This window comes from Myotis myotis, unplaced genomic scaffold, assembly GCF_014108235.1.
Source record: "Myotis myotis isolate mMyoMyo1 unplaced genomic scaffold, mMyoMyo1.p scaffold_m19_p_9, whole genome shotgun sequence".
In the NCBI taxonomy this organism is placed as follows: domain Eukaryota; kingdom Metazoa; phylum Chordata; class Mammalia; order Chiroptera; family Vespertilionidae; genus Myotis; species Myotis myotis.
In genome coordinates, this window is record NW_023416401.1 from 50036711 (window position 1) to 50172844 (window position 136134).

Genomic DNA, 136134 nt, shown 5'->3' on the forward strand with positions numbered 1-136134 from the left:
CCTTTTCTCCACCTCCACCTCAGACCACATTGGCAATTCTCCAATTGGATTAGGTCACTGAGCTTCCAGGGCTGTGTGTTAGGTAGCCTATCCTGACATATACAGTAGGTGCTTCATAATTATGGTGATTGAATGTGCTAATTAATTTCAGAGCCCAAGCTTTTAACCATTACTCCTCTCTTGGTTGACTTTCTGTATGCTCTGTCCCCCTTTCCTCATAAAATAAAATTCTTTTGTGATTTTAAAAGTAATATGCGCTCAGAAATCAACATCAGGAACAACAAAACCCATCAAGCTGATTAAAAATTGGGTACAGGACTTGAATAGACATTTCTCCAAAGATGCACAAATGGCCAAAAAGCACATAAAAGAAAGCTCTCAACATTATTAGTCATTAGGGAAATACAAATCACAGCTACATTGAAATACCACTTCATATCCATTAGGATGGTCTTATCCAAAAACCAGCTGATAGCAGCTGTTGCCAAGGATGTGGAGACATCAGAGCCCTTGTGCATTGCTGATGGGAATGCAAAATGGTGCAGCTGCTAGGGAAGACAGGATGGCAGTGTTTTAAAAAATTTAAAAATAGTTGGGCCAGTGTGGCTCAGTGGTTGGGTGTCGACCTATGAACCAGGAGGTCATGGTTTGATTCCGGTCAAACATATGCTCAGGTTGTGGGCTCAGACCTCAGTGTGGGGTGTGCAGGAGAGACAGCCCATCAATGATTCTCTCTCATCATGGATGCTTCCATCTCTCTCTCCTTCTCCCTTCCTCTCTGAAATCAATAAAAATATTTTTTAATAAAAAATATAGAAATATGACCCATTGTTTGTAGATACCACAGTTTCACCTGTTGATGAAAATTTTGGTTGTTTCCACTTTCTGGCTATGAACAAATAAAGCTTCAATGAACATTCCCACAGAAATTTTTGTATCAACACACACTTTTCATTTCTCTTGGGTAAATTCCTAAAAGTAAAATGTTTGGATCATGGAGGCATATGTTTAACTTGTTAAGAAATTGGCGCACTTTTCCCAAATTGTTGCACTGTTTTACATTCCTGCCTGTTCCTCCCATCCTTGTCAACACACCTGGTGTGGTCGGTCTTTTTCATTGTAGTCACTCTGATGGGTGTGCGTGCACCTCACTGCAGTTTTAATTTGCATTTCCCTGATGTCATATGAGGTTGAGCAACTTTTCATGGGTTTATTTGACATTAATATTTCTTTTTTGGTGACATGTTCAGTTCTTTGGGCCATTTTTTATGATGTTGCTTTCTTATTTTGAGTTTTTTAAAGTATGTTTTTATTTATTTCAGAGAGGAAGGGAGAGGGAGAGAGAGGTAGAAACATCAGTGATGAGAGAAACATCGATTGTCTATCTCCAGCACACCCACTCTGGGGATCAAGTTCACAACCTGGGCATGTGCCCTGATCGGGAATCGAACCGTGACCTCCTGGTTCATAGGTGGATGTCAAGACTGAGCCAAGCTGGCCGGGCTTATGTTGAGTTTTGAGGGTTCTTTATATATTCCAGATACAAGTCCCTTATTAAATACACAATGTGCAGATGTTTCCTCCAAGTTGATTGCTTGGCCTTTTATTTTATAACCATGTTTTTCAAAGAGCAGAGTTTTAACTCTGATGAAGTCTGATTTATTAATCTGTTCTCTTGTGAATCATGTTTTCAGAGTTGTATCTAAGAAACCTTTGCCTAAGCCAGTTACAAAGCCTTTTTTCCCCCACGTGGTTGCTTCAATTTTTCTCTCTCAGTTTATTACCAGGTTTTTAAGGGCTGAGGACCCCAGGAGATGGGAGAACTCCAGACTCTGAGGTCCTGACTTCAAATCCTGACTTGGCAAATTTCTAGCTGTGGCCATAAGTTGCTAAATCTTTCCTTGGCTATTTCATAGGCTTGTTTGAGCACTAAATACATGGAAGTGCTTAGGATAATGCCTGGTACATTAGGACTCCATAAAAGCTAACTGTTATTACTATTTCGAGTGGAACAAACAAGCAGCAGAAAAGTGAGACTTCCTATACTTTCTGAAACCCCTCTTCCATCTTCAGAGCAGCTCTCGCGTGTTTCAAACTCTCGCTTCAGTACGTTTGGTGGTTGGGTAGGCACAGGGCGGCATCTCTGCAACCCATTATTATTGGTCCCATTTCACAGATCAGAATTAAGGCATTTAAGTATCTGTCCAAAGTTACACAGCTGCTGGGCAACAGTCAAGATCTAAATCCAGATTTTTAGGCTGCTGCAGTTTGTCCAAATCGACATGCTTCTGAATGCCCTCGGTGTTTGTGAAATGCCCCTTCTCAGGCCCCAGGCATTCTGTGCAGCGGGGCCTGGAGCTTGCATTTCACGGGCTCCCCGAGGGTCCTTTGATGGCAGCGAAGTGCTGAGACCCTCTGCACTCCTCCACTCTCACTGGACTTGCAGGCCCTTTTCCAACTGTTTCCACCGAGAATTATGACCACCTTTTCCACAGTGAACGCACCTCCTCTTTCTATTGGGTGTAGTCTGATGTAAGAGGACACTGGGATCAGAACCAGCCTGGCACAAGGGTTTCTTCTCTTTGGGGTCATAGGCACTCCAGGGCAGTTTGCTTCCTCCCTGCCATGCGTTTCAATACAGCCAGAAATGTGCACATTTTCCTGCTAACTCCAGAGAAGATATGTAGCTATTCTGAAGCCTTAGGCTGTCGCATCGATTCATCAGGAGAGGGTGGGGCGGGAGGACCAGCCTGAGGACCCGCAGGAAAAGCCCCTCCGTGGAGCTGAACTTCCCCTCCAAGGCCAGCTGATGCTTTTCCATCCTGCGGGAAGCAGACAGGATTAATCGTCTGGCTATTGTCTTTTGTTCCCTCACGCCCTGCCAAGGGCTGTGTGTGTTCCAGGAGGCACATCTGCCCCAAGAGCCACAGGCAACACCTGCAACTCTGCTTGAGGCCTGAATTAGAAACCACTCACTTCTTTACTCCGCATGGCTATAAACACCCGGGGGAGGGACTCAGTCCCTCATCCTAGGAAGAAGTTATGAGTTATGGCACTGTGGGCCCACAGTTTCTGACCTCGGGGCAAGCAATAGGAGGGGTCAGCAGTGGCCCAGCCCCCTGAGAGTGCCTGTTGTCCCCACAGGGAGGGGCTTGGACATCCCCAGGGTCCACCCCCAAAGCCAGGCGGACAGCACCAGTTCTGGGTTGAGGATGTGGCAACCACTAGGGAACCCCCTTCGGGCCCATTCTGAACACACAAGGAAGAACCACTGGAGAAGCTGGGAGTTGCATGAGAATAAAGACAGAAAAGAAAAAGGATAAAGACAGAGTTGAAACCATCTGACTGGCTTCGGTCCCATAGTGTGCCCAAATTTCCATTTCATGATAATATAAAGGACAAAGCATTAAAAGAATGGAAAGACAAGGAGAAAATATTTGCAAAGCACATATCTGACAGAGGATTGGTATCCAAAATATACAAAGAACTGTTAAAACTTGACAATAAAAAAAATATTTTTAAATCAGCACAAGATATGAACAGACACCTCACCAAAAAGCTGCTCCACATCATGTCATTAGGGAATTGCAAATTCACACACGAATGAGATACCACCACATACTCACCAGAAAGACTAAAATCCAAAACGGCAATAACACCAAATGCCCTTGAAGATGTGGAACAACAGGAACTCTCTCGTGCACTGCTGCTGAGAATGCAAAAGGGGACAGCCACTTAGGAAGATAGTTTGGCAGTTTCTGCGAAACTAAACATACTAGTACTTTTACCCCATGATCCAGCAATTGTGCTTTTGGGTATTCACCCAAATGGGTTGAAAAGTTATATCCACGCATAAACCTGTATGCAGATACTTAGAGCAACTTTATTCTTAACTGCCAAAACCTAGAAACAGCCCAGATGTCTTTTAGTAGCTGATGAATAATTAAACAGTGGGGCATCCAGACAATGGAATATTCAGAAAAAGAAAAAAAATAGAAAGAAATGAGCTATCAGGCCATGAAAAGACATGGAGGACCCTTAAATGGACATTACTAAGTGAAAGAAGCCAGTCTGAAAAGGCTACATACTGTCTGGTTCCAACTGTATGACATTCTGAAAAAGGCAAACCTATGGAGTGAGTGATCAGTGGTCGCCAGGGGTTGGGAGGGAGGAGGAAGGACTGGGCAGAGCACAGAGGGTATTCAGGGCAATGCAACTACCCTGTACGATACAGTAATGATGGACACATGTCTTTAAACATCTGTCAAACCCACAGGATGCACAACACCGACAGTGAATGTTAACGTAAAGTATGGGCTTTAGCAGTAAAGTACCAATTTGAGCTCATCAATTATGGAAAGAAAGATATAAAGTTCATAAAAGGGTGATTATGTAAAATAAAAATAGCTAACACAAACAAAAGAACAAAGCACCGTTTAACACAAAGAAGGGAGGCGTTCCTCTTAACAGGCTCTGAGATAGGAAGGCCGGCTATGAATAAGAAGACATGTTTAAAGGAAAGAGAACAATGTGTTAGTGCTCCCTGAATGCTGGGCACCACCTGTGAGTGTATTAACCCTCACACAGCCAGCCAGGCGGGCACTCCTGTCACCTTTACTTATAGGTGAGGGGCTGCACTCAGAGGTCTCAGCTCAAGCAGCCACTCTGGAGATCAAATATGTTGATAACCACTATATTATCCTGTTTTAAAAAAATTAGTAACTAGGCTGAGGTTAAAAGGTTGTCCAGGGACCTCCTACAGAGTTGAGCCATAGCCAGTTTGGCTCAGTGGATAGAGCGTCAGCCCACGGACTAAAGGGTCCTAGGTTGGATTCTAAAGGGCACGTATCTTGGTCGCAGGCACATGCAGGAGGCAACCAATTGATGTGTCTCTCTCACATTGATGTTTCTCTTTCTCTGTGTCTCTCCCCCTCCCTTCTACTCTTTCTAAAAATCAATGGAAAAATATTCTCGGGTGAGGATTAACAAAACAAAACAAAAACCACAGAGCCAAATGATAATAACACTTCTTTAGTAGTAAATAGGTCCTTCTGAAATACGTGTCCTAGTGTTTTAAACGCTGCCCTCAAAATGGAATTGGTGCTTGTGTGTGTAGCAAACCGCCCTCCCTCTGCTCACCTCAACAACGTACTGCAGGGCAAAGTCAGCCACTCACCTTGTCACGTGTTCCTATAAATCCTCATCGTGCTGTCCTGGGGGCAGTTTCCACCAGCGGCTGCTCCTGCACCAAGTTCAGTGCTGTCCCACCGTCGCTGCATGAAGACAGCTCTTCTGCTGGCCCGGCCGCTCTGCTGTCCTCAGCTCGTTTGACTGCTGGGAGTGACTAGTGACTTGTGGGCAAGGTTTGGGTCTCCTGGGACTTAACCTGGAACTGTGCCCTGGAAGCCAGGGGCAGAACTGAGCGCCAGGAAAGTGAAGGCTGGGAGGGAGGGAGAGAGGGAGAGAGGGGGAGGCTGCAGCACCCCGGGCCCTGGCCAGAGCCGCTGTGGCCTGACTTCCGACAGTGGACTCAGCAGGCAGGCCTGTATAAGTGACATAACAGAGCTGGTTGGGTCAGTGACAAGAGAGGAGGAAAGGACGCCCCCGAGAGGACACTTGATGAGCCAGGGCGGGGAAACAGCACAAATCTTTGTGGAGCCTCAGACCTCCACCCTGCAACCTAGGTCCTGCTTCGTTAGAAGGACCCTTCCCCGGTGCTGTCCGACGGGCCGCACCTCGGGGATGCTGGGGCTCCGCCCAGTGCCTGGCACCCAGAAAGGAGAGGCATCAGTTCACTCTCCTCTTCCCATCCCTTTATACCCTGCCTGCGGCACCACCTCCATTTCCACATCCTTCTGTCTATCTGGGCCTCTTCCTCCGCCCTGATCCCAGGCCCCTCCCCTGCTCTCCATGCCCCCTAGTCAGGGCCATCTTAGCGTCACCAGTGACCAGATTGTCATCCACGATTCCTTGTCTCTGCTGCACATGGCAATTGTGACCACTTTATTCTTGACGCTTTTGGGGGGGGTCTTCAGGGCATATTGTTTATCTTCTCCAGTATCTCAGAATTCTCATGCTCAGCCTCCTTAGAGGGCTCTGCTTTGCCCTCCCCACCAACAAAAATTTGGGAACTTCCCTTCTGTAGTCTGAGTTGGTGGAGGGAGAGCCGAGGCATCTGGGCTCTTAATTTAGCCCTTCAGGTGCATCTACTGCAGGTGCGCGAAGCCACGCCGGGAGACAAACACTGGACGACTTGCCGTCACTCGAGCTCCACAAGTTCAGCACCAGCAAAGGACCTCCCACTTTCCTCTTTCAAACCTGTTTCTCCTGCCTCCCTCCCAGGTTAATAAGGAAGGGTTTGCACTGCCCTGTCCTCACCCCGGCCATCCCCTCCCAACCTGGCCTTGCTCCCTACTCTGCACGTTCCCTAGCGGTGCTTTTTCTGAAATGCTTCTTTGATGATGCTGTTTCCTTTGCCCTCTCTCACCTGTTCCCTAAGGACTATCACTTCTTTGAGGATCCTCCCCCAGTTCTCCACAGGCAGAGCTCACCTCCATCCTCACCGTGATCCCAGTACTGGTCACCACACTGTGACAGCTAGAGGTGCCCCACACTACCCCCACCAGGTGCTATTTCAATAAGCTAAGGACACAGCACCAAGGAGAGTGCAAATTCCTGCACTCAGAGCGTTAGGACCTGAGAGACTGGCGGGGGCATCTCTGGTTGGATCAGGGTGATATCCATCAGGGGCCGGCCAGCTTTTCCCACAGCAAGACAGACAGGGTATGGTTCAGGCTTGAGGGCTATGGCCTCTGTTGTAACTGCTCAACTTCGCTGCTGCAGGAAGTACCAGCCAGAACTATACAGACACTTGCAGGAGTGGCTGGGGCCCAATGAGCTTCATCGGTAGACACTGAAATTTGAACTTTACCTAATTGTCCCATGTCATGAAAAATCAGTCCTTTGTTTCTTTTTCAGCCATTTAAAAATGTAAAAACCATTCTTAGCTGTGGTCGTGGTTTGCTGACCCTATGTGGCCCCTCTGTGGGCTACGCCTCACCCCATTGTTCAGCACAAGACCGTCCAGGAGCTTCATGCTTTGACTGAAAGGTCCACCAATGACAACCTGACCAACACAAGTAGAGAAGAACCTGGAAACTTTAGGATCAAGGCTAAGGAGGCAGCTTGCTGGAACGCTGCTTATGCTGCCATCTAGTGACGTTTAGACCAACCTGAGGCCTTCCCTCCTGGCTTGTCCCAGGGCCTGGAACATTCTCACCTCTCTTCAGCTTCTGTGTTCCTGACCACACCCGGTAAGTACTTCAAATCAATTAAACCTAAAATAAGTGTAAAGGTCAAGAATTAGAAAACCTTGATAAATCATTTAAAGTTAAAAGCTTCTAGCCACCAAATTTTAAGACCGCTGAGTTCAACTTCTACCACCTTTTCCTGACCAAACACTCAGCTTTCGGACAAGGAGAAAGGTGGAGGAAGGCCAGTTGCTCACGATGACAGGGTAAGGCAGAGCCTGCCTGGGAGTGCAGCTTGCCTGATCCCTGTGCAGGGCCTGTGCCATCACACTCACATGCCTGGAAGATCCTGCGACATGAGCACTAACATGGACACAAAGCAGAAGCGGAGTCCCCCGTGGTTAAGAGCTCTGGGTTCTGATCCCAGCCCTGTCCCTTAATTGCTCTGCGTCCTTGAACACTTACTTCCTCCACGATAACATGGGGCAGCGTACAGGCCTCTTCGGGCTGTTGTGAGGCTGAAAGGAGCTAGTAGTGTCTGGCCTCTACAGGGCATTAAGGTGTTTGCTTCCATAAGAATTTATTGGGCACGTGCTATGCGCTCAACACTGAGTATGTATTTTGCCAAATCTAAGCCATCACTAACCTACAAAATGAATGGTGTCCCCATTCTGTAGGAAGCCTGAGAAAGGTCGTGTGTACAGTGGGTAGGTGCTGAGAACAGAGCCCTGATCGATGCCACCTCCTTTGCAAACTCATTTGATGACGGCGTCCAATGTGCAACTGAGTTACCATGTTGCAAACATGACCCAACCCTGATACCCGAGCAAGAATTCACACCAAGTAACTCCTGGCAACCTGGCAGCATTCTTGGCATTCATTTTAGTGTGGGTGTGACTACCACTGGTCCTGCCTAAAGGCAAAGGCTGTCATTCTTGGCCTTTGGAGTGTTATATGTAGTGGTGGCTGGTAGAGGGACAATCTTTAGGCAGATGTCAGAGCTTTAAACATTGTAGTTATATGTCTGTTCTGCTTGCCCTACTACTTTATTTCTTACTTTCCGAAGTCTTAAAACTAATGAAATATTCACTTAAGGCTCAATTTATCAAGACACCGGGGGGTAATAAAAACCTGTGCACAGCAAAACTCGGTGTCCCAGCAGGGGGTATGCATGCGTGTATCTCTGTAACCTTGCAAGTAGGTGAGAGCGGCTGCTCCTTGAGTTTATCTGAGACAGGCACATGCTTAAAGTCTGGTTCTAAGAGCCCCGAGGTTCCCACCTCTGGGAAGGTTCCTTCCCCCCACGTCGCCAAATCCTTCTACAGAGACACAGAAAAGGGACGTTCTGACTGAGGACCTAGCCCAGTCCTGTCTCAGGAATCCAGGGGCCGCATGGTTAAGATCATCAGTCCCTATTGCTTTATATGGTTTTAAAAAGTCATTGTCCTCCATTCTGCTGAGAAGTGCTTGGGGGCAGGAAGCAGTGGGGGAGGTAAGCATTAGCCTAAGGTTGGGGCCTGGCTTTCATCACTGGCATGTCTGTGGCACTTTTCCCCTCTGCACCCTGAATTCCTACTCTGTACAATAGGGAGAAGGAAGACCCAGTACCCTTCACAGTTGTGCTAACCAATGACCACAGAGAAAAAGTGCAAAGTACCACTGATGCGTTTAAGATGTTTATAACAAACTTAGATCGCAATGGCTCAAAGAGGAGACTGCTCAGATGGCCTTTATGGCCATCTGCCTGCACTCTTGAAAGCTCTGGGCACAGGATTACAATCTCAAATGTTTTCTGTCCTACGCTCAATTTTCTCTAAATTAGGTCAGTGGGAAATAGCATCGGCTTGCGTGCACTGTCCTTGTCCCCCACGAGGTGGCGCTGCTTCCCAATTAGCAATTTCTTTTGGCGCGAGGCTGGCTGAGACCTTTCACAGCGGATGAAGAGGAAGTTGGAGCTGTTAAGAGGGAAAAAGAAACACGATGAAGAACAACCCAGGCGGGCCACCTCGCTCCACCCCTGCCCCTAGATTTCAGTAGCAAAACAGGATCTCCAGGTTAAGAGTGCTGGTGACTGAGGCCTGCAGTCGCTGCAGAAGAGTTGTGGCTGCAGGAAGGGTCTTTGATGCCCCCACTGTAATGTGTCTCTTCCCAGAGCAGGAGAGAGGAAGGAAGCCTAAAGCCGCTGTGCTTCCAAGGTGGACAGACATTTGCACAGAGTTCGGGCACTGTGTCTAGAGAGGGCTCACGTTTTTCACAAGAGGGATGATGGGAGGTTGACCTTAAGAATCCAATGTGCTGAGAAAGGACGGTCATGTGAGGGTCGAGGGTGCTGCCTGGGCTCAGACCTGCCTATTCCCATCGGAACCCAGGGCCCTTCCTTCTCTAACAGCTACCCCCCAACTCCCACCCCAGAGAAGGAAGGTCTGGAGTGCAGCGACGACGGGGTTTGAAGTCAGAGCACCCCCTCTCTGGCTGCTTCCCCCACCTCCTGTCTCTAAAAATAAATGGGTCCTTTTGGAGGTGGACAGGGTGGAGGAAGTCAGCATTTTTTCTTGAGATAAAAGGATAGGAAGGCTATGGGGCTGAACTATCAAAATCTCGGCTTGCCTCCATCTGGTTTCACTGCCTGAACCTTGGGATGGTTTTGTGATCAGTATGGAGAATGGAAAAGAGGTGTCTTCCAAGCTCAAATGGATGATGCTCATGAGTGCTAGATGCTACCTGTTTAAAAAAAAAAAAAAAATTTTACACGGTGCTTTAATGTTTTTAGAACTGTCTCCAAAAAGATTGATATTTAGCACTTACATAAAACATTAAACGTGGGTTTGCCTTGTAATGAGCTTATTCTATTTTAATACTGAAAAATCAGGACTGCGGGACTGAGCCCATGTATAGTTAGCCCATCGCTGCCATTAATTGGGAAGCTCTCCAACTAGACTTAATTTCTGAGGACCAGGGATATGTTCTATCTTTTTTCAGTGGGAAGAGCTGAAATAATCAACCTTAATATAACGAAGAACCAATTGCTAGTTTCCTCACCACCCAGAGAACCACTGCCTTCACTCTCAGGCCTAATCCTCTTCCACATGTGCTGTCTCTTGAACCAGAATCACAGTCCTCAAAACGGGCAGGTTTAGGGGTGCAGAATCATCAAAATTTAATTCAACAAACATTTGAGTGCCTTCCTGGTGCTTTTTCTTTTTTAAAAAATAATAGATTTTTATTGATTTCAAAGAAAGGGAGAGAGAGAGAGAAACATCAATGATGAGAATCACAGACCAGCTGCCTTCTACACACCCTCTGAGGAGCGAGCCTGGGGCATGTGCCCTGACCGGGCATCAAACCGCGACCTGGTTCATGGGTGGACACTTAACCACTGCGCCAACACTGGCTGGGCCTGTTGCTTTTTCATTCGTTAAGTTGGACCTTTCCCATTTATTATTTCATTCTATCTTCATAGCCATAATTTAAAATAAACAATCACATTTTATATTTATGAAGTTCAGAGGCTCAAGTTTCTTTCCACTTGTCTCTTCCATCTCCCCTTCCTTCCTGGCTGCCTCACCCTAACCAGCCTCTGAACTTCCAGGCTTTCTTTAAGCTCAGCCATCCACCAGTTTCCTTAAAAACTACTATCAGCATATTTTTCCTCTATTTAAAACTTGGTAACTCCCAATTTCTCATTCAGTCAACTGCAAAATCTCCAGTCTAAGTCTGTTCTGTTGAACCATAAATCTCTTAACTCCTTCAAAATGTTCCCTTGAGCCCAGCCTGTGAGGCTCAGTTGGCTGAGCATCGTCCCATCACCGGGAGGATGAGTCCAGGTCCATTCCTGGGTTTCCAGCTCCATCCCCAGTACAGGGAGTGCAGGAAGCAGCTCAGTGATGTTTCTCCCATCAATGTCTCTCTCTCTTCTTCCTTTCTCTGAAATCAATTAAAAAATACATTTAAAAACTGTTCCCTTGACTACAATTGCCGTCTCCTCCTCCCACCTCCCAATGACACAACTCTGCCACTTCTAGTCTGTGCCTTCTCTTCTTTACATTCTCTCAAGAGTGCCACACACACACACACACACACACACACACACACACACACACACAGCAACCCCTAAACCTGCCCGTACTGTTAGGCTCTGCACACTCACCTGCTCCTCGGAGCCTGATACAAATGCATGCAGGTCACACTGTGTCCTCCCTTGCCAGCCTTCCAGGCACTATCACTGTATCATTTTGGGAGAGTGTCCAGTGATAGGGACTGAGGGACCAGTCCACCACTGGTGTGAGTGCAAACCTTTTGGAAAGCGGTATGGCACATATTACAATATATATATTTAATATATATTTATATCCCCCCCCCCCCCCCCCACCGCCACCATGCAACAGAACCTTGTAGTTAGTAAAAATGGCTGCACTGCAGGAATGCAATGTCAGGACTGTAAAATCAGATGAGCTGAGACAGTCACAGAACCCCAGGGCACCCTATAAAACCCAACATATTTAAGGGATGAGGATGTAAAATGTAGTAAGTATAAAACTTATAGTAGTGGTCAACTTCTACAGTGGGGAAAGGAGGGGGAAGGGATGGGACACAGGTAACACTATAGGACAGCTGTCGCCAACCAGTGGTCTGCGAGGTCCGAAAGGTTGGCAACCGCTGGTTTAAGAAAACCTTTGGACCAGCGGTCGCCAACTGGTGGTCCACGGACCACCGGTGGTCCGTGAGGTCCGAAAGGTTGGCAACCGCTGCTGTAGGAGACCTGCGCTCTAACTTAGAGGTGGTTCCTAACTTTATAGGTTACTCCTAGGTACACACTTGCTGCCGATAGGGGAAAGTTGGTGCACTGCAAGCCATCAAACCCCTGCCCACTGGGGACAGAGGGGACGTATATTAGATGGCTCCAGACAAGCATATCCTGAGGAACAACCTGAGGGGCCTGGGCCGAGCGACATCAGTCATTGCCAGGGGACATGAATGATCTACAGATGCTTGGAGTGCTCCCCATAATATCTCATAAATTATTGAGTGTATAAAAACAGACCTGAGACTGCATTATAGAAGACGTGACCAATGAAATAAAGACATTCAGTACTGTACCAAGAGAGCTGCCAGGAAAACACAATCAAATTAGTAAATCTGAGAAAGCAAATGAGGTCCTCTACACTCTCAGTGAGAAGGCCTGAGCCAGGGGCATAGCTCCAGGGAGACAAGGACTCTGTCCTGGCCACCACACAGCACACGGTGCATGGTCAGCACAGAAACGCAGTCTCACTGGGGGGTAGGGGAGGCCAGGGGATTGTCAAGGGCGGGGAAAAAAAAAAAAAGGACACATATGTAATACCCTTTGTAATACTTTAAGCAATAAAAAAAAAAAAAAGAAACGCAGTCTCTTCCTTTAGTGGTCAGGCTGCTTGGGGGATACTGAAGAAAGTACAGGTGGTAAATAACGTGGGATTCACTGCCCACATTGCAGGGAAATAGCAGGTTGATTCTTTAAAAAGAAAAAAATTATAATGTATGATGTTCTCCTATCTTTCACTTTTACAAAATTGGTAATAAAGCACAATTCTTAAGCTGCTTTTCATTTTTTTATTGCTGTTAATTCAAGGAAAAAAGGTTGCATAAAATCCAATCTGTTCTAGAAATATAAGTGGCCTTTCCAGTACATAACATTTCAAATATCAAAGTATATGGTAAACATACAAATAAGGAGAAGGCAACACACCTCCTATGTACAGTACAGTATTTAAAATCATAAAATAAGCTCCATAAAGTACAACTGGCGAGTGATTCACAACGCGGTCCATACGTGGCTTATCAAAACTCTCACTTGAACAACTCAACTGTAGCTTAACAATTAATTTAATAATGTGGTCCAAAATACCCAGATCAAATAAAATATAATTAATCAAAATAATTTCCTTTACTCAAACTTTTTCTTCTTTTTAAATTAAAGCTTTCATCTATCCCTTCATACCCGTCCCTCCCCCTTTAATCCCCACCCCTGAAATAAAGTTTCAAAATGTACATTGGTGCTATAAATAGAAATGATATCTAGGAAGCATTGGATGAAGCTTCTTTTTCTTCAAGTTTTTCCTCTTGTCTAGCAATCTGTTCGGCTTCTGAAGCAAGACCAGGTTCCTTGCTGCGCACCAATGTTGCCTTGCACAACAGAAGCCTTTTGTGTCTGCTCTGTGCTGAGGGACAGGAACAGACCCAAACCCCTTACTCATGACCATACAGCGGCAGGTGCTCATTGCCGTTGAATGCAGCAGTCCACAAACACACCCAATCTCCAGATAACCTCAGTGCACTTTAGGAAATCAAATATTACCTGGAAGCAGTTTAGTACAGAGATTGGCTTTTAAAAAAATCTTTTTTTTTTAAACAGCAGCATTAAACTTAGTGACATGACACCGACATGATTAATACCATCTTAACACACTCCAAATTCAGTCTTTCACATTATAATCAAGCACAGTGGTAAACTGGTATAAAAGTGACTTTGCTACGAGAGACAGATTAGGAACAAATACCTGACTTTTGCAGAAATGCAGAGCTTCTGTTCAGACTGCAATAAACCACACACATTTCAACACAACAGAACACTGTAACAGTTGGTGGAGGAAAAGAAGCGATCTTCGCTCAGGTAGTGTCTCAGCAGGACACATGGTAGACTACAAGTAAACTAGGCTGTCGACTGCCATTGCCAACACAAACACGGAGGACAGTATTCACACTAGTTTGTTCACTTTATGTCTCTCTGAGCAACAGGCTACAAAAGTATGATGAAGTAAAAAGTTGTTTGTTTGTAAGAAAAAGCTCTTTGTCCACTTCATACATCATATTTTTTCAGTTTCATATGGTTTCACTTCTTCCACTTATTTTAACTTTTATTTGGAAAACAAGTGCTGCATGTATGTATTTATGTGGTGCTGATTTCTCCCCTATGATGAAGGTGAAACAGTTTACCCTCAATTCATGTGTAGAGCAGTTTACAGAAGTGTGGGCCAAAGCACCGTCCGCCCCATGCAGCGTGCCACTGGAACACGGGGGTGGGGGGGAGAAAGGTGTGCTTTAGGATGAAAGTGAGAAAAGCTGGGGAAGAAGCAAAGTATTTTTCAAAACCATACGACTGTCACTAGTGTTGTAAAAAAAACAAAAAAGGTCAGATACACAGTTTTAGAAATTCAGTAAACATTACACACAGCAAGGATTCAGTGTAAAGAAAAAACCACGCATCCATTTTCCTTTTGATAGTCTGTTTGGATGTTTAACATGAATCATACAAATAAGCCTGTTGTTGAACCAGGAGACCAGAGGCTCAAAAGCAATGCATTCTTTTTTTTTGTTTTGGACATCAGTACAGGAGAAAACGAAAAACCCCAACTGCGTAGACATCTCAGAAATGTACAGACAAAAAAACACAAACAAAATACCTTTCCTTTCCTCCCCTCCACACCCCACCATGACTCCCCACACTTCAGTGTGTTAGGTAGGTAGGCAAGCTTTACTCGGTTCAGTCTGCAGAGTCCAACGTGTCATTAGAAGGGGGGAGGGGAGGTGCGTATCTCAGTCTGTAAGTGCCTAAAACGGGAAAGAGAACTGCTAAGTCACTGCTCACAACGCAACGCATCACAACCACTACAAGCTATCAAACGGGCATGCTCGGCAGAAGGCATCTTCCGCACTACCACGATTCCAAAACGGTCAATAAAATGACTTTCTAAAAGTAATATAAGTTCTACCTTAAGCTATCAAACTTCAGCTTCCTTTAAAAATGCCAAGTATATACTCCCAATTCAAGACTCTATTACTGGGTGATGTCTGGCAAAATGACAAAAGCCAAATGCAAGTGAAAGATAAGGGTTTGAGGTGTATATGGAATTTGCATTTTACTCATACTTATTTAAGAACATTTTCTTAGTTTTTTAGTGGTAATAATATTCAATTTAGTTCGAATTCCCTTACTCCCAAACCAGTGCTTAAAATATTTTGTTCCTTAAAATGCAATAGCATTTTATTTAAAACACCTACTGGGCAGGAAAAGAGCATGGGCAATACACTGAGCACAGACTGGCTAGCTATGCAGCTATACTAAAATAACAACTACAAATCTTACATGGCAGATGACTCTATTTCGTCCTAGTTTTCTAATATTTAAAAATTTGCTTACTTTATGAAAGAGGATTGTAGCTTTAAAAAAAGTGCTGCAAACCAGAGATTTGACATTCTATTGGCAAATTCCCATTATATTCTTTAAAAAGTGCCTTTTTGGTTTCTTTCTTGCTTGGGAACTGAACTGCTCTGAACTTCCTGGTGCTGTATGACCTGAGTCTACATTAGGCTCTGCTATCTGCACTTTGCAACTCATCACATCCGTAAACACACACACAATGACGACTTTCAACAGGATCCCCGTGACCAGTAAGGTGGGGAGACACCGGCACACTAAAAGCAAGTCCTCTGGGAGCTCTCATGATTACCTTGTTGACTGGCCTCCATGGACGACTGCTTACACTCCTGTGCAAAGTGTCCGCTTACACCACAGTTGTAACATGAAACACTCCCATTCTTCTTGGGCCCCGAACCACTCGTGTTGGCAACTACACTGGGTGCTGCATATACGGGATAGTATCTCCCAAATCCTGCCACCTGCTGCAGGCCATAGCTGGCTTGGTTCCCCATGACAGGGTCATGCACCAGTCCATTTGCATATGGTGTCGGAGGCAGAAAGAAAGGAAGTTGGTTTCCATTGCTCTGATGTGCTTGGTTGAGGTAGCTGCCATTGCAGAGGGATGGCAGAGGGAAGAACGGGAGTCGGTACACAGGTCCTGGCATTGGGTTAGGATAATAGTAACTATTTAGCTGAAGGTTTCCATTGGTCCCACAGCTGCACCTTCGCCCACAAGAACCACAAGGACCTGAGCCCACCTGCTGCGGCGGCAACACTGTCCCATTAGCGTTCGTGTTTCCCACAGCACTGATGTAAGAGGTGCTGTCGCTCTGTGCAGTACTGTGTGTCAGAGCAGGGCTTGGGCTGGGGGCGGGGCCTGGGGTGTGGGTAGGAACCGCAGGAGGGACTGCAGACTGGGCCTGACTCATGCCGGCTCCCGCGGACTGGGTGGAGGTGGACGCTGTGCTGAGCACACTGGAATTCTGGCTGGCTAACACACTGGCAGCGAGGGGAGAGCCCGGGAGGGTGTAGGGAGCTGGTGGCTGTGCAGCTGAGAGGCCAGCTGCTGAAAGAACTACCTTCACATTGGTAGGCTGAGGGACTGTCCCTGTGTTTCCCTCAATTTGAGGCACCATTTGATTGAGTCCTACCACTTGGGATGCAGATTTGGTGATGGGGTCCGTGGCAGCACCAAGAGATCCTGGGAAACTGCCCGGATTATGGACAGGAATGAAGGCTGTGTTTGGTGATCCGATGCTCAGACTCCCAGCTGGCTGCTGAGGGACGTTCAACGGGCAGCTCTCGGAAGATCCCTGCGGCGGTGGCAGCTTCAGCCTCTGAATCGTTAGGTGCAAAGCAGGAGTACTGCTATGAGGAAGGAACGCTGATGGAAGAGGCAGAGGGGAAGCCAGCAGTTCCAGGTGCTTTTCTGATTCACCAGCAGCAGCTGCTGGTCCTAATATCCCAACAGGGGTCGCACTGGTGGACTCCCTAATTGCAGAAATAGCAACAGGACTCGGAACAAGCATGCCTATTGTTTTGCCATCAGCAGATTTGGGGGGAGGAACGACAACTTCAGACTTCTGGGCAACGTGGTGCATGACACAGTGTAAAGTTGGCATAAAAGAAATATGCTGATACTTGGGTGAGTTTAAGGGATCGTCTAAAAGGCTTCCGTTGTCGTTTCCTAAGGAGGCCATTTCCACAGGTGGCTGGACAGTGACAGCCTGGTTGACAGAGCTGTAAGTTGTAAACCTGGTTGCCAATGGATTCCCAGAATCGTCAGAATTGCTGTCTGTGTCTGAGGGAAACAAATAGAAATACATGTTAACACAAATGTTAACTCCCATCTCTCTTGCTGGAAACAAATTTTCAGTCCACCTAAAATGAACTTTGAAGTTTGGAACTGGAGGAAACGTGTCCCCTAAGCTTCCTAACAGCCAAACTGACCCTCTATTAATTTTTGGCTTTCTACGAACTTTATTTAAAAAACATAGAGATTTTTTTTTAAAAATAGAGATTCTGGAAAATGTGGAGACAACAGAAAGATCAGTGGCTGCCAGGGGTGGCAAGTGGGGGAGAGATGACTAGGAGGAACATAGATTTTTAGGCAGTGAAACACTTTTCTGAGCTACTGTAATGATAGACCATGTCATTAATCATTTATCCAAAGCCATTGAAAGTATGTCATCAAGAGTGAACTCTCAGCCCTGGCCGGTGTGGCTTAGTGGATAGAGCATCAGCCCGAACACTGGAGAGTCATGGGCTCAATCCCCTGACTGGGGGAGTGTGCAGGAGGCAACCAATCAATGTGTTTCTCTCACATCAATGTTTCTCCCCACCCCTCTAAAAAAAACCAAAAAACAAAAAACAATGGAAAAAATATCCTCTGGTGAGGATTAACAACAACAAAAAAAGTGAACTCTCAGGTAAACTATGGACTTTGGTCGATAACACTGTATCAATGTAGGTTCATTCTTGGTAAAAATAAACAAACTATTCTAGTGAGTTATGTTGAAAATGGGGGAGGTTATACATGTGTGGGAGGAACAGGGTAGATGGGAAATCTCTGTACTTTCCTCTCAATTTTATTGTAAATCTAAAATTGCTCTAAAAAAATAATGTCTTTAATAAAAAAAAAAGTCAATGGATAAAGCAACAAAAGGTTAATTGGAGACTGAATGACGCACAGTGCAAAATACAGAGATTTATTTAATATCACCTTATTACTGAGAAAAGGATTATATATATATATATATATATATATATATATATATATATATATATATATTTAAATATATTTTATTGATTTTTTACAGAGAGGAAGGGAGAGAGATAGAGAGTTAGAAACATCGATGAGAGAGAAACATCGATCAGCTGCCTCCTGCACATCTCCTACCGGGGATATGCCCGCAACCCAGGTACATGCCCTCGACCGGAATCGAACCTGGGACCCTTCAGTCCGCAGGCCGACGCTCTATCCACTGAGCCAAACCGGTTTCGGCAGGATTATATATTTTTAACTTTAATCAATTTTAGGCAATTCACCTGATTTATATTCTGTATTGCCAAACCCAAAGTCTTTCTGTCTCACAAAAATAATTCCATTTAAAGGAGCCCAAATAAGACTGTATTTAACTCAAATATGTAGAGGTAGGGAATATAAGAGTTTTTTTCAGAATTCAATACATATTCTTACTTTTATATATTTCAGTGGGGTAAAGAAAATTTAAAGCTTTTATTAGAGTCATCAAGCAAATATGCTAGAACACAGGAAGCAGGGCAGGCACGAGAGCACTGCCTCTTCCTGAGAGCAAAACGACATAGACAGAGACAAAATTAAGCTGCACTGGTTTTTATTACTATATCATACTTATGCTTGCATACAAAAATAACTTCAATCCAGACTTCTCCTGGATTTCCTGACTTTTGGTATGAAGAGGGCAAAAGATAAAATCTAATTCACAATGTTTAAATATCATAAAGCCAGATACTGCAATAATATGTACAGAGACTATGCAATTAACATCTCTCTGCTAATAAATAAGCAGAACTGTAGTACTTAAATGTTTATATTTATTAAGACCAAAACTAGTTATACTGAGCTAAGATGTTAAAAATGTTTTTAAACAATACACTAAAAACAAATCATACAAGTCTTCCTGGAAAATGGCTAAACAGAACCTACTCAGTGACAGAATATCACGGTGTTATTAATTCAACTATGATAATTTACATCAGAGGGAAGAGATTCAATTTAGGAGTAAATGGTTCTAGCATAAATTCCCCTTAAAACTAAAGTGTTTATTGCTAAACTTTACAAAACAAAAAGTATCCAAAAATTAATAACTTATTTAGGGCAATTATATCTATATCTGTACCATCATTATAAGTACAGAATTAAAGAAACACTTAAGTCCAAAAATAAAAAAGGGCTGCAACACTTTTCAGATGGTCAATTAAATTTCTATATAAACTGTTTTTTGTTTTTTTCAAATTATAAGAAAGAGTTTATTTAGAAAGTTACAGAGGTAGTAGAAGTGAGCCAGCTGGGCTGTGTAGGCTCAGGAAACAAGTTACAGAAGCAAAAGGAGGGTGGTGCTTGGAGCTTAGGAGAGGGAAAGGTGATGGCCTGGGGGAAGAAGTGAAGGACTGAGAGGCCTGGGCATGCTCCCAAGAGAAGAGTGCATTTAAATCTTAAGTCACAGCAAATGGACCCATGATTTTAAATGGTCTTAAATGATTTTCTGGGCATTGTAAAGGCTCATCTAACTGTAGAGAGATAGGTCTCATCCTTTTTTGTGTGTTGATTTTGAAAAGTACAGTCTCAAAACAATACCCCATTAGGAACAATAAGAACAACCACCAAGCCACATGCTTTTCAAAGAAGCCTTTTCATGCCCTTAAAATCAAGGCTTTTAAAAAAATAAATCATAGTGGATATTCACCCCCTGCAGGTTTAGAGAGTCCCAAGTAAGTTTTCATTTACAGAAGGCTCATTTAGTCACTGATAACTGAGCCTATCCAAAAAAGGGCAAGTTCCTCTATACAGGCCACCAACTCATCCTAAAGATGACAAAAAAGGGATGCTGTAAAGTAACCCAAGGGTACAGATGTACTCGCAGATCAGAAATGCAGTGTTGCTGTAGACTGTTAGAATTAAGGGGTAGAGTCCCTGCATGCGACACTTGGTATTACTTGAAAATAATTGCAAAATAAAGAGTGGCTAAATGTATGTGAGACAGCAGCACAATTGCCACCGTTTCTTAGACAAGACTTGACGCTGTAATACAGACGCTAGGGTCTCAGAGAGCTGTAGCCTGCCCAAGAGAAGCCACCTGTGGTTTAAATGCTGTGTTCCAAGGATCTCCAGAGATCTTTAAGTGACCTAGAGAAATAGTTTACTACTGCCCACCAGCACAGGAAACCTTATAACCAAGATGTCACCAATCAGATATCGTCACCATGTGTAAAAAATGACATCTTCATCCAACTTATACATTTTTGAGATCTCACTTCTAGAGCAGAGTGGGGACTTCTGATACTCCATTCCTTAAAAGCAACAAGAATCCTGGCAAAAACTGTCAAAATCAAATTTTTCAGAACTCTGGAGATTAACAACTTGCAGCAGTCTGAGGAGTATTTATTCAAGAAAAACAGCTGAATCTCAAGAATCGTGGCATTTTACCTTGCCTAATTCTATCTCACTTTCTCCAGCTCTGAAGTAGCTTTGTAAACTATCAGTCTTACAACTACAGTAATTATGAAAACCAGCAGCCTAGCAGCCACAAGAAGCATGGGTTTGGACCTCTCTAAAAGCCATGCCCAAAGAAATGTCACTATTTGACTGTTTGGCAGCTTCAGTTCACTCTATGTTAACAGCCCTTTACTCACAGGGCATTGGTCACAACCAATCAGCAGCAACTATTTAACAACTTGGCTACCTGAGGCAGCATTACCAGTTAGGGCTAACAAAAGGAAAAACTTAAGAAGAAACACTGGAGAATGAGATGTCCATAGGGAGCTTTGAAACGCTTCTGATATATTCTTAGGAATCTAGAAGGTCACACTCACTGTCTAGGGCTGTATGCTTGCCCAGGAAATACCTAAGAAGGCTTTCTTTTTTTTTTTTTTTTTTTATAAATATATCTTATTGATTTCTTACAGAGAGGAAGGGAGAGAGATAGAAAGTTAAAAACATCGATCAGCTGCCTCCTGCACATCTCCTACTGGGGATGTGCCCGCAACCCAGGTACATGCCCTTGACTGGAATCGAACCTGGGACCTTTCAGTCCGCAGGCCGACGCTCTATCCACTGAGCCAAACCGGTTTCGGACCTAAGAAGGCTTTCACTTTTGGGTGTATTTGAGCCTCTGTTTAAGGAGGAATTGAAGATATAAAACTTTCAAAAAACAAATACCAAAATGGCAGAGTGTAAATCATAAGTTATCAATAATGACAGTAAATTTAAATAGATTAAGCACTTCAAATGACAAAGATAGGCAGAATGGCTAAAAAATCATAACCCAATTATATGCTGTCTATTAGAGACACACTTTAGATTCAAAGACACAAATAGGTTTAAAGTAAAAGGATGGAAAAAGAAGTACCCTATAAACAATACCCCAAAGAGAGCTCAAATGGCTATCTTACTATCAGATAAAAATTAAGAAAAAATTGTTATAGGGACAAAGGATATTTTATAATGATAAAAGCATCAATCCATCAGGAAGACATTAAAATTATAAATATATATGTGCATCCAATAACATATAAGTTTTTAATCTTTCTACACTAACTGTACATTTTGTTATGACTGTCTTCTATTTAATTTCATATGTAGTGAAATGTTTAAAAAAAATCAACATTGCCAGGACCTGCTAAGTCAATGGTCCATACACTCTTTATACCAATTAAATTAAAAATCAATAACGATATTTATGAGAACATAAAATTACTTATGTATGACTGACTTTAAGAGACAACACGTATTACCCTCCACTACCCCCATGTTCACTCCAAAGAGCAAACCTCTGTCTTTTTCTTCTTCACTTTCAAAACTCTCTCTTCCATCATGTCGTGGGCTAGAGGGAGAACTGTAACTCTCTGAAGATGTTTCTCCACATGTGTCATGTCCAGATCCAATGTCCAAATTCGCATCTAAAAATAATAATTCTATTTTTAAAAATCATGTTAAGTAAATTAAATTCTGAATTGAACCAGTAGAAATAAGTTACATCTGCAATTTTTTGTTTTTGTTTCAGTTTTCCTACAATTACCTAAAAAGCTGGTATCTAACCTAGGTAAAAATTCACTATTAAATCACAATTTTAATTGAAAATAATTTATAAATACATTCTTAAAACAACAAAGGCAGAGGAAAATGTCAATCTTATTGACTTTAAAAAAATCAGAGTTAAGGTTCTTTGTAGGGTCTTGCCCAATAACAACAGCATACTGGGCCATTTTCGAAGTCTAAATATTTTAACTTCTCAGAACTTGTTGGACATTCATTCTTTAAAAGACCTCAAGAATAGAACTGATTGCCAAAAATCCCCATTCAGTTAAAATTACTATGCCTGAGTATTCAAAAGGAGTAAAATCCTATCTAGTGGACTGAGAAGCTCTTTTGAGTTCTGCCTAGAAGCCAAGGTGACACAGAGGCAGTGTTGGGGGTGAAGTGCAAAAGCTGTCATGATCAATTAGCTACATCTCTTTTGAATACAGAGGCGAGATTATTGGTATACCTAGTATTGTACATTCCTGCACTGCCCCTAATTTAGGGTACTGTCCTATTCATTTCTGTAAATCCATAGTTCCTACCTTGCAACAGCATTCAACTTGCTTAGTGAATAGTTTAGTGCATAAATCCCCGTAAGAGGGATTTCAGAGGGATCTTTTAGAACTATAGATGAGTGAATTATTTCCATGGCAACTTGGTAAAACCAATGAAAGGTAATAACTATTAATCACTTGGACAAAATATGTGTTAGAGAAAAGATATGGTTTGTGATGACCAAGTTATTTGACTAAGCTATGCCTTTTGAATGGACTAAATTTGCAGCAATTGTTAAAAGATAACCTAGCCTAGCCCAACTACAATAGTGAATAGATACTGAATAACAATAAAGTCATTAAATATTGCTAATTCCCTTTGAGTAATAAAATGCCAAACTACCACGGAAAAACTGAACAAAATCTCATGAGGCTGTAAGTGGCTGAAGAGTTATTGGGCAAGTAATGATTTTACAGAAAAGTTATCTGGAGTATACTTATCCTATTAAAAAAAAAAGGCTAATATGCAAATCGACCAAAAGGCAGAATGACCAGTTGCTATGACATGCACTGACCACCAGGGGGCAGACGCTCAACACAGGAGCTGCCCCCTGGTGGTCAGTGCGCTCCCACAGGGGGAGTGCTGCTCAGCCAGAAGCCAGGCTCACAGCTGTTGAGTGCAGTGGCAGCAGGTGGATATCCCCCAAGGGGTCCTGGACTGCGAGAGGGCGCAGGCCAGGCTAAAGGCCCCTACCCACCGCGCCCCCTCCCCTCAGTGCACAAATGTTGTGCACCAAGCCTCTAGTGTACAATAATAGGTTTTGAATTACCAGTCACAGTGTGACCAAGGGATGCACATCAACACCAATGGCTACCCGGAGACAAATTTATGTACCGTGATGGCCAAAACCTGGCATTAAATTGGACTAACAAAATTGGAAACTCTAAAACTGTGGCACATATGGAACTTCTGCATATAAATATTTCAACCAGCATATAACAAAATTAACAATTTAAGGATTAAGAGAATCAAAGATTCAACATGACAATCTCAAACCAAAAATGATAGGCTAAAAAGGAAACCAGTGGGATCAGGTGAGCTGAGATTTGCTCACTAAAACTCAGACAGTGAAACTACAGAATGTGTGTGCATATGTGCTTTTAATGCAGCTATTTCTCAAAATGACACAATTTTAAAAATTATTTTCTTTAGATTATATAGCTAGTAAACATTCAACGCACCAAATTATCACATATTAATCTGTAGTTTTCAAAGAACTAAATACATAAATCTACACTAAACATAATTTTCTCTTTTTGAGCATCTCAAAGGTACTTAGGAATTGTGTAGAGTCTTTGGAATTTTTATGAGAAATTATGTGATACCCTAGAGTCAGAAGGTGTGAAGGTGAGGATATGCCAAAGGATATTCCACAAATCGCCCTTATAAATAGAGATATAAACTTCTTTATTTGTTATCATGTCTCACAGGGTAAAAGATCATGCAAGACGACAAAAAGCAAAAACTTACGTTAGCCACTATTCTAACAATAAAAATCCTGGCTATTAGTATATATGAACAAACAGAAATTACACTTAACTGTTTAGGTACATCAGAACCACAATTAAATAAAGTCAGAGACATTTAAATCACTAAAGCCTTTTAAAAGAAATTGAGAAGTCAACCACCTCATTCTCCCCAAGCTTTTTGGTGCCGCAATCAGCAACAGAAGAGCAGGGTGGAAGAAACATGGGTGATACACTGTAACAGAGTTCTTAATAGTGTAGACAAGGTAAATCGTACATCTTTTCAGCAGAGAGAATTAATGCATGAAGTTTTAAAGCAAAAACACTGTAAAGAATACTGATGATGACCAGCACTCCCCTGTTGGGGAGGCAGCAACATGGAGGGGGACTGTGAGGGGTTATTTTGTTCCTTTTTGTACCTTTAGAATGTCAAACTACACTAATGTATTATTACTCAAAATAAAAGTTAAAATTTTAAATTAAAAACAAATAATACTTATCTTAAACTAGACTGGATTATTTAAAGATCTGAATAACATACAAATCAGAAGGACCCAATATTTTCAGTTTCAATCTAGTATCCACATTTTATGATATGCATGACTGTTCCATAAAAAAAGAAATCAAAATATATCATGAGTTCACTGAATGCTTTAGGTAATTCCTTGATATCTTAATATTTTAAGGAGAAATAAACAAGAGTTTTTCATAAGTTGGAGACAGCAAACATCTGAGCTACATTTGACATCAATGAGACAAGTTGTACAAAGTATATTTTATTTATAATCATGCTCTATAACTGTAAGTATATATGAATCAGTGACATGTATATACAAGATAAAACAGACAGAATAAGGTTTATCTTAAACATCCTGAAGTTGTACTTTCATAATATTTGAAAACAGAGAAAGAAATTGGAACTTGAGATATTATTAAAAAGTTCTTAATAAACTTTATAGCACATGTGTTTTCTTTTAACTTAGACTAGTGAAAAGGAACTAAATTATTGAACACCCATGTACTCGGTGCTAGCTAAATGCTTTCACAATACATTTTTTACAATCTGGTAAAGTAGGCATTATTCCTGTTTTACAAATGAGAAAACTAAGGCTTCAGAGAGGCCACACATTTAAGAAAGTGGTGGAGTACAAGATTCAAACGCATATCTGTCTGAGATTAAAATCCACACATTTCTCCTCTGAAAATATGAAGCTAAAAAGGAGAGAAGTGTCACAAACTTCTTTGGTGAGCACCAGTTCCCAAATTATGTGAGACAAGAGAGTGATCTTGTGAGGGTGGTATATATAAGGTGGGGCAAAAGTAGGTTTACAGTTGTGAGTAAAACAGTTTTTCTTGTATTATTTACTTATTATTTTTCCATACAAACAACTGTAAATCTCCTTTTGCCCACCCCTGTATTTGACAAGAGTTTTAACTGGAAAATGACCTGATTTATTGTATATGTTTTAGAAGACAAAATGGTGGCAGTGTAGAAAAAAAACTTGAAGGAGGCAAGAACAGACAGGGAGACCTGGCAAAAGCTATTTCCAATCATCCATTGGCAGAGACCTTTCGTCTTATTTCAGCTTTTTCCTCCTCCTTTTAGCTGCCATCACCACAGGAAACATCAAAATGTTAAAATATACTCCTAAATAACATGGTTTTTTTCCCCCATGCTATTTCCGCCCCAACGCCCCCAACAAAGACAGCTCAGTTAATTTATTCAATGAGTTGGTCTGATGATTTTATAGTCAAAATTAACCACATTCCTTTTATTCAATCTTTCCAAACAAATATCTAGTTAAAATACACTCCATTAAAAATATTCTGGTTATTTATGTTGCATCACACCTTAATGTAGTAACATTTGAATAACACCTCAATTTTAAATCCTTATTTGTGCGATCAGTCCAGTATTAGGTACAAAAATGCACAAAACATTCTCCTAGTAGTCTGTGGGCTTGTATTCTTTTTTATCTTTACTATTAATAGTAAAGGTAAACTAACACAGAAAAATTATCAATGAACCAGCAGAAGGGACATCTCTCAGTCAAATGAACACATAACCTTTCACCCCAAAATAAAGGGACCTTAAAATAACAATGGGTAAACGAAAACCACACAAATCTAGTACAATAAGAATGAGGGTCTGAATTCCTCTAAAGTACCATAAACTCTCAGGACAGTTATTAAACATGAAAAAGTGAATAGATTCTAAAAATGACTTTCTATAAGAATGGGTCCCAGTTGCCAGGAGGGTGGGAAAGGCCTGCCAGGTCTCCTGGACCTCTCCTCTGGAGCAGGGACCAGCTTGAGACGGTAACAGGTGAGGAGGCTGCTGGCAGCAGAGGAGAGAAGAGCTGGGTCAGCAGAACTGTAGTAAACTCCATGGACAAGTCATATATCCTACATTAATGCCATTAATTAATACTTCAGAACTGTTTAATTCAGACACTGCTATTCACATCGACGCAGGATAAAAGCATGTCAGGATTTGACATAACAGCTCAATTCCTACTACAAAAGGTATACTAAAGACATTTCGGCAACGGGTATTTGAAATAAGTACATTCTTACCTTTCACAGAACCACCCTGGGCATGCTGAGGCGTGGAGAGTCTAATACCATTTATTCTACTATTCAATCTGTTGTCAGTTTTCTTAATTTTCTCTCTAAACCAAAAGTATACAAGTTACCAACAGTTTTATAAGGTTCTGCAGAGAACACATTAAGAACAATAGTATTACTAAAATTCCCCTTATTTTTATAATTAAAACTTTTTTTAGTAAGGTATACTCTAAAAGCAAGATTTGATGTACAGTTCTGAGAGTTTTGCCCCTCCAAACTGAATATAATATTTGACAAGAGCTTTATTTTTATCACTTGCATATGTTGATTATTCTGCACTAAAAAATAAAGCCTAGAGGTAAAAATATAAAGAAAACTAATGGAAAGATACTACTTATACTACATAAATTAAATGTGCCCAAAATCAAATGCTGTATGTTGCCCCTTCTTACCAATTTCTATTACTGGAGACATTAAATTGAACCTACTTTTCTATTTGTGGCTTTCCTTTCTTCTTATTTATTGAAGATAAGCTTCGTTTTTCACTTGAATGCTAGTGGAGAGAATAGAAAGAAATCAGACTAAAGTTAACACCTCACTTTGGAAGGTATCCTCTTATTCTGCTATCAAGATTAAAATGATACATTCCCAGTTGTATATTCTAATAGATTTTTATTTTTCAACTTATTTTTGAAGTTACCTACCAGAACCACTAAAATTTTTATAATCCCCGACAAATACTTAATATTGTTAATCATGAGAAGAAAAATATTTAGTATTTTGCTTTAAAAATGGACTTGAATTTTCTTGACTACATAAAACACAATCAAGTGACTGTACTTGCTATAGGTTTACTTAGTATTTTCTTAAAGTTCAGATTGGTAAAACTGCGATACACAATTTTTTCAACTAACAAGAAAAGGTGTGCAGGCACTGAAGTGAAGGCAGAACAAGTTTAAACAATATACTCTGAAAACAGGCCATAAAGTAAGTATGATTAAGACAGTGGTTCTCAACCTTCTGGTCCTTTAAATATAGTTCCTCATGTTGTGATCCAACCATAAAATTATTTTCGTTGCTACTTCATAACTGTAATGTTGCTATTGTTATGAATTGTAATGTAAATATCTGATATGCAGGATGGTCTTAGGTGACCCCTGTGAAAGGGTCGTTCGACCGCCAAAGGGGTCGTGACCCACGGTTGAGAACCGCTGGATTAAGATAACATACACTTTCTCAAAATATGCTTTAATGCTTTATTTAGTTCATAAAAAAAAATATTCCAGTAAAGGTTAACATTTGAATCTGAGTATTGTCCAAAAATGAAAATCTGGTTAACAAATCTATTCTTTAGAGAGAAAGTGGTCCTCTCCAGGACTACAACAGCAAGCACTCTCCCTGCACCTGGGGTGCCATAGTACCTGAACACTCTTGAGAGCCCTGTGCTTTCTGATCCTACCATACCCTAAGGGAGCGAGTATGTCCTCATTATACTCAGGAGGGCCAGCAACTGGCCCAACTACTCATGAGGGGAGGTCAGTTTCAACATTCACATCACCAGTAGCAATATAGTGACAGAAATGTGAATTAATTCTTTCAGAAGCAAAAAAATTGGTATAACAATATAATGTATCACTAGTTAGAATCAATGTTTTAGGCATCATATTAAAATGTATTAATTTTTTGAGCAATAAAAGTAATCTAAATAAACTTTTTCAGGTCTCAGAAGAGCTTAGATCATATAAACCAATTAAATTTGAAGTTTAACACAACATTCCTTCAGTCATCCTTACCAGATATACTCTCTGACATAATAATGCTTACAGAACTCGATTCTTACTGAGTAGCAATGCTTTAACCGTATGGCATGAAGACAAAACAAAGCCCTCATAAATACCTGGTCAGCTAAGGTCGCACAGTGCTCTGGGTGCTGAATCATAGTGCAGCTTTGGCTCCTCCAGTCCACAATGCCATTCTCTTCAGAATACTGCACGGAGAGCCCATCCAATGGAGAACAACTTGTACCAACGGTGCTATCAAAAGGAAAGTTTATACAAATATGAATATCTGTTCTCAATAATCTAACCTACTATATCATACAATGAGGAAGCTATAGTAACACTTTCTTTACTATATACAGAATACACTACAGGAAACAAGTATATTATGAGAATAAACCAGTACACAGCTATGTTACCTATTTAAAAATAAACCCCTGTCTCTAAGGAGATTAATAACAGTTGTGGAGGAGAAACCAAGACGGCGGCATATGTAAACACCGGAAATTGCTGCCTCGCACAACCACTTCAAAAATACAACTAAAAGACAAAACGGACATCATCCAGAACCACAGGAAGGCTTGCCGAGTGGAAATTCTACAACTAGAAGGAAAGAGAAAAGCACACTGAGACTCAGAGGAGGTGCAGTATGGAAGTAAAGTGCAGAGGTATGGAGGCGCACACGGAAAGGGCTGGCACTGAGGACGCGGTTGTCTTTTTCAATCGGGAGGGAGACACAAGCTCCCGACTGCTCTGAACTCCAGTTCCGGGCAAGTCTCTGGGGACCCAGACTCATACGGGAAGAAACTGGACTGTCTGGCATCGGGCAGAACTCGAGGGCGGCTTTCTCTCAGAGGTGCTTGCAGCGTTTACTGCGGAACAGTGAGACCTGGAGCCTCTTAGGGCAGGGCTGAGGATCAGCCATAGCTGTTTGCTCCGCCCTGTTGATTCACTGAGACCCCACCCCACCAAAGCTGTGGCAGAGGCTTTTGCATATGAATACCCTGGCCCTTTGCAATCTAAAATTACCTAACTAACTGCAGCTGGGTCAGAGAGACCCAGAACATCCAAGAGAAGGCCCAAGGCCCCACAGCAGCTTGCACTGCTTCACAGCTGGGCCTCATCTAGGCACTTCCAAACTCCAAACAAAGAAGAGGAATCTGCAGATCTCTCCGTAGCTCCTGCTGGGTAGACTCAGGAAGAGGCTAAATTACCACCTGCTTAGAGATCCAAGAGCCAGTGTACCCAGTGGTCAGAGTGGACCATCCAGATTATAACTCCTCAGATCCATAAGGGACACACTCAGGGGGTAGACTCAGTGAGCACCAAAGCCCCACTGAAGCAAGTCTTGCCCCAGAAGGGTATCTCTAGCATAGAAGTTCTCCCACCATAACCACAGCTGATTCTCACAGCCAATTGGCCTGGAGGTCAATTCCTCCCAGTGATACCTACAACAATCAAGGCTTAACTACAACAAGACTGCACAAAGCCCACAAAGGGGTGTACCAAGAGTGTCCACCTCAGGTAATTGGGGAGGCTAAGCCACTGGGCCCTATAGGACACCTAGCACACAAAGCCACTCTACCAACACAGGGAAGCAGCCAAAATGCGGAGACAAAGAAACAGGTCACAAATGACAGAAATGGAGGAAAGCAAACTACAGGATATAAAGTTCAGAACCACACTTATAAGGTTTTTCAAGAATTTTCTAGAAACCGCCGATAAATTTAGTGAGACCCTCGAGGATATGAAAAAGGAGGAACTAGAAATTAAGCATACACTGACTGAAATAAAAAATATTATACAGAGACCCAACAGCAGATTAGAGGATCCTAAGAATCAAGTCAAACATTTGAATTACGAAGAAGCAAAAAACACCCAACCGGAAAAACAAAATGAAAAAAGAATCCAAAAATACGAAGATAGTGTAAGGAGCCTCTGGGACAGCTTCAAGCATACCAACATCCAAATTATAGGGGTGCCAGAAGAAGAGAGAGAGCAAGATATTGAGAACCTATTTGAAGAAATAATGACAGAAAACTTCCCCTACCTGGTGAAAGAATTAGACTTACAAGTCCAGGAAGCGCAGAGAACCCCAAACAAAAGGAATCCAAAGAGGACCACACCAAGACACATCATAATTAAAATGCCAAGAGCAAAAGACAAAGAGAGAATCTTAAAAGCAGCAAGAGAAAAACAGTCAGTTACCTACAAGGGAGTACCCATACAACTGTCAGCTGATTTCTCAATAGAAACTATGAAGGCCAGAAGGGAGTGGCAAGAAATATTCAAAGTGATGAATAGCAAGAACCTACAACCAAGATTACTTTACCCAGCAAAGCTATCATTCAGAATTGAAGGTCAGATAAAGAGCTTCACAGATAAGAAAAAGCTAAAGGAGTTTATTACCACCAAACCAGTATTATATGAATTGCTGAAAGGTATCCTTTAAGAAGAGGAGGAAGAAGAAAAGGTAAAGATACAAATTATGAACAACAAATACACATCTATCAACAAGTGAATCTAAAAATCAAGTGAATAAATAATTTGATGAACAGAATAAACTGGTGAATATAATAGAATCAGGGGCATAGAAAGGGAGTGGACAGACAATTCTTAGGAGGGAAGTGTGTGGGGGGGTGCAGGAAGAGACTGGACAAAAATCAAACACCTATGGATGAGGACAGTGGAGGGGGGGTGGTAAGGGCAGAGAGTGGGGTGGGAACCAGGTGGATGGGAGCTATGGGGGGAAAAAAGAGGAACTGTAATAATATGAACAATAAAGATTTTAAAAAATATAGCAGCTGTGTATTGTCTTTAGACTCTGTGCAATGGCCATCCTATACCACTTATAGTTGGAGTGTAACCCCAATCTTGAGAGAATCACTAAGTACTACATACATCTAAGGCATGAGAAGGGATAGGATAATGTGACTGAAAAGGAACAGACAATAGAAATAGACACAAAGAGAATCCAGAATGAAGTTACTGTGGGTGGATTTTTAAACAATAGTGCTTAACAGGATCAATGATTACAAGAATATTGAGAAATATAAAAAAGAACCAAATTTAAATTCTAGAACTGTAAAATGAAATAAAATTAAGAAATGAATGGATAGATAGATGAAAAAAAAATCAGTGAAGAGGAAATATGGTCAGAAAATAGATTGGAGCACTGAGAGGGAAAAAATATGGAAAATGCAAAAAAAGTTTAAGAGACATGGGACATGGTGAAAGGTCTAACATAGGTACTCCAAGTCTTACAAGAGGGAGAAAGAGAATAGGGAAGAAGTAATATCTGCAGAGACAATGGCTCGGACTTCTCTAAAACCAAAGGTATCAAGCTTCAAACTCATGAAGCAAAATTCATTCAAAGAAAGCTACAAACATATTGTAGAAAAACTACTGAAAACCAGACAATGAGAAAAATCTAAAAAGAGCTGGAAAATGCACACAAACTTCCAAAGAGCAACTATAAGATTAAACAATGGATGCCAGCTGTCTTAAATTTGAGTTTCCCCTAAAAAAACAGAATCTAGAATTTCATAGTTAATCTGGGGGGTGATCCCAGGAAACAGGATCAAGGAATGGGTGAATGAAGTAGGAGAGGAAGAAAAACCAATGTGAGGGGGTCCATTACTGAGGGTGCCACTATAAACAACAGCAGCTTAAACCAGCTGCGACCTCTCAGAGTTATCTACCCAAAGGACAGGAAGCTGGATCTCCCCCATCAGTTGACAACTGACCCCACCCCCCAGGCAAATTAACTTGTACTTCTTGAGGGCCAAGCAAGGCCCAAAGAATCTGCATAAGCCCTGGGGCAGAAGGTGGAAAATCTTGTGGTATGGGCTTGTGGTGGGACAACAGTAATGTGAAGGGAGTCAGAAATAGTATAAATGTAATTTGCCGAAGAAATCAGAGCTGGGCTAAGGGGATATGATGTAAGGGACCAAAGGCATTAGACTGGAAGACAGTAAAACTAAAGGTATGCCTCAGAGATATTGTTGGTTCCAGACCACAGCCATAAAGCAAGTATCACAATAAAGCAGGTCAAATTTTTTGGTTTCCAAGTGCATATAAAAGTTATGTTTACACTATACTGTAGTCTATTAAGTGTGCAATAAATAGCATTATGTATAAAAACACAATGTGCATCCTTAATTAAAAAATACTTTATTGTTAAAAAATGCTAACCACCATCTGAGCCTTCAGCAAGCTAAAATCTTTATGGTGGTGGAGGGTCTTACCTTCAATTTGTACATGACACAATATCTGTGAAGTGCAATAAAATGAGGTAGAGTTTCAAAGTGCTAGCAGAAAATAATTGCCAACCTAGAATTTTATACCCAGGAAAAATGTACATCAAAAATAAAGGCAAAATAAATATTTTTTACAGATAAAAACAAAGTGAGTTCACCACTGGCAGATATGATTATAGGAAATAACTCAAGGTTTCTTCAATTAGATGGAAAATGAACACTGATGGGTAACTAGACACAGGAAGGAATGAAGAACAATGGAAAGGTCAATGCTAAATAAATAAAAAAAGGTTTCATGAGGTTTAAAATATAGACAGAATTAAAATACATGACTGCTATAGTTTGTAAGTTGGGAGAAGATAAGTGAAGTAACTGGAGATCTTCACATGGTATGTGGTACAAGTACAACGAATATCACAGCTTTGTAAGTTAAAGATGTACAATATAATCTCCAGGATAACCAACCACTAGCATAATTGAAAAACAATGTATAATGATCAAGACTAATAAAAGTAAAAAGAATTTAAAAAAAAAAAAAAAGGAGGAAAGGAGAAAACAGAGAAAATACACAACAAATAACAAGCAAATAATAAAATGGTAGAATTATAGCCAACTATTTATCAGTAATTAAAGTAAATGAGATACTGATTTAAAATGCACAGACATCTCTCCTTTTAGGAATTAGATGCTTACTTCACTGTGGGACTCTTCCCGGTGTGCTTCTTATGTATTATGGTGTGCTGTAATACATCTAGAGTGGAGGAAAAAAATTTGTTATACTAAAGGCTTCTGCAAAAGTCCACAACAGGATCATGCAACTAATTTATGTGATATTAACATTGTCGACAGACCTTACAGAGTGCTTTTCAGAGAAAATTCCTTAAAGAATAAATTTTTCAAAAGATACAATAAATGACTGAATTTCCTTAACTATCCTCCAAAACTATGAACGTTTACTAGGAGCATGCCACTGCAAAACTATAACATTCAATTTTAAGCTCCTTTTTTAAACAATTAAAAAAGTGAAGTGCCTCAAATATTAAAAATATACATCTATTAATATAACACACACCCATGTACCCACATCTCAGATGTCTCTATGCCTCTTTTTATTAAGAAACAAAATATCACAGAAGCAACTAAAGGCCCTCTTCCATTCAACTCCCTCTCTCTACCGAGGTGAACTAGTGAAAATATTTCAGCGACTGCCCATATATGTATTGACAAACACATTCAGTGGTGTTACATGTCTGAATATACTATAATTGTTTTAAATGTCATCTAGCATGAATATGAGTATGTCACAATTTACTTATAACTTTATTAACATTTAAAGCATTTGTGTTAATATCCATTTGCTATTACACATAATGGTACCTTGAGAACCTCAGTCCCTGTCCCCTGACACAGGGACAATGTTCACAGAAGTAAAATTGCCGGGCAGTAGCATAAAATTAATTACCTCTAAGTTCACTACACAATGTCAAATTTCTGTCCAAAATAGTTTTGACAATTTATGTTCCCATCAGCAGATGAGAATTCCCATTACTTCATATCCTTGATGTCAGAAAAAAAATGTTTTGCCAATCCAAAGAATGTGAAAGGACATCTCATTGTTTTTATTTTTAAAACTAGAGGCCTGGTGCATGAATTCGTGCACGGTGGGGTTCCTCGGTCTGGTCGGCGATTGGGGTTGTCTTGCCCAGTCCCAGTTGGGGGCTATGGGGGCTGGCCAGCCAGGGAGGGACTGCGGGAGGGCTCCGGAGCATGTATGGTCCTCTCACCCAGACCCCAGCAGCAAGCTAACCTACCGGTTGGAGTGTCTGCCCCTTGGTGGTCAGTGCATGTCATAGCAACTGGTTGAGCAGTCTACCGATTTTATTCATTTTTATTGAATTTATTGGGGTGACATTAATAAAATTATATAGTTTTCAGGTGTACAATTCTATAATATATTATCTGTATATTGTATTATTATTTTTTAATATATTTTTATTGATTAGAGAGAGGAAGGGAGAGGGAGAGATAGAAACATCAATGATGAGAGAGAATCATTGATTGGATGCCTCCTGCATGCCCCCCCCACCCCAACTGGGGATTGAGCCAGCAACTCAGGCACATACTTTGACCAAAAATCGAACTGTGATCTCCTAGTTCATAGGTCAATGCTCAATCACTAAACCACACTGGGCATGCAGGTCATGCTTCACCTTGTCAAGAAAGCCTTCTTATCCCAGATATTAATGTTTAAATATTTAAGCTTTATATCTTACATATTACATTAAGTTTATATGTTACATGTAATTTGTAATTCACATCTAATTACATATATACTAGGGGCCCAGGGCACAAAATTCATGCACTCGGGGGTCGGGAGAGGGGGGTCTCTCGCAGCATCAAGCCCCCGCCGGCACCCACAAGACCCCAGGCCTCGGTGCACGGAGTTGTGGGACCCGCCTCTGCGACGCACTCACAGTGTCAAGTCCCCGCCCACCCACGCACACCTTGCCGTACACGCAGGTCCGCCCACCCACGTGTGCCTGCTGTGCACGCAGCCTCCTAGTGATGGGATGCTACGGCGTGAGGCCATCACCACCACATAGGCTTTTATCATCTAGGGTAGGATTTTTTATTGGAAAGCCTGGATAGTGTATTCTTTCCCTACTTATTTGTAATGCTACCTGTCACATTCCAAGTTTCTATATGTCTGCTTCTCAGCTCCTTAACCTGTTCTAATGGTCTGTTTGTCTATCCCTGTTCTAAAACCAGGAATAAGGACTTATTCCAGTGAATTGACATTTACCTTCTTCTTGACTTGAAGCTTCTGAGCTGTCTTCTTTTAAGTGTTCTAATATCTTGGAAGTCTTCAGAGAAGGTTGTAAATTATCTGTAGGAAGTATTTAATACAATTAACTTTTTAGGAAAATTATGATAAAGAAAACAAATATAATGATTATTTTTCTCCCAGGGAAGGCTAGAGTGGAGTTAGTAACAGAGTACATTTCTACCACATAGAACCTTTAAGAAATAAAATGACATAGCACAAAACACTGGGCTAGGAGTGGGGACCCTGATTCGTGGAGACAGTTCTCCTCATAAAAACCACAGGACTGAAGCAGATGCTTGACATCTGTCAGTCCCCCATCCCCACCCCTACCCTGCATGCTCAAGTGCTTCTCAAACATTTGTAGTGTTATGAAACTTTTTTAAATGTCTAATTTGTTGTGGGTCATTACTTTTATAAAATACAGTAATAATGTTGTGGCAATATCAAAAGAGTAGGTGTCTACTCTCAGTTTCGTTCCTCTATCACAGACCAGTGACAACCATTTGTGGACCAGCACTGACCCACAGAAAACACGGTTAGAGCAATGGATTAGTTCTCCTTTTAAATACAGAAAATACAGCAGGATTCCAGAGTTCAACATTTGAAGTCATTCAGGAATTTAATATTTGTTTTCTCAGTTGTCAGGATGTGGAATGTTGCTCTCTCTCCCACAGGGGATAAAAACGTAAAGCTGTTATTTTTCAAAAGAGCGAGGGTAAATTAACTTTGACAGTAACATGTTCTTTGGTGAAACAGTTTCGACATCCTGACCAGATTGTCCATAATCTCAAAACGTGTACTTTAAGACATTATTTTCACAACAACTTGATATCTTAAAACAAGATCTACCAGCTTCTTTAGCATTCACTGCTCATGTCATTTAAATACTACTAAGCTCTCAAGATGAGTTTTCTGTCATTTATGTATATACTACTCACTTGGGTGAGTTTTCCTGGGCAGCCTATTAAAGCCTGAATTAAAAGTTTAATTTTGTGCACTAATGCCTTTTTAGAACTAATCAGGCATGATTTATAAGTAAGTAGTCAATAAGAAGTACTTAAACTTGGTGTAAGGAGAAAGCACTGATTGTTAAATCTATACACTCTAGAACAGCGGTTCTCAACCTGTGGGTCGCAACCCCTTTGGCGGTCAAACGACCCTTTCACAGGGGTCGCCTAAGACCATCCTGCATATCAGATATTTACATTATGATTCATAACAGTAGCAACATTACAGTTATGAAATAGCAACGAAAATAATTTTATGGTTGGGGTCACAACATGAGGAACTGCATTTAAAGGGCCAGAAGGTTGAGAACCACTGCTCTAGAATGACCAGGATTCTCTTTTTAAAAAGCTATTGTCACCCTAGCTGGTTTGGCTCAGTGGTAAGAGCGTCAGCCTGTGAACTGAAGGGTCCCAGAGTCAAGGACACATGCTGGGTTGCAGGTTCGATCCCCAGTAGGGGGCGTGCAGGAGGCAGCCAATCAATGATTCTCTCTCATCATTGATGTTTCTCTCTCTCTCTCTCTCTCTCTCTCCCCCTTCCTCTCTGATATCAATATATATATTTAAAAGCTATTGTCCCTATTCAGATGTAAATTTAACCATGGAGGTGTTCATCTTCTCTTAGTCTAGTATTCAAGAAGAGTCATTAATTCTAATTGCTACTTATCTGTTTAAAATATTTAAGGCATACATATACACACACAGATGATTCAAAACTTTAAAAATTAACCCATATGTTATAATATCCAATCATATTATTCTTTTACCTCTTTTCCACCTAAAATTGAGAAAACATGTAGTTTCTTTCCCCTTTAAATACAGGAAAATACGACTTTTTTGAAAACAGAAGATTAAAAACACACAACTCAGCTACTTACTATAGTGGCTGCGCTTAAAATTAGCAGAAATTCTCCTAAAGCACACAAAAATGTTACTGGCAAAATATTATTTTTAAAAGGTAACTGAGATAGATGTGTATAAAACTAAACACAAGGCAGACTGTGATGAATGCTGAAACATAAGGGCAAAATCAAACTACAGGAACATAAGAAAAAACTAGAAACTTCATGAGGTAATATTTCAGTTGGGTCTTAAAATAGGTGTGAGTTTAACAGGCTGTGACAAAAGAAGCATATTAAGTTTGGGTGCAGAATGAGCCAGAACACTAGGACAGGAAATGGCAGGTGTATTGAGTGACTGCCCAGCCTTCCAACTCTGAAGGTTTTGAATAGGGGATTAACAATTTGATCTCTGAGATAATCCTGAGATAGGGTAAAGTACAGTGAGAAATTAGAATATAAGAGAAGAGCTAGGCTTTGTATAAAAAAAAAAAAGCCTCACTGACAACAACGAGCTTGGTAAGGAGAGGGTGAAAAGGAAGGAGTCCTTTGTCTGGTGTGGCTTGGCCTTTAAATGACTGCATAGGAAGAGGAAAAACTTTCAGTCTGGGAGGCTGGGAGTTCATCATGGGAATAAGGGACCCAGGGGGAAAGGCGGAGTATAAGAGTATGTTATACATCAAGCAACCAGCACTGTGGCAAGGTCTGAAGGAACCTGGTGATCCTGAATGCCCATGAGTTCAAGAGACTTGTCCCCAGCCTTGGAATCAGTCTGTTTTGTGATAGTAGCTTTTACACATTATTTTCTTTAAAACTGCAGCATAAAATTCACTTAAATCTACCAATGTTTCTTAATTGTAAGCTACTATTCCTTGACATTAACTGAAATGACAACCCCATACAAGATGGCATGGTGAAGCAGGAAACCCAAGCAAGAAAACACCAGACTTCTGCAGAGAAGCAGGATGCTTACTGAGGCTGTGTCGAGGGTCTGAGGATCTGGATTGAAAAAAGCTGTGGACTTTCTGACTCTGGAGAAAAGCTTGTGATGAGGTTGAAAATAGCTGCCTGCATATAAAAAGAAAGGAGATTTGTTAATTTCATCTAATATAAATACAAAAAAGTAACAGTTTAGACTGTAAAGCAAACCTAAGTGTCAGTTTAATTCAGGTATAAAAAAAATAGTTTTCCGCCGAAACCGGTTTGGCTCAGTGGATAGAGCGTCGGCCTGCGGACTGAAGGGTCCCAGACTCGATTCCGGTCAAGGGCATGTGCCTGGGTTGTGGGCATATCCCCAGTGGGAGACGTGCAGGAGGCAGCTGATCGATGTTTCTCTCTCATCGATGTTTCTAACTCTCTATCTCTCTCCCTTCCTCTCTGTAAAAAATCAATAAAATATATTTAAAAAAAAATAGTTTTCCTAAGAAAATGAATATTATTTTCTAATATATTTCCCACAGAAGGAACTGAATAAAAGTTAACAAAACTTATTTGCAAGAATCTAATAAACAGGCTTATTTTTAATTTTGTATAATCTAATGGTAAGGTTTCAATTCTGGCAAAAGGTGTATACTACTTCAGCCTTTTGCCCAAGTGGGCCAGCCTTTCTGCTCAGAAAAAGTACAGTTCTCATAGGTGTGACTTTTCATCTTTTGGTGTATCATGAAAAAAAAACCTTCCTACACTCTGAACACAGGAGGTGCGAAGTCTGGGACGCTAAGAGTCCGGGAAACTATGGAGCGTAGTGGTCAGGTCAGTTCCAAGCATTACTGCTACATCCCAAGGCATGACTAAGCAAGGACTCACTCCAATGTGTATCACACCATGACTCTAGGCAAGGGGTGGGCAAACTTTTTGACTCGAGGGCCACAATGGGTTCTTAAACTGGACCGGAGGGCCGGAACAAAAGCATGGATGGAGTGTTTGTGTGAACTAATATAAATTCAAAGTAAACATCATTACATAAAAGGGTACGGTCTTTTTTTTTTTTTAGTTTTATTCATTTCAAACGGGCCGGATCCGGCTCGCGGGCCGTAGTTTGCCCATGGCTGCTCTAGGCTGTTATCTTTGAAAACCAGAATTCCTCATATTTATTAATACAATTAAAATATTTCAACGGGAGGTCTTCCCTACAAAAGGGACCCTACAAAAAGGGGCAGTTACAGCATAGTCTAATGCAGTGGTTCTCAACCTTCCTAATGCCGCGACCCTTTAATACAGTTCCTCATGGTGTGGTGACCCCCAATTTCATCGTTACAAATTGAACATAATTAAAGCATAGTGATTAATCACAAAAACAGTATGTAATTATATGTGTTTTCCGATGGTCTTAGGCGACCCTTGTGAAAGGGTCATTCGACCCCCAAAGGGGTCGTGACCCACAGGTTGAGAACCGCTGGTCTAATAGAATGTTTACTTACTGATCTGAACACCAGCTCAACTACTGAAAAGCTGAATCATCCTAAACAAGCTTTTCAGCTTCAATTTCCTCATAGGCAATACTACCAATTCTTCAAGGTTATGACACTCAAAAATATATGTAAATTAAACTGTCACCCTGATGCTTAATGTACAAATCCCCTTCCATTGTTTTTGAACACTTTATTTTATTTTTATTTTTTAATATATTTTTATTGATTTCAGAGAGAAAGGGAGAGATAGAAACATCAATGATGACAGAGAATCACTGACTGGCTGCCTCCCGCATGCCCCCTATTGGGGACTGAGCCTGCAACCTAGGCATGTGCCCTTGACCAGAATCGAACCCGGGACCCCTCAGTCCACAGGATGACGCTCTATCCACTGAGCCAAATCAGCCAGGGCTGTTTTTGAAGAGTTTAAATGTCCTTAAAATTTTAATTCTTAAACTCTTTCCCAAGGTTTTTGACCTATCATTCAGATTAATTATAAAGCCATTAAGTTCCACACTAAGATATGACCCTTATGGGCCAAAGTTGCCTTATACTTAAAGCAAACTTGCTTCTTGGCACTCAAAATGTGGAGGTAAATATTCAACAGGAAGACAAATAAAGGAAATAAATGGAAGAAAAGTTGAGATATGAAGTAAGGAGCTAATCTAAATTTCCAGGTCTGAACACATTACCTAAAATTGGGGATTAAAATCCAGATTCAGTGGATTCTCCATTTACATTTACAAACCAGTTGGTCAAAACCATAAGCAGGCACACCTTTGATTCAAGGCTTGAGTTCCAAGAGACAGCTCAAATCCTACCTGCACACACTAATTGCAAATCCACTATGGGAACCACAACCTGAGGTACAGGCCCAGGCTTGAAATCAGGGTACAGACTGAACGCAGGGTGGGCTGTACCAACCTATCTCTACTTCACTTATAAACCCATTACCTATTTCTCATTTGCACTGTCCCCTATCTATTATAACTTCTGTATTTAAGGGACAAATGATACAAATCTAAAATTCACCAACGGAGAATGAAGTATCTAACATTTTAATGGTGTTGAGGTCACAAGCTAGCCATACAAATAAATTAAAAAATGACTCCCCCTCTGGGGGGGAAAAAGAGGTTTCACTGAATATTTGCATATTTTAGAAACAATCATTTCTGATTTCAGAGAGGTAAAGAGAACAAATGATAAAAGAATTAGTTTGGTGTCTTACTGTGAGTCAAGACCTAAACAATATAAGGATAAGACGACCATGTTAAAAAGTGCTCCAGAGAAAGACTCTGTGATCTGCCTCAAGTCCTCTGGACAGCGGTGATGCCGTCTGTGACACTGAGTGCAGCGTTTGGCGAACTATTACCTTAAGATGGGCTCCAGATCAGGATGTCGCCGTTCCTCCCGCTTCAGTGACCCCTGATTCAGGGCTCTCAGGATGGTCTTGTCAAAAGTCTCTGAAGACAGTTCCTTGGGAAGCTGGAAAATAAAAAGAGCATGGTCAGGGTTAAGTTTCTCACCTGCTTGGTAAACCCAGGCAAAGGGGCAAATAAATGCCAACTGCTCAAGAACCACCCCAAAGCAGTTCCTTTTCTAAATCCTCAGGGGGGGGGGGGGGGGGGGGGGGGGGGCATAGGTTTTTCTACTAGGAGACCCACCGTCTGCCCTCCAGACACACCTCGGGGCTTCCCAGGGAGCAGGACACCCAGCAGCATTCAACAAGCTTCTGGAACACACTTGCAAATACCTCACACACCACAGTGAAGTCTCACCCACACCCAACTTCTTCAGTTAAAGGGAACATTTTGCATAGTGAAGCTAGTATTATTTTTATCCTCAAATAGTATTCTGAAAAGTGTTATCTCTGCCTTTAGTTATCACTTTTGTGCCTCCTTTTACCCTGAATCGCTGGTAATGTCTGATTACCCGTGCCAGACACCAAATAAAGAACTGGGTGTGAAAAATGGGGTAAAAACTCTTAATCTAATTTACATTTAAAAAAACAACCCACTAATTAGAGATTTAGTAACCTTTTCCTCAAAGTGATGGAGGTACCCTCAGAGCACTGTATAGGAAATCACACACAAAATCATCACTTGGACAAGAAAATTTTTAAGTTAAAAACAAAATTTTAAGAGAATATATTTAGTAACTACATTATTTTGAAAAGTTTTTAATAAAGTAATTCTATATAAAACTAACTTTCCAAGTCTTTCAAGAATTCAAGGTTTCAAATTTGACTTTTGATAACTAGTCTTTGCTAGCTACTCTTGAATTACTGGCACTTTCCCTAAAATTAAGACTAGAACCATTAACACAATCTCTAAGGAGCCCCAAGAATAGAATAATCTATACAAATGGTCAGTTTACATATTGATTTTAATTGGAAAACCAGAACCCAAAGTAAGTATTCTTCTGACAAATCAGAATTCTGAGTCAACAATTCAGAAATGGAAAATTCAAAGGTAGCAAAAAGTATTGTTAATTTTAGGCACAGTGAGACTGTGGAAGCAAGATGTTATGTGAGAATGAAGTTCTTTCTCATTCATTAACCTGTTGAAGTCAAAGGCTCTGCTGGCATCCCACACACACCACTAACAGGAAGAAATAAGTTCTGAATCTACATATTTGCCAAAGAAATTACTATTCATTTCAATATTTACATTTTTATATTATTCTTAATAGATTTATGACACTAGTCATATATTACCCCATTTTAAATACAATTTCTACTGGATGTGCATACGCAACCAAAGAAAATTAGCATCGTGGATAAGTCTTTTTCCACTACCAATGGCTGAACGCTCTTCTACTACATCCATTTTCAACTGCTCAATGACTGTTCATGCGACCGGGCAGTGTGGATGTGCAGTCATCAGTATTTATAAACTGATCTATTTTCAAGTGGTTTTTATCTTTAATTTTCAGAGACTATTTCCAGTCCTCGAAGAAGGCATATTTGCTAAAAATATAGCTTTCAATCATGTCTCTTCTATTCTAGTCACTGTTTTGGATTTTCTCACCTCTTGGTCTTGGTTCCTGCACACCTAGCCTCCCACCTATGGCACCCTGGCTGGGCCTCAGCATAGCATATGCTCAGAGTGCTGGGAGGTTTACACCTCGTTATCACAAGCTATTCTTTAAAAACACTGAGGCCTAATGGATAACCACCTATAAGACCTCATCATAATATTTTGTGACCCCTTGTTCAGTCATTCAGTCAGCAAATATTCAAACTCCACCTGTCCTAGGTACTGTTTCAGCAGTGTCGGCACGACACTTGGGAGGGTTGTCAGGTGCTAAGGAGAGGCAGGTAAAGGTGGCTGGGAGGACACAATTTGTGGGAAAAAGAATGTGAAAGCACTGGCCTCAAACCCACTCTTCCACATTACAGCAAACTAGAGGTTTGGTTAAACAGCAACTATACAAGTTAGAATTACATGCTGTCAAAAGAACAGCGTTTGCTCTTAACTTTTGTAGACTTTAAAAGGAATGTAAAAAATAAAAATGATATGTAGAAGATTTGAAAGTGTATTTTAAATACACAATTAATTTCTACACATTCACAATATATTGCCAATTATTTCATGTAACTTGATAAGGCATTTGCCCTATTTTAGAAAAATAGTATATTCAAATGTTGCCTAAGCAGGGAGATCATTAATTACCATGATTCTGAAGAATGAATTACTTATTTGGAGCTGTATTTTTTCAAGTAACTAAGGTTTTAGAAAAATTGTGTGATGAACATGAAATGTGTCAAGACAAATAGCAGCTGAAGTGTAGGGCAACCCAGTGGGAGAGAGACTCTGCCCAGGCCCCAGGCCAGGGTCAGTCAGATACTCTCTCAGCACCTGGGGACAGGGAAGTAGCAGCCCCACACTAACTCCCTAAGTAAACAGCCTTGACTGCTGGCAGTGCTGGGCTGCAGGGTATTTCAGCCTTAGCTGTTTATCCCCTGCAAACCACCCTCAGCTCTAGAATTTGGTCATGGAAAGGGCAACAGAAAAAAGGAAATGAAGCACATTGCTCTTTAACCCAAATGAGGCCTGTTTTGGATAAATTTATTCTATGGAGAGAAAAGTCACAAATAAGTAGAAAAGAATGTAAAAGCGCATGTGTGGGCAGGATGGGGTCGCCCTTCCTTATTCCTCAATAGGCTGCTCTAGCCAGGAGCTACCTTCTCCTCCGGGGTACTGAGGAGAAAGTAGCTCATTGAACTACAGTGCTCACACACCTCTCCTTCCACCACTCTTCCTCCCCATGCTGTCTGAGGCTGACATGTCACAGGCATGAGACCTGTGGCAACTGGAAATTAATAACCCCTATCTTTACATGCAGTTAGGTCACCAGCTTGAAGTGGAGTTCTCAGACCTTACCCTAGAGTTAGTTTAAAATAAGCCATAGGGGGAGAAACCAAGATGGTGGCATAGGTAAACACCGGAAATTACTGCTTCCCACCACCACTTCAAAAATACAACTAAAAGACAAAACGGAAATCATCCAGAACCACAGGAAGGCTGGCTGAGTGGAAATTCTACAACTAGAAGGAAAGAGAAAAGCACACTGAGACTCAGAGGAGATGTGGAAGTAAAGTGCAGAGGTACGGAGGCACACGTGGAAAGGGCTGGCAACTGAGGACATGGTTGTCTTTTTCAATCGGGAGGGAATCTCAAGCTCCCAACTGCTCTGAACTCCAGTTTCGGGCAAGTCTCTGGGGACCCAGACTCATAGGGGGAGAAACTGGACTGTCTGGCATTGGGCAGAACTCGAGGGCGGCTTTCTCTCAGAGGTGCTTGCAGCGATTAGATTACCAGGACACTGAGACTCGGGGCCTCTTAGGGTAGGACTGAGGATCAGCTATCGCTGTTAGCTCCGCCCTGTTGATTCCCTGAGACCCCACCTGACCCAAGTTGTGCACAGAGGCTTTTGCATATGAAAGCCCGGGCCCTTTGCAATCTGAGAATTACCTAACAAACTGCAGCTGGGTCAAAGAGACCCAGACCTTCCAAAAGAAGGCCCAAGGTCCCACAGCAGCTTGCACTGCTTCACAGCTGGGCCTCATCTAGGCACTTCCAAACTCCAAACAAAGAAGAGGAATCTGCAGATCTCTCCGTAGCTCCTGCTGGGTAGACTCAGGAAGAGGCTAAATTACCACCTGCTTAGAGATCCAAGAGCCAGTGTACCCAGTGGTCAGAGTGGACCATCCAGATTATAACTCCTCAGATCCATAAGGGACACACTCAGGGGGTAGACTCAGTGAGCACCAAAGCCCCACTGAAGCAAGTCTTGCCCCAGAAGGGTGTCTCCAGCACAGAAGTTCTCCCACGATAACCACAGCTGATTCTCACAGCCAGTTGGCCTGGAGGTCAATTCCTCCCAGTGATACCTACAACAATCAAGGCTTAACTACAACAAGACTGCACAAAGCCCACAAAGGGGTGCAACAAGAGTGTCCACCTCAGGTAATTGGGGAGGCTAAGCCACTGGGCCCTATAGGACACCTAGCACACAAAGCCACTCTATCAACACAGGGAAGCAGCCAAAATGCGGAGACAAAGGAATAGGTCACAAATGACAGAAATGGAGGAAAGCAAACTACAGGATAAAGAGTTCAGAACCACACTTATAAGGTTTTTCAAGAATTTTCTAGAAACCACCGATAAATTTAGTGAGACCCTCAAGAAATCTAGTGAGACCCTCGAGGATATGAAAAAGGACCAACTAGAAATTAAGCATACACTGACTGAAATAAAGAATATTATACAGAGTTCCAACAGCAGACTAGAGGATCCTAAGAATCAAGTCAAAGATTTGAATTACGAAGAAGCAAAAAACACCCAACCGGAAAAACAAAAAGAAAAGAGTATCCAAAAATATGAAGATAGTGTAAGGAGCCTCTGGGACAACTTCAAGTGTACCAACATCCGAATTATGGGGGTGCCAGACGAAGAGAGAGAGCAAGATATTGAGAACCTATTTGAAGAAATAGTGACAGATAACTTCCCCTACCTAGTGAAAGAAATAGACTTACAAGTCCAAGAAGCGCAGAGAACCCCAAACAAAAGGAATCCAAAGAGGACCACACCAAGACACATCATAATTAAAATGCCAAGAGCAAAAGACAAAGAGAGAATCTTAAAAGCAGCAAGAGAAAAACAATCAGTTACCTACAAGGGAGTACCCATACGACTGTCAGCTGATTTCTCAACAGAAACTTTGCAGGCCAGAAGGGAGTGGCAAGAAATATTCAAAGTGATGAATAGCAAGAACCTACAACCAAGATTATTTTACCCAGCAAAGCTATCATTCAGAATTGAAGGTCAGATAAAGAGCTTCACAGATAAGAAAAAGCTAAAGGAGTTCATCACCACCAAACCAGTATTATATGAAATGCTGAAAAGTATCCTTTAAGAGGAGGAGAAGAAGAAAAAGGTAAAGATACAAATTATGAACAACAAATACACATCTATCAACAAGTGAATCTAAAAATCAAGTGAATAAATAATTTGATGAACAGAGTAAACTGGTGAATATAATAGAATCAGGGGCATAGAAAGGGAGTGGACTGACTATTCTCGGGGGGGGGGAGGGGTAAGGGGTGTGGGGGGTGCGGGAAGAGACTGGACAAAAATTGAACACCTATGGATGAGGACAGTGGAGGGGGGTCGGGGTAAGGGCAGAGAGTGGGGTGGGACTGGGTGGAGGGGAGCTATGGGGTAAAAAGAGGAACAACTGTAATAATCTGAACAATAAAGATTTAATAAAAAAAAGAAAAGAAAAAGGTAAAAAATAATAATAAAATAAAATAAGCCATAGGAAAATGGAAATATTCAAGTCATTCCCAGGAGTTCTCACCCAGCAGGACTGACACTGCTGACACAGGGAACTGTGTGCTCCTCAGAACCAGTGCCTCCCGTGCTGCCCACAGCTGTGTAAGATGGAGGCAAAAAGCCTCCTAGCTTTACAAGTAAATAGAGACCCATGTGATCTGAAAGAACAGATTCATGGTGACAAGCACTGTCCTGAAAATTTCATATGCTACTGGTTCAACAACTATGTCACACCTTTACCTAAAAGTTAGTAATTCAATTGGCAATGTTTTCTGCTTCTGGACTTTCTGTTTTATCTCTGTACTAGAGGCCTGATGCACAAAATTGGTGCAAGAGTAGGCCTTCCTTCCCCCAACTGCCGGCACCGGCTTCCCTCGCAGCCCCAGCTTCGTCCAGAAGGTCATCCAGAAGGACGTCCGGTCTAATTAGCATGTTACTCTTTTATTATTACAGATTAATTATAAATTTTAAAACATTTGCTTATTGAGAAACAGTAATTTATTGGTTATCCATTTAAACGTCTTCCCTTATTTTAGTATTTATCTCTACCCACACGCTTTTCAATAAAATAAAATTAGTATAAAAGAAATAGAGAGTTTGAACAAAATGATCTAAGATCCCTTTCACCTCAGCAAGTCTATAAGATGTTCCCAATATACCCTATTCTCAGTGCTTTGGAGAATCTATCCTTGTGGGAGTGGAGGGGGACTTGGAACTCAAAGAAGGAACAAATGGAGATATATTTAAGGAGTCCACAGAGGGAGCTGAAGAGCTGATAGGTCTGAGATCCACAACCAAATGCAAACAAACCTCATCTTATTTTGCAGACACACTCTTTCATAGGATGTACTCCAGCCACCAACATTACACATCTCGGCAAGGAAGTAGGAATAAGGTTCCATTTTTAAAAAATGTTGAAAATCCTTCATTTCCTTATATTCGTAATATAAAGAAAACTTATGTTTAGAATAACATGACGTTTTCTACAGCTAATGTTCATAGAGAGTTCTCCAACCTGTATATATGTATTTTAATTTTCTAGAAATTAATTTTGATGTAAGGGTTTTTGGATTTTGTATATTATGTAAAAATCATTTTAACAGCAAAATCTATACTTTTACCTTCAGTAGAAAATCCTGTAGTTCTTGGTGGGTTTTTGTTACTGTTGTGACTGAAAGATCAGACCAATTTACCTGATTAAAAACAAAACAAAACACAAACATATTATATGGTTATTTCTTAGGCAGAGAAACAACTGGAAAAAAAGCCATGTGTAAAGCAAAGAGCCCTACTTACATTTTATTAAGATTAACAATTAGAAATATAAAGTTAATCTGGCATTGTCGTCATTTCTTCAAAATTATTAAAATTGACAGCACACTGACATGTTCTACTCAAAAAAATTTTAGAAACTCATTTCAAATCACATGATTTTTTTTAAAAAGCTGTCTTTAAAATATGTGACCATATTTTGGTAACTTTTCAGAAAGTAGACCATCTTACATTCCTTTAGTGAAGTTGCAGAACTCTAACATAATGCTTTGAGAGTACAGCTCTATGCCCCAAGAAAGAGAAAAATTTTACCTCCTGGAACTTATGAAATATACATTCTTATGAGAAAAAAACCAGGGCTCACTAGCCCTCTTTGATAATACCATGAAGGGATTTCAACTTTATCTCAATTCTGTAAAATCCTATTAAGGTGGATGGGACAAGTGTGACCAATTTAAAGATGGAGAAACTAAAACTCCAAAAGGCTGATTTACTTAGATTTGACCCTAAGTAACCAAAGAGTCAGAAGTGAAATCTATTAGGCTGCCGTACCTCTTGAATACCTTTAATTCAGTGGATCTAATGGTGGCCCACTAACAATTTCTACTTTACAATTATTTGAGTTAATACTTGAAAAATGCTAATATCTAAGGCTTCTCAACTAATCCTATATAATAGCCTAATATGCTAAGCGTCCGTCTGTTCAACCAAAGTGTAATATGCTAAAGATATGCTAAGGCTGCTCAACCGCTCGCTATGACGTACACTGACCATCAGGGGGCAGACAGTTAACCGGTCGACCAGTCGCTATGATGTGCATTGATCACCAGGGGGCAGATGCTCTGACCGGTAGGTTAGCTTGCTGCTGGTGTATGGCTGATCAGGACTGAGCGAGATGGGCTGGACAGGCCCTGGAGCCCTCCTGCAGCCCCTCCCCGGCTGGCCAACCTCCCACATCCCTTCCCGGCCCTGATCGTGCACTGGTGGTGTCCTTCGGCCTGGCCTGCACCTTCTCGCAATCCAGGGCTCCTCAGGAGATGTCGGAGAGCTGGTGTCACCCCAATCCCACAGGCCAGGCCGAGGGACCCCACTGGTGCACAAATTTGTGCACTGGGCCTCTAGTTGTATCATAATTAATCAGACACTTAAAAATATAGTATGTCCTCACTTAATGTCAACAATAGGTTCTGTGACTTAAATAAAACAATGTATGGTAAGACCAATTTTACCATAGGCTGATATAAAGAAGAGTTAAGTTCCCAGAGCTTCTTATCAATATTAATGAAATAATGTGGTTATTCAAAGACTTACTACACATACAAAGTTTTATCTAGCAACCCCCAAAGCAAATATCCTTATTAACTGACAGATCTTTTAGCTGATTTTTAGTTATTCAAATGTCTGTTGAGCAGCTACTGTGTCAGTCACTGTTTCAGTGAAAGGGATACAGGGATGGACAAGACAGCCGAAGTTGCTGCTGGCTGAGGTCTGAGTCTAGTGTAGGAGACAGATGAAACAATGGCTATATAAGGATTCCCATCAGTGGTCATTGCTCCAAAGAAAATTAGTATGGTGTGGTGCAGGAGCAGGGAGAAGCCCATCATATGGCGCCAAGAAAGACCTCAGAGGAGGGGGCGTCTGAGCCAGTCTGTGTGTTGAAGGGACATCAGCTGTGCCACGGTCTGAGGGTACATCATTCCAGAGCAAGGGGACACAGACCTTAAAGAAGGAGCAATCTTAGAGCTCCAGCAACACAGGAAAGCTGGTGAAATGGAACGAAGACAGCAAAGATCAGCTTATGCCAAGTATTACAAAACTGTCAAGTGAAAAGTGGAGATAAGGACTTGAAATTTTCAAATTGAGGATATTTCTCCCATAGAGCAGAAGCCAGGACTCCGAAATTCTTTGAACAAATGTACTAAGCAAGTTAGATATGGTGGGATGGCAGCAGATGAAGATTCCTACTCTCTACGAGATAATAACCAAAAAGAAAGAAAAAACACAAACCCAAATGTAAGAACCTGTGATGGCAATGTACCTTGGATGAATGAAAAAGCATTCTGTTGGAGGATCAGAAGTGGCTTCATGAGAAAGGTACAGCTAACGTTTGGCAAGCAATACCTTTGGGGAGGAACTGAAGTAGGAAGCACAGAAACGTGGCGTCTTTCCATTTGGTTCAAGGCATGTACAGCCTTAGGAAAGAGGGCTAGACAGGGAAGCCCAAGCAGGGAGGAATAAGGAGATGTGGACAAGGAACCCACGTGACAGTGAACAGGCAAAGGAGACCTGGGCCTAACAGAGCTGGGCTCTAAGGTTAATTAGAGCTGTTTGAAGGACAGAAGGACAGGAGAGCAAGTGGAGCGATAAGAAGATAAGGCCACAAAGGCCAGAGAATAAAACCATCCTGGAGAAAGAAAAAAAGGAGAAAAATATCAAGGAAAATAATGCCAGGAAAAGACAAGGCTTATGATTCTGATTTTGAAAATACTGGTGAAAATGCTTACTTTTACTTTTAAAAGATGTATCTTATACCTTTAATCTAAACTCTGATAATTATTGTCAGAGCAATTTTCATGTGGTGGTACAATTTTTAAAAACTTGGCAAACCATGCAGAACACACTGAAAGCAGTACATCCCCTTAATTTAGACAAAGGTATACATTTGTTTAACTTTTCTAAGTTAGCAAACCTGCTAGAAGTTTTTCCAAAGATCAATGTTCATTCTTTCCAAAAGATTATTTAACATAAAATGAGGCATTTTTTTTGTGGGTGAGAGTAGCTTACTTCAAAGGTGTACTCCCAATATTTGTCAGCCCTTTTTCTCTGGACTCCTTTCAAGATTATCTTCTCAATGTGTACAGCTGAAAGAAAGAAAACATGCTGACTTGTTCTACAGAGACTAGACACACATTTCAATTACCAAATGTGATAAATGCTACACAATTAAGCTATTTATCTTCATCTTAATTACTGCTCTTAAATCATGATTAAGCAAAAAACAAAAAAACACTCAGAAGCATAGCAATGTGCCATCCATCCATGAAGTAATTTTTTCCTATATCCATTCAGCATGCTGAATGTCTAAGCAGCTTTAAGCACTCTGCTAAGCACCAAAGATAAAAAAGATAAAAAATAAAAGGTGCCAGCAGTGAAGATTATTTTTCAAGGTGCTAATCATCAAAACTGTTTGTTATTCCGATTACTACAAAAACAGCACTTTAGATTCATCCAAAAGAAAACGTACTTAAACAACAATGAGGCTGGTAGTAATGAAGATGATAAAGGTTTTAGCGAAGAAATTAGGAAAGTGACTCAACAGACTAGTGTGGTCACTGCTGGATCCAGGGGACAGGAGATGGAGAAGAGAAGGGAAAGATTCACTAAGGCTTAGAGGAAGAAGTTAAATCAGATGAAGCAGAAGATACAAAGTAACAAAAGTGTATAGGAAGAATTAAGGTTGTTATAGATCACGGAAGGTGGGCAATGAGAAAGCAGAAAACATAGACACAGAAATTTGCTGGTAAGCAGACATTCATAATAAACTAAGGAGATCTCATTGCCAGAATTTTGTGACAAGTTTCCAAATATATAGTGTTTGGTGGCCTGCTTCTGGGCCAATTTCCCCTTAGGGGGTGAAAAATGTTGAGGATGGAGACAAAAGAAAATCTCAAAAGCCAGGTGAGAAGCCTGTAACTTCTCAGAACTCCTGCAGCATCATACAGGCCAAAGTGGAAACGGAGGGTCTGCTGCTTTCAAAAGCTTTTCTATTAAATTATGTAAAGAATGATGCTACTAAATAAAAGCCATCTGAACTAATCTGCGTTCAGATATATAAAGCAGCTCTACTTCTGCAAACCGGTGGGCTATGGATAGGGGACAGCTAGGGCATTATGGAACACAGCTATGTCTTCAGCCTTGATTTCAAGTTAAACCTGCCGTGATCTATCAGAATCAGGACGAGAGAACAAAAGAGTATGTGGTGAGGAATGGTCAATAATGTGAGATCCTCCTCCAAGCTTCATACATTAAAACTAAAAAGCATAGATTATAAACATTTGTTTAAAAATTAACTATACACCCTGGCAGGTGTGGCTCAGTAGATAGAGTGTTGGTACACACACCTAAAGGTCTTGGGTTCGATTCCCGGTCAAGGGCACATACCTGGGTTGCAAGTCAGATCCCCAGCTCTAGTTTGGGAGTATGCGGAAGGGAACCAATTGATGTGTGTCTCTCACATAGATGTTTCTTTCTTTCTCTCTCTCTCTTTCTTTCTCTCTCTCTCTCTCCCTCCCTCCCTCCCTCCCTCCCTCCCTCCCTCCCTCCCTCCCTCCCTCCCTCCCTCCCTTCCTCCACTCTCCGCCCTCTCCATTCCTCCCACTCCTCTTTGAAAATCAATGGAAAAAAATATCCTCAGTGAGGGTTAATAAAAATTAAGAATACAAAAAATTATCTCTAGTACTACCTTAACTGTTAGCATTTTGATGTAATCTTTTCAATTTTCTTTTTTTTTTTTAAAGGACCTTCACTGTAAAACCAAACTCCTTTTAGGTGATTCCCATGCTTGGTGGAAGAGTCTATGGCTCAAGCAATTTGATATTCTTGATTAGAAATGTAAACTTTTTATACATTAAACATTTCTACCTATTTTTCCTCTGTAAGGAAAAATGTATTACACCGAAAGGATTATTATTTGGACTAAAAAGAGATAAAATAATGTCAATTCAAAGCTGTGATAACTAGCGTGAATTCTCACCCATCCTTCACTCTTCCAAGGCTGCCAGGTAGCTGTCTAGATTTTCCATTTCACTGTTTCCCTCAACACATGTAATGGACTCCCCAAATGTTAAGAGCATGTCTAAACTCACTTCTTTGCACATGCAAAGTCTTTTCATTCCCCCATCTCCAGCTCTCTTGAAAACTGCATTACTGCAGGAAGAATGGACTTGTAAGAAATTTCTTCTCTCTCTTACAGTGATCTTCTATAAAATTACTTTTTTTTAGTAGACACTGAGCACATCCTACAGATATAGCCCTATAATAAAAACTTTGGGAATATGTTAAGGTTTTTGCCCTCCAAATACATTCAACCAGATTGAAGACAACTGACTGCAAGGGCGGGCCGAGTGCTATGGAGCTATAGCCCAGATGCAGACTCAAACAAGTAGGAGGACTGGCTTTTGAACTAAACCAAGGACCAGCAGGCTTTCTCTACTCCAAAAAGGAGACAGAGAGTAAGAGTGAACCAATGTAAATAGCACTCTGTAATCTTTCCACTTATAGATGCTTTAAGTTAGCCAAAAATACAGCATACCTTCTCGCTGGGTTCTATGAGGTGCCACAGTAAGTCCGTCATGAGGTATTGAGGCGTGTTCTATTAAACTGGCCTCCTTAGCTTGCACATAATCACCGTGAGCAGAGTCATTCTAGATCAGAAAAGGGCCACAAGTTAATTGACTAAGAAGAGTAAATCCTATAAAATAAACCAGATTAAAGTCTTGTACTTTTAGTAGCAACCCTTTTAATAGCAATTTTTAGAGACCAAATAGGTGATTACAAAGTAAAGGCAGAAAGGTGCAAAAAGTCACAGGAGTAAGGAAAAGAATTATCAATATTTATCTTCATTTAACAGCAATATTTTATCAACTACTCACCGTTCCACTTTTCTTGCATATTACCTTTCAGAATTGCCAAAGATAACAATTCTATACCAAAATGAACCAGAATTGAAGCAACATAAGTAAAAGATGGTACCCTTTATGCTAATCCCCCACTACGTAAGGACATTGGTATTTTTTACATTAATTATTGTGCAATTTTTATTCATTACTTGGGTTTAGTGACTATCTAACAAGATGCTTTGTTGGGAAAATGTTTTACAAAAAGTATCAAAAAAACCAAATCGCCCTGACCGGTTTGGCTCAGTGGATAGGGCGTCGGCCTGGGGACTGAAGGGTCCCAGGTTCGATTCCAGTCAGGGGCATGTACCTTGGTTGCGGGCATATCCCCGGTGGGGGGTGTGCAGGAGGCAGCTGATCAATGTTTCTCTCTCATCGATGTTTCTCTCTATCCCTCTCCCTTCCTCTCTGTAAGAAAATCAATAAAATATATTTTTAAAAAAACAAACAAAAAAAAACAAATCTTTCTAAACAAGAATGTGTATAGACAGTGAGTGTATTACTAACGTTAAACCACCTCACGGTAACTAGGTGTTCTAAATCTAATTGCTCAGCCAGTCATCAGTGAACTGGGGTGAGTTTTACTCCTAGGAGAACTGCTGCTTAAAGGAATACAGAGCAGGCTGGTGTACACACAGCTCTCCAGCATTATCATGTGTAGACTGTTACTATAACACACTGGTTAAGCCGAATAAGAAAGTGGTTCTTTATCAAAATTCATACCACACCCCCCTCTTCATGTTCAGAATCTTTTTTTTTTTTATGTTCAGAATCTTAAAACACTACTCAAACCAAAATCACCTCAGATTCAAGAACCAACTACAATTTTACAAATTTGCAATAAATAATATACATTCATTTTTTAAAACTGTATAAAGAAATGAAGCAAACAGAACAGCTGAAACTTCCTAAAAATCCTATTGTAAAATATTTGTTTCTGCTGTGTCATTATGCATCCTGGCCTGCCAGTTGACAGCTCTCTCTCTGGGAATAAAGTATCACATTCGATACTCTGGGGAGCTAAGCTTCAGCCTTATACAGTAGTTGTCTTCTTCTAGAAGCCCAAGGAATAAAGACTGTCTACAAAGAAGCACTTAATGAGAAGAACACAGACCTCTTAAGTCAACATCCAACCTCTAAAACATTTATCACGATGGTATTCATCACTTTCCATCATTACTGATGTTAAAAAGTTGGATACAGGAATTCTTCTAATGATAACACAATCAATGTATATCCAACCCAAACCATATAATCATTTACTACAAAGTAATAAAACCACATTGGCCTAACACTACTGTACTTTAAAAATTAATACAAATAAAGCACTGTAATCCTCTCAAATACTTGTGTTAGCTGGAAGAAGTTTAGTTGATGAGGTAAACCATTTCCTATAGAATATTTTTCTACCATGCTTATGTGTGGTTCATAAATTAAAAATTACACACACCTTCCAATGTAAATCAAAATATATAAAACCCAATAGTTTTCAATAGGAAAATGAAAAAAATCAAAACCACAATGAGATGCACTTCATGCCCATTAGGATGGCTATTATCCAAAAACCAGAAAACAAGTATTGGCAAGAATTTGGAAAAATTGGAACTTTGTGCAATGCTGGTAAGGAATGTAAAATAGTGTGGCCATTATGAAAGACAGTCCAACAGTTCCTCAAAAAAAAAAAAAAAATTAAACATCGAATTACCATATGATCCAGCAATTCCACTTCTAGATGTATACCCAGAAGAACTGAGACTAGAACAGATAACTGGTACTCCAATGTTCATAGCAGCATTATTCACAATAGCCAAAAGGTAGAAATAACTCAAACATCCAATGAGGGATGAAGAGATAAAATGGTGTGTGTGTGTGTGTGTGTGTGTGTGTGTGTACACAAATGAAATATTAGCCTTAAAAAGGAATAAAATTCTGACAGATGCGACAACAGGGATCAACTTTGAGGACATTATGCTAAGTGAAACAAGCCAGACACAAGAGAATAAATATTGTACGATTCCACTTATATAAGGCACCTAGTTCATAGAGAAAGTAGAATAGGGCTAGAGAAAGGGAAATGGGGAGTAAATACAGGTTCTGTTAGGATAAAAGAAAAGTTCTGGAGATGAACAGTGGTGATGGTTGCACAACAATATGAATGTAAATGTACTTAATGCCACTAAATTATACAATTAAAAGGGTCAAAATGGAAACTTTTGTTATATATATTTTACCACAATGTTGCCTCCACAAATATTATATTGAAGTAACCATGAGAAAGTGATTTGCTTCATAATCATAATCACATTTTTAAAGTCTGAAGTTACTTTAAGAACACAATTTAGCAACCAAGAAAAAGCCTCCCGGTTTAATAAACTCTGAGAGCTCCTGGCTAACTCAAATCCACACGTCAAGTAACACAAGTAAGCTAGACATCTTGTTCATTCCAGAGATTACTAAGATTATATTTTACACATGAAGATCCATCACAATTACACACTTGAGATTTCTTAAATGTGGGAAAGTTTGTGGAATAGTCAAACGGTTGGACAGCCTAAAAAGACTCTTTGAAAACATACCCTGAGAACAAAAGTCAGTTGCATTGGCCACATTTTACTCTAACAAAGGTCTAACTATAGATGGAACACACAGAGAGTAGGGAGGGAGAGAGCACCTCCAGTCCCCAGATGTGTTGTGTCTCCAAACATTCTGGAGAAGAGACAAACAGACCTCACCTTTAGTTACCTGTCCAAATTCCTGGCCCATAGAGCTTTGAGAAATAATAAAAAGGTTGTTGGACTAAGCCACTAAATTTTGGGGTAACTGGTTATACAGTTATAGCTTTCAAATTCTCTTATTTAAAGGGCTACAACCAAAGCATGTTATTATTTAAGCAAGATTCGTAGAATGTCTTGTGTTGAATGTTAGAAAATGACTCATCAGAAACATTACTGAAATGTCAAATTTTATCCATTTTTGGTGGAAGAAGAGGGAATTCTCTAGGGAAAATTTAAGAATTACTTACTGCCTGTCTCTTCAATTGAGAGGATGTGGTAAAGAAGGCAGATGTTTTTCTCATCTCCACTCAATGAAATAGCACAACTCAACCCAACCCAAAGTAATGCCTTAAATCACCTATAGCATCTGATGAAAGGCAAGTTCTGGTGTGAGGAGAAACATGGCTGGTAAATATATTAAAGTTATGCTCAAACAACTAAACTAACAAAGGTTGAGGGAAGGGGTACCAATGAATCAATAGCTCAGAAAGAGCATGATATGGATTCTATGACTGTGGAAGCTCTTCCTACGTAACTTATTTAGTTTAACCAGAAATGCGGGGATAAGGTGATTCAACAAGGCCATGTGGCAGAATTCTCTTAAAAGCCTGGCTAAATGAATGTGGGGTGAAGGGCCAGATGATTTACTGAATCTGTGTATACTCTCCTCTATCACAGCCCACTGCAATAGCAGCTATGCAAGCTGTTAACATGACATTTGTGAACAATGGTTATCTGTGTATGTGTGTGTGTGTGGGGGGGGGGGGGGGGGGACTAGAACCAGATGGGTGGAACAATATGGAGGAGGGAAACTCATCACTATAATTTTCTATGTATTTTGGGAACTCTGAATTTATTACAAATAAAAATATTAACATTTGTCGATGTCATTGCCTTTTCTAGAGAGAACTTGTAGGATGCATAATTAGAGAAGATCTGGCAAAAGAATGCTGATAAGGAAGCCTACAAGGAAGAGGGGAGTAGAGAATAAAAGAGAAGGGTGGCAGCTTTTACCTAAGAACTGGTCTTGCTGTTTCTATTTCAACCTGAACAGCACCATCTGTAGTTGACAGGTGGAATGGTGAAAAATATACATCACTGGACCACAAAACTACAAAGGTCTAGAATGCAGAGGAGTAGTAACGGTTTCCTACCTAGACCAAAGCTGGGGTCCCCCCTCTTTAGCACCAGCACCTGTGTTTCTTTACTAACCTCCTGTTCTACCATTATGCAAGAAAGATGATGGCATGAGATGAGCCAGCCTTGAATGGAAGGTAAGATGTATGAAGAAATTGTGGAAGAGATTTTGAGTTCAAAGACTTATCAGTGGCCAAGCTCCAGACATCACTGCAAGAAAATGTGGTAATACTGCTTTAGTAAGATGTATCTGGCAGCAATATGCAATAGATAACAGATGGGAACCAGTCAGATAACTATAAAAGTCTAGGCATAAAGTCCCAAAAGGGAATGGTGTCGGCAAGGATGAGGAAATGGTGGATTCAGGACATGAGGGGAGCCAGGATTTAGGTTATCAAGCAAATCACAGAGTGTCTAGAAGTATAATGGTAGTATTGAGAAAACTGGATGACTTTGGAAGGTGTTTTTTTTTTAATCAATGATGCATTCTTTTCATACACATTAAGTTTAAAGTGACAGTGGCCATTTCAGGCAGACATACCACAGGCAGGCAGACACACATACAAATTTGTACTGACTCCCCCTGCAACCTGCTGGAAACTTATCCTTTTCATCTGACCTTCAAGGCCCTCTGAACCCAACCCCTATTATTCTCTTCAAACTTCTATATTTCTGTTCTGTAGTCACTCTATGACAATCGACATATAGATTGATACATATGTATGTGTGAGTATATATCTTGTTTAACAAGCATTTTCATATACATGTTCATCTTCACAGCAGTTATATATACAATAAATGGTGATGATACCCCTATTTTATACTAAAACTTGGAAAGACTAAACTTGCCAAAGTGACTTTTTAAAAATCTAATCTGACCTCAAATAAACTATTTTTTGAATGAACACAAAACCCTCCTAATGCTCTAAGACATTTAGAAAGGAATTAAAAACCAAATGTTCCCTGCAGCATAGGAAGAACAGAAGGAAATGGACTACTGCATGCCCAGCAGCTCTGCCACCTGTAACATAAACACCCGATTAGGCACTTCCCTTCTAGAGTGACTGTTTACATAGACTGGATGAAAGAGGCTTTTGTGACAAGGCATTCTCTACGAGTAAAAGGAGTGCTATCAGACACAGTCCTCCATAATGAAAAATAGTCTGTAAAAGTGAAGCTCATCTGCTTTGAAGGGAGTGCAGGCCTTTTACTTCTCTTTGAAAAAAAAATACTGGCTCAGTATTTCTCTAGAAAGGACAAAAATATTAAATAAGCTTAAATATCAGCCATCTACATCCTATATAATAAAAGGCTAATATGCAAATAGACTGAACAGCAGAATGACTGGTTGCTGATGCACACTGACCACCGGGGGTAGACGCTCAATGCAGGAGCTGCCCCCTGGTGGTCACTGCACTTCTACAGGGGGAGCACCACTTAGCCAGAAGCCGGGCTCATGGCTTGCGAGTGCAGTGGCGGTGGCAGGAGCCTCTCCTGCCTCCGCAGCAGCGCTAAGGTGCAGCGAGTAGGCAGGCAGTAAGGAGCGAGGGGTCCCGGAATGCAAGAGGGCAGGCGCAGGCCGGGATGAGGGACCCTCCACTTCCCCCCTCCCCAACCCCCTCCAGTGCACGAATGTCGTGCACCGGGTCTCTAGTAGCATTTATAAAACAAGATACAAAAATGTTCCTTAATTATCCATGGGTTCTAGTCTGTGCTATAAACTAACAAAAAAATTATGTAACTTAACAAAACTGCAAAATAGCTTTAATTTATAGAATCATTTTCTAGCTAAATGTGAAAACTGAATACAAATCTAAGTAAGTTAGTTGTACAGTAGTTAATGATAATTCAAATTAAAACCATGTATTTTCTCCATTCCCATTCATAAATCCAGTATGGGGAGAATATGTATTTTAATGAATTGTGACTCAGAAAAATGCTGGGAGGTTTTGTTTTTCCTTTTCCTTTGGGCTTCTTTTATCTGTAGCATACCAGATCTTTGCAGTGTATTAACAAAAATAACTGTCCCAAATAAATGTGTCTCAAATACTACCTTTTCAATTACCCATCCTTCCTGAACACCAACCAATTTAGAGTTATAGTAACAGAGAACAATATAGAAAATACTACACCATATGGACTTTTATTGAGTGGGAAAAAAAAATATCATTCCTGAAAACAACTGATATAACAATTTGGATGACTACATTGTAGTGGAAAAGAAAAATGCATTGAGCATCATTCTCAACAGAGAACTTGTACTCCTGATAGTATGTGAATTATTTTGCACCTTATCTCATTAATTCAATCATGCCAACCTTAAAAGGCAGTTCTTATCCCCATTTTACAGTTAAGACGACCTCACAGGGATCTAAGTGCTCTGGTTAATATCAAAGAGCTAGTGGGAGAATTTAAGCCTCTGAATCTAGTGATCTACTAAACATGGCTATCACTCAAGGCCTGTCCCCGCTCCCCACAAAATATAACAAAGGTAGTTTTAAAAATATCTCTATTACACTGGTTAATTTCAGAAAAAGAACTAGCTTCCTGTCCACCTCCACAACCCTCTTCTCCTACTGAGGTATAAATGTGACTTCCCCTAGTTCTCCTTACCTGAGAAAACCATTGCACAGAAAACAAGTAACTGGGGGAGGATACCCAATAGCTCCCATTTGTTACTAATATAATCACTACTTAACTCTGATATTCTAAAAGCCTTTTTCAAAAGGCAGTTATAACTTAAGTGCTTTTATTCTTTGCTGCAGCCAAATCAACCTAAAATTTCTCATTAAAGACATGGTTACCTAGCTCTGATCCCACTCTCAATCTGTGAGATGCTGTACCCACTCTTCTACCACCTTACAAACAAGGCTTAACTTTGACCTATGATTGCTAACATTTATTGAAGATCCTGAGCCAGGCATTATTCTACAGGTACTTGTTCATTTAATCCCAACAATCCTAATGTAAGCACTATTATCCCTTTTGTAGGAAGAAAGCCTTCTCAATGCCCCAGTGAGACTCTTCACTGTAAAATATCCCAGCAGTGGCCAACAAATTAATGGCATTTATTACCTGTGAGCTTTAGAGTTGTTCCTTTTAAAAATCATTTTTAGGAAGCATCTTTTCAGTGCCTGATACAGTAACAACTGAAAACCTAACCACTAACCTCTCCCCTCTTTTTAAGTCAGTGATCTGTTTCACCAGGGTTCTGGTTGCCAAGATACACTCAAGTTATCTTAGAGTAGGGCATTTATGTTAAAAGTCTTTGAAATTTTTCTTTTTTGGGCCCAAACATTACCAATACATAATCTGTATTATGAAAATGAGTTGAGGTACTTGCTCTGTCAAGTACAAATAGCTAATTAACTTAATTATGCTGAGGAAGTGACAATTTTGTAGTTTTCTTTTTTAGTAACTCCATTGATTTCTTTAAGTGAAGGTCCCATAGCCACTTAATTTGTGAGTACAAATATGTTTTGCGACTTCAAATAACACTAAGACACAGGATGATCTATCAGTTTCTACCTTTAATTCAAATATTAGTATTACTTGCCAGGCAACTAAGTTTTGAGGACACTGAAAACACAATCTCCAGAGAAACATAGCCATACCAATGATACTAACCACTAACCTTTTTTTCAACTTTGTGTTGCTAAATAGGAGTTAAGTCTCCACAATTATAATATTCATTTTTGTGAACGATTAAGAGTGTCTTTAGGCATTCAGAGAGAGAAAACTTGGCTGTCTTTTCTCTTTTCAATGAAAAAAACAAAACGATAACCTTTCAAAATATTTATGCAGGTTTTATTATTATTATTATTTTTTACTACTGCTAACATTATCATTTATAGTTTGGGACCCATTTTCAAAACCAAGTCTTTTCAGTTATGCTATGTATGCAATCTGTAACTAGATCAATCACCCAAATTTCCTAGTACACAGTTAATGAGTATTTTCACCACTGCCCAGTGACCCATTTTTTTTATATATATTTTATTGATTTTTTACAGAGAGGAAGGGAGAGAGATAGAGAGTTAGAAACATCGATGAGAGAGAAACATCGATCAGCTGCCTCCTGCACATCTCCTACTGGGGATGTGCCTGCAACCCAGGTACATGCCCTTGACCGGAATCGAACCTGGGACCTTTCAGTCTGCATGCTGACGCTCTATCCACTGAACCAAACCGGTTTCGGCCAGTGACCTATTTTTATGCAAGTGACTGGCAGTCCACTACAGTTATGAAGAACATGAGCTTTATACACAAGTCTCCAAAAAGCAATGCCAACACTTAATTACAATCCAATATAATATTTACTCCAATATAATCCAATATAATCCAATATAATATTTACTCTAAAATCACCCAAATCACACAAGAAAACTCTAGCAATGTTACTGTTAGAAATATACTTGTGTAATCTTCCTCCATTTTTCTAAAATGACTGGTAAGTATACTCTGGTAAGCCTAGTGGTTAAGTTTGTGGACTTATCACCTCAGCCATTAACATCCTAACCATGGTATGTCATAAACAGTTGCTGAGCCTGGTCAAATTGAAAGCATATAATTAATAGAGCATTCAAAATAAAACACAACACCCGTTCAACCTGTAAACATGTTTAAAAAGATTTATTTTTAAAGAGAGACTACTGCATACTAGGCACTGAATACAAGTCTTGAAAGAGCCAGGAACGCTATTCTGGGCTAGCCCACTCTTACTCTAAATACAAAAAAAACCCCACACAAAACCTTAAAGATGAGTCCTACTTTATCCACTTAGTATGGAGGATACTGAGACAGTAAGAAATAGAATGATTCCTACGGAAAAAGTTACAAACGTATGCCTAAAAGGTTACTTCCGGGACAATAAAAGGCTGCCTCAGGAACTTCCCGAGTTCCCGGACACCACCACCCACGTGGTTCTCCCTGGGCTCAGCATTCCGGCCCGGCCCGGCCCGGCCCAGCAGAGAGAACACCCCGGAGCGAGCCGCACCCTCAGCCCGCCCCCAGGGGGGCGGGGCCAGCACGACAGTCACGTGGGCGGCGCGCGGCCGCCATCTTGCTGGGCGGGGGCGTTGGCGGGGGCGGGGGCGCCCCGCGGGACAGGCCCCCATCGCCCCGGGCGGGTCCGCGGCCGCGCCAGACCGCGGGGATCTACGCCGAGCCGCTGCGCTGACGCACGAAGGACAAGCGAGATTCGGGAGCCTCTCTGCACACCCCAAGGTGAGCACTCCTCCTCGGGAGCATCGGCAGAAGGTCGCGGGGTGGACTACAGGAAAAGGGGATTGAAAGCAATCCACCCCCATCAGCAGCTCTGGAGTGACAGCTTGCAAGCAACAAAAGCGGAAATGTCTTCAAGGCCAGAGCATGCCACAGCTGGGGGCCTCGGAGTCCATGCTAGCAGCAGAAAATGCGAGGTCGTAACAATTTAACGAGACGCAAATGACTGCAAACAACTACTGGAGAGAAAAGTAGCACACACCACTAGTGTCTAGAAATAGCCTTCAGCGTCACCTGTAGGCCGTATCCCCTATGATTTGTTCCCCCACTTTAGCTCATGGCCACAGCACTGGGCACTGCCTGACAGGGAACCAAGTGCTGAAATTAATGGCAGCATGCCCAGCCTCACTTTCTCCACTCCTCCCGGCACTCACTGGATGCCAGGAAAGGCACACACTGCAGTCAAGATAAAAATCGCATTACTCTGGTGTGCACGCATCTCCTTCTTGTCTAGTCGCCTTCCAACACTTGCGTGACAAGCAAAATTTAAAGGAAAAAAGACTCCCAGCAGTTAAATCTCAAATAGATTAGTTGTAATGATATGAAAGGAATGATACAAACGGTTTCCATACTAGCATTTTCATTAAACTTACAATCTAAGGTTATCTTTACAATATAAGCTATACCAAGAAATTTTTTAAAAATAAAAGTATTGCTCCTGAGTGCAGGCTTTCTTTTCTAAATTTAATGGCAGTGCATATGGAACTCTTCTGAATTATTGTGAGTAGGCTTAAGAATTGAGTTTTTACCACCAGTATACACAGCTGCATGATACCAGTAAATAAACATTTGAAGATAAAATTTCAAACAAAAAAATTAGACATTACATCTGAGTTTGATATTGTATCCTAAAACTGAGTTAGTTACCTCACAGTAGCCTCCTTTTTAAAAGGAGAGGCTCAGCTTAGATTAGCACTAAGTATCTTCAGCCCCCCAATTCAGATATAGGAGTTAAATTAACTTTCAAGCAAGGGGCGGGGAAGGGCAAAAGCAAAACTCCCTTTCCAGTGTACCAGCCTGGAAACCGCCTACGTTGAAAAGTAAGGCGTCCAATTTAATACTTTTTAAGTAATTGTGAACCACGAAAACAAACTCTTACTGTACATAGTTTTTACTCTAACTGAAACCGCCTCCCTTCTCCTTCACTAAATTGCCATGCTCAAGAACTTTATATGGGGTCTATATTATCATTAAATTACTTTCATAGCTCTATAAAAATTTCATCTTCCTTAATATTTGCCACAAGTGACTCTGGACTCTTGTCTACTACATTTTGGTGTTTAATAACTTTAGAAAACAACACTTACGCCTACAGTAAAGGCCCAACAAATATTCCCAGACCCAAATCTGGAGACACGACTCAAGCCCTTTGGAAAGCAGGTTATGCCAGAGATAAAAGTATAACCAGCTCACCTTAGGAGAGCTTTCCCTACGCAGACAAGGAGCGCTACTCCTTAACTAGCGCTACTCCTTAACTAGTTTGAGTCAATTCTCAGATTTCCACTTCAGATTTCGTTCAAATAACTCGGAAATCAAGTTATTTGAAAGGGGGCCATAAGCCCCTTAGGACCCCCTTGTAAGTCAGGCACACACTGAACAAAACGAGCCCCGGTGTGGCAAGGCAGGGCAGCACGCGGAGCGCATCTCAGGACCCTTGGCCAACGGGTACGGCAGGGCTTTAAGACGTGCAAGCAGAGCGCCCACGAGAAAGGCAAGGCACTGCCCACGGCCAGGCTGCGGTCGCACACCGGCTCCTATAGCGTTTCGTTTTCCTGGCATCTAGGGCCCGAGGGATGCTCAAAGCCAGAAATGTCCAGAGACCCTTCATCCTAGAGGGGACTCGGGCTGAGTGCACCACGTTTTCCGTGGCGATTCCGTTACGGAAGAGACTTCTAGAGTATTCTGCTATGGCGGGTGCCTGTGAATGCGGGGAGGGGGGGGGGGGGGAGTGGAACTGCGGCGGCCCAGCAAAACGAAGATGAGTACTCCGGGGCTGGAAGGTACTACATGGCGGGGAATCCGAGACACCTGCGCCCCCGGGCTCAGGCTCGGCCTAGTGGTGCCCCAAACCCAAGCCGGGGACCCGCCTGGCGTGACTGCCCCGCGGGAGCTGGGAGGATCGCGCGCCCTTACCTGGGCCCGGGGGCCAACAAAGTTGCATGGCTCCACCTCCACCTCCGCGTCCTCGGGGCCCCGGCGGAGCGCGCTGCGGAGCCTCTCCAGGTGCTCCCGCAGGGTGACCCGCTGGTGGAAGGAGAAGGCCGGGTGCAGCGAAGCCATGGTGAAGAGCAGCAGCAGTTCCTCCTGGGCCCTGAAGCCCAGCCCATCGCCGGCCCGGGACTCGGCGCCGCTGCCTTCCGGGCCGGAGCCGTCCTTCTCGGCGTCCTCCTCGCCAACCCCGTCCGAGCCGTGCTCGCCGGGCTCGTCCTCCGCGTCGCCCCGGGCCGCGCGTAGGCTCTTGAGCACCGAGTCCACCTGGGGCAGGAGGCGGTGCAGACGGCCGGCGGCCTCGCGGTTCTCCGAGCCCAGCAGAGCCAGGTAGACGATGAGCCGCGAGCGCACGGCGGGCTCTCGGAAGTCGGCCAGGGGCCCCGGATCCGAGAGGCCGTTGGCCTTGGCCTCCGAGTCGCGCAGGTAGTGGTAGTCTTTGCGCGCCAGGTCCTCCAGGCACGAGCCCAGGAAGCGCAGCTCCAGCGGGTTGCACAGGTCCAGCAGCCCGCACATGAACTCCAGGCGCTGCGCCGAGCCCAGCACCAGCCCAAACCACTCGTACACCCGCTCCTGCTCGCGCAGCGCCGCCGCGGGGCCGCCGCCGCCCGGCATGCCCGCCCCCGCCGCCGCTCCGCCAGCAACAGGCGGCCCGAGCCCCCGGGGCGGCGGCGGCGGGTGGCCCCGCAGCGGGCCCGCGGGAGGCGGGGGGCGGCAGTCGCGGCGGCGGCGCGGCGGCGCCTTAGCTCCCGGCCGCGCATCCGCCTCGGGCTCCTCCGCCTCGGGCGGCGGCTCCGCGGGGTGCGTCGGCTTCAGCGGCAGCTTCATCCTCAGCATCCTCGGCTAAGGCGGCGCGGACATGCGAGCGGGGGCGGGCGGAGGGGCGGGGGCCGAGGCGCGGCCCGGCGGTCAGAAGCGGGGCTCCCCCATGCCGCCGGGGGAGGGTCAGGGGCGGGTCTCCGCCGGCGAAGGGGGCGGCGGCCGGCCGGCGAGGTCGCTGGCGTCGTCTTCCCGGGCCAGAGGCGGGGCGTGCCCGCGGCGGCTCCTCCTCCCGGGCTCCGCGCCGGCTCAGGGGGCCCGGGTGCGGGTGGGAGCGAGCGAGCGTGTCTTCCTTCCACCTCCCTCGGTCCCGTCGTCTTCACCGTGCTGGGTGCGGTGACGCCGGAGCGGTTCCCTTACGAGCTAGTGCGGACCCAGCAGCTGGGAGAAGAGGAGGGGCGGCCGGTCCGGGCGGAGGCGCTTGCGGGCTTCGCGCAGGCACCTCAGCCAATCACTGGTCCCAGCCGACGGTTGCGTTGGCTCTCCCCGCCCCCAGGGCCCGCCTCTCCCTACGAAGCCACGCCCAACTGCTGCCGGCCGCCTCCCTCCGGGCCGTTTCCGCGTGGTCTTAAAAGTCTAGTTGTTGGCGGCCGGTGGGGGGACACGGGTGTGATGGTGGGGCGGCTGGGTGAGCCGGAGCGGGGCGAAGGGCGTGCGAGGCGCACGTGAGAGGAGGGAAGTGGGGAAGTCCATCTTCTCCTCGGGCCCCCACCCCACTTTTCACTCCTGATTCCCCTGCTCCGCCTGCTCGCTTGGGCCGCCGCCCCACCTCCGCCAGCGCCGCGTGAGCCCTCGCGGTCGCGGAAGCCGGGTCCGTCTCAAGTGCGCTCGCTGGCCCAGCTGGAGTCGTTCTGACCGCCGCCGCCTGGCCGGCCGCCTGGGAGTCAGCAGTGGGACATTTCCCGCTGCAACTTCACCTGGATCGGTGGTTCTGCCTCGGTGTTGAGGATCGCGGGCCTGGGACTGGAGGCAGGGGCGTGGCCGGGCGGGGGGTGGACACCCCGATCCCGAGCGAGCGCCCACGCCTACTGCGGGCTGCACCGAAGGCGGTGGGGCGCGACCCAGGGGGCGCAGAGGTGACCCGACCGACCCGAGGGCGAGCCGCGGCTTCTGCGCCGAGAGGAACGCACTGGTGTGGCCGCCCTGGCCTAACGGTGGCCTCTGGTCTGTAACGCTCTTTGGGAATTATTCCCACAGTTTATAGCAAACGCCCCCTCTAGACCCTCTCCATCTTTTGGGAATCATTTTATTTGCCAAGTAATATTTCTTTTAAATTTTAATTAAAGGGGATCAGCGAATGAGGCTATTACAGGAGGGGGCAAACGGGGTAGGGTTTTTTTTTTAAGATTTTTTAAAAATTGGTTTTTAGAGAGGGAGAGAGACGAAACATCGCTGAACATCAATTGGCTGCCTCCTGCAAGCCTCCCACGGGGTGGGGTGGGGTGGGGTGGGGTGGGGTGCGGGCGGGGATGGAGCCCGCCACCCAGGCACGTGCCCTGACCTAACCGGCAACATTTTGGTGCAGGGAGGACCCAATCAACGGAGCCACATTGGGTGGGGCCCGAGTAGAAATTCTGTGGGTGACACTGACATTTTGAATTCTCTGCCGGTGTGAATTCCCTGTGACTCTAGGAAGGTAAGAACCTTGGCTGGCTTTTAAAGTTTAAAGAACTCCAAAATATATCACTGGCACCGCCTTTTTAAAAAGCTATATATTTTTAAGACCCAACTGGACCTGTTGAAGATTAATTTTAAGTGGTGGGTTTTAAAAAAATCCTTAATGTTTTTAAGTTAAGAAGTCCTACTATGGCTACATAGTAGGCGTATGTAAAAAAGTAAGAATGACATTGATACTCTTTTTCTAAAATGTGGGACATCTGTTGTGGGAGAGCCTGTGTTGAGTCCTCCTTATCGCACAACTTCATGCCTTGAGAAACTAATTTATAATTTAGTAAAAGGCTGAACTGAAGCCTACATCAGTTTCATTGGTAAATGGGGAGATAAAGAATTATTTTCAACACATTTGAGATTGGCAAATTACTATGTGAAAGCCATTCTTTCATGTAATTTGCCATTCCCTTGCATTCTTTGGGTGTAATGTAAAAATCCTTATAATCAGGATAAAATTTTGTAAAGACTATATATATATATGTATGTATTTGATTTCAGAGAGGGAGAGAGAGGTAGAGAGAGATAGGAACATCAATGAGTGATCGGCTGCCTCCTGCATACCCCATACTGGGGAATCTGTCCATAGCCTGGGAATGTGTAATTGAACCATGACCTCCTGGTCCATTAGTCTGGTCAACCACTGAGCCACGCCAGCTGGGCTGTAAAGGCTTTTTAACAATTCTTGCTCTTTTTTGCTATCAACATCAACCGCCTGTAATTTTCTACCCTATCTCATCTGTTCCCACATTTATAAAGCATAAGGTGAAATACTTTGGGCAACCAATATTATTCTTGCTAGATATTCACAGGTCCACAGTGAGTCACCTGTCTAGATCCAGATATTTTGTGTAGTAAGCTAACATTTTACCTCTGAGGTAATTTTTATATGTGATTCAGGAAAAAAGTCTTTACATTTATTTCCTTTGGTAACAAGAAGCCATTGGTATGAATGAACTCTCCACACTTGATCAATAAATTTTATGTTAGAATTCAGATTTGTAATAAAAAATGATGACTTATATACTTCTGTCTTTGGCCAGTGTTAGAAAATGCAGTGATCAAAGTTCCTACACATATCATATATACATAATTTTATGATTCTGGTTATCAACCATCAGCTGGACAATTTGCTCTTTATCCTCCAGTGGATTGTTTCAGAACCCTCTCTTCATACTTCAGTTCACTAGACTAGGCCTCAGTGCTTTTCCCACCCTAACATAAGCGCGAGAGAGAGCCCCTTCATTTAAGAGTGTTGTATATTGCAGTCCTTTTCAGGGAAATCCCAGGGTGAGATAGAGTTGTGTTTAGTTGGGAAAAACTACCTGGAAGATTCTAATAAGATGCCCTGGGAAGATATTCCTCCCACTGGGCCTGCTTATATAATATCTGTCTAATCATCCAGATGGGCCAGATAGTGTTACTATGGTAATGGTGGGTATATGTGTGTATCCAAGCCTTGCATGAAATGGATATATCCCATAAAAGGCATCTTTAAGGACACAAAGTACTATTGTCTCTTGTCCCTAGATGATATTTAATGCATATTCAATATGCTTTATTTTATCTGCCTCTTTAACAGTGAGGATGCTATTATTGGCATTACTGTCCAAATATTTATATGTAGCCAGAAGACTACATAGAACTCTTTTCAAGTTATACCTTAGATACCTTCCCTTTTGCAGCTGGGTTACTGCAAGAAATTTCACTGAAACCACAATTAATTGGACGGTTCAGAACAGACTAATAATGATATCAACTGCAGAAAAATGATACAGCCACTTCTACCTCTGGAAGCAGCCAATCTGATCCATATCAAGAATTTCTCTTGGAATGTTGACGTATTTGCTCGTCTTCCCATTATACCTCCCTGTCCGTTTCCTCCACTAGCATATAAATATCTTCACGTCAGTGATCATGTCTTACTCAATTTTATATTTTGATATCTGGAACACAGTAGATGCTTGTTGAATAAACAAATGATTGAATAATACTCCAGGAACCAAAAGTTACTGCCAACAGCCCCTGGGGTCACATGAATCCTTGCTTATATCTAGCATAGAAGAGAAAACTATCTGTGTCCCAACCCAGACTAGTCCTGAGATTCAGGCTAACGGAATTGGCTTAGGTTACATGCCCACTCCTGGCAATTTCATTGGAACCAGAGAAGTAGTGTCAAGAGTCTTCAAAATCATGTGGGTCCCTAGCCAGGAATCAAGAGCTGTTGTAAAGGCGGAAGGAAAACATGATGATGGGAAAGCAACCAACATATGTACGATGTCATTGTACTTAGCATCTGTACTTTTGATCACTGACATTGTCATGGGTTTAAGGTGCTTCAAAAATAAATTGTTTAGTGGGGGTCACATGTTTTTGCTTAGTCAGATCATACATTTAAGAGAAATTAAATATTAAATTGTTTTTATTTATTTTTTAGAGAATTGTTATGAGTCTATTTGAGCCAAAACTGAAAATTGCCCAGGAAGCAAGATCTCAAATGCCCCCTTAAGTTGTTTTTAAAGATTACAATTAAAAATCTGGCCTAAAGGTGTTACATACAACACAGGTAAATTATTCATTGCTATACATCTTTAGGAAAAAAATAATTGCATATTTTTTAAAAGTTTTTGTAAAGTTACAAAAATTCCCTACAAGAAAGATTTGAGGTAGATATCACTGGTGATGCTGTGACAATATTCCCATTGATAAACTGGGAATCCATGCCCAATTGTGGTGTGTACCACCTTTTCTGGAACACTAGCATTGGGTTCAATCCAGTCTCTCTAGCATTGTACCTTCCCTTTGTCAAGGATTCTTAGGAACTTAGATGACCAGGCTGCCCACGTTTTCACACTTGTACATTAAACTTTTGGAGAAACCCAGAAATCCATCAGATCTTTGAAACCTGTCCAGAAGAAAAAGTTGATTCTAAAGTGGGTTGGTTTGGAAAATCCTCAAGCTACCGGCTTGTGTTAGAAATTGAGGAACTTGATGGCATTAGGCACTTGCCTGGTTCTATGCGATGTCTGCAAATAGACCTTTGGCCCAACTGTTGTCTCCTCCAAAAGTCAACATGGTCTTCTAGGGACCATGGAGAGGTGGGATTGAAGACCTGGAAGGTTGGCTTGCTAAATAGAAAAGTAGTCACAGCAGCGTTCTCTGGAATGGAATTTGCTGGATTCATATACTTCTTTAAGTACATAGTTATCAGATTATTGGTGAGCTGTTGATTGTCAACCCAGCTTAAATCCATTATATCTTACCCTGTTGCCTTCATAAAAGAAGCCTAATTTTTTCAAGTGTCCAGCCTTCTCTCAAAGACCCTCTGTGGCTTGGGGGATACCTTCACCAACTCTGCAGATAGATCTTGATCAGTAACCCAATCAGGAGAGCCCATATTTCTTACCAGTTGCTTCAGAAATCCGGAAAGATTGGGATATGCCCAAAGGACACACAAGTCAATAAACTCCGCATGAAAGGGCTCCCACTGGCCTAATCTGGCAGAATTTGAGTATCAAAAAGAATAAGATGGTACCTGTGAATTAAAAAAAAAGAATCCAAATCCATAGGGATTCTTGAAAAAAGTGGGGGGCGAAGGAGGGTGCAGGGAAAGTTAGCTGTTCTTTACAGAAAAATGCCAACTAAAAATTTAGAAGGAAGGCATAATTTTGCAACCACCAAATGTAACAATTAAGTGAGGCATTTTCACCACTAGGTGCAAAGTTGTTGGGAAGGGAAATATTCACGTTTTTAAAATTACATCTTAATTAAAAGGAGGGAATGGTATTTTACATGGATAAATCTGACAGATACCACCAACCAGGTGGTCACAATTAGCATTGCCAGTAACAGGACAATCTAATATTCCTCCTCATATCATGGATATCATTGGAAGTATGTGCACTATTTTTGCCCAAATGTTTACACTGAATCTAATCATGAGGAAATAAGACAAATCGGGGTTGTGGGACATTCTATGAAACAATCTTCAAAAATATCAATGTCATCGAAAGCAAACACAGGCAGGGGATTGTAAAGAAAACGAAAGAGACATGTCAACCAAATGTAATTCCTAATCTACGACTGGATACTGATTAAACATAAAAAAAACCCTCTAAAAGACGTTTGGGGGATAATTAGGTATATTTGAATATGGACTTCTTTTTTTTAAAAAAATAAATTTCAGGGGGGGGTTTTGTTTGTTTTGTTTGTTTTTTAAATATATTTTATTGATTTTTTATAGAGAGGAAGGGAGAGAGATAGAGAGTTAGAAACATCGATGAGAGAGAAACATCGATCAGCTGCCTCCTGCACATCTCCTACTGGGGATATGCCCGCAACCAAGGTACATGCCCTTGACCGGAATCGAACCTGGGACCCTTCAGTCCGCAGGTCGACACTCTATCCACTGAGCCAAACAGGTTTCGGCTGGACTTCTTACTAGACATGGTCACTGTATCAGTGCCAACTTTTTTGGATGACATAATGACATTGTGGTTATAAGGAAAAATTCCCTTGCTTTTCACTGGTACATGCTGAAGCACCGAAGATTGAAATGTCTTGATATTTATAACTTTTTAATTTAAAAATTAAATTGAATTATTTAATTCAAAATAAAGTGGGAAGCCCTGGCCAGTGTGGCTCAGTTGATTGTCGTCCCATGCACTGAGAGGTCACCGGTTCATTTCCCAGTCAGGGCACATGCCCAGGTTGTAGGCTCCATCCCATGTGGGGAGTGTACAGGAGACAGTCTATGTTTCTCTCCCTCCCTCTCTTCTCCTCTCTCTCCAAAAATCAATAAAAAATATTTTTAAAAAATAAATTGGGAAAATAGAGATCACAAATACACATCCATAGGGTGAATAAAACAAAATGTTAAATTTATGAATGCAGTTTAACACATTTAAAGTTGTTTTTGTAAATGGGTCAAAACATTAATCAAGGTCCCCTTAAAAGTATAGATGAAAGGAGCATTGAAACTTCATGAAGAACTGATTTTCTGAATTTGTTACCATGATATTTTGGCCTTTCAAAAAAATTAGAAAGCGAAGCTGGTTAGAGTCGATGTAATGGCTTGCAGAGTCAGAAGGTGTCCCAGGAGTCAGTTTGTCAGCGTGTTCTAAAGGAACTCTGGTGTACAGCCAAATGCAAGCAAGGTCGTCCTCAGAAAGAAACCTTCCTAAGGAATGGAATAAGATAATCACCCTGGAACCCAACTACATGGAATCATGGGAAAGTACTTGAAGGATGGTGAACCTTATAATTAAATTATCATAATTTTTTAAATCTCCCTTCTTTCAAAAAATTATTTAAGGAGACTGCTTGGACTCTAACATAGGGAAAATGAATAGTCCATGCATTCAAGGCTGGTGCAGACTTTTCAGCATATATAGCTGTCATATCTGGTGGACATGCATTTCCACCTAGTAAGACATATGCCGTCCTGAGGAAGATTTGGTTCTTTGGGCTCTTCCTTTACCCTCATGAAAAATCTCTGAGACTGTGCAGTTTTCACACTATGATTCTAATTCAGAATCCAATGATCTTTTGATTAGCAATTCAGCTTCCCATGACCAGATACCTTGGGGGAGACCAGATACCTTGGGAGACCAGATACCTTGGAGAATGGAGATATATAATCCACTCCCAAGAAAGGGATATCCCATGTTATGAATAAACTAGAGGCCCGGTGCACGAAATTCATGCACGGGGTGGGGTATTTGTCCCTCAGCTCAGCCTGCACCCTCTCCAATCTGGGACCCCTCGAGGGATGTCCGATTGCCCATTTAAGCCCGATCCCTGTGGGCTCCATCCCCTGTATAAAAGTATAAACAATACCATTTCAAGAATACTAATCTTTCTTGTGGGGAAAAACCTGTTTGGAAGAATTACAAAAGATAAACTATAAAATTTTAAGTGTTACTTATTGACTTTAGAGGGCTGGTTACAAATCTTTAAAGAGAGAAGTACATACTGAAAATGCTTAAGCCCCATAAACAACTGATAATATATAAGATTTAATTTTTAAAAATTGACTTTCAAATTATGTTAAATGAACTTCTTTAATTCATTTAAAACTAATTAAAACCCATCCAATTTGTTTTATTTTTCATGTTTTCAACCAATTATGATGGAACTATGGATATAAGTTAAGTAAATATAACCTAAATTAAACAATGCTCTTGCCATGTTTATCTCAGAGCATATCTATACATCAGAACACTGGTTTTATAGTCTGACTATACTTGAAATCTTCAAAGGTATTTACTTTACCATTAAACCTCAGGTCAAAGTTTATTTTGCTTGCATGTAATGTTTGTATTTAAAATGTTCCATCAAACCAGACCACTGTAGTTCAGTGGTTGAGCATTGACCTATGAATCAGGAGATCACGGTTCGATTCCCTGTCAGGGCACATGCCCAGGTTTTGAGCTCAGTCCCCAGTAGGGGGCGAGCAGAAGGCAGCCAATAAATTATTCTTTATTATTGATGTTCCTATCTCTTTCTCCCTCTCCCTTCCTCTCTCTTAAATCAATAAAATCAATATTTTTAAAATAAAATGTTCCATTTATAACCTCAATTTTTTAAAATCATGAATCTCAATTGGTGACCCAGGCAATCAGCCATACAGAAGAAATAACATGGTGCTAAATTAAGACTCACATACACATTATCAGTTTTCAAAATCCTTCCCCCAGCACCCTTTCAACTTCCACACCTAGCCCTCTGAATGCAAAGCCTCACAAGCATTAAATGTCCGATGGTGAAAAGGGAAACCCAAGTGTGGGCTTATCCAGCTTCTGATCCCCATTTGGCAATGGCTGCACCATAACTCACCTCCCTAGCACATTCTGTCCATGAAGTTGAGCAGAGACCTTAAGAGTTGGGTTGTGCAAGGATTGAATGGCTCAAAAGTAGCTCTGCTCTAATAATGCAAAGACATGTGGTGATTATTTCCATCTCTACTAAATCCTTACTGGCCTACTCTGATGACTTGGAGAAGCCAGACTGAGCAAAGAAATAGCAGCCAGGAGAAAAGAACAATTTCTCCATGACAAAGCCTAAGTCTCTCTGAACAGAGCCACAGCAACAGTACACTGTAAGACCATTTACTGAGTACCAGACTGTGTCCTGTTGTACTAACCACTCATTATACAGTTTCTAATCTTCTTCACATTCTTTAGGTATATGGCATTTTATAAATAAGGAGACTGAGAGTGAGAGGTTAAACTGTTTTCCCAAGGTCTTGATCAATAAAGTGATTAAATCGTGATTCAAACCCTAGCTGGCTGCCCCACACTATGTTTTCAACCATTATACCATCTAGATCATGTGAAATGCTTTCAATTCAAGGACCCAAGAGTTTAAAGTAAAATTTACCATTTCTGACTCTGAAAACCACACATATACATTATTAAATTTTTATTAATAAAGAAAGAATTTCAAATAAACCATAATTCTACTACCTACAAGTAAATGCTATACAATTCATTCCCAATATTTTCCTGAGATTGCATGTGTGTGAGTGTGCACGTGTGTGTGTGTGTGTGTGTGTGCGTGTGTGTGTGTAGGTGTGCAGAGTACATATACACTGTAGTTTGAGGGGTCCTTCTACCTCAGTCATTCCAATAATCTGATTTTTATGGGGATACAGTATACATTCTTAACTTTTCACAGTTTACTGTAGTTGATGTATTTCCACTTCAGGCAAAATGTAGAAACCTTATTACTAGCAATTCATTTACCACTGCTTAGTTTCATATACAGGTTCATTTACCTTGTAATTAAAGGGGTTCATTGACCATTTATAGGATAGATAAACATGCTTTCACCTCTTGTCCTTTACACCATGTTATCATATATTTACTACATGCATCTACAAACAACTTTTAGGGTTTAGATTCAATAACTATTAAGTCTCTTTTCATTCAAGAAACAAATCCCTTTAATAGAGAAAATATTACAAGAAAAACTCTTTACATGTGTTCTGTATCTGTCAGTAGTACATGTCTTGTGGTTTAATATTCTTGAAAGAGGATATTATATTTTAGGGACTAGTGCCTAGATTCACTCTAATTTTTTAAATATATATTTTTATTGATTTCAGAGAGGAAGGGGGAGAGAGAGGGAGAGGGAGAAGGAGAGGGAGAGGGAGAGGGAGGGAGAGAAACATCAATGATGAGAGAGAATCATTGATCGGCTGCCTCCTGCACGCCCCCTACTGGGGTGGAGCCCACAACACGGGCATGTGCCCTTAACTGGAATCGAACCCATGACCCTTCAGTCTGCAAGCTGACACTCTATCCACTGCACCAAATCAGCTATAACTCTAATTCTTAAACTGTATAAAGGTGCAGAAGATTATTTGGGGCAAAGGTACTGTGTGCAGAGTGAGTGATCAGTATGTACTTGCATCACCTTCGCCCCTTGCAGAACTGAACTTACAGACCTTTTACACCAGGAGAGAATTATCATCCACCAGAATTGTTATTTTTGAGTATGTGATCACTAATCATTAATATCTCTTAGACATTTCAGAAAATGGCACATTTTCCATTCCTGACAGATCTAGCTTATAGCAATATCATTGGGGAAGCAAGTTAGGGTTTGATTTTTGATGGACAAAGAGTTTATTTGCTTTTCAAAGCTATCTTTTAGAATACATTTTTTCTCTTGCCCTGAAGCTACCTCTTGGAGAGGTGTACTGTTAAGTTTAGGCTATATGTATGTTCACATGCCTGATTATACCACATTTATCTTTTTTGGAAAGTTAATTTCTAACAATCAGATAACATGTTTATCTAACTTGCCAAGAATAGGCACATTGGGCTTCTGTTTTGTTCCTTGTTTGGAATGTTTCTTATCTCCTCCTCATTCTTCTAAATCTTAACCATCCTTAAATCTCCTTTCTCCCATGGCTCTCCCACCCGGAAATGATATTTCTTTCTCTTTCATTCATTCATTTAGCAAATATATACTGAGTGCTCACTTTTTGTAAAACATGGATTAGGTAACAGAAGTTATATAATGGTCGTCTGTATCATATAATTTTCCACTTACAGATATGTTTCTGTATTTAATTCCCTCAGCTAAATTGCAACTTGCCTGGGGCTACAACCTTCACCTTATTATTTCTTGCATTCCTTATAAAATTTAAGGTGACTTCTGTTAGTAAGAGTTCAATTAATCTGATGATTATATGTGTAGACTTTCTTTAAATACACTTATGTGTGCTAGACACAAATAGTTACCATTAATCACTGTGCACAGAATATCCTAATACAGGTATGGGACTAAATTTTGAAGCTGTTCAAAACTCAGTCACTTCCTTATATCTACATAATCATTCCTACCTGGCATTTCCCTCCCCTTATTTTCTCTGACTCTGTTAAAATGCAGAGTGTGTGTGTGTGTGTGTAAGTAAACATCCTATATAATAAAAGCCTAATATGCAAATTGACTGAACATCGGAATGACTGGTGGAATGACCAGTCACTATGATGTGCACTGACCACGAGGGGCAGATGCCCAACACAGGAGCTGCCCCCAGCCCGCAGGCCCCAGGCCAGCCAAGGCAGGTGCCAGTGGGCCCCTCCACCCCTCCCCCGATCGACCAACCAGTCGCCCCACAGAAGGAGGCGACTGGCGGCAGCAGCAGGGGGCGGGGCTGGTGAGTGGACGGCACCAGACCGACCAAGGTGGATGCCAGCGGGGGGGCCCCCCCTGATCGCCCCTCCGGTCACTCCACAGATTGGCCCTGATCTCTGGCCAGGCCCAGGGACCCTACCTGTGCATGAATTTCATGCACTGGGCCTCTAGTATACATATAAAGCATTAAGTAATCCCAGTCTCTGTCAGATTCCCATGTGGTGTACTTGAGCATAAGATCCAGTAGAAAGAGCATCGTCCTGGGAATTAGAATAGAAAGCTTCTAATCCCTCACTAATGTCCATTTCCTCCTTCACAAAATGTAGAATATGAGAGGTATTAGGCTGAGCTATGTCTCCTCTAGCTCTAAAATTATAAGAGCCAATGTAGACTAACTTCTTTGAATGCAAATCAGAAAATGGGACATCAGAATTTAGTGTACAAATAGAGTCTGCAGCAGTTGCAATTGTTAGCCTGCCATCTCCTCATTTTCTAATATTTACGATGAACCGTCTTTGTCAGTCCTGTTTTCCCAGTCTGGAAAGCCCTTCTCACCTCATCTGTATTTACCTAAGTCTTACTGTGTAACTGCCCTGCCTTTCCCAACTGTGCAGTCCCCTGCGTCTCATCTCCCTGAGCTGCCGTGGCACTTAACCACCCCATTCAGCAACCCTGTTTTGTCCCAGTTATTTCTGTGTGTAATTCTTGTCTATCCTATTGGGCACAGATCACAATTTATACTCCTCGTTATGCCTCTGTGTCAAATAAGCTGATTAAATTTTGATTTTTTTCCCCCCATCAAAATACGGTCACTTTAGTGAACTGCTAAATATCAGAGGCATAGGTAAAATAAAGGACATTTTTGTTTAAATTAGATGGGTGTCAAGCTGCTTTTAATGGAATATTTGCTTCAGACAACTTTAGGCAGCTGATTTTACCAGGAACATTTACATTAAATAGGCTACTTTAGAGTATAAACTGCTATGACCATTTTGTAGAGCAACTCATAAGTGTGTATTAAGAATCCTAAATTTTTTGTACCTGTTCATCTACCTATTTTGAGAATATATCCTAAGGAAATAATCTTAAATCAGGAAAAGAAAAAAAAAAAAGCTTTATATGCAAATATGTTCATAATAGGATAATTCGTATTATCATTGTCCAAAAATAAGTGAATGGGCAAATACATTATATACATATGAGAATTTATACAACCATTAAAAATGTAGTTGGCAAAATTTGTATCAACATAGAGAAATGTTATAATATAATGTTAAATGAAAAAAGTCAGGGTACAAAATTTCACATATAGCATGATGAAAACAATATGCAAAAATATGATTAGAAAAAAAAATAGAGGAGAATATACCCAAATGTTCCTCTTTTTCCCCATCGACCCCCTCCAGCGCATCCCCGGAGGAGTTATTTTTTAACGGCAGAATTGCAATTTGAATTTATTTTCTTTCTCTTTCTACATTTTTTTCCTGTTTTCCTAATTGTTAAAATAGAGTCCAAATTAGCAACGTCATTTCAAAGTTGAGGCCATCAAGGATTTAAGTTTCAAGCAGAATATTTTTAGAGTTTAAATATCTTAGCGATTTAGTGTCTGAAGCATGTGTAGTTGTCTAAATAGAAGTTCAATCTTTTTTTTTCTCTTTCCCTGTTTAAGTGTTGTCAAGTCCAAAGAATGATCTAACCACTTGGTTGGTCACTGTTTTGAGCCCTTTCCTCAAACTTTCCAGTTCCTGATGTCCCATGGAATCCTTGGGCTGTTTGGATTTCAACAGAGTTGAGAATAAGCAGCGAATGAAGAGCCTCCCAGGCCTCTTTCCTCCACCTTATGGCCACAATCCCAGCTAGTTCAGAACGTTCTGCATCAGTCCCGTCTCCAGCAAAGGCAGAAACACTGGATATGGTGCACTCATGTTAGGCTGGTCAGGCTGTCAGAGATTTTTGGTGGCCTTTTCACATCAAGGAATGTAGAGACAGGGTAAGTTAAGCCATGGATCCATAGATGCTGAGGCAGCTACGGGGGCTAGCAATCAAGTAGATGCCTTTTGCTTAATGCTGGACTAAATGTGCATGGCACTGAGCTTTAAATCTGCTTAAACTTCCTGTTTAGCAATATCTGCCTTAGAATGACCGGTGTATTTTAATCAGGTTATATGGGCACAAAGAAACAATTATTGCAAACAGGATCAGATAATACCACTAAAAAGGGAAAGAGAGTCTCCTGAGAGACAGAACTGAAACTTAAGTGATAGAAAATGAAACGAAACTGAAACTTCGCCAGCAAAGCTATTAAAAAAAAAAAAAAAAGTCCTGATTTTAACTGAGTCCTCGCAGGTAACTATTTATGAGCCAGGATTGCCACAAGTAAAATAAATAAATGTCTTAAATTTTCCTAAGTTACAGTTGTACTCAAAATAAAAAATGTAACCAGCCAAGTGACCTCGCTGAAGTCATTTAACCTCACTGAGTTTCAGTTCACTCATCTGTGAAAATAGGGGTGACTGTACACATCAGCCTGTATTAAATACAGAATCTCAGTGCTCAAAGGGGAAGCTCATCGGGCCAACTCCCTCCACTGGTACAGGGCCTTATTTTTGTCATGCTTCTTCCCAGTCTCCTCGCATTCAGGGCTACATCTCTCCTGTCCATAGAGTGAGCTCTCACGGCAGCCAGAATTTCTGCAAGGCCTGCTGTGAGGGAGGGGACGAGAGGAGAAAGGCTGGGAAGACATTAAACTGATCTAGCTTCAGAAGATGGCTCTGTGGGGACAGCTGAGCGGTCCAAGGCATCTCAGACAGGGCACAAGTATTCATCATTGTCACAGAGGGAACCTGTGGTGATATAAAGTGACAACGAAGCCAGGAAGCAGAGACAGGGATGAGCACCATCAGGTGTATGACCTGTGGAGATAGGATACCATTCTCAGAAGAGTGCTGTGCTTGTTTAAATATTGCTATCTTGAAATTCTTTTTGCTATCTTGAAATTCTTTTTTTTTTTGTTTAAACTTTTAGTGTCTTATACTTTCAACTTTAAAGTATTACATATGTCTCTTTTTTTCCCCTGATTGACCCCCCCCCCCGCCACTCCCACCCCCGAGGGCAGGCCCCCACCACCCCAGTGTCTGTGTCCATTGGTTATGCTAATATGCATGCATACAAGTCCTTTGGTTAATCTGTAACCCGCCCCCCTTGTCTCTGAATCTATTTTTGTTCATCAGTTTATGTTGATCATTATATCCCACATATGAGATCATGTGATATTTATCTTTCTACAACTGGTTTATTTCACTTAGCATAATGCTCTCCAGTTCCATCCATGCTGTTGCAAATGGTAAAAGTTCCTTCTTTTTTTTATAGCAGCCGAGTATTCCATTGTGTAGATGTGCCACAGTGTCGTTGTTTTTTTGTTTTTACCAGCACAGAAGTCTTTTTTATTTATTCCCACTTACCATGCCATGAATTCATAGGGAATGGGTTCCAGCAGCTCAGGCTCCTTTCCATTGGTTCTCACAAAGTGTGCTTCTCTGGGTGGAGCAGGCTGACGCTTCAGTTGAACCCAGGTACCTTTCTCTTTGGCTTCCTTCTTTTTCTGATCATTTTTATTTTTTTAATTTATCTTTATTTTTTTTCTTTATTGATTAAGGTATTGCATATGTGTCCTTATCCCCTCATTGCCCCCACCCCCCACCCCACTCCCGTTCATGCCCCCGGTGTCTGTGTCCATTGGTTATGCTTATATGCATGCATACAAGTCCTATGGTTAAACTCTCCCCCTTCCTTCACAGGTTTCAGGAAGCTGTCTCGGCTCTTAGAGTGCTTAATATACTCAATACGTACATGTATTCTCTTGGCAAGAATCTTGCCTTAACTTGCTTGTTCACAATAATGCCCGCTGCATGCTGGGTGACATTGCAGACTCCTCCAGTTTTGCCATGGTAACATTTGTGGGGCATTCGTTTTTGAACAGTGCCCATTCCCTTGATGCCCACAATATCACCTTCCTTGTAGATTCACATGTATGTGGCCAAAGGAACAATTCCATGTTTTCTAAAAGGCCTACAGAACATAGAGCGGGTGCCTCTCATTTTTCCCTTTGTTAGTCATTTTGGCAAATTACTGGAAGATAGCGGTTCTGGCTAAAAGGCTGTATCGCAGTTTTTTAATCCACTCACCTGTTGATGGGCACTTAGCTTGAAATTCTTAATAGTCTTTTAACAGAGGGCCCCAAATTTCACTTTGCACCAAGCTCCACAAGTTATATAGCCAATCCTGGTATGACACCCAAGACTTGTTTAGCATCAGGCTGTGGGAAAATGAGGAGGGGCACACAGGGAGATCAAGCATGGCCCTGGCATGTGTGACTTCTCCCAAGCCCAATACATGGCAGGACAGGTCTCCACTGTGCTTCCTGCCCCTGCGAATTTGTGGGGACTGGGGCTCAGTCCACAGAGCCCGCTCCACAGAGGTGTCTGGGAGAGGGGCGAGGGCCTGGCTGTTGTCATTTTTCCTTTTATTTTGTTGAATTGAAGTTCATATAACATAAAAGTAACCATTTTAAAGGATAGAGTTCAATGGCATTTAGTACACTCACAAGGTTGTGCAACCATCACCTCTATCCGGTTCCAAAACGGTTTCATCAACTAAAAGGCAGCCCTGTACCCACGAATGCAGTCACTCCCTTTTCCCTCCTCCCCTCAACCTCTGGCAACCACTAATTTGCTTTCTCTCTCTATGGATTTACCTAGTCTGGATATTTCATATAAATGGAAGCATACAATAAGTGACCTATTTGTCTGGCTTCTTTTTCCTAGCATAATATATTTGAGGTTCATCCATATTGTAGAATGTAGCATTTAGCATTGTGGCATTAGGGCTGAATTATATTCCATTTTATGTATATACCACATTTTGTTTATCCCTGCACCCACTGATGGATATGTAGGTTTATTTCCACTTTTTGGCTATTGTGAATGGTGCTGTAATGAACATTCACGTACATGTATTTGTTTGAGTTCTGTTTTCATAGGATGCTGGATCATATAGTTAATTCTGTGTTTAACTTTTTGAGGACCCCTCAAACTGTTCCTCACAGTGGCTGCACCATTTTACATTCCCACCAGCAATGTATAAGGGTTCCAATTTCTCCACATCTTAAAAGCAACACTTGTTCATTTCCATTTTTCCTAACTGTAACCATTCTCATGGGTGTGAAGTATATCTCACTGTGGTTTTGATTTGCATTTCCTTAATGACTAATAATCTTGAGCATCTTTTCATGTGCTTGTTGGTCATTTAATATATCTTCTTTGGAAAAATGTCTATTCAAGTCTTTTGCCCATTTTTAAATTCCGTGATTTGTCTTTCTGTTGTTGAGTTCTTTATGTGTTCTGGATACAAGTCCCTTAACTGATACATGTTTTGTAAATATAGTTCTTCTGTTATGTAGATAGTCTTTTCACTTTCTTGATAGTCCTTAGATGCATACAAGTTTTTAATTTTTATGAAGTCTAATTTGTTTTTCTTTGGTTGCTTATACTTTTATGTCATTTCTAAGAATCCATTGCCAAATCTGCAGTAAAGAATATTTACCCCTATATTTTCTTCTAAGAGTTTTAGAGCTTCTAGATTTAAGTCTTTGATCCATTTTGAGTTAATTCTTGTATATGTTGTAAAATAGAGGTCCAAGTTCATTCTTTTGCTTGTAGATACCCAGTTGTCCCAATACCATTTATTGAAAAGCTAGTCCCTATTTTACTGTTTTGGCACCCTTATCAATTAACCATAGATCTATGGGTTCAGATATGGGCTCTCAATTAGAATTGATTTACATATCTTATTATTTTAATTGGTGTGGATGGAATATATCAGAATGGGCTGCAACCTACCTTGCAAAGTCATGATAACATATCAATACATTATGGCCAAAGATCAGATACACAGCACTTGTTATATTTGATAAAAGAGTAGAGCTGTTAACATTAAGCACAAATATTAGAACCACATGTGCTGAGACAATAATCTAGGGACCTTTCCAAAAACGTGAAATAACTATATACATTTATATATTTATGGTTCTCATTTTAGTGGATTAACTGCTCTACAAGTACAAGTGAACATAGAAGGCAGGTCCCTGGAGGAAAATGCAAACAGTTCAGAATGTGGCACACCCTACATAAAACCAGGAAGGAATTATAATGCATTTGCCTGAAGCTATTTTAAATCATTCCCCCTATCTTTAGTGTGATAACATAACAATTTACTTTTCTCTCTCTGACAAAGTGGTCAAGCTTTCTAGGAATAAATGTAGTTCAAGTAAATTCAATCAAATGGCCTATGTAAATATATTTTATTATTTACTATTTAAATTTTAACTAAATTATTAATTTACTATGAATTACCACATATGCTTATATTATTTAATTATAATCTATTGTTATATGTTATTACTTATGTTGTTGTTCATTGTAATTATTAGTAATTCTTAATTCATTAAAATGCCTAAAATTATTTTTTAACTCAACAATTTACTGAGTGTTTATTTTGTGTCCCATGCTAGATAAGGACTTTGCTCATTCATCCAACAAACATTGTCTGAGCACACACACCGCCCAGGCACGAGGTTGGACAGAACAGCTCTGCCTTTCTGCAGCTGCTGGGTCCTTGGTCAATCCTGTGAAGCACGAGGCAGCAGAGATTGCAAAATATTTACAGGCTCCACCTGCCTGGGCTCCTTTGACTGTCCTAGTCCCAGCTAGTCAAGCCCACAGCCTCTCAGCCTAGCCCAGGCATTTAGAAGTTGTTCGTATGGAATTTTATGAGGAGGCTAAGGGAAACCCCAAAAGAACAAGAACAGAAAAGAAACACCAAAGCAGAGAAATAGACATACTTACTGGACATGGATGGGCCATTTATCTGGATGGAACAAGAGTTCTTCATGTCAGTCTTACCAAGAGAATCTTTCCGCAGACTCCAGTGTTCCACACCATCCCCAATACTGCTGGCACATTCCTTCCTTTGGCTGCCAGCCTCTTAGAAAGCTTTGCAAGGGAAAGATTAGACCTGGAAGCTAATAGGCTATTCTAGTTAGAAGTCAGAATATTCAGACTCTCTTTAGGGGTAACTAATTTAGGAATAACACCTCCTAGAGCCCTAGGCCAACCCCCAACCTGCAGGGGTGTGGGCAATGGTACACAAAGGGAGGCCTGAATGCCATACATCTACAAATCGAATTATAAATCAAGCTAACAGATTGTTAAATGGCATTTATATTCTTCTTCTTTGACAAATATAACTGCATAATGACATGGAAAATAGGTTCCAATTTAGAATTCCCCACTCCTGCCTGTGGCCTGCCCATTACTCTTCTTGCTTTACTTCAGGAAGAACCTATCACATGTGTGGGGACACTCCAGCCAACCTGTTCAAGTTCTGTATCATTTCTTACAGCTGCATTGGAATCAACAATTATCTTAATAAAAAATCAGATTTAAAAAATATGAGGAAGAGAGAGGAATGAAGAGAGAGAGTCTGTGTGCGTGTCTGAGTGTGTGCAGTTTGGCCCCTAGACACACACTCGAGGTGCCCTGTGCTGGCTGCCTGCTTCAGAGGACGCCCTGTGGCCACCTTCAGCCTGGCCCCTCCTCACAGGACACAGAGCCCACAGGCTGAGGGGTCTTGTCTAGAACTGACTCAGGGTTCCCCCATCCAAACCAGGGCCTTGGAATGCTCTGCTGAAACAGACTCCAGCCCACCTCCAGGGCCTGTCTGGGCCTTTCCCTTCACCATCCTCCTGAGTCAGTCTCGCTGCACTGCCTCTCCGTGTGCCTCTAGGCCGGGGGGTGGGCCAAGCCATGGCTGTTTGCAGAGAGTATGAATAGAACTCGATTTGGAAAATGAAGACTTAGACTGTTGGCAACTCCCCATGGCAGCAACCAGGTGGAGGAGGGGAACAGACACGTTTGTTTCTCTCCCTTTTAGCCATACCATTCTGGAAAGGAGAGTGAGAGGAAGGCAGAGCCAGCCCTTAATACACTCCCTCAACTCCAGTGAGTGGGTCCTGGTTCATAAAACACGTGGGAAGCAAAGATCAACTGTTTCTGCTCCAATCAAGCACAAACTATTGTGACATCCAACAAAATGTCAGGCACCAATCCAACAATTAAAACATATAAATCTGAAATATAACCAGGCATGTCTCATTTCATGCTTCAAATCATGAGCTGATTGTACTTCTCTGCAAAGAAGGGCCATCAGTTTTGGCATTTAACACCCAACAGTTCCAAGTACTATAACCTTTCCTAGGTCCTTCTGGCCTTGCCAGGACATCTGATCAGGAGGCCCACAGACGAGAGGCTGTTTCTTGTGTCAAGTCCTTCAGATACGAGGGTTTCCTGATGCATGTAACAACCCCGTTCTCTGAGGATGAGGTGAACCTAAGCCTTGGCTGTTATGGCCTAGACCAGTGATGGCGAACCTTTTGAGCTCAGCGTGTTAGCATTTTGAAAAACCCTAACTTAACTCTGGTGCCGTGTCACATATAGAAATTTTTTGATATTTGCAACCATAGTAAAACAAAGACTTATATTTTTGATATTTATTTTATATATTTAAATGCCATTTAACAAAAATCAACCAAAAAAATGAGTTCGCGTGTCACCTCTGACATGTGTGTCATAGGTTCGCCATCACTGGCCTAGACCATGATTGGCAAACTGCGGCTTGCAAGCCACATGCGGCTCTTTGGCCCTTTGAGTGTGGCTCTTCCACGAAATACCACGTGGGGGGGCACGCACGTAGAGTACGATTGAAACTTCATGGCCCATGCGCAGAAGTCGGTATTTTGTGGAAGAGCCGGTATTTTGTGGAAGAGCCACACTCAAGGGGCCAAAGAGCCGCAAGTGGCTTGCGAGCCGCGGTTTGCCGAGCCACAGTTTGCCGACCATTGGGGAGGAGACAGAACATAGGGATGAGCTGATCTCAGAGTACAGTTCCGAAGAAATTTCTGGATGTTTGATATTAGTTACAAAATCATCTGTCAACCACCAACTGCTGCCTGTTGGAGTTGGGAGCATTTCTTTTTCTGTTCCAGCCTAATTTATATTTCACAGTGGACTTCTAGAATCAAATCTTAGGTATTTCAGCACTGCCTACTGTCCCTCCCCAAAGGATTTAAAAGCAGCTTATCTCCCACTAAGGTTAATTCTTCAAAATGCATTTGGTTTTGTATTAGCCAGCCCAAATTTCTCTTGGGAAATTGTCAGAGAAAATAAATCATTGAGGAGGGAGAGGCATAGTTAAGCTTGCAGACACTTGGGTCCGAGTGTAGTGGAGACATCTTTTTGCTTATGGCCATGGTGGAGGGAAGGCTGTAACACTTCAAAATATCTTTTCTAGAGGATTGTTCTGGAGAACAGGGCCTGACACACAAAAGGGGCTCCACAAATATTTGCTGAAGAGAGCGGACTCTGCCACCAGTGTGCTGGAGCCTGTGAGAGGGACTGGGTGGCTGCTGCCCTCTATCACATATATTATTGTTTCCTACATGAGCTGTGTTGGAAATGACCGGATCTAGCCCCATCACACTCCTCTCAGTCTGGAGAGAATTGCGAGCTCCTCCAGGGCAAGGAAGAGGCCTGATTTGTTTGTTTTTTGTTCTGCTTTTTAAATTATTGATTTGAAAGGGGGAAGGGAGAGAGAGAGAGAGAGAGAGAGAGAGAGAGAGAGAGAGAGAGAGAGAAACATACTAGCAAATTTGTTGTTCCATTTATTTATGCATTCATTGGTTGATTTTTGTATGTATATGGACCAGGGAATTGAACCTGTAACCTTAGCCTATCAGGACAATGCTCTAACCAACTGAGCTACCTGGCCAGGGCCTGGGCTCATTGGTATTTATGTCCTAACAACAAGGCACCACGCCTGGCATCTGGTAGGCACTAAACAAATGTTGAAAAGAATCTGCAAGCATGTTTTTCCCAGCTTCCTCCAAGTCATCTATTAGAATGTTGAGCAGTGAAAGATCAAGCACAGAACTATTGATCCTCCAGGTTGACAATAATTTATTAATCCATAATGGACGGATGTTCTGTCTAAAAAGGAGGAGATTTTGTGGGGACAGGACAGTTTTGTTCAAATACTAGAAAGGTTGTCCCAGGGCCAAACTGAAAACCAATTTCTCCCCAAAAGAGTATTGGTGAGGGCGTGGTGAAAGGGCATTCTCATTACTGCTAGAATAAGGGTAAAGGTACAATCTTTATAGGACAAATTTGGTAATGTGTATGAAGAGTCCTACATATGTGCAGTTGACCCAGGAATTTCACTTCTAGATTTTGGTCACTGAAATTTAATCAGCTTCACAGAGATACATGTACAAGAATGTTCAACCCAATATTGGCTATAACAGTGAAATATATAGAGCAATGTAAACTTTCGGCAATAAAGGCTTAAAGAAATCATGATATAGTCGTTAAATGCAATATTATACTGCTATTACAATGGTGAGATAGAGTTCTATTTATTTGAATGAAAATATGTTTGTATTACATGGTTAAGTAGAAAAAAGCAGGATATAAATGGTACCACTTTAATTTAATAGAAATATAGATGTATGTAGATGGAGAAAGAGACACAGAAAGAGAGATACAGAGAAAGAGACAGAAATTCTTGAAGAATACTATATATCAAAATATTAATAGTGGTTAGCAAGAATACAACTAATTTAACATTTTTATCTTTATGTATTATATCTAAACTTTTAACTATGGATATGTGATTCTATAGTCACAGTAATAATAATAGTAGCAATAATGAAAATTAGAACTGAGGAAAACGTGCTCCTGCTGTTTATTAAGTCGGCATGCTTTCTCCCACCCAAAGTGCTCAGCTAGAGATGAAATGGTTGCTGGGCTGGATGTTGTGGGAGGTGTGCCTGAATGGAAGAGGCCAAAGCCACTTCCAACAGGAGATCCTCTGATTCCATTAAGGAAGAGGGTGGCTAGAGAATGTGTATCAGTTCTTGGCACACTTTGTCAGCCAAATGTACTTTTTGAGAAATGATACTTTAGCCCCGCTGGTGTGGTTGAGCATCAGACTATCGGTCAGGGCACACGCTCGAATTTTGGGTTCAATCCCCAGTAGGGGGTATGCAGGAGGCAACCAATCCATATTTCTTTCTCATCATTGATGTTTCTCTCTCCCCCTTCCTCTCTGAAATCAATAAAAATATATTTTTTAAGTGATATTTTAAAAGTCTTTGGAAAGCTATTTTGTTTTTGATGAGGAGGATGTCTCTTAAAATCCAAAGTTCTAGTCTTTTTGTTGTTGTTGTTAATCCTCACCCAAGGACATGTTTTCATTGATTTTTAGAGAGAGTGAAAGGGTGGGAGAGAGACAGAGACAGAGAGACATCAATGTGAGAGACATATCGGGGGCTAGGGATCAAGCCTGCAACAGAGGTACATGCCCTTGACCAGAATCGAACCCAAGATCCTTCAGTCTGAGGGCCAGTGCTCTATCCACTGAGTCAAACTGGCCAAGGCCAAAGTTATAGTCTTAATATTTGCCTCTTCAATAACTTCTTAATGAGCAACAACGTAAGAGTTGGAATATTCTCGTTTTGCTCTCTGCTTTGGCACATAATAGCTTTATATCTGGCCCTGAAAACAGAAATGTTTGCTTCTCATCCCACTGCCTTCAACGTATGCTCCATGAGGCTAGGGATTTGATTTGGTTGGTTCCAGAGCCCAAAGGAGTGTCTGGCACACAGAAGTCACTCAGTAAGTTCTTTTTTAATAAAAAATGAATGTTGGCAGAATAAAATATGCAAGTTGGAAGAAAGCTGCTTTGCAAACACATGCTTTTGCTGTATTCATTTTAATTACTTTTAAAACATGGGTTTGTGACCAGAATTCCAAAACAAAAACTCAGTCTTTTCAAAAATGTAATAAAAATGTTCAAATCACTAACATCCGTTAAGAGTCAGGCATGGCCTTCACACAGCCATGTATTAAAAAATGAAGACTACTGATTATGCTCGGGATAAGCATTTTCAGTAGAGCTTTCTGTGACAAGGGAGATAGTCTCTGGCTGCATTCTCCAGTACGGCAACCACTAGCCATCTGAGGTACTCAAATTGGGGCTGGTTGAGAACAAGGAGCTGAATTAAATTTTGTTTAATTCTAATTAATTTATATTTAAACAGCCACGTATGGTTGGTGGATACTATACTGGATAGTGCACCTCATGATCAAACTTCTTATCTTAGTGTACGTGACAAGGTACATACTGTGTGTTTACAAAGATACTGTATGTAAGCATGAAACCATTACTGCATTCCAAATGGAATTTTGTACTGAGAGGAGATGGAACTAAACTCAGGAAACCAGTATCCATGACAGTAGAGTATCTTTCATGGGCTTAAAAAATGTTTTTACCACACAGCCTTGCTAATCTCCGGTAGTCCTGCTACACTCTGGACATTCCACACATTTATTTGTATCCAAAATAAGGTTCATAAAAGTTACAAAATCCAAAGCAATGATCTGTGCAGTGCATACTGTCAGCATTAGACCAAAAAGGGTGATTTGCATGAAAAGTATTATTTTTGTCCTTGAATGCCCTTTTTATTAGTTGATTATTGTACAATACTTGGGCAAGTCACATACCCCCCTGACCTTGCTTTGGTAATATTGGTTATAAATAAAGGGTTTTGCTTGTTTGATTTTCCTTAATGGATGCCATGACACGATCTGGAAAGCAGAGAACAGCACTGATGAACTAACTGAATGCAGAACCGAGGCAACCCATTCAGGAGAGCCACATTTACGCAGTGTTCTCCTTTAAATCAACTGTGCACTTACTATAATTCTTCATTGTATTGATGTATCACTGTCCCAGGGCTGTTCTTAGTGATATAGATGTTACTGTAGGTGAAAGAACAGAAAGCAATTTAGGAGAAAAGCAAAAATGGAGGGAGAACAAAAATATATATTGAGTCTCTGTTGTTTTAAAACTGCAAACACATCTGAACAGGCCCATGCATCAAGGTATGCGGTTATGGGGGCCCATATCAGCAGGCAGCTCTGCCCTATGGCAGGCTTTTGTTCTCTCTCTCTTTCTCTCTCTCTCCTTTCTGTTAATCCTCACCTGAGGATATCTTTCCATTGATTTTCAGAGACAGTGGAAGGGAGAAGGGAAGGGGGAGGGAGAGAGGGAGAGAGAGAAACATCCATGTGAGAGAAACAAATTGATTGGTTGCCTCCTGCACAAACCCTGACCAGGGCGAGGATGAAACCTGCAACCAGGTACATGCCCTTGACCTGAAATCGAACCTACAACCATTCCGTGCTAGGGCCAATGCTTTAACCACTGAGCACTGCCAGCCAGAGCAGCCTTTGCTCTCTTTATACTCTCAAAAATTATTGGAACTCCAATGGGTTTTGGTTTGAGTTATAGCGCTATAGTTATTTATTCTGTTATAAATATTTTGAAAGGTTATTGGATCATTTAAAAGCAACAATAAATATATTATTTGTTAACATAAATTACTTATTTTTATGAATAATAGCTATATTTTCCCAAACCAAAAATACTTATTGAGAAATGTGGCATTGTTTTACATTTTTGCAAATCTCTTTAATATTAGGCTTAATATCTCTTTAATATTAAACAGCTGGATTCTCCCATCTACTTCTGTATTCACTCTGCTGTAATATGTTATTTCAGTTTAAATATGTGAAAAAAAATGTCTGGCCTTGTACAGATACATATGAGTTTGGAAAAGAGAAAAATTTTCATAGCCTTTTTATATAATTGGGGATATTCTTCTTTGAAACCTCACCAACAGTAGCCAAGCAGTGGTTCCTTACATTGAGTTGCATTGTGGAATCTGAAACTGCATCAGTGAAATTTGCCTACTCAGTTGCATTAACCTATTGCTCTAGCTGGCACTTTGAACGGATCTTTCATCTGTGCCCACGCATAATCTTATAACATCATGCCTTGACTATTTGGAAAATATTGGTTTACTGAGCAGTGGATATCTTCCAAATGTTGACCCATTTCATTACACAATATCAAAAGAACACTCATTCATATCAGCACCAATCTCATCAGAAAATCCTTTAAGTCTTGGGAAGCTGCCAAGCTAATTTTTTAAAATCAAATTTTTGCTTAAAAGCCCGAAAGAAACAAATACCCTCCGTTGGTTTTCCTTGGTGTGACAAGCTCGCTGGGTTCATTTTCAAAAACATGGCTGACAAGCTGTCAGGTCTGAACAACCAGAGTTGCCAGTTGTTCTTTCAAGTAAAAAGAGTTCCATGAAAAAAGCAGTTAGTTTAGTTCACAACTCAAACAACCGTGCGAGCGCTTTTCCTTGGAGATGACCATGGCGGCAGCAGAGTGGCTCAGTGGGCTGGGCATTGTCCCATGCACTGAAAGGCAGTGGGTTCCTCCCAGTCAGTGCACATGCCTGGGTTGTGGGCTTGGTCCCCAGTAGGGGGCGTGCAGGAGGCAGCCAATGGATGTTTCTCTCTCACATTGATGTTTCTCGCTTTCTCTCCCTCTCCTTGCCTCTCTCTCTAAAAAAAAATACACACACATACAAAAACAACAACAACAGCGTGTGTTTACTTTTAATTCTAAGAAGCTTATTTTAGCCTCTTCATGGGTTTGGGTTCCTGATAGGAAGGAACAATATACTGAATAGATCTCACTTATTTTTTAGTTTTAGTTCTTAAAAATGCTTCACCTCAACAGTGATGCCATTGGTCAATTGTTGAATTATGTGGGTGTGTGTTATGATTTCTAGATCCCAAATAAAAATCCAAGTGATGCAGTAAAAGGTTACATTTATCTGTGAGGCCCACAAAAGTAGAGTGTTTTAATAAAAGATGAAAAATGTAAGTCTTGAGAACATAGACTTCAAAGATATATGAAATATTAAAATAAAAATAAACTCACCCTCAGATACTAGAAAGTCAGACATGATAGAAGGAAAAAATAAGATTTTATAGTTTATGAATCATTCCTCCTCCACACTACTCAACACTTTTCTCATAAAGCTCTTGTTTCATTGTGGTGTGGGTATTTATTTACATGGCTTGTTCTACATTAAATTTTCATTACTCAGGGATAAATCCCAGGTTTTGTTTATCTCAGTATCTGCAGTACCCAGCACGGGGCTTAGAAAACAGTGGATACTCAATAAAGGTTTACTAATGGCAAGAAGACAAGGAAGTGTTTCTGAGAGAAAAATAGAGAAAGCCTGTTGAGAGACAGAATTGGAGTCTAGTACATGAAATAAAATGGTGGAATTCAGGATTTTTATATCTTCTGAAGCAGGTGGTTATAATTTAAACTTCATGAAATGCAGGAAAGAAGAGACGCAAGCAAATACTCTGAAGTCCTACTTTCTTACTTTCCAGGCCCAAACCTGCAGTGTAATTGTATAAATAGTTCTGAGACTTTCTCCTGCTTTTCTTCCTTCCTGGAGATAATCCGCAACGTGTCTGTCTGGACACATCTCATGGTTATCCAGATGGCATTCCAAGAATCGCTTTTCTCGAAGTCTGAGATCTCGTAAGACACATTGGAATGATCTTGAGCTGGAGGAGGGAAGCAGAATTAAGTATAGACGCTGTGGAATGGAGGGCAGGGAAAGTCTGAAAGAATGCCACGGAGGAATGGTTACTTTAAAAGGCAGAAGGGACACCAAGGGTGAGATGAGGAAAACCTTATGCATATTAATCTGTCATGATCCTGATGACTCAGTGTTGGCCTGAGCTGTCTCAACATTATCCGCATATCTTAGCAGAAGTGCAAACGCTATATTAGGGATGACAAATATTTCACAGTCAGGCCTGTGTACTGCAAGACTTTCCTAACCAAAGTCAAATAGATCTGAGAGCAAATTATAATGGTGTTCAACAAAGCTGATGAGCCTTCCCTTCAGGGATGACCAGATGCTATTTTAGAAGACTCCAACCTTCACTTCAGACTCACAGTTTGATGCTGGAAATGTACTCAGAGCTTCGGGACTTTAATTTAAGGCTCTACTCCCTGTTAAAACATACCCGCCCTATACACCACTTTTTCATTCCCACTCTCCGAGAGACAGCAGTACAATATAAGCTGTAGATTGATGACTTGGGGGTCAGTGAATGAACTTCAATTTTGGTCCTCAGTTTAAGTTTTTTAAGTGTATACTTCAACGTTTTTAGTACTTACACAGACTTGTGAAACCATGACTCTTTTTATGGGTAAATACATTCCCAGGTATTGATAGACCACATTTTGTTTATACACCCGCTGATTGGCAGGCATTCGAGTTGTTTCTGCCTATTGTGAATACTGCTATGAACATTCACATACAAATATTCGTTTGAATATTTCTTTTTCCAATTCATTTGAGTATCTACCTAGGAGTGGAATCAAATGGCAATTCTATGTTTACCATTTTGAGGCTCTGCAGTGGCTGCACTGTTATACATTTCAGCAATGTGTGAGGATGTCAATTTCTCCACATACTCACCAACACTTGTTATTTTTGTTGTGTGTTTTTTTATATCTTGTTTGTTTGTAATCCCCACCCGAGGATATTTTTTCCATTGATCTTTAGAGAGAAGGTGGAAAGGAGGGAGGAAGGGGGAAGGGAGAAAGAGAGAGAGAGAAACATTGATGTGAGAGAGACACATCAACCAGTTGCCTCCCACACATAGTTGCCTCCCACACATAGTTGCCTCCCACACATAGTTGCCTCCCAAACATGCCTCTACTGGGGCCGGGGATCAAACCTGCAACCGAGGCACATGCCCTTGACCAGGAATCAAAGCCACAACACTTTGGTCTGTGGGCCAGGGCTCTAACCACTGAGAAACCTGCCAGGGCTGGTTTTTAGTTTTGTTTCGATTTTTTTTTTTAATACTCATCCTGGTTGGTATGAAGTGGCATCTCATTGTGGCTTTGATTTACATTGTTGTATTGATTAATGATTTCGAGCATCTTTTCATATGCCTCTTGGCCACTTATGTATCTTCTTTGGAGAAATGTCTATTCAAGTAAGAGGGATAAATGAATTATTGAATACTCACGCAAAGGAAAACTGTGATAACAATGAAAATGACATATTGCCACTCACAGCAACACTGACATATCTCACAAGCATAATATTGAGCAAAAGAAGCATTCTAGATGGAGAAAACAGCTTGAACCAAAGCATAGGGGAAGTGTACAGGGAAAAGCAAATGACTTAGTTTGAACAGAAGAAAAAGTAAAGGGAGTTTTGGGACATTGAGCAGCTGTAAATCCAGACGTGCACTTTATTTCATGTCCTTGAGGGAGCTAGCGAGGGTGCTTTAGCAGAACCATGACAACATGAGGATACTCAACAGCTTACTCTGCAGCCCTGCACAGAAAGCAGACAGGGAGATCTCCCAGTGGCTGGGGGTGTAGATGCTAAGGTCAGGATCCATTGAAATAATGCTGATTCCAAGAGCCCGCTGTTTAAAACTCTTAAAGTGGCTCCCTACTGCCCACATGATCAATTCCAAAATGCCTCCGGTGATGCAAAAGCCCTGCCTGCTCCTCCCACTGGCCCCTGCAGTATTTCTGTGCTCTGACCACACGGGCCTCCCTCCAGCTCAACTGTCAGGGCTGCCCCCACATTGGGCCTTCATGTCTGCTGCTCTCTCTCCCTGGCACTCTCCTCCCAGCACATGGCCCAGGCAACCCCTGCTCATCATTCAGATTGCAGCCTCATCGACCCTCATCGAAGCTGCCCCTGAATCTCCAATCAGGTTACACCCTCCAGTTACAGGCTCCCAGAGCAGCCTTCAGTTCTCCTGGGCACCCTTGTCATTATGTACATATTTGTAATGGTTTTCTTACTGCCTGCAGCCCAAAGGGCAGGGATGCCAGGGGCTCACCCACCAGTTCAAATGCATAGCAGTAGGCTTTCCATAAATACTTGTTGACCTATGTACATGGTGAAGTCTGATGAGATCCTTTCAGTAGGATGATGACAATGAGAATGACAAGGAGGAGAGGGGAAATATCAATGTGGAAGCCCATGCTTGCCCTCTCCAGATTGAAGGCTTGAGAACAGGGGTACAGCAAACTGTGGGCAGGGCCAAATCGGGCCCGCTGCCTGTTTCAGGACATGCAGTTTCACAGGAGCAGAGCCAAGGTCACTCACTTAGGTGCTGTGCATGGCTGCTGTCTCACTGTGCCAGAGGTGGGTAGTTGCAATAGCAAAGGCGTGCAGAGACTAAAACATTTACTGCCTGGCCCTGGGCCAAAAAGGTTTGCCAAGCCCCACTGCTCTAGAAGGAGACTGCATAGAGGGTGACCATAATAATCACAGTGGTTCTCTTAATGTGGCAGGATTACAGATGAGCTTTATAGTCTTCTTAATTTTCTGTATTATTATTTTCTGTACAGAACATATTTTTATAATCAGTAAAACAATAAACGTTATTCAAAACCTGATGGAGTGTCCCACTAATTCCTTTTAGTTTATTATTATTATTATTATTATTATTATTATTATTATTGATTTCAGAGAAGAAGGGAGAGGGAGAGAGAAATAGAAACATCAATGATGAGAAAGAATCATTGATCGGCTGCCTCCTGCACACCCTCAAATGGGGATCGAGTCCGCAACCCAGGCATGTGCCCTTAACTGGAATCAAACCTGGAATCCTTCAGTTTGCAGGCCGATGCTCTATCCACTGAGAGAAACTGGCCAGGGCCCTTTTAGTTTTTAATTTCTAAGTGTTCTATGCCTCTTTTAGGAAAAACCTCATTAATCAGAGCAATTTTCTTTGCTGGCTTTGGAGAACACAGTAAAATGCGCCTAAGTGCTACAGGGAAAATCCCTGTTCCCTCATTTCCTGCACCAGTGGGACTAGGCTTTTCTGCTATTTTATGAGTCTGGCTTTTGATTCTGAGTTCAGAGAATCAAGCTGAATATTTCTGTACATTAATTAATTAGCACAGGGAGTAAAAGTTATGCTGCAGTAACAAACAAACCTCAAATCTCTGCTTACAACAGTGGTCTATATTTTGCACATGCTATATGTACACTGCAAAAACGGAATGAAGTATTAAAAAATATTTTGTTCTTTTCCATTTAATTCCACAAATATTTGTTGAGTGCCTGTTATTACAAGGTCCACAGCTGGCCCGGGATATAGTTGAAAATATTTTCTGATGAGTCACAAATAAATGAAAACTGGGAAGTCCATTTTCATAACATGCTGTACAACAGCAGGAAAAAAAAAATCAATGAAGGCAAAAGATCATTTTCTAGTCTAGTCATTTGCATGCCACGTCTGTATTGTTTCAGATGTAAGTCCCCTTTTCTCCTTTGCGCATAGAGGTCGCCAGTGGGTGTGTGCCTGTGCCAGTGATATAGCTTGAGCAGACTCGGTGCCAGGCGCTGGCATCACCAGCCTTGGTTTTGTAACACGTTCGTGCTCGCATGACCTCAAAAGCTGTTGTGAAATTTTTTTAAACCAAACACATTCCAATTTACCGAAAACAATAAGAGAAAATGAAAATGCACTTTAGGCAAATAGTCCCAATCCTAGGCTAGGGCTTTTCCTAAGGAAATACTCTGTCAAAGGAATAAAACAATAGATACATGAAGATCTTTGTTACAGCTATTTGTAACAGTAAATAGGTGAATTGTAGCACATTTACTAGACTTTTTAAAAAGTTCATGATATTGGTGAATATCTTGAATCAGTAAACATTAATAAGTATGACAGTTTTATAGATGCTTATGATTTAAGATCAAAATGGAGAATTTGGTTATGATTTATGGTTATGATTTAAGGTAAAAATGGGGGAAATAGGACAAATTTCCATCTATGTTGTGCAATTGTGTATTAAATATGAATACATTTTTTAAAAAGCCCAGTAGGAAATAAGGCAAATGAAATGGTTGGTTGGTTAGGGGATGAGAATTTTGCATTATTTTTAAAGATTTAGGATTTCTGGCTTTTTTGTTTTGTCTTAGCACTTCAAACAAAACATTTAAAATACACACAATAAAATTTATTCCTGGGAGGGACTCTGTGTCAAATTAGCTTTTTTAAAAGTTGGAAATAAATGTTGTGTTGAGATGTCAATTAGCTACACTGGAAGCACCTTATCAATTGCTCCTTCCCCTGATGTGCCCTTATTCCTCCTTACTCAAAAACTAAAGCATTTAGCTAAAAATTTGGAAGTGGAGCTCTTTGGACAAAGAGCACCCCTTGCTTTCTGATCTGTTGCTACCGCTTTCCAAAACTCAGGAAGTGAATCGATTTAAATACTGAGGCATGCTTCTATACAGAATAAAGGCCTAGGTAACATAAGACATTTTTCAGAACTGACCATATCAAAGTCTTTCATTGTGCTTTGGACTGAGCTCACGACAGATACCCAACAAACTGCAGACAGAATGCAGAGAAGAAATGATATTGCCCACCCGGCACCTGTGGAAGGATGAAGCATGTCCTCCAGAGCAGCAGGCATCCCAAGGCGGAAGGCAGGAAGGACAACGGCTGAGGCACAGGAGCCCATGGAGGACACAGCTCATCATAAGCCGTCTCCACTGAGACATGAGTGGCCCCAGCATTGATGGAGGCAAAGCACGCTGCACTGGGGCCTTCTCCCCAATTTCCACAGCCTTGTTAACACGAGGTGGCAGGAGGTGGCTAATGAAGACCACCAGAGAGCCTCTGGTTTTGTGTAACCACGTCAGTTTATTACATTCCTTATTGGAAGCTCTCTCAGTCGGGACACTGAAGGGCCTGATTCTTGGAACCAGTATTTATCCTTGAATCAAAAGCTCTTTGGAAACATTCCTGTGCTTTGCCATTTGAATCCATAACACACTAACAAGCCCAGAGACTTTTTTTTTAGTAGCTTTAACAGCTCCCCTCGGTGGTGGCAGTTTGTTAGTTTTTGGCATTTTAGATTTGCCTGGAACAGATCCAATTTCCTCACTGGTGAGCTTGGCGACTCGCACACCACAGCAGCAGGAGCCTTCTAAATAACACCGATGGCGCCAATCTCGGCAGCCAGTGGCTTCATGCCACACTGTCACCTTGGCTGTACTCCTGCAGACAGTGTGGTCGCTGTTGACATCGGCATCCGTTTGGCTGCCTCTCTGGGCTGAGGCTGAGCAATGAAGGGACCAGTGCGGGTTTGTCAGGGCCAGGGATGCGCCTTAAAGAGACAATTAGCATGTTCTCAGGGTAGGAATGCTTGATGTACTTGCACTAAGCGCCTGCTGTGTGGTTGCTGGGGCCAAACTGGCGTGGGAAGACGCTGGGTCAGGTGCCTGCCGATCTGGGTGGTCCAGCTGGCTCCACTGACCCTGTCTCCATATGGATGTTTTTTATCCTACTTTGTTGCAAATTTAGCTGAAATGTGTCCATCCCTTGGGCGCGGTGAAGTTTCAGTTCCCATTGCAAAACCTTTTGAGGTCCTCAGCAGAGATGAGAGTAACTGCAGAGTATGAGTAGTGAATGAGAACTGGGCCTTCTCTTGTGAGTAGCTAGCTGGTCATTTATTCTCTTTTCATGCGGCAATGGAACCCGAGTGCTGGCATCTGCAGAATGACAACCTCACCTGCATTCCCAGGGTTCAGTTTGCTTCTTAGGAGCTTCTTTAAGGGAGAAGCTTAAAAAAGAAAATAGATGCAAAGATTTCAAAAAACTGGGGGAAGCGAACCGTCTGCTGCCAAGTTTCAGGAAGGAGAGAACACTCTTTCTGAGTGGCTTTCAACCGTCTGCTGTAATAAATGATGAATTTTCCTAGTACATCACATTAAAGGGATTAAAAATGGTACTGCCCTCCTTTTATATCCAATTTTATGAGTCACATCTACGATGGTGTGTCATCAATAATAACAGTGGACCAGACAGCTAAATGAACTGCCCTAGCAGAAGGCTCCTGTGTGTCGGGAGTTTCTGTTAATCCTTCCTATCCACTGGGGGAGGGGGTTCCCTTCTAAAAAGGGGCTCCCAGAGCACCGATAAACTCAGAGGCTAGGGCAGCCATGGGCAAACTATGGCCTGCGGGCTGGATCCGGCCCGTTTGAAATGAATAAAACTAAAAAAAAAAAAAAAAAGACCGTACCCTTTTATGTAATGATGTTTACTTTGAATTTATATTAGTTCACACAAACACTCCATCCATGCTTTTGTTCCAGCCCTCCGGTCCAGTTTAAGAACCCATTGTGGCCCTCCAGTCAAAAAGTTTGCCCACCCCTGGGCTAGGGCCTGTGGGGCTGCAGGCAGGGGGAGCCCATCTGCACCCCTCTGGGGTATGATGGGCTGGTCTCTCACCAGGCCAGATTTCTTGTAGACTCCCCAAATTGATTTTCTTGGGGTGCTGTAAAAAATTACCATGAACTAGGTGGCTGAGAACACAGAAATGGATCCAATCATGGCTCTGGAGGCCAGAAGTCTGTAATTAAGAAATCGGCAGGATCATGCTCCCCTTAAGATGTGAGGGAGGATTCTGCTCCAGCTCTCTCTTCTAGCTTCTGGTCCTTGCTGTTTGTGGTGACACAATTCCAGTCTTCCCATGGGTTTGCCCTTTGTACACATCTGTCTTGAATATCCCCTTTTCATCAGGACACTAATCAGATTAGGGCCCCATCCTATTCCAATAGGACCCCATCTTAATTAATTATATCCTTAATGAGCCTATTTCCAAATAAGGTCATATTCTGATAGTCTAGGAGTTAGGACTTCAATGTCTGAATGTTCGGGAGACAAAATTCAACCCATAACACTCATCCAGGTGGGCCTTTCCTTGATACCTGTCTTGCAACTTCAGGGTCTCCAGGTTTTTCTATTCAAATTATGAGACTGAAGAGGAGAAACACCAGCTTGTGTGGGAGCCAGCATTGGTGAGAAACCCCCCATAGGTGAGGAACCCCCCATAGGTGAGGAACCCCCCATAGGTGAGGAACCCCCCATAGGTGAGGAAACCCCATAGGTGAGGAACTCCACAGAGGTGAGGAACTCCAAATGTGGTTTGTGTCCTCCCTGTTTTTATTCTTCATTCCTCAGATTACAAGGGCCTAATTTCACTCTCTATCCAAAGAAATGATCTGGAATTAATTGACACTAAAGGGACAAAGCACAGGATTATGGAGTCTTCATGTCAGATCTCACAGTTCACCTAGTCTAACTCCCTTCCACAGATGACCTTGATACTTCAGATACCACAGCCTTAAGCCCAATGAATGGATGTCCATAGTGGAATTCTGGGGACCTGGTGATCAAGGGGGACAGTGTTTGTGGGGGAAGGGTTGATTATGAGAATTCTGAAGTCACACCCAAGAGGCCAATTTTTCCTCCCCTGGATTTTCATGCCTTGGATGCAAATAGCATCTTCCTTGAAGCCCAAGATTCTGAAGGAGGTTGACTAGATGGTGAACACACACTCCCACCTTGAGTGAATCCAAATCCCAGAATCACCTGGGAGCTGACATGGTGAACTTCCACCCCCGCCCTGAGTCACCACCACATACACTGATTCTGATGCACTGTGCCCTGGAGGTGAGTGTCTGAGCCCTCAGGTGTCTTGGAGGCGGACATACATTGAGATCTTGCTTCGGAGCTCAGAATACTTAGTACATTTAACTTCTCCTCCACCTCCATCAGAAAGGAATGTTTAAATGATTATTGATATCATTGGATTAATATCTACCATATTTGTTACTACTTTCTATTTGTTGTCCTTGATCTCTTTTCTTATTTTTGTTTTCCACTCTTTTTCTTCCTTTTTTGGTTTTAATTAAACATTTTATATGATTCCATTTTCTCTCTTTCCGAGCATATCAGCTATACTTCTTTTTAAATTTTTTTAATGGTTGCCCTAGAATTTGTAATATAATTTACAACTAATCTACACTCACTTTCAAATAACACTGTACCATTTCATGGGTAGTATGAGTACCTTATCCTATATAATAAAAGAGTAATATGAAAATTATCCCCTCGACCGGGAATTCGACTGGAGTTCAACCAGGGGGTGGACCCAGCCCACCAACCACCTGGGGCCCCTTCTCCCAGCTGGCCTGCTGGCCAGACCCCACCCATGCATGAATTTGTGCACTGAATCTCTAGTAATAACATAATAATCCGAATCTCTTCTTCCCATCCCTTGAATCATTGCTGTCATTTCCTTATATGTATGTAAATATATACATAAAATATATACATAAATATATATAATTAAATACATTGTTACTATTATTTTGAACAAAATGTTAGTTAGATCAATTAAAAGTTAAAAAAATAAAAAATTATTTTATCTTCACTTAATCCTTCTTAATTGTTCTTCCTTTATTTATGTTGATCCAAGTTTCTATCCTAGATAATTTCCCTTCTCTCTAAAGAACTTCTTTCAATATTTCTTACATAGTAGGTCTCCTGGAAACAAAGTTCCTCAATTTTTGTTTGTCTAAGAAAGTCTATTTTTCCTTCTCTTTAGAAGGATAATTTTTCAGATTACAGAATTTCATGTTGGTGGTTTTTTTCTCACCACTTAAAATATTTCACTTCACTTTCTTCTCACTTGCATGGTTTTGAGGAGCAGTCCAAAGAAATTCCTATTTCTGTTCTTCTATAGGTAAGGTGTTTTTTCCTCTGCTTTCTGTTGAATTTGTTCTTAATTTTTGACTATCTATAATTTGAAATGATATGTCTAGGTGTAGGTGTGGGGTTTTTTTCTCTTCTTTATTTTGCATTTATGCTGCTTGGTGTTTTCTGAGCTTACTGGGTCTGTGATTTGGTGTCTGACTAATTTGAGGGAATTCTCAGTTATTATTGTTTCAAATATTTCTTTTATTCCTTTCTTGATTTCTTCTCTCTGAAAATCCCATTATGCATATGTCATACCTTTTTTAAAAATATATATTTATTGATTTTTTACAGAGAGGGAGGGAGAGGAATAGAGAGTTAGAAACATCGATGAGAGAGAAACATCGATCAGCTGCCTCCTGCACACCTCCTACTGGGGATGTGCACGCAACCAAGGTACATGCCCTTAACCAGAATTGAACCTGGGACCTTTCAGTCCAAAGGCCGATGCTCTATCCAGTGAGCCAAACCAGTTAGGGCCATATGTCATACCTTTTGTAGTTGTCTCATAGTCCTTGAATATTCTGTTCTCTGTTTTTTTCAGTCTTCATTTTCTTTACCTTTAAGTTTCAGAAGATTCTACTGACATACCCTTTAGCTCAGAGATTTTTTTCCTCAGCCGTGTCTAGTCTATTGATAAGACCACCAAAGGCATTCTTCATGTCTGTTACAGGGTTTTATGTCTCTTGCATATATTTTGTTTTGTTCCTAAGGATTTCCATCTCTCTGCTTACCTTGCCCATCTGTTCTTGCATGCTGTTTCCTTTAACCACTAGAGTCCTTAATTTATTTATCATAGTTGTTTAAAATTCCTTGTCTGATGTTCCTGCCATGTCTGGTTCTATATTTGTTCTGTCTCTTCAAATTATGTTTCTTTGCCCTTTTTGTATGCCTTGTAATTTTTTTCTTGATAGTCAGACATGATGTGCTGTGTTAAAGTAACTGATGTAAACACGTCTTTAAAAGATTCAGGTGCCACTTAACACCAGGGATATGTTCTGAGAAATGCATCATTAGGCGATTTCATCATTGCGCAAACATCATTAACAAAAGTTTAACAACTTATACACCTCCTGATTACACGGGAGAGACCCAGGAAAACTGAGTAGCTTGACGAAACAGCTGAAGCCACCACCTTAAATATCATCTGCAGCTGAAAACAAATGGAGATGGGGTGAGGGGAGTCTGTTATGGGAGGTAACCAGAAAAAGCATGATAAACAAGGGTAAGGTTGTTATGCAGATTGAATTCTCTGCCTTCTGCATCAATAAAAATTTCTAGAAATAAGGGCATCCCCCTTTCCTAGTACAGGGAGGTAGACACTGTCTTTTACAAAAGGTTAATTTCTACTTGGTATTGAGGGCTTCTCCCATGTCTGCTGTTTCTTAAAATTCACCAGCCTAAAATAATCCTTATGCCAAAGAGACATATTTTGGGATGACACAATATGTTCCCCTATAGCTGCTAGGCTACAAACCTGTACATCATGTTACTGCACTGAACACTGAAGACAATTGTTACACTATGGTAAATATTTGTATAATGCATGGCGCTATGTTAAGACAGCTACTAGGCGATGGGACTTTTTCAGCTCCATCATAATCTTATGGGACCATTGTATATGCGGTCTGTCATTGACCGACTGTTATTCCGCTCATGGCTGTAATGTGGTGAGATGGATCGGGGCGGGAGGGGAAGGGAAGCATTCTATAATCCTGCCATGGCCTTTTAGTGAGCCTATCTGTGCCTCTGGACGGTAAACTCCACAAGTGTTTCTCTGCTTCAATCTCACTCCTTAGGCGGGGCAGGGTGGCTAGAGTAGGCTGGAGTTGAGCATTTACCTTCTCCCCAGGTTAGTTAGGTTAGGCTCTGTTAACTCCCTGAGGTTAGGCCTTGTTAAAAAGAACAAGAGTATCTAGCTTATTCCAAAATGGTTCCCTTTCCCCCTCCTACTGCCAGAAGTATGGGGGAGGGGGGTAGTTTCCCCCTGTATTTACAAAGGTAACCTGGTTGAGCTCCTAGAGGTAATCTCCCGGGGTCCCCCAGGAGTTTTTAACTCTCAGACTTGTCCACACTGAGCCACCAGCAATAGGTTAATTACTGTTCAGGTTTTCCTATCCGGGCAAGGAAGAGATATTGTTTCTGCTTGCAGGGACAAGGAAACCTAGAGGAGAGCAGTGAAAGAACATTCTCTAACCCACTTAGTACACCTGTTTCTCAATCCAAATGTGCTTTTCTTTTCATAACTTTTATCCTAATTTTTAAAAGTAATACATAGCTGTATACAACTTTGGAAAAATCAGAAAATATATTTAAAAAACTCTGTAATCCCTTTCTTTACCCAGAGATCACTACTGCTAATGTTCCTTTATATTTTGTTTCTGATGTTCTCCTATGTATCATATTTTCTCCATGTCACTTAAAACCCTTATGCATAGCATACTCAATGGCAGCAGCATCATACATTGTTTAGATTTTCTATACTTCTATTAACTGTCCCCTTGTTTGGGAACTTTAGGTTTGTTTTGTATTTTTGGGGCAAATGTGTTTGATAACATTTGATTATTTCCTTTGGTTGGTGTCCTAAAAGTAGAGTTGCTGGGTTAAAGGGCATATAGGCATTTGAAAGGATCTTAATACTACTAATTTATTTCTAGAAAGTTTATGCCTGTGTCCCTTCCACATGTTAGTGTTGATTTACCTTTGTATTACAGCTGCCCAACCTGTGGGTAGACAGTTCTTTGTGGAGTAACAGGCCAACAATCAGTGTCCTGCCATATAGGGGATATGGAACTCATGGTCCTATCATTTTTGTTATGATACAAAGGTGTCGCTAAGCCCACAATAACAGCACCCCTCCTCTTTTATTCAAATGCTTTACTTTTTCCACTGCTGCTAGAGAAGGTTAGTGAACACAAGACCAAGAAAATCTCAGAGAGAAGAAAGCATTGCCAGAAACCAGTTCCCCACTTTTTTCCCTAAATAAACCCAATCCACAACAGGAAGGAAATGGGAAAGGAGGAGAGGAAATGAACCAAACTGGTTCCTAGCTGCTCGCATTTCCTCCCAACAAATCATGTAATATGAACTGCCAAGGCAGATACTTAATATCAACAGAGTCATCATTTTATGAACCAGGAAACTGGGTGCCATTAGTGGGAATGTTGGCCAGCTCAGTGCCTAGGCTGATTCTCGAAGCCACTTCTAGACAAGTCACTGTTTGCAGGGCCCACAGATGCCACTGGGTGACCTGGGAAAACCTCTCTGGTGGACACCTCGTTCCTAATCCCTTTGTTTCATTAAGATTTTACTATAATATTTTACTGGAATACATTTTAGATTTGTGAACAGGTGTACCCACAAACCAGCTTATTAAATAAAACATTATAAATAGAATTTTGCTTATTCATTGTTACATTCTCTCCTTCTTTCACACCCCATACTCAGAAATAACAATTATTCAGAATTTAGTGTTCATCATTCCCAAGTATTTCTTTATACTTTGCTACATATTTCTGCATTTCTAAGCAAAATATAGCATTGCTTTTCATATATATACTAGAGGCCCGATGCACAAAATCACGCAAGGGGCTTGGCCCTTGCAGCCCTGGCTTGGTCCAGACAGACACCCAGAAGGATGTCCGGAAGGTTGTTTGGCTGTCTGGTCTAATTAGCATATTACGCTTTTATTATTATAGATATATAATTTAAAACTTTTGTAAGGATACTGCGTGCTTCTTTCTGAACCTTGTTTTGTTTCCCATCATGCCCATGAAACTTATTCATGCTGAACAAGTAGCTCAAGTTCAATAATTTTTGCTGCTATTTAATATTCCTTTGTGTGTATACCATTTATTTATTGATAATTTTTAATGATAAATATTTAGGCGGTTTCTTGTTTTTCATTATTGAAAACAATGATGCTACAGAGTCTTGTACATAACCTTTGGGTTTCTATACAGCCATGGTCAAAAGGTCTGCACAGCACTAACTTTTCTAGGTATTGCCCATTTGCTCTCCGAGAGAGCTGTGTCTTTGAGCTCCCATTGCCCCACAGCCCCATCAACTCAACAGCGCCAGACTTAGAGTTCTATTCATCTGATGGGTTTAGCTTGCAATCCCCTAATTACTAGTGAGTTCTGGTGGTTTTGCATGTGTTTATTGGCCTTTGTTACTGCTTCTGTGAACCCATTCATGTTCATATTGTTTGCCCCATTTTTGAATGAACAAATCTGGCAGAATGAGCATCATGGTCAACCCCCAAAGGGGCAAAGCCATCACCAAGGGGTAGCATTGGTAGAAAAGGATGACTTGTCTGGATGGTGATAATTGGCTGTTGTTTAACTATCAGCAGATGGAACCACAGTGCTCCCCACTCCTCCTCGCAGGTGCGGGCCCAAGGAAATCTCCCAAATCATTGAATTTTAGGAATGACTCTTCAGAACCATGTCAGTCTAGCTCAGGGGTGGGCAAACTTTTTGACTGGAGGGCCACAATGGGTTCTTAAACTGGACCGGAGGGCTGGAACAAAAGCATGGATGGAGTGTTTGTGTGAACTAATATAAATTCAAAGTAAACATCATTACATAAAAGGGTACGGTCTTTTTTTTTTTTAGTTTTATTCATTTCAAACAGGCCGGATCCGGCCCATGGGCCATAGTTTGCCCACGGCTGTTCTAGCTCCACCAATGAATCAGTCCAGGGCTCTTTACTACAACATCAGAAACTAGCTCCAGTTAATTTAAACCAAAATGGAATTTATGGAAAGGGTGCCAACAATATTGCGAGGGTTTCATAACCAGGACTTCTGAAACAGGAAGGATGTCCCCAAAGCATTTCACAGAACTGACCTGATGAAGACACCATCCTCAACCCAGACACTGGACATCGTCATTGACTTTGGCATTGGGGACCACGTGGGTGACTTTGACAAGAGTGGGTTCACTTTTAATGGGAACAAACAGCTGATCTGAGTGAGTCCAGGAGAGAATGGGAGAAAAGGAAGTGGAAGCTGCTCTGATGAAAGAAGTCCCTATATAAGGGGAAGCAGAGAAATGAAACTGGCTCTGGCAGGGGTGGTATGGGGGAAATGGGTCAAGAAGGTTTCTTAAGATGGGAAATATGACAGCATGTTTGTATGCTCATGGGAAGGATCCAGAGCCAGAAAGAGAACGGTTAGTCATAGGAGCAGTTTTGGAGTAGGTGGGAGGGGTGGGAGGACAGGCCACTAGAGTAATGGAGTGAAGCTGAAGCTGATGGGAACAGTCTCAAGGAGGCTGGTAGATTGGGGAGTTAGGGCACAGCAGTTCTTTTCTGATTCCTTCCATTTTCTGGGTGAAATAAGATTAATTGCCAATAATCAGAAAGGGGGGGGGGGTAGGATGCTAAAGGAGTGAGAACAAGAGAGAAACAGATATAACTTAAATCAAAATCCAAAGGTCCCCCCCCCAATATTCCTGATTATTTGTATCCTATGATAAAAATCAAATGAAAAAAAATATTTAAAAGGTTCACTGTGTACAACAGTGAGAGAGTTTATTGTACATTAGCTTATCTTTGGAATGAATTACTACAAGACCACTATAAAAACAGCCACTCTATCAGAGAACACCACAATCTATTTACCTTTCTCCAGAAACAATTGTGACCGAGTAGCTAACATCTGCTTTCCAAGACCCGAAGTCCAAATTGTAATATTTATTCTGACTAACCTTCAGAGAATGAGAAAGGAATCTTTTAGAGCCAAGGGAACATTTTAACCAATGGTAACACACACACACACCGTGACAAGCACTGCATTTGAGAGAAAAAGACACAAAGCCAGAAGCAGCCAGTTTTGCTTTTCTAGAACTGGAAACGGTCTGCTTATAATGCGAGAATCAGAATAACCTTCTGTGGATGTGTAAACAGCAAAGATGATTCTGCCTGACGCAGAACCCCTGATGCCAGGCGCAGTGGGTGTTTCAAAACGAATGTTTTGAAACTTACCGCCTACACTTGCCACCTCCCTGCACCGGCTGGATTTCAACACTGGTCTAGTGGTGCAATGTTGATATTCCCCTGGCAGAAACTCCTTCCCAGAGGCCATGGGATGGGGCAGGCTTCCGGGTAGCAGCTTCCCTGCATAAGGATTTGATAGCATGCAACCTACACATAAATTTGATTTGAATATTTATTTTCAGCACAAAATTCTGCCAAGCCATAAATTTTCTCTTTGGCCCTTTCCCCAGCATCACGCTGCTTCTGCAAGCACCAAGGAGAGTGTGGCTTTGACTATCAATGATCTGTTCAATTTCATTTAAAATGATTATTGACCCTCCCCACCCACCCCTTTCAGGGGTGATCTAATTTCTTTGGAGATCTGTGCCTTAGATGCGGGTTAATTTGTTGATTGAGTTAGAGCACTGTCAGAACATCAGAAGGTCTTGGTTTGGCTCTAACCCATATCTCCCGGTGAAATACTGGCTGTAATGAAGTTACATTGGTTGAAAAAATAAGAGCTGGTGAGTCACAGCCAGAATGTGACACTGATGACAGTCAGTCATTGAAGGGGGGCGCACATTGGTCTCTGCACTGCAGAGCCCATGGAGCAGGCCTGGGAGTGGGAACATTGGTGACTTCTAAACAGAGGCCGCTTCTTCTGGGAGCTTTGATGCAACAAGTAACGGGCTGAGAGGCGCTCTCCAGTCCCCAGGACTGGAGTCTCCATGTGACTCTCCGTGACTCAGCTGTCTTGGCCTCTTTGGGCATGCTCCAGGCAGTGCATGTTTTGCCGGCCCAGGCTCCCAGTCCAAATGCAGACGGCTTATCAGCCAAGCAGATGGACAGAGCAGCTGCCCCTGTCCCCGGAAACGGAGTTTCCCCTCCTCAGCGGGGAAGGATTTCCTGCGAGGACACCGCGTGTAAAGTGCTTGCGGCTGCACGGCATTGAGGATATGAGTGATCACAGCAAAGCTCACCCAAGCTGCTGGGACTTGATATAAATAACTCTGCATTGGCAGCAGGTGGGAAGACAGCCAAGAAGCAATGGATACGAGAACAAACAAGCAGGCCTCGGGGAGGCCGGCCCGGCCAGGCCAAACCACAGTGGCAACAGGCTTGACAGTGGTCGTGGGCCACTGTGCCAGCAACATGGCTTTAATCCTTGTGAGTGACATTAGAAAAGACTATACTACATGCAACCAGAGCATCAACCTAAAGGGGCACAATTAGCAAGCATGTGAATTTGCCTGGTTTGATGTTTAAATATTAAGCAGCCAGTCAGGAGTTGTACATTGGATAAAGCACTATGCTCGAGGAATAACAAATAGCCAGGAGACAGTTACAGCACCCCCTCTCCACCTCCCACAAACAGAGCTTACAACTATAGGGGGATGCGTGGGAGCTGAAGGAAAACCTGGATTTATTCTAGCAGTGTTGTATACTATCCCCCCAACTAACGCTGTATAAAAGAGACTTTGTTATTGCATTGTTGGGCTCATCTATAATAATAAAAGTGTAATATGCTAATTAGACCAGACGACCTTCCGAATGAAGCTGGGGCTGCGAGGGAAGCCTGGGTCCCGGGTGCCAGAGGGAAGCTGGTGCTGGCAGCCAGGGGGAAGGAAGGCCTACTCTTGCATGAATTTTGTGCATCAGGCCTCTAGTGTTAAATAAGGAGAAAAAAATAGTGAGATGATCCCAGAGTGGGAAAATTGGGGAACAAGCAAATATGGAAAGCAGCATGGCCTTGAGTTTGACCACCAAGGTCAGCACTGTAATGATTAGTCTAAGCCACTGGCCACAGCCCAGTAGATGGGGAGCAGAAGTGGGGACTCTTGCATTAGGACCCCAGCCCTCAGTAAAAGCAATTCAAGTCCTCTCTAGATAAAAGCATCCCTACCTTAGGCTCTCAGGACTCCCAGAAGTTAAGATCAACCAATACATTCTGAATCAAGGGCATGAAAAAACAAACAAACATGCTAATAGGCCACCATGAGTGAGAATCAGTAGAAACTATGAATCACCGAATTCACCCCCATCCTCTAGATAGTAAAATGATCAGACTCAAAAATATATAAGTATTTTAGAACTGTAAATTTTTAAAAAACACATACTTTTATGAGTGGGTAAAATAGCGAATTAGGTATAGTTGAAAAGATCATTTTATTTAGTCCTTGAACAAATATTCATTGAATATTTACCACAAGTCAACTACAGCTCTAGGCTGGCACAATGTAGCCGGGAACAAAACAGACAAAAGTCCCTGCCGGCACATAGGTTACAAAACAGATTATAAGAAGTAATAAAATGCATAGCATAATATCTTGAAAACCATAAATCAGGGAAGAGGTATAAGTAGAGCTGTATTTTAAGTAGGAAAAACAGAAAAGGCTTCATTGAGAAGTTAACATTTGGGCACAGATCTGAAGGAGTGGAGAAGCAACCCATGAAAATATTGGGGGAAAAGCATTTGGGGCAAAGGGAACAATAAGTACAGTAGCCGGGAGGAGGGAATACAATTGATAAATTTGATTGCCTGGCAAAGAAGCCATGTGGGTGGAAAGGTGGGAGTATAAAGGTAATGGGGGCATGTCCTGGGGGTCTTGCAGGATAATAAGGGATAATGCCAGGCAGCAATCACACTTTAAAGGCCCATCTAAAGTTAGTGGTTATAAATTTCAAATTGAATTTATTATAAAATGTGCCTTCTCAGCGATTGGTACAGCTCCTTCATCCCGGCTTGTCTGGCCTTTCTTCTCTTGTGCCTGGAGTCCTCTCCTCCCCTAGTCCTTCATCTTTGATGTTTTTCCTGCCCCTTCTGTCAGATTTATTTGCACCTCATCCCTGTGTCTACCTCACTCTGCACTTATAGAACTAACATTGTATCCTGGTTTCTGTTTTATGCCTTCATTCAGGAGCTCCTTAAGGACAGCGATGAGCCACAGTCATCCTATCTAATAAAAGACAAAGATGCTAATTGACCGTACCTTCACTAGAACCATCAGCCAATTAGAGCAATATGCAAATTAACTGACAACAAAGATGGCGGCTAATTTGCATACTGCAGGCAGGGCAGGCCAGCGGGAGCCGCCATCTGGGCTCCCACGTGCGGCCCCGCCGCCAGCCAGGACCCCCCATGTGCGGCCCTGGGCGGGCGGGGCTTGGCAGCATGATGGCCTGAGGAAGCCCTATTCTTGCAGGAATCTTCCTGCAACGGGCCTCTAGTTGAGCATAATGCTCCATCCATTGAACTAAGCTCCGTAAATCCCACCAGATCATTGCAGGGAAAAGCTAACTGGTGACTGTTTGCAATAAGATTCTTTTGGCACTGTGACCAGATTTGGTTTGTCTTTAATTCAAGCACACTGCTGAATGTGCAATCAATATTTTAGTAATTAGTATAAATAGTTCTTGGTATAAATCAAAGTTGTTATTACTGCCTTAAGCTTTGGCTTTGGTAGCACATCCTTTCTTGGAGACCATGCTACTTTTCTGTGTCAGCTGCCTCAGTGGGCTCCCAGCACCATTCTCCTATGAAGCTGCACATTGGGGTGAGCTGGTTAAGGAGGGCAGACACCGCCTTCAGTTTGAGTAAATCTTCAGTATTTCTCTCACCAATGGGAGAATCAGGCCTCCATGCCTAAATGCAGGATTCTAGCCAGAAGGCTGTGATGTTTTGTCCAGGCCACCATGACCTCTTACACAAAACTCTCCAAGGAATTATCAGGGCCTAAGGTCACTCAACTTGAAGAAAGCCCTTGAACACTAACTGTGTGGCAGAGGTGTCCCGTCTAAACGTCAGGGGACTGGCCTTTTGCACCCCTGTCTTTGTACCCTAGTGGCCATCCAGTCACAGGCAAGGCAGATGCCGTGCCCCAGGCCAGCCCTCCAGGGAATCAGCTCTAAGCAGTTGGGGAACAGGAGTACTGGCCAGGTAAAGGGCACCTGGGTGGGCACCCACAGCCACCAATGAATGCTCCCAGGAGATTCAAGCTAGAACAAGATGGCTTACCTGACAAAGATGAAGCAAACACAAAATCTAGATCTTTCTTCTTTTCCCATGAGGATCTAGGCCAACCGTGGGCAAACTACGGCCCGTTTGAAATGAATAAAACTAAAAAAAAAAAAAAAGACCGTACCCTTTTATGTAATGATGTTTACTTTGAATTTATATTAGTTCACACAAACACTCCATCCATGCTTTTGTTCCGGCCCTCCGGTCCAATTTAAGAACCCATTGTGGCCCTCGAGTCAAAAAGTTTTCCCACCCCTGATCTAGGCTCAGTAGCAAACCAAGACAGAGGGTTCTTCAGGAAGTAGTGCCTGATGGTGAAGAAATTCATATGTAGCCCAAAATTTTCATGAAAGTTCTACCAAATGGCTTAGCCTTATCTGAATTATCCACAGCATGGCAATACATATATTTTTCCATATTCACCAACGGGTCGTCCCACCTCTGAGTTCTCCGGCATCTCTCTGCCAATCTCACAGCCTCCCTCTGTGTTAGGAGAGAGTCCTACTATTCAGCCCAAGTCCCTATAATCACTGTCATTTCCACCCATGGCGATTCCAACTTCCTAAATGGTCTGAGTGAACAAGAAAATCTAGATGTAGTCATGCCAAGAGAGTCTCCAGAGGAGAACACCTGGCCTCAGAGGCCAGCACCCCAGAGGTGACCCTTTCTTCATTTTTTAATTACAGAGAACTGTCATGTGATTCGACACAGAAGGCTTTGATTTGACTTCTTATAATCAGGAGAGAATATCCTGCTCACCTCTCAATTTTATCTCAACACTGCATCTGCTATTGCTGTCCTTCGTTTTTAGTCCAGCACAGACATTATAAAAGATGGCTTACTAACTACTCTTTTAAAGGCAAATTCAACTTAAAGACAAGTCTAAAGCTCTGCTGTCTGCCTCCCTTCCTGTTCTAAACAATATTCATGTGCCTCTTGGTTTTTTGTGAACTGGACCAGTGGATACCCCACTGGACTTGAATCCCCATGAAGGTCACGATGAGAAACCTGTATATTCCACTCTGTTCTTGCCTGTGGTTCCAAACAAATTAAAAACCAAAAACAAAGATTCTAATAAGAGATAAAAACAAAAACCTAATTTACCAAAAGAACTAGTCATTTACCCCCTGAAGGGATGAATAGCTCAGGCCTTGTTCTGAATCAGGGCACCGAATTAAAAAAACACATGTGTTAAATGTATATTTAAGCCTTACCTCAGACAGATGACTAATGGGTGTTATGTTGTGTTTTGTGTTTTGTTAAACTCACAGAGATAATTATTTATTCAATAAAATATAAACAGTTATCATAGCATAATTGAACACTGAGGGTAGCATTTTTCTCTCCCCGCCCCTTCCCAGCTGCACTTCACACAGCCAAGTAGCAGACAACATGATTATTGGTTTGCTTCTACATCTTTGTGACAATTTATGGAGAGACGATCCGCGGGCCTCTTCTTTAACAGATCTCCTGCAGGTGCCTCTTGTAAATTCTATCCTGACCTGAACCCTTTATTTCTAACTGATTCATTTTCTCCAGAAAAGGGGGCTGTTTGCCAAGCTTATTATTTGGGAAGGGGAGATCATCCAGCTATAAGTCCTCTTCTTTTTCATTTATGAGCTTTTCGGGGCTAGGAAAAGTTTGGAACCACCAAGAGATCCACTGGGCATCTGTCCAGTGGTCTGAGGATAACCTGGATGCTGAGTGCATTTCAAGATCCAGAAATATTGGGAATAGATGGGATCTGGTTAACCACAGAGAACAACCTGCTCATCCTGCAGGTAAGCTAATGAGAGGGGTATTTCCACACCTGAGAGCTAGTTAGTAGTTAAAGCTAGTTAGTAAAAGAGCTATGTCTAAATCCAGACCAGTGGTCACTGCCCCCTGGGGCTCTTGACCCCTGTCCCCACCCTGCATTGTGGCAGTTTCCCAGTCAGCTCCGTGGGTCTCTCCTGACTTTCAGAAGGTACCACTCTTCGGGAGTTACTGAATTTCTGCACAGCATCCTGGGATATGTGACTCCAAATAACCTCTAGTTGGAATATATCTCATAAATCACTCCAGTTTATCAAAATATTGTTCAGGAAGCATGAAAATATTCTCAAGATGTGTTTGGTGCACATCTTGAGAATACAGTAGTCCTCTGTTATCTACAGAAATACATTCCAAGACCCCCACTGGATGCCTGAAACCGTGGATAGTCCCAAAACCTATCCATAGATTCACTATTTCCCCTATACATACATACCTATGATAAAGTTTAAGTTATAAATTACTCACAGTAAGAAATTAACAACAATAACTAATAATAAAATAGAACAACTAAAACAATATACTGTAATGTTATGTAAATGTGATCTCTTTCTCAAAATATCTTATTGCTCTGTACTCACCTTTCTTCTTCTTGTGATGATGTGAGACGATAAAATGACAAGCCTCGTCCCGAATCTGTGTAACTAGCCCTCACTTGCAGTAAATGGCTTGGTGTCACTTGTTTTAGGGGACACCAAGTCTTCGTACAGGCTCAAGTCTTCGTACAGGCTCCGTGCTTCCTGGTGCAACCACTGCCATAAATCAGATGTGTTTTCTTCAGTCTTCCAGCTAGACATTTAACGCATCTTCCATCTTAACTAGCTAAGCACTTACCATGCACTGTGGCCATAATTTTTGCAGGTTGAGGTACGACAGCAAAACTAGCAGAAATTTCTTGTACCTTCTTCACAATTTCAGGAATAGAAGATTTGTTCTTACTGGTAGATCCCAGCAACCTCAGCATACGATTCTTTCCTTTCCTTATTAAGTCTAGAGCTTTCACCTTTCTACGTAAAGGAAGCACCTTATGGCTTCTCGGCGGAGTATCTGAACGGCCAGAATCACTCCTCTTGGGCTTTGGGCCACTGTTAAGCAAATAAGGGTGACTTGAACCCAAGCACTGAGATCCCACATCAGTCCATCTGGTCCCTGAGTGGGTTACTAAGCGGAGATCAGGACAAATGGATGAACCACATCCGGGTGGGACAGAGCAGACCACGTGAGATTTCATTCCCCTTCGCAGAAGAGCCTGCCATTTAAAACTTACAAATTGCTGAATTTTGGAATTTTCCATTTACTATTTTCAGACCGTGGCTGACCCTGGGTCACTGAAACCGTGGAAAGTGAAACCACGGATAAAGCCCTTCTGAGAACCCCTGTTAGCAGGTAGCAAGAGTTCAGCTATATTTGTGCTTCTGTGTAGCCCCTCCGTTTCCTGGACAGGCAGTGGAGCTGTGAGGGAGGGAGAGGTGAGCAGTCCCAAGGTTTCAACCCCCCTGGGTCGCGGCTCTTTGGAAGGCATGGCAGAAACTGCTGCCGTTCTTGGAAGCCTATCGCCAGAGGCCTCAGTGCCTTCTGTTCTCACTCACACGGGCCTTCCTCAGCTGCATTTGATCGCTCCAGACATTGAAGGGCTGCCCTGAGCCTGCAGAAATTCCTTGGCTCAGCAGCGCCTCTGACTCATCCTTAGGGAGATACCAGGGGCAAAGAGGCGGATGCGCAGGACACAAGGGACTTTGTCCCAGGGAGGAAGGTGGGGGGAATGCAGGACACGCAAGGACACAAGACGCTGTGGTCAGATGTTCTGTCGGTAATCCTCCCCGTTTGCTTCTGCTGCTCCCTCCATTCCTGATGTTTTCAGAGGAGTGCTTGTTCTGGTTGGAAACGACCAGGGCTCTGAAAATGGCCCCTCTGCCATCCACCAGTGGGGGATAAACGATGCCCTGGAGGTTTAAATCATCATTAATGAGGACACTTTTTTACTGGATATGCTATTTTTCTTTTGTAAAAGGGACAAAGGACTATTGGCTGGCTGGCTATTTAAGTTTATGAAAACATACAGTGTAGGTTCCTAATGCTTTTCTATTATTTTCAGTAACAATTATAAATTAAATAAAAGGTAAAGCTTGAGGCTTTTTCTCCCTGAAGATGAAATATGGGTTGCATCCAGGAGCTCTCAAAAATTGGTAAAATAGCGTATCTCACTCCCCCACCTTCTGGGGGACAGAGGGCTGTCCCACACCTGAGGCAGGAAAACGGTGGCTGCAAAGAAGACAAAAAAGTTGCTGGAACCTATCAACTCTAGGCTTCAGTTTGTATGAAAAGTGGAAAACACGTGCTGAGGTACAAGCAGACTCTGAAGACGATCAGGCAACGCGAACCTGGTCATCGCCTGGTCATCCTCGCCAACACCTGTCCGGCTTGAGGAACTCTGAAATTGAGTAGTAGGCCAATACCATTGAGTTGGGCACCGGGTCTGGAAAATCCTACCAAGGATGCTCACTGGCCGCCATTGACCCGGGTGATTCTGATATCATCAGGAGCATGCCAGAACAGACTGGTGAGAAGAAAGTCAAGCAATATTTTCTTTAATAAAACTGGCCAGAGCTTGTTTTAAACACTGGTTTTAAAAAGTAAGAAATATTACTTTGAACATTATCAAATAAGAGAAAGGGTGTACCTTGGTGTTGTCTTCTGAGCTACTCATCGTTAAAGCAGTTTTCTCAGGCAAAATGCCCTGATCAACAGTATCCTCACAACCAATAACCACACAAGTGAAATGAAGCACCTGCAGGCTACACCTGTTAAAGATCTGTTAGGCCAGGATGTCAAGGAAGAGAATATTCCTCCACCCCTCACGCCCCCATGGTCCTTCTTGCTATAACCATTGCTTACAAAAAGGGTGCCATGTTTTTATGTTTTTGTGACCCTATTTCTGAAATTGAGGCACAGTTTTGCCACCTGCAGGAATAAATATAAGGACATAGATACCTACTGTCTTGGTTTGGATTTGCTCTCTCCCAAGAGCAGAGCCTGAGTAAAGAGCTAGGGGCAGATACTCGCATTAGAAAGTGTATTTATCTCCTAGGATTGCTGCAACAATTTCCACAAACTGGGTGACTTAAAAGAACAGAAATACATTTTATCACAGTTTTAGAGGCCGGAAGTCCAGAATCAAGATTGTAGGGGAAAACCCTTCCTTGACTCTCCCTGGCTTCTGGCAGTTGCCCAAATTCTGGGCGTCCCCTGGCTTATAACTACATCCCTCTGATCTCTGCTTCCAGCGTCACTCGCCTCTTCTGTGTGTTTCGGTGTGTCCTCCTCTGTCTCTTAGAAGGAGGCTCGGCTCTCATTGGATTTAAGGCTCAGCTGGACCCGGTATGACCTCATCTCGATCCTTATCTTAATACATTTTGAGGTTTGGGTGGACATAAAATTTGGGGGGAATATCATTCAACCCAGCACAGGGCTGGAGGCTCCTTTCATGTCCCCAATTCTGGAGTTACCTATGTTGACAGAGGGACTAACCTGAAAGGGCAGGGAGAGTGGATGTCATGCCAGGGAATGAAGACCATAGCTGGTGCTCAAAGTACCTCCTTCACACTCCTATGGCTGAAATTTCCCCATGAACAATGCCTAAGCAGTTTGACTCAACTTTCAGGACTCGGTTCTCTGAGACTCTCCAAGAGTTTATTTCTTCAGCTGTGATTCTCAAGGGGACAGGACACTTAGAATCACATGGGTATGGGCATCTTTACAAAGAACACTAGCTCCAGGAATTCTGCAAGGGTGGGGGGTGGCTAGGAAAGTACCTGATTATGCTCTGATTACTTTTTCATATTCTAAAGACATCTTGATATTCAATGTTCAAATCTTGTGATTGTTGTTGGATCATAAATGATTAGAGGCAAATAGGGGTAGTTGAGTGAATTAGAAATTGGGGGTGAGAGGGCTTTAGTCCCAGTTCTGCCTCTAAGGGCAGCTGCAGACACCACCATGAGTAATGTAGTTCAACTCTCAGCATCTCAGTTTTCCCATCTCTAAAATGGGAATGATTCCACCCTTACCTTCTGTCACAGGTTGGTGTGAGACATATTTAGAGCAGAAGTGTGGGCGGGGACAGAGCAGGGGCTGTCTTTTAGAAATCATTCCTGCACATTCTGAGGGCAGTGCCATGACAAATAAGGATGTTGGAATGAGGAGGGCACTGCCCAGGAAATCGGGCTCTGATTCAAATGAGACATCTGAAGTCTCCAGGGCCCAACCATTCTGAAGATGCCAAACAAAGAAACAGTACAGTCTGAATAGTCAGCGGTGCCCCTGGGTACAAGGCAGGGCCTGAGAGACGCCGTGCCAGGAGCTGACTTTTCACTGCAGAGGCTTCATTTGCAGGAGCCCAGGATGGCGGCCAAGGCCATTTGACCTCACAGCCAGGCCCTGAGGATGCTAGAAGGGGTCTTAGGAATTACTCAGGAAGCAGGAGAGAAAGTCATTTTTGTCCAGATCCCAAAGGTAAATAGTGGCTGAAAGGGGACAAGAACCCCACTTCCAGTGGCAGGGAGGAAAGCGTGTAGAGGAAGGGAAGGCCAGAAGGAAGCCTGCATTGCTGCCCTTGAGAGCTGGCCTTGAGACTAGAAGGATGGAGCTGGACCCTGATATCCGTGTCCCTTCCCAGGTTAAAGGGGTTACAGCTTGAGTGGGAGAAAATCACCTTGGGATGTCAGTTTTTAATTTTGTTTAAGTCCTGTATTATGATGGTGAGGTCATGGTGGCAGAAGGGGATGCTCCTGAGATCTAACCCCCAGCCTTGAGGCCAGTGAATTGTCTAGTTAAAGGTTGTGGGTTAAAAGTAGATAGTGGTGCAGTCTGACTCATGCAGGAATACGGAAAGGGGGGCATTGTCTGTAGAGAATTTTAAAACCCTAGTAAAACCATCTAGAAGTTGGCCTGTCTTTGATTTTCACCATGCACTGGCAATTCTGAAGAAGTTAGTGATACAATATTACTCCCTGAATAATCTTATTGGTACAAATTTGGACCAACTGTGGTTACCGTTGAGTTTAATCTTATACACTTAAGCCTAAATTAGCACATTCTTCTTGTTTATGCTTTCATAAATACTGTATTCCATGTAGAAGTTCTTTGGCTCTCAGCCCACAAAGACTCAACTACAATCTTTTGTTTCCAAATAGTGCATGAGAGGAAACAGTGGGAACGATCGGAGACAGAGGCACAAACTTCAGTGACCTTAAATCTGTTGCTCAATGGAACCATATGAAAGGATTTGCAAACTGTCAGAATCCACCTTGAACAAGGTGCTGATCTTTTCCTTGAAGATCAGTGCAAAGAAATTGTGGAGAGGGCTGTTACTTCCTAAAAAAACAACAGCGAGAAAGTGGACAGTTACATAGAAAAGAGAATCAAATTCAAAGAGGAAATGCAAACCTAAGGTGCTGGTCTCAGGTTGCCAGGTGAGATTGAAAGGGCTGTGTTGGAAGCCTGAGTCACTTTCACCAGGAGTTGCACAAGGAACAGTGGTTTGAGTAAGGCCCTATTTGCTGTCATTCAGTCAATTCTCTAATTTTTGCAGAAGAAACACTTGAGATCCAAATACAGTAGAAATTTGTGATAAGTTTCCTGGTGATTTTGTGTGTGTGTGTGAGAGAGAGAGAGAAAATTTCAACTGTGGGGACATTGGAAAGCTGCTAGAATTGACCGTGAAGAAACAAAGACATGGACTGTGCTGCTGTTTCCGGAATTTGCTGACCAGGAGTTGATCTGGGTCTCTGCCTAATGTAGCTGTGTGCTTAAGATTCCCCTAACTACTCATATGTCTCATGTTGCAGGTGAAAGAAAGCTTCAGAAATTAAAGCGGATGAAAAATATTTCTCAACCAACTCAGACGAATTGGCAAATCTGGCTACGCTGCCTACTGCATGTGAATATTCAAGAAAGATCAATTTTGATGAAATCAACAAATTTGCAGAAGACTCAACAACACAAAACTGTCATGTTCTGTTACCATCATGTAGGCAAAAAGTTTTCCCCTTTTCTTAAAAAAAAAAAAGACACTTGAAAGTACTTATTTTTCCCTTTTTTGGCAATGACCTGCTTATTTACTCATTTATTCATTTATTTATTTAACTACCATTATATAGTCAAAGTGTAACCAAAGAAAAATCTCATTGTTTGCATTTCTTGCCCTGCTGTTATTTCTTTAATTACATGATTATGACTAAAACCAACGTGGTTGTATGGTAGGGGAGTTGTTGAAAATAATCCACTCCAGGTGTGAACTACCTGAGCCACCTTGAGCAGGCATAGCATTCGAGCAGTTTCTGCCCTCACTTGTATGCAGCGAATAATAATGATGCATAATTTTACAATTATAACAGCACCACGCCACCAACACTGACACATTTCTGTGGCTCCTTTATCACACAGCAGACACTTGCTCTCTGCTTCTCTTCTTGGCGGATCAAATGGAGAGTTTTCGGAATCCTCTTGAATGCACCTTGATTCTGGGGAAATGTCAGCTTCTACCCTTAGGTTTTCTTGTTTCAATCCACGACCAGCAGAGGCAGGACTGTGAAATGAGGGTGATTTATCTTTGGCCTTCCAGCCTTCCTTCCGCTCTCCTCTCCTTCAGGAATTTAATTCCACTGCCTCCCACCCTCTGTTCCCCAGGCTCCTTCTCAAATCCTCACCCACTGCAAGTCTGCCATGATACAGTGGAGGAAGCAAGAGTCTTGGGGGTAAAGTTGACCTAGTTTTGATAATCCTGGCTCTGCCACCTACTGGATGTATGACCCTGGGCAATTTATTCTCTGAACATTGATGTTTTTTAATCTGTAAAATGGGAATAGGAGCAGATTATGAAAATTGTGTGAGTAAACACATGTAGAGGACTTAGTATCATGTCTGCCCTATGGGCACCAAGACTCTGGACTCGAGGGATAGATGTTGGAATGACAGAATTTTAGGCATTAGCTAACAGTGAAGTTGGGAGGAATTTTAAGAGTGATCAGTTGCCTCTTTTGAAAGACCTCCTCTGTACTGTCTTAAAGAATTTAACAATCAGTAGATGGCTTTGGCCCTCCCAAGAAGGACCCACTTTAAGGTCTGATCAGTTTTATCTCAGTGCCCACTCTCAATCCATTGCAGTGAGAAGGACTGTGGGGCTTTGTCCCTGCTGCATGAGAAGGAAAGCTGAGACCGATTAGTAATCCTGCATAAATATACGTTTGGCTTGTTTGGATTCAGATCCTGCTTCCCTTGAGCCAGGTCATCATTTGAGAGGAGGGGCCAGGCCAAATCTTAAAGAGCTGCTTGGCAACCCTAACAGTTGGCAAAGAGGGAGGAAATTGGTAAACAATGTTTTAAAAACATGTTAAATGCCAAGCATCCTGTATTTCATTTCTAATGTTTATTCATGGATATTTGCTGCTATTTTTCAGGAATTCCGGTAGCAAGTACTCAATTATTCCAAATCTCCACCTGTGACTGAGAAGGTACTTCTGAAATATATTCATGCTTCCAACAGGGTGAAGGGAAAGGTGTCCTTTGGGGTAATTTCAGGGACATCAGAAGACCCCTGCCTTCCAAAACACTCCTACCACCTTCTTGGTGGCAGGTAAATGAGGGCAAATCCTGTCTAAAGGTAGAGCAGCTTACAAATAAATGTCTGTTCACTTAGAGCTATCGATAATCAATTTTTTTCCTGAGATCAAGTCTTGCTAGAGGAGGAAAGGGAAGAAATTGGGAGCCTGCAACTTTGATGAGAGAGGGAAGAAAGCTAATAAAAGAAGAAATCGAAGGCACCCAATATCAACTTTGCCTATTTCCCAACGCCCGTGAGATGGCTCAGAACGTGCAGCCCGCCACTGAGGCTTTAGCGCCCAGGTTATTTGAGGGACATCAGTACACTTGGCTTTGTCTTTTTGGGTCCTTCCTCAGAGCCATTCAGCTGGCAAGTTGGAGGGCAGCGGGGAGCCTCATGCTCCCTCCCCACCATGCATACACCAATAGCCAACATTGAACGGGGGGGAAGGCAGAGATGGCGGGGTTTGTGCCAGCTGTACCTATGGCAAAAACCTGCACCCGGGTGTTTAACAGCTTCGCTTTGGTGACTCGTGTGTAATAACTGTGTCGCTCTCTAGTGTTTATAAGCCCCTTTCCTCCGATGTTCTCAGAAGAGCAGCAGGAAGAGAAGGAGTTATTTATGGAGGACCTGCTAGGTGCCAAGCTCCTTGCGAGGAAGTTTCATGTTTCCCTTCCAAGCCTCATCACAGCACCACAAGGAAATACCATTTTTTCCAACTCACGGTTGAGGATCAGGAGGGTGTCATGAAGCCAGTGTTGAGTAGGACCTTTGTCACTTAGAAAAGGCAAACTCTTCTATCGCCAATACAAAGGGGAAACCTCTTTCAAGGTGCATAGTGTGGTGCCTGGAGAGCCCTTCTCAGACTCATTGCTCTTCAGTCCTTTTTGTTTTTGTCCTGATGTCCATCTATCCTCCCAAGTTCAAACACTGACAGTGATCCTGATGGGAGAAGTGGGCTCAGGTCCTTTCTTCTGTCCAACTGGACAGGCACTTAATCCTGTCAGTCAGGCCATCTCATCCTTCTCAGCTGGTCACTCTCTGAGTGTTGTAGTGTACAGGGTGTTAATGGGCACAAAGTGGTCATTTTTTTGTGGTCATTTGTTCAGTTTAGCCAGCACCAGATGGCATCCACCGATGAGATGCTGACAGCGTCTTCTCTGCCCACCCCAGCCACCTCCATGCTGGGCACCAGGCTATCTTAATACGGGTGCCTCCTACATCCAGCCCCATAGTCCTGAGCACCTCCTTTCATTTGTCTCCAACTGACTCTATGGTTTGGTTGTGTGTTGATCCTGAGCCCTTCAAGGGAAGGAGGGAGGAACTTGATCATGAATGAGGCTGTTAATGAGGCAAGCAGTCGGAGGTTCTGTCTAATCTGAAAATTAAGTCAAACATTAAGGATAAGTAAGGCCAGAGCAATTTAGGCCTGCCTTGTTGAGATCCTCATTCATTCCCAGACTGCTCCCTTTAACTGCCGAAGCTCAGAGTGAAGAGCCAGCAACCTGGGCCCAGCCTTCAGTGGGGCTCCACCTAGCGGGACTGTCTTCACATGCAAGCGTTATGCTGCCAATGGAGTTCCTTTGCGTAAGGGGCCTGGCATTTGCTTCTTATTTTAGGCGCTGTGTCAACAAGATGGTCGGGCATTTCCTAAATCCAAATAAGCCGAGTTAAGATGTCATGGATTTAAACAGGGCGTATGTTAACTGAGTGGGGCTGTCTCCAAGCCTCATAGCTGGAATTCCATTTACCCTTTGAGAGAGCAAAGTGGATGTTACACTCACTGGGCGGAGTCCTGGCAGCTGGGAGAGAAGCAGGGAAGGAGAGGAAAGAACAAGGCAAACATCCTGGAAATTTCCGTCAGAGTTCAGGCATGGGCAGATTAAATGAATGTCAACCTCCAGAAAACAGAGGCAGACAGATGACCTGCAACCCCAGGAAGCTGGCTCTTAGCCACCGAGAGAGGAAAATCCCCATTTCTTTTCTACCCAGGCAGACCAGGGTGGTATAAAATCCTAAAGGTTTCAGTCCTTCCCACATCACCTGCTGCTCAGTGTGACCCGAACACAAATGATTTCAATCCTTTCATCTTTTTTGTTTAGAGCAGCCGTGGGCAAACTACGGCCCGCGGGCCGGATCCGACCCCTTTGAAATGAATAAAACTAAAAAAAAAAAGACCGTACCCTTTTATGTAATGATGTTTACTTTGAATTTATATTAGTTCACACAAACACTCCATCCATGCTTTTGTTCCGGCCCTCCGGTCCAGTTTAAGAACCCATTGTGGCCCTCGAGTCAAAAAGTTTGCCCACCCCTGGTTTAGAGACAGCATGCCATAATTTTATAAGATTAGAGTTTCAGGGAACTAAAAACTGCTCAGATAAACACCCACCACCCATCAAGTTCTTTTAAAAAAAAATTTTTTTTTATTGACTTCAGAGAGGAAGGGAGAGGGAGAGAGATAGAGAAACATCAATGATGAGAGAGAATCATTGTTTGGCTGCCCCCTGCATGCCCCACACTGGGGATCAAGCTGTAATCCGGGCATGTGTCCTGACTGGGAATTGAACCACGACCTCCTGGTTCATGCTCAACCACTGAGCCACGCTGGCTGGGCTGGAAGTTCTTTGGTAGGAATAGTGAATTGAATAAACTGCTTCCGACTGGTGGCTTTAAACAATGGAAATGTATTCTCTCCCAGTTCTGGAGGCTAGAGGGCCAAGATCACGATGTCAGCAGGGCCTTGCTCCCACTGAAATCTGTAGGGGACAGTCCTTCCTGTCTCCTCCAGCTTCTGGTGTTGCCGGCCATGCCTGGCATTCCTTAGCTGTGGACACATCCCTCCAGTGTCTCCCTCCAGCACTCCACGGTGCTGTCCTTGTGTCTCTGCATTGTCCGCCCTCCGTGCGTGCCTGTGTCTTCACGTGGACTCCACTCTGTGTGCCGCTTCTGCTCTTCTCACAGGACCCCAGTCAGAGTGGATGAGGGCCCCCCCGCCTCCAGGATGACTTCATCGTACTGAGCTCTTGATTGCACCTGCAAAGATCCTATTTCCAGATAAGGTCACCTTCACAGGTACTACGGGTGAGGGGTTCAACATATCTTCTGGGAGACACGGTCAAGCCACAAGGAAGAAGGAGGGACTCAGGCAGAAAAGCACAAGACCAACTAGTTTCAAGGTGCAGGAGAGAATCCGGAAGCAGGGAGTCTCCAATGCCGCTGGTTGTTTTCCTGAGCCCCCACATTCTCATCCATCCACACCCCTGTTATATGAGGCTATGAGGGCAACACCACACAAGACCAAGATACCGTCCACTGACCATTGCTTTGATAGGATTTGAAATATATTTTAAAGACATGCTATTTCCTTAGAAAGGCAATAACGGCTCATTAATTATTTGAGACATCTTTTAGTTTATATTTGTCACTAACTTACTGCCCTTTATTTTTAGCTGGCACAAAAGAAATTAATATGACCCATTTAACACTGAGCATTTCCATTAAAAGGAGAGTCAACCTGAAATACGTAGAAACTTTCCTCTCAGTCACGTTATCTAGGATTCCTTCTTATTTATTCAGTGTATAATTTAATAGGTCCTATTGCATTAAAGCTTATCACAGTCATTTCTTACATATTATTTTTACAATCTGCGTTGCCTTCTCACTGGTAACACATGCATGTAGGTAACTCAGGTACTGACCTTATAGGAACTACTTTATCCCTCCTTTCAAACAGATGTAATAATGATACCTGTCACTGACTATCTTCTATGTTCCAGACACTATGCTAATTGATTCATATGCATTATTTTCTTTCCTTTTTTAAAATATATTTTTATTGATTTCAGAGAGGAAGGAGAGGGAGAGACAGAAACATCAATGATGAGAGAGAATCATTGATCAGTTGCCTCCTGCACACCCCCTACTGGGGATTGGGCCAACAACCCAGGCACGTGCCCTTGACTGGAATCGAACCCAGGACCCTTTAGTTTGCAGGTCGACACACTCTTCACTGAGCAAAACCAGCTAGGGCCATTATTTCTTTAATTATTAAATAAGCATGCTGTAATTACTATTATTCCAATTTTACAGTTGAAGGAGCTGAGACATGGATATTCAATATCTTGTCCCAAATCACATAGCTCTTTATTGGTAGAGCTGTAATTTAGATTCAGGTTTATGATTCTAAATAAAGCTCATACTGGACTATCTTCGTAACACTTTCCACAGTAATCTTGGCAATTTTTCCTTGACCAATCTAGTTCTTTTTTGTCTTCCCAACCTTTGATTCATAAGAAAAGGATCCGGTTTGGTGCACAGATCAATACCTAATGGTCCAAATCCATTTCAATGTTCCCAAATGTTGCTTTTGGCCACTAGGTGGAGACATGCCTATTTTATCTCCTCACAGTGGTTCTCAACCTTCCTAATGCCGCGACCCTTTACTTTAATACAGTTCCTCATGATGTGGTGACCCTCAACCATAAAATTATTTTCGTTGCTACTTCATAACTGTAATTTTGCTACTGTTATGAATCGTAATGTAAATATCTGATATGCTATATGTGTTTTCCAATGGTCACGACCCACAGGTTGAGAACCACTGCCTCAAAAGATCTTGAACTTTTACCAAATGCAGTCTTCACTCTTCAAACCTCCAAAATCCAAATGGTTATAGAAAGAGAACCAGATTACTAATGAGTCAAAACACACAGAACTGAGCCTATAGACTACCCTGTTCATCACAGTGCTCTTCTAGGCTTTATTAAAAGTGAAACAAACAACAATAACAAAAAACTCCCACAGTGATTCTAGAATTGGTTGAAGCAACAATGCATGTATATACATTGCATTGTTTAGAGACAGCATGCCATAATTTTATAAGATTAGACACTATAGGCTTAGCAACTACATGAATGTATTTTTGAACCATAAAGAATTACATCTAATGAACAACATAAACTGATGAACAAAAACAGATCCAGAGACAGAGAAGCATCGATCAGACTGTCAAACCTCAGAGAGAAGGTAGGGGAGGGTGGGGGTAAGGGGGAGAGATCAACCAAAGGACTTGTATGCATGCATATAAGCCTAACCAATGGACACAGACACCAGGGGGTGGGAGGGCATGAGTGGTGGGCTGGGGGGGGGGGGCAATGGGGGTTAAGGACACATATGCAATACCTTAATCAATAAAGAAGAAAAAGAATTACATCAATAAAAATTATGTATCTAATGAAGGTGAAGATATGAATTGCACGTAGTCTTCAGAAACTGTATAACTGGATGTCTACAGGTAGATGGAGTATAGTTTCTCTGTGAGTGTGTGATTGACCTTATTGGACAATGTGGTAGGCCATGTGCAAATCATGGTGAATATAACATAGACAGATGAGATCTACCCTAGGGGCTATACGTGTGTGTGTGTGTGTGTGTGTGTGTGTGTGTGTGTGTGAGTGTGCACATATGGGTGTCTATATATGTGTGAGTAGATGTGTGCACATGTGTATAAAGCTGATCCTCATAATTCATGGATTTCATTTTGCAAATTTGCAGACTCACTAACATTTATTTGTAACCCAAAATCAATACTTGTGGTACTTTTGTGGTCATTTGCTGAGATGCATAGTCAAAAATTTGACTCCCTTGGCATGATGTTCCCAGCTAAGGGTGAAGAAGGCAGTGCTCTGCCTTCTAGCTTCAGCTTTCCTACTGTAAGCAAGTGTCCTTTTCATCATCTATTCAGTGCCACGATTTTTGCAGATTTGTGCTTTGTGTTGTATCATTGGTTAAAATGATATTGCTCAGCATAGTGCTGAAGTGCTGTCTAGAGTTCCAGCTCAAGGAGGCTGCAATATGCCTCCCTGGAACACATTGTTAGATCAGTTCCCTTCAGGCATGAGTTACAGAGCTGCTGTTGTGAGTTCAATGTAATCTATACTAATAAGAGGACAATATGCTAATTAGACCGGGTCGACCAGCCATCTTCTGGACATCTGACTTCCTTCTGGACAAAGCCATGGTGGTGGGGACTGAGGCAGAGGCAGTTAGGGGCGATCAAGCCAGCAGGGGAGAGCAGTTAGGGGTGAGATCAGGCGGGCAGGGGGTTGGGGGTGATCAGGCCAGCAGGGGAGGGCAGTTGGGAGTGACCAGGCCAGCAGGAGAGGGCAGTTGGGGGTGAGAGATCAGGCTGGCAGGGGAGGAAAGTTGGGGGTGACCAGGCTGGCAGGAGAGGGCAGTTGGAGGTGACCAGGCTGGCAGGGGAGGGCCGTTGGGGGCAGTAGGCAGGCAGACAGGTGAGTGGTTAGGAGCCACTGGTCCTAGATTGCGAGAGGGATGTCCCCTGAGGGGTCCCAGATTGGAGAGGGTACAGGCTGGGCTAAGGAACACTCTTCCCGTGCACAAATTTCATGCGCCAGGCCTCTAGATAATTAATAATATACCTTAACATAAGGTGTCATGCAGCAAGGTTATGTCTTGCTAATGAAAGAAAATGTGGCTAAATGCTTGAAGGATATAGGGATGACCCTGTATTTTCCCAACGAGCAAACGTTTCAGAATTCACCAATCAGTATTCACGGTGACTGTATACACCTAACTATTGTGAAAAACAAAAGTGATTACACACACACACACACACACCCACACACACACACACATACACACACACACACACACATACACACACACACATACACACACATACACACACACATATACACACACACATACACACACACATACACACACACATACACACACACACATACACACACACATACACACACACACATACACACACACATACACACACACATACACACACACACATACACACACACACACATACACACACACACACAGTTATGTGGAGTATTAATAGAATTCCATGTAATGCTGATAAGGAGTGGCATCTGCAAAATCAGTACAGCTGCTCAGCGAGCTCTCATATGAGCAGTGTGCACACTGGGAGGAGGAACTTAGGGATTAAGGGAACTACACTAGGTGAAAACAAGTTGTTGGATTTGGAGAGGACTTCTGATTTGTAGACCAAATGGCCTGATATTTGCATCTTTCATCTAAGGCAGGGAGGTATGGAGAAGAAAGAGAGGGAAGATGGGAAACCTCAAGGGTCCCTACAATTGAAATGGGGATGGAGGAGTTGGGGAGAGCTGACTTGCTGATCCCATGAGCTTACAGAGAAAGAGCAGGTCTTGACTAATCATGTCCCACTAGGCTCCAGAGATGACTAGTTGAATGGAAAAGTTTTCCTCTTATTTTTTCATACTCTCTTCTGTGTTCCTGCCCTTCCCAGCATTAAATTGCTGCTTATGGCTTCAAAAGTATTTCTAGCCTTGTTTAGAGGGAAGGGGAGCAAGAAAGCTGTACAGCTGGGCTCCTTCCTGCAGTGCCCAAGTGGGAGAAAGAAGCCTGGGGAAACACAGATGATAGTAGCCAGCCAATCCCTGGGACCCGCTGAAAAGAGAGCCCCACCATGCACGCATTATCCTAAGACGATGCCCACGTGCACATGCTCCTTGAGTGACTTCTCTATGGCCAACCGTCCAAGAGGAGCCTGGACCTTTAAGAAGGGTGTCAGGAAGTTCTAAAAAAAACCCAAAAGAACGGCAGCGGTCAGGGCTGTGAGAACTGCGGTGGCCACCCAGAGGGCCTTGCTGATCTCTGGGAGCCAACCAACAAGGAAGACACCTCACAGGCCTGAGGGAGAGGGCCGTGTAAATACCAGCCGGAAGGACTCCAGAACCACGCAGACAGGCTCAGAAATACTCAGAACTGCTCAATAATGCTTTTGTTTCCGTATCACTGAAAACGATCTTTCTACTCAGAAGTGTAAAATAAAAATAAGCTTAGAGATGTGAAACCCAGAGCGGGAGGAGCCCTACAGCTTTAACACCCCCGTGCAGGAGATGGGAGACCAGACGTGCTCCAGGCTGGGGTCTGAAGAACCAGAGCAATGAGAGGGAAATGACAGATCTGGTGTCCTTGAGGAGAAGGGGAGAGGTAGGATCTGGGACGTATAGACAAGTGTTAATTCCTGGCTAAAGGTTAGAATCTGCCTAAGCAGTCATTTTTCAATCCTAGGCATAAGCCCTAAGATCAAAAGTGGTGCCAAACGAACCACATTTTCCTGTTTTAGAGGATCTCTACTTGATTAGCAAATCAGAGGGAGTCCAGACAGCTCATGGATGTGGAGGATATTTCTGGGAGTCTTTTCCTTTAAGATGGAACTCTTTAAAAGTTTTGCCAAAACCGGTTTGGCTCAGTGGATAGAGCGTTGGCCTGCGGACTGAAAGGTCCCAGGTTCGATTCCGGTCAAGGGCATGTACCTGGGTTGTGGGCATATCCCCAGCTGGAGATGTGCAGGAGGCAGCTGATCGATGTTTCTCTCTCATCGATGTTTCTAACTCTCTCTCTCCCTTCCTCTCTGTAAAAAATCAATAAAATATATTAAAAAAAAAGTTTTGCTCAGACACCTCGAATTTGCTAAAAGATCACAGCTGAAGATTCCTGATGGGGGTTTGACATTACACCAGGTGCTCGCCTGGCTCACTGAGTTATTATCCTTCATCTTATGCAGGAAGGTGCCAGCATGCTTTATGAATTTAAATTAGTACTCAGAAATATGAGCGGTGTGGCGATGAAGAGATTTGGGCAGAAGTGGTTGTGGAGCCCTAACAATTACAGCTGAGAAAATATACTGAGATGGCCTGAACATCAATTTTGAAATAACCTTCCAACTTGACATTTTTGGAATTTCATATTATCCAGCATCAAAAAGGGAAGAAAGATGGCTCTAGTGGGCAAGTGTATCTCTCAGTATATTGACAGGCCAACGTCAGGGGGGAAAGGTGGTGTGTACTGGACACAGGAGAAAGAAGCCAGCAGGTGTCGGTGCTGGCTGACCTCGGCAGTAAAGGCAAATTCTGGGCCAGAGTTTCCTTGTCCATGTCCTAATCCCTGGAACATGTAAATATAGCACCTCACACGTCAGAGGGGACTTTGCAGATGTGATTAAGGATCTGGAGATGGGGAGATCATCCTGACTTCCAGCTGGTCTCAAGGTCATGACAAAGGTCCTTACAAGTAAAAGAGAGAAAGCAGGGCAGTCAGAGAATGAGACGGGGCAACAGAAGCTGAGGTGGGGATGATGAGGTTGCTGTTTTTGAAGATGAAGGAGGGCTGAGAGTCAAGGGATTGGGCAGCTTCTGGAAGCTGGAAAAGGCAGAGACATTCTCCCGGGGGAACTGCCAACACCTTGATGCTAGCACAGAGAGACCTGTTTCAGATGTCTCACCTGAACTGTGAGAGAATCCATTTGTGTTTTAAGCAGCTAAGTTTGTGGTCATTTGTTACATCAGCAATGGGAAACAGATACACTTGTTTTTAACCAGACGACTGCTTGAAGTTTTTATGAGAAAATAGAGGGTATTTTTCATATCCCTTAGAAATAGAAAATATTACTCTGGGAAGGCAACACAAAGCCCAATTAACAAAAACAATATAGGATGTAGGTCTCTCCCAACTAAATGGAATCCTTGTCCTATTTTTGCAGCCAGGGAGTATGAAGGGGGAGCCCTGCCCTGCCCTGTCCACGCACCAGCCAAAGCAGCACCCCACGTGGACACCCCTACTTTCACCCATTGTGCCATGCTTGAGCAATTAGTAAAATTAGTTCGCAGTAATTATATCATTTCTCTACTCGACCCCTTTAACATGGTGTAAACATTTATGCAGATGGAGAATATTGTCAATAATCAAGTATTTATATAACATCTGCTAACCAACATTAGTTGGTTAGAGTGTTGTTCCAATACACCAAGGTTGCGAGTTTGATCCCTGGTTAGGGCGCATACAAGAAGCAACCAACAGATGCATAAATAAGTGAAACAACAAATCGATGATCCATCTGTCTCTCCCCCATTCCTTTCTCTAAAATCAATAAATAAAAATGTTTAAAAAAAAAGCATTTCCAAGGTCAACTACTTCACATTTGCATAGGTTACACATAAATCGAGGATCAGTTAGGATCAGGACAGAACACTCTGAGGGTGATTATGGAGAGGGATCTCTTATTCCTGGGAAGGCTTCTACATTATTCTGAGTGGTACAGGGCACAACAGGAAGACATGACCTCAAAATAAGGTGACATTTATAGGTACCAAGGGTAAGGACTTCAACATGTTTTGGGGGAAATAATTAACCCACAACACCTCCCACAGGCCGCATGTCTGGGGGAAATCTTCCTTCAACAATGATTGAGGTACAGAGTGCCTGAATGAGAGACTGGGAGCTCCAGCTAAGATTTGGCCCTGAAGTCCTTGAAATCCTGGGGGGAAAAGTTACCCACCAAATTCCAAAGCTTCAGTGGTCCTCCACTGTGCTGACTTCCAGCCAGCAGAGGTTCTCAACCCTTTCACAGGGGTCGCCTAAGACCATCGGAAAACACATATATAATGACATATTGTTTTTGTGATTAATCACTATGCTTTAATTATGTTCAATTTGTAACAATGAAATTGGGGGTCACCACAACATGAGGAACTGTATTAAAGGGTCGTGGCATTAGGAAGGTTGAGAACCACTGATAGAGGCTATAAATCACCTTTGGGAGCAGCTGATTCTTTTGCTTTGGGGAAAATATGCTGATTGTCCTTTTGTTTATGCAAAGTAAAGCAAATGTCCTATTCTGCAGTAAAGTGGCTCAAGATAAAGGGACTTCTATAATAATATACAAATCTGTCTTTATTAATCTGCAGAGTGTTCCTGGGGGAAGCAGTTGGGCCTGGATTCTGGGTAGGACAAGAATGGTGTCAAGTGCATTCCCTCGCTTCGGTGGGGATGGGAGAAGTGGGTGGGGCTTGGGTGGTGCAATTTGGATGGAGGCTGAAGGCAGAGGAGAAGGTACCCTGAAGCTGGAGCTAGCTGTATGGACTTGCAATAGGTGATTATAAAAATTCTCAGGAATTTTGCAAGTTGGTTGCTAAACACAGCCACCATTCAAAATTAAATAACTTACAATTAAATGCATTATATTAAACACAAAGTTAATACCTAGTAAATACTAAAACCCATCACTTTGTAATTATATTGCTACCATTATTATTTACATTCTTGAATCAAATGTGTCTGTTGGTGGAAATATTACAGAGGGTATGCTACTGTGCCTCTCTGCCCAATTCCCATTAGATGACATTGTATTTGGCAGCTTGAAATAAGCACGGTGGGAGTATTTACACCATGGGAAGTTCCAACACTCAGAATCAGCCTCCTCAGTTGTTAAACATCTACCAGCATGGGGGGCAGGGGAGATGGCAGTCTCTTTTGTCCTGGAGAAGGGGAATTAAGGAGCAAGCTAGTGTCTATGCATGGGCAAATCAAATGGGAGAGCCCAGCAGGTGACAAAGTGGCAAGAGGGGACATGTAGATAGAGTGCAGTTCAGCCCAGAGAGCTGACACCTCTAAGAATTTATAGACCATGTAAGCTCCCTGCTAGCAACTGAATACTGTGGACTCAACTCCATCCGAGGCCCCTGTCAGAAAAATGAATATGTAAACAGGGCTTGAGGGTTCTATAAAGAGTCTCAGAAGGGAACCTGACAAAGGACTGGGTTTCTGATCATTCCACAGGCAGGGGCTCCAACTCACGTCTTCAGAGAGACTGACCACCTCTTTGTTCCAGAAAGGCAACAACAGTCTTTCCTATGGTCTTTCTTAAGCCCCCCGACTCTCCAAGGTGGTGTTGTTTGTAGCATTTCCTAAAGTTGTTTGTCCACGAAATAGCTCAGGGTCACGGGTAAAGGCTCCATAATGACAAACTTTGGAAAGCTCTGAACTAGACACATGGGCCACATGGAAAGTAACCTGGCCAGCCAGGCATTTTCCAGCCCCGATCACAGTGATCCTTAAAGAGGAAATTTCCCACACATATTGTACTCACATGGAGCTTTCACTAGAGCCCTTCCTTTAAAATACTCAATGAGAAGAAATCTTTTTGCAATGATCTAATAAGGGAGAATAAACACCGGGATATCTGGTGTTTATGTCATCTCCATTGTGTGTACAGAAAGCATCAATGAGGGCCAACATTGTTAGGTTTAGCAAATAAAAATATAGGATGTCCGGTTAAATTTGCATTGCAGGTAAACAAGAAATAACTTTCAGTATCTGCATGCCCCATACAATATTTGAGACATACAAATACTACATATATATTTGTTGTTTGTAGTTTAGAGTCAGGACCTGACTGGCAATTGGCCCAAAGACCTCCAGAGACGCCCCTAGAAGCCATTCTAGCAAAACTAAGCCAGTACCCATGTCTACCAGCAATTCAAACAGTCAATGATTCTTTCCGGGTCTATTAGCTCAAACCTTCACAGAAGCCTCTATGCTTTATTGCAAAGGGCTGATCTTACAAACACTGTTCACTTGGCTTGTGAACGAACGGCTGCTGGGAAACAGGCCAGCGAGGGAGGGAGACTCCTGCCCAGGCGTCTCTCTTCCGCATCTTTCTCTCTGTTACCTGTAGCTGCCATATCTTCATTTTATTCTCAAGTTCCCAGGCTAATGAAAACCTATGATTCCATGCTCCAAAGATGGTGAATACTTCAAGCTGTATTTGTCTTGATGCTGGTTTATACAGGTATTTTGCTGACAGAGTTCTCTATTTATGCTCCATTTGGACCAATGCTGATTATTTACCATTAGTTTGTAGCATTCCTGAATGGACTGGGGGAAAATCACTTTGTTTGGGCCATGAAGGGAATTAGAAGCAATTGGAGCAACTCAATATTCTAAACTGACTGCACATAATTCTGGAAGTAGATAATCATCTGTGTGTATCTATAGATAGCTAACTTTTTTTTTTTTTTAAGAAAGCCATTTCCTGCAAGAGAAAAGAGAACAGTTGGCATTGTTCTAATTACAGTTTCAGTTTTCCCCAGAATGCAGGAATCTTCACGTTCTTTTCAAAACAGCATGAAGGAAGTTGAAATCTTCCTTTTAAAGAAAATACAACCTCATTTCAATGTCTAAAAATACCCCCCGTGCATAGGACCAATTGCTGCCCTACTTACAGCTTGGGTTTTAAGGATGTTGGCTGTAAACGTTTTCATTAAATAATAGGAGGGGGAAAAACATAGTTTAAGAGTGCAATTACCCAGAAGAAAATTTTATCTCACTAGTAACTTCTTTGGCGAGATCTAAAGCCTACAAAAGCCTTGCTTTTGGAAAACAAAGCAAACCAACCAAACTCTGCAACCTTAGAAACTATTGGTAACTGTTTTTAGAGTCAGTTTGTGGACAATGCCAAGTGCTGGCGAGGAGGGGAGTGTTGGTTCCCTCACATGTTGCCATCATAATCACGCACTGATCATGCAGTCCAGCAGCCCCACTTGTAGGTATTTACTCAAGGAAATAGAAAGCCATGTCTACATAAAAACCTGTATGAGAAGGTTGATTCAGATTCCCAAACTGGAAATATCCCAAATGCTGCTCACCTGGTGATGGGTAAACAAACTACAGTATTCCCTTGCAAGAGACTAGTATGCAGTAACATAAAGGAACGGACTATTGATGCACACAACAAGAGCACTGTGCTAAGTGAAAGAAGCCAGCTCGCAAGGCCACACGCTGTGTGAATCCCTTTACCGTGGAAAAGGCAAAGCTGCAGGGACAGAGAACAGGATCAGTGGTTGCCAGGGGTGGAGGGTGGGGGGAGGAGGTTGACTGTGAAGGAACAGGAGGAAACGACTGCACTGATGGAAATGGTCTATGTCCTGATTGTAGTGGTGGTTACCTGCCTCTGTGCCTGAGAATTCACAGAATTGTAGACCTGGAAAAGGTGAATTTTACTGCATGTAAATGATACCGACGCAATTAAACTGATTTTTGACTTCCTATGTATCATGCTGATGTTGAGTAAGCTTTCAGTAACACTCCTGGTACAGACAAGTGCAGGGAAGGTGCGCAGGTTCTTTGCTCTTCAAATAACTAGTGCAGAGTCTGTGCTACAGGTGTCTTTCTGTCTGAGCAGGACACAGAGGTACTCGGTTGACAGGCCCATGACTGACTGTAGGGCTCTGGGAGAACAGTGACCACCATCTGCCCCTCCTGGAAAATTACCTCCATCCCATGTCTGTTGTTCATCGCCCATGCCATTCATGGATGCCCGAACACGATGTGCCAAGAAACTGCTGGGTTTGTATCTGTTTGCTTGACTTTAAAGATCTCTCAACCATGTCATAACGGCTGTTTCATTACAACAAATGCTGTAATAAATATATAATCATTGACACAGATCCTGAAGCATGCAGCCAGCAGGATGCAATACTGGACAAACGCTCGTCAGCTCCCCTGAGGGGGGGCGTTGCTCCTCCTTCTGACATTGTACATGAACCTGCACTTGCTCCAGGAGCTACAAATGATAATCAGTATCATCTTATTCACAGAAGCTCTTTGAGGGCAAAAGACTGTATGCTTACGATAGAAAGTGTCTAATGCAAGTTTTAGGGCTCACTATTGAATTTGGGAAACTAAGTCTGGTTATAATAAAGAAAAGTTTGGAGTATTTTCAAAATATTCCCACATTGACTTTCTCTACCCACATCAGTTCAACATCATTTTGCTATAGCTGGGAACAGAAGAAAAGAGGGAGCAAGGTGTAGACTTGACCAGCTAGCCATTGTAACAGTGGGCAGGGACACACACCTGGGCTTTGGGTGCAACCTCCACATACTAGCTCTGTGCATTAACCTCTCTGACCCTAGTCACCTAGTGGATTTTCTGTGATGATTAAATGAGATAACA

General features: G+C 42.1%; 1 protein-coding gene, 1 long non-coding RNA gene and 1 pseudogene across 4 annotated transcripts; 1 reads left to right on the forward strand and 2 right to left on the reverse strand.

Annotated features, from left to right (window-relative positions):
- Positions 1-1587: 1587 nt before the first annotated feature.
- Positions 1588-9846, reverse strand: LOC118663592. The gene is made up of 3 exons (XR_004970092.1): positions 5177-9846; positions 3627-3706; positions 1588-2822 (listed from the first exon to the last, which is right to left on the reverse strand). It is a non-coding gene; the product is annotated as an uncharacterized LOC118663592 (long non-coding RNA).
- Positions 9847-12825: 2979 nt separating this feature from the next.
- ZCCHC2 (zinc finger CCHC-type containing 2) lies at positions 12826-66861 on the reverse strand. Of its 3 annotated transcripts, none has more exons than XM_036321178.1 (14): positions 65031-66861; positions 53340-53451; positions 50813-50889; positions 47878-47949; positions 41290-41402; positions 38480-38574; positions 35637-35720; positions 33527-33584; positions 28694-28829; positions 27285-27349; positions 26806-26900; positions 21958-22086; positions 15737-17227; positions 12826-14837 (listed from the first exon to the last, which is right to left on the reverse strand). In XM_036321178.1, exons 1-14 carry the CDS (start codon positions 65940-65942, stop codon positions 14770-14772), a joined length of 3507 nt encoding a protein of 1168 aa, XP_036177071.1. In that variant the 5' UTR covers positions 65943-66861; the 3' UTR covers positions 12826-14769. The 3 variants fall into 3 exon arrangements, with proteins under 3 accessions (XP_036177071.1, XP_036177070.1, XP_036177072.1); XM_036321177.1 differs by having other exon boundaries at positions 21922-22086; XM_036321179.1 differs by lacking the exon at positions 21958-22086 and having other exon boundaries at positions 65031-66859.
- A 39891-nt stretch (positions 66862-106752) lies between these two features.
- LOC118663289 lies at positions 106753-116300 on the forward strand (annotated as a pseudogene).
- The last annotated feature ends 19834 nt before the right edge of the window (positions 116301-136134 follow it).

Bases quoted from the DNA above. Each gene is read 5' to 3' on its own strand.
- ZCCHC2 (XM_036321177.1), bottom strand. From the start codon at position 65,942: ATGCTGAGGATGAAGCTGCCGCTGAAGCCGACGCACCCCGCGGAGCCG. The intron at 33,585-35,636 runs GTAAATGTCAAT...CCTCCACTCTAG, and splicing joins AGCTTCAAGTCAAGAAGAAG to ATGTATTACAGCACACCATA. The intron at 17,228-21,921 runs GTAATACGTGTT...TGTTTCCCTCAG, and splicing joins GAACATGGGGGTAGTGGAGG to ACACAGACAGCAATTCTGAC.